This window comes from Diabrotica virgifera, chromosome 4, assembly GCF_917563875.1.
Source record: "Diabrotica virgifera virgifera chromosome 4, PGI_DIABVI_V3a".
NCBI classification, from domain to species: domain Eukaryota; kingdom Metazoa; phylum Arthropoda; class Insecta; order Coleoptera; family Chrysomelidae; genus Diabrotica; species Diabrotica virgifera.
The window spans coordinates 253594213-253738391 of NC_065446.1; the positions used below are offsets into that span (position 1 = coordinate 253594213).

At 32.8% G+C, this 144179-nt stretch overlaps 3 protein-coding genes across 4 annotated transcripts; 2 read left to right on the plus strand and 1 right to left on the minus strand.

Moving 5' to 3' along the window:
- Positions 1 to 14779: 14779 nt before the first annotated feature.
- Positions 14780 to 106991, minus strand: LOC126883380 (TBC1 domain family member 9). 2 transcript variants are annotated; one of them, XM_050648904.1, is made up of 19 exons: positions 106686 to 106991; positions 106462 to 106628; positions 106056 to 106223; positions 102469 to 102565; positions 85993 to 86256; positions 82635 to 82691; positions 82310 to 82514; positions 81561 to 81778; positions 80539 to 80813; positions 75844 to 76074; positions 72944 to 73126; positions 55062 to 55241; positions 54115 to 54212; positions 53699 to 53884; positions 52888 to 53076; positions 51665 to 51951; positions 34203 to 34422; positions 30355 to 30504; positions 14780 to 27622 (listed from the first exon to the last, which is right to left on the minus strand). In XM_050648904.1, exons 1-19 carry the CDS (start codon positions 106727 to 106729, stop codon positions 27410 to 27412), a joined length of 3432 nt encoding a protein of 1143 aa, XP_050504861.1. In that variant the 5' UTR covers positions 106730 to 106991; the 3' UTR covers positions 14780 to 27409. The 2 variants fall into 2 exon arrangements, with proteins under 2 accessions (XP_050504861.1, XP_050504862.1); XM_050648905.1 differs by having other exon boundaries at positions 34209 to 34422; positions 106686 to 106990.
- Positions 37134 to 41573, plus strand: LOC126883381 (uncharacterized). Its single transcript, XM_050648906.1, has 3 exons — positions 37134 to 37413; positions 40158 to 40366; positions 41148 to 41573. Exons 1-3 carry the CDS (start codon positions 37299 to 37301, stop codon positions 41484 to 41486), a joined length of 663 nt encoding a protein of 220 aa, XP_050504863.1. The 5' UTR covers positions 37134 to 37298; the 3' UTR covers positions 41487 to 41573.
- On the plus strand, positions 45519 to 50193 carry LOC126883382 (uncharacterized). Its single transcript, XM_050648907.1, has 2 exons — positions 45519 to 46013; positions 49880 to 50193. The coding sequence occupies exons 1-2, from the start codon at positions 45630 to 45632 to the stop codon at positions 49982 to 49984; spliced, it is 489 nt and encodes a 162-aa protein (XP_050504864.1). The 5' UTR covers positions 45519 to 45629; the 3' UTR covers positions 49985 to 50193.
- Positions 106992 to 144179: the final 37188 nt, after the last annotated feature.

The window sequence follows — 144179 nt, forward strand, 5'->3', positions numbered from 1 at the left end:
TTAGAATTCAAAGGAATTTCTTCCATGATTTTAAGATGGCCCACTAGATCGCCAGGTTTCATTATTTCTGTCTGTCGCAGCTTTAAGGCGGTGGTTACTGCCTCCCTCCTTATGCAGAACTGCAGGGGAGGAAGGTTCAGCATCGTCTCTAAGGCTGCCGTGGGGCATGTTAACATTGCCCGTGTGATTCCCAGACAAGCTAGCCGCTGCACTTTTTGCAGCTTGGCGTTAGCTGTTGTTTGTTGTGTTTTTGGCCACCATACGAGTGATGCGTATGTGACCATCGGCCTAATAATCGTTTTATATGTCCAGAGAGTCATTTTCGGTTTTAGGCCCCCCAAGTCTTTCCAAATGTCTTGCGGCAGGTCCAACTTGCCACCAAGGATCTGGATAAGATTTTTTCAATATGACTATTCCAGGTGAGTTTATGGTCTAGGGTTACCCCCAGATATTTTACTTCTCTGGAATAGTCTAATGTGATGCCATTCATAATTGGAGCCTGTAAATTGTATTTACGTCTCCTTGTGAACGGTATCAGAGTCGTTTTGCTAGGACATTTAAGCCCTCCTTCGAACACCAGTTTTTGATTTCGTTTAGAGCAGTTTGCATGAGACTAGATATAGTCTGGTCATGCTTGCCCCTAATTGTAACAACTAGGTCATCTGCGTAACCTTGAGTTGTAAAACCAGAATCATGCAACTTGGTAAGGAGGTCATCCACGACTAGAGACCACAGCAGGGGCGATAGTACTCCCCCTTGAGGGCACCCCTTTACTGCTGTCACATTGTATTAGTGAGGCTTCAATGCTCAATGCTTCAATGCTCCTCTTTATTATTAAAGACCTTAGATTAGAACTGAGAGTAAGAGCTTAAAGATGTTACATGTTTTTGATACTACAGTATGAACTAGAAAGCTGGTCACTTAAGCAAGAATACATAAATAAGCTACAGTCATTTGAAATGTGCTATTAGAGAAGGATGCTTAAAATAGAAGAATACGAACACGGGAGTATTGCGAGAAAGGGATCTCTTTGTAAAGATAATAAATTCGACTTTACTAAGTAACAAAACATTTACTGAACACATACACTACACTATAATCTGATTGCGAAATCAACTGTACCATGCTAATGGCCTTAGTTATCGAGACATTTAAGCTAAAAAAATAATGTCAATGATTAGTAAAGTAAGACATAAAATACATTAGTACTTGTTTTTAAATAAACACTGCATCTTCTCTAATATGTTTAGGTACGTCCTTCATCACTCTTCATTGGGATACTTTGTATATTTGCTTAATTGTGCCAATTGATTAATTAATTCTTGCAGTATTTTCTAGAAACTTGATGAAAAACGAACAAGCAGAGGACTCATTGCTTTTAGTTGTTTTGGTGATTGAAGGTAAAGATTGGCGATCATTGAAGAAAAATCGGTTTTTCTTTATAGTTAGAGAAACTAATTGAGCAGAAAAATAAAGAATCTATTCAGAGCTGGTAAAAACGCAAGACAACTGTTTTTTTTCCTTTATAAAGATAAAAAAATTAAAGAAAGAAGAAATGAGTAGAGAGACCGAAACGGACGTATGAGCTGTCTTTAATTAAAAAAAAAAAGAATGTGTGTGTACTTTGTACGCACGTAAGAAGTTATACTTCTATTATATGATTTCAACGAAATAATAAATATTAAACTTTCGAACAGTTTATTTATATTTTATTAAACTAATTTTAAGATAATAACCGGAAACTAAAGATAACTAGGATCGAAATATCACGGAAGGCTTTTATGACCTGGAAACCAGTTTTATGCAACAGAAACCTGTCGATGAATATTCGAAAGAAGGTGCTGAAATGTTATGTGTGGTCTATCCTATTGTATGGTTGTGAGACATTGACGTTAAAAACCACAATGCTAAACAAAATAGAAGCATTCGAATTGTGGTGCTATCGACGAATCCTAAAGATATCGTGGGTTTCGCACACTTCCAATGAAGATGTTCTTCAAATGCTGAATTCAGAACGTCTGCTCATTAGCATCATAAAGAGGAGAAAAACGGAATACTTCGGCAATATAATTAGAGGACCTAAATACCATCTGCTTCGCCTTATAATACAAGGAAAAGTGGAGGGAAAGAGATGGATTGGTCGAAAGAAACTTTCATGGCTGCGTAATATTAGACAATGGTGTGGCTGCACAGTAGAAGAATTATTTCGCGCAGCAGCCGATTAAAGAGAGATTTCAGGAAATTGTAAACGTGATGACGGCCAACGTCTGAATACAGACACGGCACCCAAAGAAGAATAAACTAATTTTTACTTAGAACTTTCCAAAAATTTTTATCAAAACAATACCAAAAATTAAAAAAAAAAATGGAAAACACCCGGATTCGAACCGGGGACCTCTTGATCTCCAGTCGAACGCTCTACCACTAAGCTATATATACTCCTTTTGTTTGTGCGGGTGCAGACTACAAGATTTCTCAGACGTAGTGTCAAATAGACCAAGTGAAGTATAAAAATACTTTAAATATTACTTATTATCTTATTCCCGAGGTAGACAAATCCATAGATACAAAAATTATAATAAATATATTTGCTATAAACACTAATATATTCTTTCCACACCTTTTTTGGACCAATACATACATAACTTAAAACATTTAGCAACCAATCGCGCCTAAAGAAGTATAACTTCAAAAAAATTAAACTTCAAGCATTGTGTCCTCTATCGTTTTTCATATCATAGATCATCTTTATTTACACTAACTTTTCAATTATATTTTATTAATTATCGAAACACTAACCTACCTATCGCTGCTTCGTTGGATATAAATCATTCCACTTTTTTATTGTATATATGTACATGGAATTTTAACATAGAATGTATATCAAGGGCCGTTCGGGCATTCTTGCAAAGATAATCCAAAAATTTATGTTTTGGCACTCTAAGTCTTTTTTTCATGGTATGAGAACGATGAAATAGATAAAGCAGTAATAAAGGGCAATTTCACATCAATTTTAAACCTTTTTTTTACCATTTCCGGCCATTTCATGTTTTCGTTAAGAAAATCCACTAATAAATTAAACCTGTAATCCCAAAACACTTTTTCCAACATATGAAGGTGGTTCGACATACTCTATTTAAGGAAATGCACGGTTTTTGATATTTTTCCCATTAATTTTTAAAAAACAATCTCATTTTTGGTCAATACGCCTTTTACGCTTGGTAAGATGCCTTTTTCAACTTTTTTACTCTTGTTGGAAGACAATTTTGTTCGAGCTTCTCTGAGTAGTGTTGGTAAGTTATTTTGTACTTTTTGGAACAGAAAATAGTCACATGAGGCTAAATCTGGCGAGTTTGGAGGACAGAATAGAATTAATTCGAATCTTAAGTTGTATAATTTTGTAAAGGATGTACACTATATTACAGATAACTAAAGATCTCCATCAAAAGTGCTAGTAAAAGAAAAAAGACTGGATGACCATCTAAATGCAACACCTTCCTTTATTACTGCCTTATCATCGTTGCGGAACGTTTTTTATTTTCGGTCGTTTTTTGATTGTTTTTGGATCATTCGCAGAATGCCCGAACGTTCCTTTGCAAGTTAAAAATGTTTCAGTACCTTCCCTTTTAGTAGCGCCGTTGTTAACTTATTTTTTTAGATTTAAGTAATTTATTTCTTTTTTATTATAGTAGCTTATTTGTACACACGAAAATTATAAAATTTTCATAATTTTGTGGAATTAAGTCTTTGAATAGATATTTTTACACGGTTATTAAGCATGATACAATAACCCAAGATATGATATGGAGCGTTCCTAATTTCGTTCGGGTCGCGCATGACGTCACGTTGTGACTAGATCCTTTAAATTTCGAATGCATTGCCATTATGATTTGGAGATTATAGCTTTTAATATCAGTTGTGAAACTTTCTAGAAGTTCTGTTTTCTTTAGTATGATTAAATATAATTATTGAGAACATATTCTAATAATAAAAATCAATCAGAAACATGATTTTTTTATTATTAGGTAACATACGTCTAATTATACAGCGTGGAAAGAATAAAATGATTTCTGTCCTTGTTTCGAAAAATTATAAAACACGCTGATACCTACTCGTCGATTTTCAAATAAATATCTGCACTTTTTAAACACAAATTTAAATTTACAGGGTGATTCATAAAAGTCAAACACAGTCCATAAGCTTTATTTTTAATAGAACACCGTGTATATTTTTATATTTTTAAAAGCTGCTTAACAACCTGATTTCAACTAACTATATCATGTAGGTCTCCACTCCATCAGCTTTCGTGCCCATGGCACTGTGCTGATGGAGTGGAGACCAAGAGAAGATAAACGAAGTAGAGGAAGGCCGCCTACACGATGGGCAGATGATATCAGGCGGATTAGTAAAAACTGGCAAAAATCAGCACAAAACCGTGAAGTGTGGAAACAATTGAGGGAGACCTATGTCCAGCAGTGGACGTGAATTGGTTGGATGATGATGATGATGATATCATGTAGGGTGAATTATGAACAATACAGGATGAAATTTTGAAATTATTAACTATGGAATCCACTCATGGAATAAAATTGTTTGTGTCCTTATTTTAAAAATTATAAAAAATGCCGGAACAGGTCAACTTTTAAATTTAAATGGGCGTTTTACAAACAGAGATTTAAATTTACAGAGTGATTTACGCAAGTACAGCATAGTCCATGATCTTTAGTTTTAATGGATCACCCTGTATATTGTTATGTGCTTAGAAGCTACTTTATAACTTCATCTCAAAAAAAATGTATTATTCGGGTGCATTATGAATAATACAAGGTGAAATTTTGAAAAGGTGAAGTTTTTAAATTATTCATAAATTTCGTCAAGACATTAAAGATACAAAATAAAAAAAAATAAATATTATTTATACTTAGTTTAGAAAATATATGTCTTTATTTAGCTAAAATTCCATTATTATATACATACTTTACTATTATTTAAAGTATGATAAATTATTAGATAATTTCAAAATTTTATGTAGGTACCTATTTAATATCTTTGACGAAAATTTAACCTATATAATTTTAAAATTTCATCTTGTATTATTGATAATAGGCCCTATACAATACACTTTTTTGTATAAATGTTATTTACAAATTCGAAAAACATAAAAATATACAGGGTGTTTCATTACAATTAAAGATCATGGACTATGATAGACTTGTGTATATTTCAATTAATGTTTAAAGAGAGCATATCTAAATTTAAAAGTTGACGTATCCTAGCGTTTTTTATAATTTTCTAAAATAAGGACACAAACAATTTTATTCCATAAGTGGTTTCCATACAGTGTAATTTCAATACACCATACATGATATGGGTCGTTGAAATCAGGCCGTTAAGTAGCTTTTAATATTATAAAAATATATAGGGTGTTCCATTAAAAATAAAACTTATGAACTATACCAGGCTTGCGTGAATCACCCTGTTTAAATTTAAATTTGGGTTTAAAAAGCCTACATTTATATATAAAAATAAACGGGTTTCAGCGTTTTTTAAAAAATTTTAAAACAAGGACAGAAATAATTGTATTCCATAAGTGCCTTCCACTCTATATTTATATAATACATGTATTATACGCCCTGTATAATACATGTACTGACGATGAAATAAAGGTAACAATAAAATTATAATGTATTAAATGATAAAAAAAGTTAAAGCTGCGATAGTCATGAAGCCCATCAGTTATATTTTTTATTACTTAAGTTCTCTTATTCATTAATTATATTTATGATCACACCTCCTAAGGACTATTCAAATCTAACTATGAATATAATATATTTGATAAAAGTGTAACAAATTATAAGTAAAATTCACCTTAAACACAAAAATAAACAGTGTTTATTATTCGCGGTGTGCAAGTACTTGGAAGGGAAACGAGAAACGACCGTGCGCGAGTCGCGGAGAAATATTGCAACTATCTTAAATAATTCATATTGTCAATTGAAATTGTCAAATTGACGTATATTTCATAACTTCTGTCATTGAAGCAGAAAAATTATATATTGCTCCACAATATTGATATGATATGCAATTATTATATAAAGGTAAATTTAATTAATTGTATTTTGCTTGCAGTACTGCATTTTAATAACTAATTTTATTTACTAAATACAATGGACAACCTAAGTCTGACGTCACAAATGTCACAAAATTGGGAGGAGCTTATATTGGCTCCAAACAATTTTGTTTGTAACCTTAAATGTTCATAAGGATTTTTTCATTTATGTGCTTTGTGTGGCAAAATAAGACTTCATTTAGGTATTTCGTTAAAGAAACGTGTTAATTAAGAGATTTTTATTCGTTTTTGCTCAGGTGGTTTTTATTCCTTAGTGATTGAAAATAAATATAACCTCAAAACTGTTTACATTCTAATCATTGCATTAAATTAACTCACCTGGGCAAAAACGAATAAAAATCTCTTAATTGGCACGTTTCTTTAACTAAATACCTAAATGAAAAGTCTTATTTTGTCACACAAACCACGTAAACAATAAATTAAAAATTCCTTATGAGTGTTTAACATTATAAACAGAATTGTTTGGAGCCAAATATAAGCTCCTCCCAATTTTGTGACGTCAAGACTTAGGCTGTCCATTGTTTACGTTTGCATAACATAACCTGCAACTTATTTTTTCTTCTTATTATTTTTTTTGGACTATGGCCTTGACAATTATCCAGCAACCAGGACTAATATAATTGGCCAATATAATTAAAAGTGCGAATAAAAGTACAGAGCGTAGAAATAGAGGTCGCTTTGCCGAACTTGCACGGTCCCAATATGACAACACTGAATATAATGCTGATCTACTCACAGAGTGACGTAGCTACGTTGGCCCCGCCTACCTGCTCCATGTCCTATCTTCTGTTATTGTATCATGGTTATTAAGGTTAAATATATAAAATCTCTTGTTTTATGTATTTACAATACTAATACAGTAATACAGGATATGACATGGCAATAGTGTGACCGTATATAGCTAAAATATAAAATGAGTCACGAGTGACTCATTCCATATTCTCTTTAAAATATTTTATTCTCATTGATTCTTATCATTTGTGAATTATATCTTCGGTATCCGCTGGGAGCGTTAACCATGATTATAGGTCACGTGGTACACTCTGACGTTGCGGGGGACGATCTTATGTGTATGCTATAGATATTATTTAAAATGCTGATAGAAATTATTTAAAATTTTACTATTAATTCTGTGCTAGTGTATCAATACATTAATAGAAAGGCTATAGCGGGCTAAGATGGTCAAAATTGCACCAGGCTCGATTAAGTTTTGGGTTTAGCCATTCGAAATTATATAATTGAAAACTCACTCAGCCAAATTTTCAAGTCCCTAGGTGCTTCTGGGGGTCCGCTATGGAAAAACGTGTTTTTTGAAAAAAAAAGTTTTCAGACGCTGTATTGCTTTATTGCAGACAATTTAACCCAATTCATCTAGTCCGAGAATGGTTCCTAAGGGAGCTAGAAAGAGCTCTTTGAAGATGGCGTCTTGTAATTAGTTTTTCTTAAATACCTCCAGAACGCTTCTAGTTAGAAAAACAAAAATTGGTACTCATATTTATCTTTCATAGATAAATCGATTCCATCCATTGTGAATTTCTAGTACCAGTCATAGGCGTCCGTTTTGGGTAGGTCAACGGTTATTTTATCGCATAACTTTTTGTCTTTAACTTTTAAGCATTTTTGATACTGGATTGTTAAATTGTGAGGTATTCTAGTACTAAAAGGTACTCTTGCTGTAAGTCGGTAGGACACACAATTTTCTAGAAAAATTGATTAAAAAATTTTTTGTTTTCTGAATTTGAAAAAAAAATTTTTTTTTCAAAACGGTGTATTTTACCAACTTAAAGCAAGAGTAACTTTTAGTACTGGAATACCTCATAATTTAATAATCTAGTGTTAAAAATTCTTAAAAATAAAGACAAAAAAGTTATGCGATAAAATATCCGTTGACCTACCCAAAACGGACGCATATGACCGGTACTAGATATTCGCAATTAATGAAATCGATTCATCTCTTGAATATAAATAAACGTACCAGTTTTTTTTTAACTGTTTTTTTTTATTTTCAAATCGATTTTTCTAGAAAACTGTGTATCCTATCGACTTAAAGTAAGAGTATCTTTTAGTACTATAATACCTTACGTTTTAATAATCCAGACTCAAAAATGCTTAAAAATTAAAAATAAAAAAGTTATGCGATAATATAACTGTTGTCCTACCCAAAACGGACGCCTATGCCCGGTACTAAAAATTTGCAATGGATGGAATCAATTTATCTCTGGAAAATAAATATGTGTACCAATTTTCGTTTTTCTAAATAGAAGCGTTCTGGAGATATTTAAGAAAAACTAATTACCAGACGCCATCTTCAAATAGCTATGCTCCTTTGGGAAGCATTTTCGGACTAGATGAATTGGGTTAAATTGTCTTAAAATTATCTGAGGAATCTCCTGTCTTCGTTTGTCGGTAGAGTTTCTGGACACCCTGTATAATAATATCGTCACATTAAGGGTACCTTGCCATAGGCTTATAAAAAAAATCAATAAATTAATTAAAAAAAAAATGAATAACCACTTTCAATTTCGTTGCAAAACGAAAATGCAGCCGAACCATATTCTAGTAAAATCAGAGAGTGCAGCAAGCACCTCTACCGGTTTCGAAACTTATTAGTCTCTCATCAGGAGGCACAAATGCTGCTCTCCCTGATCCAACCAAAACAAACCACAGCGTGCAGTCCCGGATTGCAACGAACGAAATGGCATAGACCTAGCGGCAACTGCTACAAAAAGAATAAGTTTTCACTCTAATGGCATATAAAACAACATAATGCTATTCTACATCCCACCAGAATGAAAACAATGGGAACCTTCTCTGGTTACACCTCCGAGGCTTCTACAATATGCAAGCCATACGGATGCTGAGACTAAGGAAGATGAGGGAATTCTACAATTTACAATTCACGTCCCATCTGCTCAGCGCGGTAAAGTTCCAACGAGAATGGTTCCCTTCGTACTCCAATCAGAGTAAATGTAAATAAAAAATGAATAACCACTTTCAATTTCGTTGCAAAACGAAAATGCAGCCGAACCATATTCTAGTCCAATCGGAGAGTGCAGCAAGCACCTCTACCGATTTCGAAACTTATTTAGTCTCTCATCAGGAGGCACAAATGCTGCTCTCCCTGATCCAACCAAAACAAATCACAGCGTGCAGTCCCGGATTTGTGTATCCTGATGAGAGACTAATAAGTTTCGAAACCGGTAGAGGTGTTTGCTGCACTCTGTGATTGGACTAGAATATGGTTCGGCTGCATTTTCGTTTTGCAACGAAATTGAAAGTGGTTATTCATTTTTTATTTACATTTACTCTGATTGGAGTACGAAGGGAACCATTCTCGTTGGAACTTTACCGCGCTGAGCAGATGGGACGTGAATTGTAAATTGTAGAATTCCCTCATCTTCCTTAGTCTCAGCATCCGTATGGCTTGCATATTGTAGAAGCCTCGGAGGTGTAACCAGAGAAGGTTCCCATTGTTTTCATTCTGGTGGGATGTAGAATAGCATTATGTTGTTTTATATGCCATTAGAGTGAAAACTTATTCTAATTTTTTTAACGTTAAAAAATAAAAATGTTGTAGTGTTCGATAGAAAATGCATGTAGGGACTTGGAAAATTTGGCTGTGTGAGTTTTCAATTATATATTTTCGAATGGCTAAACCCAAAACTGAATCGAGCCTGGTACAATTTTGACCATCTTATCCCGCTATAGCATTTGCTATAAATACTCTATATGGTAGAAAATGTCCGATATAATACATAAACATACATAGTGTAAAAAATATAGGAAAATATTTTAGATATTTTAAGGTCACACATTTTAAGTGTGACGTCACGACTGTCATATTGATATTATCACTTTGTAAACAAAGGTTGAAAATCCAGGATTTGTCCAATCTCTCAAGCCTTTTTAATTCCTATAAAGTTGAAATTTTGCTTCCTCTGCTGCTTTTTCTGCTTAAGTATAGTGTTTTTAAGATAATACCACCATAATTCGGTCTTAATTTCTATGAAATATAGTTTTTTAGTGATATTCACCAAGCAAAGGTCAGGAACCTTTGTGAACCATTGTATTTTGTATAATAAAAATGGTAATGTGCTTTGCCCCGGATTGTAAACACTATAGTGAAAGAGGGATATGATGTAGATACTTTGTGTTTCCAAAGGATCTGGTTGAAAAGAAGAGGTGGATTTCATTACTAAGGTAAGAAAATAGAGTGAAGAAAAGAAACTGAATTAATCGCCCGCTTGGGACGGCTTACAAATTACGCCATCATGAGAAGCACTGTCGGGCAGTGCCTATCTCGGCCCAAGAAACAGGTAGGTCTTTTAAAACTGTCCCAAGTCGGCGCAAAGATTAAAACTGCCCGATATAAAATATACCAGCTGGGCTCATGGGATATTAATTGTTACTATCAAATAATTTTACATCGCAATGAAAAAAAATACATTTATAGTAAATACATATTTACCATAATAGGTACATAGAAGCTAAATTATGTATAATTTCAATATAAAAACGTAATTGCTTTTCACTACATGAGCAGTGGCGTAGCAGTCAATAGCAGCAAACAGTGAATATGTCTCAAACATCTAACCAACTTTATCCTATGTATCAGTAGCGAAATCGATTCCACGGCCAACATTTCCAACCAAGAGAAACTGTTTCTTAAATTCGCAAAGAACCCAATATTTTCCCTAATCTATAATTCATTCTGAGAAGCTCTTAGAGCAGCGGAAGATGGAGACCAATGGAAAAAATAGAATGTGTGTGTACTTTGTACGCACGTAAGAAGTTATACTTCTATTTTATGACTTCAACGAAATAAATATACTGTAAACAGTTTATTTTAATTTTATTTAAATACTAAACTAATTTTAATGCTTACCACTTTCCAAAAATAAAAAAAAAATAATAGGGAGGGTCCGGATTTGAACTCAAGACCTGTCGATCTCTAGCCGAATGCTATACTAATCATGCTACGAGGTCTGTAAGCTCGAAAATAATGACAATTCACGGTAACAAACAGACGAAGTGAAGTATAATACATAAATATAAATGTTTTAATAATACTTATATTACTCCTGAGGAAGACAAATCCAAAGCTACAAAAACTATAATAAATATATTTATTAAAAACACTAATATATTCTTTTCACACCTTTTTTGCATTGATATATTTATACATAACTTGAAAGATTTAGCAACTAAACGCCATACTGTCTGTGTGCGCATGCGCGCAGAATAATGAAACTCCCAATCGCGCCTAAAGAAGTATAACTTCAAAAATTGTGTGTGTGAGAGAGAGAGAGATATAATTCTAAGATAAAATTATTATTATGCCTACTAGTGGGGTTACTACCTGTTAATCCTCGAGCCGACCTGGGGGGTTTTTAAAATGTACCTGGGATATCATAAAGGACTAAAGCAGCGGTTCTCAATCTTTTGAGCCATGTACCACCAAACACTTTTTATTATTTTTGGTATCACCTAACTGAAATACGTATCTAGCTAGGCGATCTAATTAACTATTATAGTGGTGCTGATTTTGGCTGTTTTTGCGTTTTGTGTACCACCTCAAATAATGATAATGTACCACCAGTGGTACATGTACCACAGATTGAGAACCGCTGGACTAAAGGATTATATTGAGCCGAGATGGGAATACCCCGCACTGTCGACATGTCATATCCCCTCCATGTCAACCCTCCCAGCGGATACACAACACAATCGATAATAAGTAAAATGTCGCTGTTGTCAAGTTGTATTTTTTTATTTTCTAAGAAAGGTCAAGATATAAATATTTCAGTACTGTTTCTAGTTAATTCGGTGTGTTCTGGGGTTTTAGACCATTGTAAAGAACAAAAATTGGCCTTATAAAACATCAAAAAAAAGTTACAGTCCTATACTGCCGTGCTAGGCCCAAAGGCGGTAACTAACATTTGGCAAAATGGTGACAAAATCGATTTCAAAATTGAATGCTAAAATTTTGACCCGTTAGGGATTTATGGACTAGCTAATAGTTTTTATGCATGTATATATGCCCCAGTTTATTAAGGGAACCATTAATTATATTTTAAAACGAAAGTTTTATATAAAAAAAGGTAGATACCGCTAAAACGTTTTATCAAAAATTACTATAAAACTAAGCGTATTAGCGGTATCTGGTTTACAGTTGTGATTGATATGAAATAAAAAGCTTTTCTGTGTATTAAAGTTTATTAAATTGAAAGAATTAAAGTACTATTAAATGTTATTATTTTGTTGAGCTTCAATATGACAACAACAAATTGACAATATTTAGTTGTCGTTATCTTTGTTTTCTTTCAAGAGTCAATAAATACATATTGGTTCATTAATAATGATGTTCTATTTGTGATTCAATATATACAATTAAATATACAACCAAACAACATAAGTACCTTGTGTCTGGTAGATACAAAAAACCTATTAGTATTACAATGGTATTACCTCATAATTAACATTTTTTATAAAATCTTTTATAGTGCGTCTAATATAATTTGGCCAGAAACTATACTTATATTACGAAAAAAACAAGCTGTTTAGATTGTTGCAGATGTTTAAACATCTGCGGCTGTTAAGCGCTTTAAAGAATTATTCAACTGTGAATTTAAACGGTAATACTTTTCACTTTCTCAGCTATTATATTTTTAGCGACAAAGGTTTCCTATTTTTTACGACTTGTTATTATAGAGCTTTAAGATTTTTATGATCGCCGACACCGACCCCAATATTATTATGCATTGTTATATTATTGGGCATTTCACAATATTATATTCGGTAAAATACCATTACTTACAGTAATTAGGGCAAATTTTAATATTTTATGAGTTGTATTGTACAAACTAGTTATATGTTATGATTAAAATATGATCACATTGTCTTTTATACCGAAAGAGTACCTAATTATGGGATATATAAGATTTTTAAATTATTCAAACAAATTTTTGTATCATTATCCAGGTACCTGACGCATTCTTAGAAATTTTATAAAGGAATAAAACCAGCATTTTTGTATAAAACTTAGGTAAAGGATTCTCAAAAGATTGTTATCTTTCTATAATATTGTCTTCAGTGGTTTCACCTCGTGTTTCACAACTCTTACTCGACTCTACTCGATTTTCTAAACAAACAAAATATTTTAAGTCACTTTTTCTAAAAATGTTTGTGGACAGCGTGTGGATATATTACTAAGTTTTTAAAGCCTAATTAAAAAAAAAGAAATATGAAAATCTCTTACCGCCTAATTCAAGATATAAATCATCCACTTGGCGCAGAGTCATATTGTTTAGGACAACATAATTGGTTAATTCTTGAAATACTATAAACAAAAATGAAAATAAATTTTAATAGATATACTAATCTCGAAAAGTTCTTACCATCCTCGCTAATTATTTCTTTTACTAACACAATTCTTTTAACTTACACAATAATGTAACCATGTAAAGTTAGGCCGAATTTACTTTGTAATACTAAGGCGATTTGGCGGTTTCTAAATGTAGGCGTAGCGTTCTTGAAAGTATATTAGCGGCAAGTGCAATATGCTAAGGTATATGGACGGCAACTGTAGCAGATACCGTCAAAACGCCATAGTATTTAACATTTGCCACCAAATGCTTAGTATTTTACTTGAAAAGTGTAGATACCGCTAACAAAATTACAATTTTATTTAAAATATAGTGCTTCTACAACTCAAAAGACTTTGTAAATATGTACTAAATACCCTGTTCTAATTAGAAGTACAAAAATCTCATTTTCGATAAAAAATCAGTTACCGCCTTTGGGCTTAGCACGGCAGTATATGTTTATTTTTCAATACAAATCGATCTATTTTATTATTTTTATTCAGTATAAATCCTATAGTATATTGTTAGTACTTCTTAAATAAAATTACTATTCCACAAGCCTCCTTTTCGTGTGTATGAATACAAATCTTAAGTAGTCACTACAAATGAGTCGTACTGAGCCAAAACATACAAATGTTAGCAAATGGAGTATTGGAAAATAAGTTATTTCGTATATATTTCAGTTTTTAGTTAGTTTTGTTCAGATAAACAACTTATTTGGTTCGGGCATATACAAAGAATTTATGAACAAGGAATACCATAGAAATAGCAACCAGAGGGCAAGGAAGAATGAGGCAGACCAAGTTGGAGAGAAGGAATAGAATGACACTTTGATGTCATTTATTTTGTAAACAGATGATTTGTTAGTAAATGTTTGTATGTTTTGGCTTTGAATTGTAAAATCATTTTTTCGAGGTCGGTACGTCTAAAAAATGATTGTTTTTTTTTATATTATATTATGAGTAATTTTAAATTGTCTTTATATTATATTGTAAATATGATTGTATTATATACAAGTTGATTGACAGTTGTTTTTTTCTGTTAATGATAGTACATATGGTATTTTTGAAATAAAATGTTTTAAAACGAAACGGTTTTTTTCTTTACGACCAAAAAAATAAGGGGACAATAATCTCCTTTTTATTTCCATCTCATATTTTAATCATATAAATATAGGCCTGTCAGACGCTATGGTTTGGCGCATGCATACTAATTTTATATGAGCCACAGTCCTCAATTTCATTTAATATTTGTGAACTACTTTCGAATATAAAAAACACAAATCAAATGTTAATAGTATATTACAATTAATAAAAAATATATATAGCATGATTAAAGTAATTTTCAACGATTATCATTAATTATATATAAAAATTAGATAAATATCAGCCCAAAAAATCGGTAATCAAAAAGACTATACAAAATAAACCTATACAAGCACCGATTCTAATTCTAGTCTATGTCACTTGATTAACTATTCTACATCATTAGAAGTACTAGATTAATTTCTATGTAGTACTATATTCCGTCCCACCTTGACTTTACAGTATAGGGAACATAGGCAATAGTCCTTATAAGAGTTTTTAGCGCGGTGATGCCGATTTTATCAAAAAGAATTTGTTATCGAACATTAGAGAGATTAAATTAAAACCGTTTTAGAAAGACAATCTACAATTTTAGGATACGTATGCGTTTAAGTTTATTTGATACACTATAGTTATGAAGTTATGACACATATGAATCCTAAGATTGTAGATCGCCTTTCTAAAACAGTTTTAATTTAATTTCTCTAATGTTCGATTACAAATTATTTTTGATAAAATGTGCTTTTACATGGCTTGGCAACGTTGCAACTGAAGACGTGTCCAGTGTATTTGTGAACTGGAAGTGTGTGGTAACATGATAAAAAATATTCTAACAGCGCAACCCGTGGGAATGAGAAGACGGGGTAGACCAAAGCTGAGGTGGATGGACAGGGTAACACAGGATGCCGAGAAGATCGGAGTCGGCAACTGGAAAATGCAAGCAAGGGACAGAACAGAATGGCGTAGAAAGCTTGAGAAGGTCGAGGCCCTCTAAGGGCTGTAGCACCAAGATGATGGTGAAGTGTGTGGTCTATTACGAGTTTCTTCCATGAGATGAAACAAATAGTCGTTTTGGTTAATTTCAAACACTAAGAAATTTGTGTGATGCTGTGTTAAGGAAAAGATTAAGATGTGGCAAAATGAAGACTAAGTGCTGAACCACTACAACGCATTAGTTGATTCTGAGTTACTCATTCGTGATTCCTCTCAGAATCAACATCAATCAGCTGTCCTACTCACCAGACCTAGCGCTTACCATTTTTTCTTGATTTTCAAATTTAACGAGTTTTTTGAAAAGGCAAAGGATTAACACTATTAAAAATATTAAATAAAAACGCTGGATAAGGTAATAGCGTTCCACAAAACAGTCTTTCAACAGTTTATACATTCTCTAGAAGTGGAAACTACCTTGGAATAAGTGAATATGCTGCGAAGGGAACTACTTTACAAGAAATTATGTTAATATAATTTGTACTATTCTGTAATACAGTTTTTAAAGATTTGACACGTTACACAGCCCCTACTACGATGTAAACCTCCGATGCATTCAGCATAGGATCCTGATCAAGGGAAATAAGGATCCGATAGTCAAACCATAAAAAAATACAAAACTGTACATGTTACTATACCAAACTAGCATCTACCTAGAGGATACTATTTCATAGTAGACAATCTCGATGAGACAGAATTAATCATTCAAATCGATTAAGTCAGAAAGATACACAGATATTGGAATGACGCGAAAGAAAGGTACGACGTAACATATACGAAGGAACAAAGGACTATGACGGAAAAAGAGCACACTGGATGTAATTTTTTATCATTTCTTGTACATAAAACTTTCTAATGAAATCCACTTCGATCTGGGGCTAAAGTAAATATTGCGGATCCCGTTTATAAAACTGTGTAGAAGCAGTTCCAAGAAAAATTTCACATAACCCAAGAAATATCAGTTTAAACAGAACCATTCAGCTCCTATCATTTAGTGATGATGTTGATTTTGTTTGTACGAAGACTTTGGAACAAAACCTGATATTACGAAAAGAAAGAGATGGATAATATAAAAAAAACAAAGAAAGACTGATAAAAACAATTAAGAAGACACAGAGAAATGTTAAAAGATTTGCAATACTACAAATTGGAATAGTTGGGCTATCTAATGCGGGGACAAAAATAAACTTTGTAGTAGAAGTAGTACCGTTATTGGACCTATTATAAAATCAAAAACATGGACTCTCAAGCTCTAAAATCATGAAAATCTGTTAACGATATGGTAAAGGGTAATATTCAGAAAAGTGCTTTTTAGTTGCTTATTAGTGGTTTTAATGAAAAGAGAGTGGATTTTCACAGTAAAGAATGTGTGAAAGACCTCTTGCACCATACACATCCATAATACAATTCGTGAAAGCGAATAGGCTTAGAATTTAGAATGTTTTAACAATGACAGAGTGCCCAAACTACTTATTCATTTCAATCAGCAAATAAGGTTACTGGGACGATCCAGAAATATAATATAGAAAATCTTCTTAGAAAAGGAGGTAATAACAAGCAGAGTAGTGTTGAAAACAAGTTGTAGATGAGACTATGCTATTAGCATGGGCTGTATCGTCGCCCCCGCTAGCGAAATTATTCCGATTCGATTTTTTTGCACAAACTTACTCAAAAAGAGGTCCTTATAACATATCCACAGGGTGCCGTGGTCGAAAAATTGTTAAAACAATTTTTTTTAAACAAATTCACAAAAATAATTTTTTTATTTCGAACAATATTTTTTTGGATAACGGGTCATTCCTGGCAAAAAAGGTCTCTTGTGATTATTCTCTAAAATTGATTGTTGTCGAGTTATATGCGATTAAAAATTTGAAAAATGCGAAAATGGCCATTTTCAAGTCTTAATAACTCGATTAAAAATTATTATTATGAAATTCAAAAAGTGACCAAATCAAGTTTCAAACCCCTTCTTCAAGGTACTGAAGAGATTTTTGTCATTATTTCAAAGCTGCTATTTTTAATTATTAACAATTAGCGCTATAGTCCAAAACTGTATCGTCGCCCCCGTTACCGAAACTATTTCGATTAGATTTTTTTGCACAAACTTACTCAAAAAGAGGTCCTTATAACACATCCACAGGGTGCCGTGCTCGAAAAATTGTTTAATCTATTTTTTTTAAACAAATTCACAAAAATAAGTTTTTCATTGCGAACGTTTTTTTTTAGATAATTTGGGTTATTCTGAGCAAAAAAGGTCTCTTGTGATTTTTCTCTAAAATTGATACCTTTTTTTGCTCAATGTCCCAAATTATCTAAAAAAAAATTGATCGAAGTGAAAGAATTATTTTTGTGAATTTGTTTAAACAATTTTTCGGCCACGGCACCGCCCGGCACCCTGTGGATATGTTATAAGGACCTCTTTTTGAGCAAATTTGTCAAAAAAATCGAATCGGAATAATTTCACTAACGGGGGCGACGATATATCCTGGACTATAGCGCTAATTGTTAATGATTAAAAATAACAGCTTTGTAATAAAATAATGACAAAAATCTCTTCAGGGCCTTGAAGGGGTTTAAAACTTGATTTGGTCACTTTATGAATTTCATAATAATTTTTAATCGAGTTTAGGCCTTAAAAATGGCTATTTTCGCATTTTTCAAATTTTTAATCGCATATAACTCGACAAAAATCAATTTTAGAGAAAAATAACAAGATACCTTTTTTGCTCAGAATGACCCAAATTATATAAAAAAAAAATATTTTTGTGAATTTGTTTAAAAAAAATTGTTTAAGCAATTTTTCGACCACGGCACCGCCCGGCACCCTGTGGATATGTTATAATGACCTCTTTTTGAGTAAGTTTGTGCAAAAAAAATCGAATCGGAATAATTTCGCTAGCGGGGGCGACGATGCAGCCCGGTCTATATGGCTTTTAAGGGTTGTAGCACCATTCAAATATGTTTCTCGGAATGTGTAAAATTAGGGACACTGCTTTCATCTTTACTACTCAAGTTGATTACCGATTTTAGGTTTTTTTATAATAAAAATTACAACTAAAAAGAATATTGCACTAGAGATAAAATCATTTTATAAAATGCATTTATTTATCGTTATAATATATACAAAATAGCTGCTGAAGATGTTTAATACCAAAATAAAGTACATACGCCCAACAAGTACTCCAGGGTAATAAGCTAGAAATAGACCATGTTCGGGACACTCAAAGATCTAGCTGAGGTAGCTGACTACTTTTTTAGTTATTATAGACCAATAGGAAGAAAACCTACCTGTTTCCTGCCTAGAGTTCGCGTCTGTGTTTTAATTATTAACAATTTAGTGCAAAAATCGCGATTTTTTCGATTTTTTCCACCCAATTCAAAGGCTAAATAGTTGACATAAAATTACAAAATTTAATTTTTTAGAACTTTAGCATTACGCTATAATTACTATTTCCGCTAATTTTATTATCTTATTTCTTTCATTATTCTTTCTCAAAAACGAAACAACGTTGTCATTCGAAATGCACATTCAAATACCAGGGCTTTACCCTGTCACAGCTGTTTCTCGTCTATGCGGCAACAAAGTGCACCCTCATTAATTAAGTACTTTATCAGACAATTATTGTGTCAACAACCCACCTAATGCATCGAGATTGTTAACTGCAATAGTAGACGCCAGACCATAAATGGTTTATCGTTCGGTCATCTGGTCAACGGGAAGAAAGATAACAAACCGTTTGTGGGTTTTCTATATCAGTCACTAGCCAAGATGTGAACGATAAACACGTATACCGGCTCGACCTTCCGAGAGACTAAAAACGAAACACATTTTCGTTTTAACAATAAAAATTACCATTCGTTTGTACACATTATTTCTTGGTCGTTTTATTACATTTATTTCAATTAAATTCCGCAACTCACCCATCGGAATAGAACATTAAAAAACCTTCAAAATGCCGATTTTTAAAAAGTTAAGAAGTTAATTTGTTACTACGCAAACTGCAAAATAAGTGAAAATCGTTATTTGTTAATAACTTTTACTAAAACTACCGTAGAACTTTAGTGTTTCACCCGAAGTTGGGTATTGGGGTACTTAACAAACCCTCAAAATTTGAGATCGACCCATTGATTAGTTTAAGAGTTATTCTAATTGTTTATTCCAGAGACCTTTATTTTGCAATAAGATAAGACAGGAAATAATGAAGATAGGGCAATTCTGCGTATGCCAAATGAAAGTAGAAAACTGATGCTATCAAAATGTACTAAAAAAAGATAAAAAATTATCTAATATAGTCAAAAATCCTAACGACAAATTTGTGAAATTTTGTATTTTATAAACATTTAGAATAACTTTAAAAATATTGTCTGTAGAAAAAATCATTTTACATATCAGAAAAGCTGGTATGTTTCACGAATTTTTAAAAATGTAGTTCAATTGGTGACTATTCGTGGTAAGTGAAGGGGGAGCTGGGAGCCGACAAATGCACGAGTTCAAAAACTAAAAAGGGCAACTTAAAACTACTATCATTTTCTATATCTCGGGATCTACTAAATATATTTTGATCGTTCTTTTTTAATTTTTATGTAATTTTTCTGTACATAGCAAATATGCAATTTGTCTAGATATTTATTAATTAATAAACAGTCTAATTTGTTTAAACAATTTTTGAAAAAATTATGTTTTTCCAAAAATCCATGATTTTAATCATACTATCGTTATTAATCATAGAAAAAGTTAAGGTATACTTTAATAAATAAATTATCTTCAATAAATAATTATCTAATAAAAATCATTTATTTGTTAAAGTGTACTTTAACTTTTTCTATAATCATTAATGATACTACACTCTGGACCAAAATTAACGGGCCACCTTAAAAATGGGTCATTTTTGATGTCTTATATCTCCTAAACCTGTTGTCCTATTTAAGTGATTTTTTTTTATATGTTATAGCCTTATTCCTTAACAATATAGTTATAATAATATTGTTGCTAAACAGGTAAATTTTCATTGTATACCGGGTGTACGAATCAAACTGTGTTTTTTTCTGAAAGTTTGCATCACCCTGTGGAATATTATAGCATTTGTAGAATACTGAAATTAAAACCTAACTATAGCTTCATGCTTTCTCAACATTTTGTTGTTTGATTGATTCGCTTATGTTGGATAATAAAAAAGTTAGGTGCTTTAACAACTAGACATGTTTTTTATCAATACAGGGTGTTTTTAAAAAATGTTGGCAAAGTTTAAGGAGTAATTCTGCATGAAAAAATAATGACAGTTTGCTTTATAAACTTAGGTCCGCAAATGCTTCGTTTGCGAGATAGGGGGTGTTGAAATTTTTCTGACAAACTGACGATTTATTTATTGCTTTAAAACCAGTTAAGATATGCAAATGCAATGTGGTGGGTTTTATGACGTAGTTATTGCATATTTTTTGGCATACAATTAAGAATTTAATATTCACCATTGGCGCGCATACGGGTAATATGAGCCATCATATTACCCGTATGCACGCCAATGGTGAATATTAAATGCTTAATTGTATGCCAAAAAATTTGCAATAACTACGTATTAAAACCCACCAAATTGCATTTGCATATCTCAACTGGTTTTAAAGCAATAAATAAATCGTCAGTTTCTCAGAAAAATTTCAACACCCCCTATCTCGGAAACAAAGCATTTGTGGGCCTAAGTTTATTAAGCAAACTGTCATTATTTTTTTATGCAGAATAACCCCTTAAACTTTGCTAAAATTTCTTAAACTCTGTATTGATAAACAGCATGTCTAGTTGTTAAAACACCTAACTTTTTTATTATCCAACATAAGCGAATCAATCAAACACCAAAATGTTGAGGAAGCATAAGGCTATAGTCAGGTTTTAATATCAGTATTCTACAAATGCTAGAATATTCCACAGGGTGATGCAAACTTTAAGAAAAAAACACAGTTTGATTCGTACACCCGGTATACAATGAAAATTTACCGGTTTGGCAACGATATTATTACAACGATATTGTCAAGGAATAAGGCTATAACATATTAAAAAAATCACCTAAATCGGACAACAGGTTTAGGAGATAAAAGACATCAAAAATGACCTATTTTTAAGGTGGCCGGTTAATTTTGGTCCAGAGTGTATGATTAAAAAATAGATTTTTGTAAAAAAAAATATTTTTTCAAGAATTCTTTAAACAAATTAGACTGTTTATTAATTAATAAATTTATAAACAAATTGCATATTTGTAATGTACGTAGAAATTACATACAAATTAAAAAAAGAAAGATAAAAATCCATTGAGTTGATCCGGAGATACAGAAAATTATAATGAGATTCCTTAATTATTATAAGCAAATTAGCTGTGAATTAAAAAAAAGACATGGCCAACTTTGTCCCAAATGAACCCAGGCTAAATTTTTTTATTTGAAAATTCGTATTAAAATACTATCTTTTCGAATATATAAAAATATTGTTTCTACGGACAACATTTTTAAAGTTATTCTAAATGTTTATAAACTACAAAATTTCAAAAATTTGGCATTAGGATTTTTGACTATATTATTTTTTTTATCTTTTTTTAATACATTTTGATACTATCACTCTTCTACTTTCATTTGGCATACTAAGAATTGCCCTATCTTCATTATTTTCTGTTTTATCTTATTGCAAAATAAAGGTATCTGAGATAAACAAATAGAATAACTCTTAAACTAATTAATGGATCGGTCTCAAATTTTGAAGGTTTGTTAAGTACGCCAATACCCAACTTTGGGTGAAACACTAAAGTTCCAAGGTAGTTTTAGTAAAAGTTATTAACAAAGAACGATTTTCACTTATTTTGCAGTTTGCGTAGCAACAAATTAACTTTTTAACTTTCAAAAATCGGCATTTTGAAGGGTTTTCAATATTCTAAAAAACTGAATTTTGTAATTTTATGTCAACTATTTAGCTTTTGAATGGGGTGCAAAAAATCGAAAAAAATCGCGATTTTTGCACTAAATTGTTAATAATTAAAAAACGGACGCGAATTCTAGGCAGGAAACAGGTAGGTTTTCTTCCTATAGGTCTACAATAACTAAAAAAGTAGTCAGCTACCTGGATCTTTGAGTGTCCCGAGAAAATCCTTATTACTCTGGACTAAAGTAATTTTTATGAGAAGACTGAGAAAATAATAAGCATAATAATAGATCAAGTACGACGAGGTGTGACGTTAGAGATTAGTCAATCTTTGAGTTTCACCACTTCTTTTGTGTAATTAGTCACAAGATGACTTCTTCTTTAAGTGCCGTCACCTAATCGGAGGTTGGATAGCATCATCGTCTTCATCACTCATCACAAGATGACTACTTGCAGTAAAACTAAGGGAAGTAAATAATTTCATAATATAAGCGTTTCATGCTACACCTTTAGTAGAAGCAATTGTGATTCTAAAATATAAAAAAATTGCAAAAAAAGTAATTATGTTTCTCTCTTGGTGTATAAAGAAAATACTTCTCATAAAAATTACTTTTGCTGCTGAAATACAACGGAAAAGCTCTGTAACAGTTAAAACAAGCTATCTATCAAAACAAACTATCTACCAGCCATAGAATATTGCTTGATTTTCTTTCAAATTCGATAAAATACTGACTTGGTTAAATAAAATAAACAGAAACCAACAAATAGAATTGCAGTTTGCTTTTAATAATTGAAACTATTAAAACTATAATTTATGCCTTATGTCTTTTTGTAAAAAATTGTACTATCAGATCACAATAAATGGAAAAATGATCAAAACATCATCCTCTAAACCTATAAAGCAATAAAATATGAAAAATAAGATGTATACTACGTAAAACATTAATTTACAGCTTTTTCTGAGCACATTGTTAATTAAATACTAAATAAAAATCATATATATGTAGGATTCGTTAAAGATAATCGTAATAAAAGTCCGTGTGATGTTTAACAGTCTGTGTTTGTGTAATTGCGACCAAAATGTACTTGTTCTTACAAAAAGAAATGTATTTGGAAATAATTGCGTCTAATCAATATTATAACCGGCTTGTCATAATACCCGTCTTAAAGCGTCTCTTTAAGTTGCGTCTTTTTCGATTATCCCAAATAACACGTCCGTCGAGGTTCTGATGTTAAAATCGACTAACTGTATTGACTCCCACACTAACCAAAACCGTCTCCTTTCTTCCCCTCTTCATGCTTAAATCCGAAACTATTAAAATTCTACTGCAATAAATTTCGCTCTCTATTAGTAATGAAAATTGGTTTACACAGTGGCGAATGATATTCTTACTTATGTCTTAAAGATTCGAAGTTAAAAGTAGTTCGCACCGACTGGGCTACCGTAGTAATCCCAATCCGTTCCACCCATCTGGACCAACGTAGGTCCATATGCGTAAGGCCGACTCTTATTTCGTGCTCGTAATAATAATTAAGAAAAATTATACAGGAGACTTCAAAATATAAGATAAAATATTTACAATTCTACATACACATACTCAATTTTCAAATAGAATCAATAAATAAAGACATTTTAAAAATTAACATTCAAATGAATATAGACGTGGACATAATATACAAGACTTGTATTACTATTAAAATTGGGAAATCAACGAGCTAGAGACAGATAGAAAAGAGAAAACGAAAGACAGATAAAATGCAATCACTGGATGTTGCTATCTTTGGGCCTTTCAAGACTTACTATAATGAAGCTCTGGACACTTGGATGATCCAAAACCTTGAGAAAACAGCATCAATTTATAATACAACATCCTTCGTGAACACAGCTCATCGGAAAAGCAGGGGGTCTTTTCTGATGAAAGTGGGATACACTCTGGATCATCAACCACCTAAGACACATGGTTGATAAAGGAGCTGGTCCAGGTCAAGCTTTCCTCTCTCCTTAAGATTTTCGTGGTTATCCAAATGCAGGAGAACGCAAAACTGATCCAAAGTCGATGAAGAAAGGCGAGAGTATGGTAGCTACGAGCACTCAAGAGATGAAAACCACTGCAGAAAAGAAGAACCAGGTTTCACTTTCCATGAAGAAGGCAGCAAAAAGGAGGTTGTTTGGACCCAAGAACAAAAAATCTGGACGTTGGTTCATCAGAGGATGACGATGAAGACGTTTAATATGGCACGGACGATGGTATGGACATTGATGAGAATTTGTTTGCTGTTGAGCCTGATCCCTTTGCACAATTGTTCCGTCTTCCTGTTTTAGATGATTGTTTTAGTTCAATTCAAAACTAGGAGCCAATCAAAATTCTTCGTTAGTCGAATCAGCAAGATGAAAGATGAGGAAGACTACGAAGTCAAATTCCTACGATGCCGAAAATGCAGCAACATCTGTAGATGACATTGCCACGGCTAACAGCACAGACAGCGGCAGAATTCCGGAAAATTGGTTACAATCAACCTTCGTGGTCATACCTAAAAAACCAAACACTAAATTGTGCGACCAACATAGACTGATAAGCCTAATTAATCATATCACCAAGTCTTCACCAAAATCATATACAACAGAATCTACAACAAGTGTGAAGCGGAAATCAACGAGTCACAATTTGGTTTTAGGAACGCATTGGGCACAAGGGAGGCAGTGTTTTGTCTGTAAGTATTCGTACAGAGGTGTAGAGATATGAACAAGGATGTCTACATGTGCTTTGTAGATTACTCGAAGGGCTTTGACAATGTGAGACATGACCAACTAATTGAAATTCTACAAAACATAGGAATTGATGATAAACACATCCGAATTGTGACAAGTCTCTAATGGAATCAGACAGCCAGGGTAAAAGTTGGCAATTCGTCTACAAAGAGCATTGATATCAGAAAAGATGTTCCACAGGGATGTGCTCTCTCCCCTCTCCTTTTTAATATGTACTCCGAACAAATTTTTAAAAAAGCACTGGATGAAACAAACGAAGGTATAAAAATCAATGAAGAATTGATCACTAATATCCGATATGCGGACGATACAGAGTTGTACTTGCCAGTAGTATCGATGAACTTCAGTATTTTATGGAGAGGGTACAAAGAGCGAATGAACAAAGAGGACTTAACCTCAACATAAATAAACAAAATGGATGCTGGTCAGCAAAACTCAAAAACCTGTCAGACAATTGAAAATAAAAAACCAATTAATTCAACACGTTGATTCGTATATATACCTTGGAACAGTCGTCAACTCGAAATGGGACCAGAAATAGAATTGAAAAGGCCAGAGCAATATTTAATAACATGAGAAATATATTCATCCATTGCTACATATGTCTCCCACTAAAAGTACGGCTGCTAAAATGCTATGTATTTCCCGTCGTGCTGTATGGCGCAGAGGCATGGACAATAACGGAAACATTAATCAGGAAGCTTGAGGCATTCGAAATGTGGGTGTACCGACGTATCCTCAAAATATCCTGGACGACTCACACCACCAACGTAGAGGTATCGCGCGGAATGGGAAAACAAAAAGAAATTTGAATACCTCGGTCATATTATGAGACATGATAAATATATACTCCAACTGATAATACACGGTAAAATAGAGAGCAAGCGTGGACCCGGAAGAAGAAGACACTCATAGCTTCAAAACTTACACCAAGGGTTTGGATTAATCGATCGAGTTATTCAGAAAAGCCGCAAACAAAATTAAAATTGCTACGACGATAGCCAACGTCCGCAACGAACAAGGCACATGAAGAAGAAGAATGACACAGACACAAAGATGCTGTTGGGAAATCCCTCTGTGGCTCAAGGTACTCAGACAAAAAGGTTTAATTTCATTCAGAATCGATTTCAACAATTTTAACTTACTCCAGCTACCTTTTCTTTCAAATGCCTATGGCTCTGTTTCATTGTACTCCGGCACGGGTCACAATGAAACAAAATTAAGTTTTTGGAAAATGGCAGCTCACGGTCACACAAAATGCGAAAAATAATGGTTGACTCATTTCTTACATAGATTAGATCCTAAAGTAACAGAGAAAAAAAATAAAAAGTTGAAAAACAAAGTTTCAGTTGGAATAGAAACGAAAGAGTAAAAAAGTACACTTACCTAGGAACACTTATAACAAAAAATAAAGACTACACTGCAGAAAGCAAAGTCAGAATCGAAAAAGCACGTTCTAATTTTATGAAAATGAAAAAGGTCCTATGTAGCAAAGATGTAACATTATCTCTTAAAGTACGCCTAACAAAATGTTACGTATACAGTGTACTATACTATGGAGTGAAATCATGGACGTTAAAGAATAATGAGTGTTTCCTGGGTAGACAGAGTTACGAGCAATAAAGTACTGAGAAGAATAGGTAAAAAGAAGGAAGTTGAACTTACAATTAAAGAAAGACAGCTACAGTATCTCGGTCATGTGATACGGGGCGAGAAGTATAGCATCCTGCGACTCATAATGCAAGGAAAGATAGATGTCAGAAGAAGCATTGGAAGAAGACGAATTTCATGGCTGAAGAACCTGAGAGAAGGGTTTGGATGCAGCTCAAAATAACTATTTAGAGCTACTGCCTCAAAAATTAAAATAGCTATAATGATTGCCAACATCCGTAGCGAAGATGGCACCTGAAGAAGAAGTTGGAATAGCTATGTGTAAAACCAACTTTTGTGTTTCATTGTAGCTCAGCATCCCCTACTTGACTTATTTGTCTTGCGAAATATCTGTAATTCGAGATTAAATATCGATTTAAAGGCAACATTTACCAAATTCACCAAACTTACATTCCATTTTTTGGTTTCGTTCGTTAAAATAGTTTCTACAAGACTTTTTTTATTCGCTGAGAGATATTGAGCGATGTAGCAGACATATAGTGAGAGTTAGTTCAAGGAATATCAGACTTTAATAGCGGATACGTTGTACAACGAATGCATCCTTACGTATTTTCTCGATTTCAGTTGCCGGATCTTCTGGCTGATCGGGTTTCTTCTTGAGAAAAAGTCCACTAAGGGTTGAGAATTCAAGATCGACGCTAAAAATTGTTCGACGGTGATGTGCCAGTGGATTTCAGCTTTGGGGGTCGAGGGGTTGCCATTCTTGTCTGGGGACTGTAAAAAAATGAATTTTAGTATGCAGCAATTAAAATATTACTCCTTGTGTACTTCTACGTGTCACAGTACGTATATAGTCCATCGAAATGTTACATTTTTTATGTCCTAGCGTGAATTTTCCAGAGGACGCAATTTTAGTTCAAGTTTGTGAAGTCGCCACCCTAGTCCCCAGGCCGCCATCTTGGGAAAAGAGGTACAAAGGGTATTCACGCCGTACCTCGTAAACTAGCAACCCTACAAAATATTTTATTGCACATTATTTGTAGTAAATTAAATTTTCTACAAGTTTGTTTTTATTACTTTATATCGTAAAATAAAAAATAAAAAAGGTACCTATAAACAAAAATACCTAAAAGTTTTTAAAAAAATTATCTTTTTGGCATAAAAACTTTTTTCTAGTCATTTTACACATGACATCAGAGCAATAAAATGACATCAGAGCAATATTATAGAGGGGTTTTCAGCTAATAATATTCCTTAAAAAATTGTTTCATTTTATTAATTTTTCTGGATTTTATAGCGCTCCGAATTTGACCGGGTTCTTAAATACTTATAAGAATACTAACTGACCCGGCAGACTTCGTACTGCCTCAATAGATAAAAACAAACTTTTGTATAAAATAACCAAAAGGAATTCGTAATTAATAAACAAAAAATGCTCGATGTGAATGAGGTTTTATTATTATTTTTAATTAATTACACATGATGTTTGAAGTAATAAAGTTTAGTTAGAAGTAAAAAAATAAAGTTTGTAGTGCAACAGTTACAATCTTAAATTTGTTAATATAACAGCTTTATTTTATCTACATTCAAAACAACCCTGTATTTATGATTGGGTTCAGGGTGGTTCCAACTCTATAGGTGTTGATTACATAAAATAAAATAAAATTAAAATTAAATAACATTAAATAAAATGAAATAAAATTAAATAGAATTAAATAAAAATAAATAAAACTGAATAAAATTAAATAAAATTAATGAAAGTAGATAAAAATAAATAAAATTAAATACAAATAAATACAATAATATTAATTTAAATACAATTAAATAAAGCTAAAAAAAATTAAATAAAAATAATAAATAAATTAAAAAAGGGAAATAAAATTAAAAAAATAAATGGAATTAAAAAATGAAATAACATAAAATAAACGAAAATAAATAAAATACTTAAATTAAATAAAATTAAATTAAATTAAACAAAATTATTTAAAATTAAATAAAATTTTATAATTTGCTGCTTGTTCTTTTCGTATGCTCAGAATTTTTCTCCTGCTTACGGTTCGTCAGAAAAGTTCCGTTTAGAGATATTTTTTGAAAATTTCGTAAAATTAAAAAAATCATATTTTGCCCAATTTGAGTCCCAAAGTTAAACTGTTCCACTTCTCTTCTATGAAATTTGTCGCTCGTTCTTCTTCTGTCCTCAGAATATTTCTACGGCTTGAGATATTGTATTTCGGAGACCGATTGAGCTAGAGAAAAATTTTAGGACGGTTCTGTTTGGAATTCAGCAAGGAGTCTACCTATTTAATTTCGTATTTTTCACGTCATTATTGTGAGAGTTATGGCGTCATGGGTAACCCCCTTATGACCTACGGGTATGAAATATAGATAACAACCTACTCCCAGACCGGTCGAATATACCTGCCAAATTTCATAAAAATCGGTCAAGTCGTTTCGGAGGAGTATGGCAACAAACACTGTAAAAAGAGCATTTTATACATAGAGATGTAAAATTTTTGGTGGCTACTAAAATGACTATATAAAACCGTATAAACCTTCCACAAATAATTCAACATCAAAATCAGCCAAATCGGTCCAGCCATTCTCGAGTTTTAGCGAGACTAACGAACAGCAATTGATTTTTATAAATATATAAGATGATAAAAACGAACGAATATTTTTTATTCAGAGCTTCTTCTTCTTGTAGTTCTTTCTCCTATCGGAGGTTGGCTATCATCACAGCTATCCGTACCTTATTGGCGGCTGCTCTGAAAAGATCTACTGAGCTGCCACTATACCACTCTCTTAGGTTGGCAGTCAGAATATTTTTCTTCTACCTATGGATCTTTTATCCTTAATCTTACTTTGCATTATGAGCCTTAATATCTCATATTTCGCACCTGTGGTAATGTGGCCTAAATATTCTAACTTTCTTGTTTTGATGTTCTTTATCACCTCGAAATCCTTTTGTAACCTTCTTAACACTTCTGCATTTGTAACTCATTGGATCCATGGTATTTTCAAAGTCCCTCTATAGCAGCACCTCTCAAACGCTTCCAACTTCTTTATATTGACTACTTTTAGTGTCCAGCTTTCCATTCCATACAACAAAGTCAAGAACACGTAGCATCTTAAGGCACTTATCCTCATCTCCAGAGGAAGGTCTCGATTAACAAACATTTTTTCATTTTTGTAAGTTACCAGATTACCAGATATTTGTAGTTATTCACTATTTCTACTTGTTTTCCCTCGATATCTATCCTTCCTAATGTATGTTGCTTAGAAGTAATCATGAAGTTAGTTTTCTTAACGTTGATTTGTAGTTCATATTTTATACTGACTTGATGTCATTGTTGTTATTATTAGTTCATTATATCGACCCCTTTCGCCACCACCAGATTTACCCCACCTCGTGTAGTCGCGTCATACGAAAAAGCACCCACCAACCAATGAAACACTAAATATAACTTTCAATGGACTAAGACATAACAAAAATGTTGTTTACTTACAATTTTTTCAATATCCGACGATGCTAACGTAGCAATGGCGGCAGAAGCTAGACTATCCTCAGATTCATCTCTGGTAACGAAAAAATTTTTACCAACGTCTCCTAATTCAAACAGCAACGTGACAGTGTTTGTAATTGCTTGATAAATTTCCTAAAAATAAAGAAAAATATCGCTAAATATCGTTTGTAGTAACAGAAAGCCTATTCAAAGTAGTTACGAAGTGGAAAAGAGTAATATATGGTAATATGTACAACTGGTTCCTAAAAAAACTGATACGACTCTTAAAGCATAGTTTGTAGAAAATTGAGCAGTGTATTTTGAAGGATAAATACTTTTTATTTACATACTGTCACTGTCACTGCGAAATCTTCAAATTTGTCATGTAACTTATTCTGTTCAACCTCAAAAAATGGCTCCACATGCTAGCAAAGAACTAAAAACAAGAATTGTAACGAAATTAGAAGATGATTGGTCACTATCTGCCGTAGCGAACTATTTTAACGTAAGCAGAATAACAGTTTTTAATATTAATAAAAGATGGAGAGAACAAGAAACTCAAGCGAAAGCAAGATTTACTATAGGTTTACAAGGTTTTTAAGATAGATTTACTAAGCTTTCCCTATCAGCGCTGGATACAACCACTCAGCCGATTTCTGCTGACAGTCAGCCGCTGTGATCGTCCGAACGCAACCAAAGACAACAACTTGGCGCAGAATTAAAGCATTGCGTCTTAGGTACCGAACGGCAGCAAAAAATAATCTCTTTACCACAACAGAAGCAATCAAGACTTATATTTGCTTTAAACCATCAGCCACAAAGTCAAGATTTTTGGGAGAGGGTAATATTTAAAGATGAGAAAATTAATATTTTTTTATTAATAGAAAAACTGTGGTTCTGCTTATACTAAAATGGTTTGCTGCCTCTGATAGTGACAAGTTATCTTTTAATTTGGTTACAATTCTTGCTTTAATAAACTGCTCTTCTAAAGTTAGGGATATAGAAAATTATACTGATTTTCATAGTTCATAGCGAACAAACGGATTCCGCTATTTTTATTTTAGTTTTTCTTTAGTATTTACACAATTGTGAAAAGGTTTACTAAAACTTATTTTTTGTACTTATACCGGGTGGAAGAAAAGAAATGTTTTTCTTATGTTAAGTTTGAGCCACCATGTAGGGAGAACGGGTACAAATGTGAGTATATAGTATTTTTACTATAAAAGCGATATTACGTAGGTCAAAATTTTTGACGTAAGGGAACTGTCAAAACATTAGATTGTGACTTTTCATTATTGCCATGTTTATTATAAACATGGCAATAATAAAAAGTCACATTCTAATGTTTTGACAGTTCTCTTCCGTCAAAAATTTTGACCTACGTAATATCGCTTTTGTAGTAAAAATACTATATATCAGAATCGTATTGTAGTCTTATGTTTTGTGAACATGTTTTTGTTTGAATGTCCCTGATATCTTTAGAAACAAAAAAAAAATAGACGGTTATGTAATTTAACATGTGTTTTAACCGAAACAAAAGTTTGAGACACCTTGTAGGTAGAAAAAGGCCCAAAGGTGAGTATACCTCGATATTATGTTGTAGTCTCGTATTTTGTGAATATTTTATTTTTTTAATTTCTCTGATATCTTTAATAACAAAGAAACTAGACGGCATTACTCTTTAATATGTGTTTCTATGTTTCACATGTGTGATGTGATGCATGTCGTCAGTTAAAACTTATATTAAAGAGTAATACCGTCTAGTTTCTTTGTTATTAAAGATATTAGAGAAATTAAAAAAATAAAATATTCACAAAATATAAGACTACAACATAATATTGAGGTATACTCAACTTTGTGCCTTTTTCTCCCTACAAGGTGTCTCAAACTTTTGTTTCTGTTAAAACACATGTTAAATTACAAAACCGTCTATTTTTTTGTTTCTAAAGATATCAGGGACATTAAAAAAACAAAATATTCACAAAACATAAGACTACAATACGATTTCGATGTATACTCACATTATTTGTACCTCGTCCTCCCTACAGGGCGTCTCAAATTTAACATAAGAAAAACATTTCCTTTCTTCCACCCCGTATAAGTACAAAAAAAAAGTTTGAGTAAACCTTTGCATAAATGTGTAAATACTAAAGCAAATGTTCACGAAAAAATCTACTATGAAAATTCAGCAGAATTTTCTATATCCCTAACTTTTGACGAGCAGTTTATATTGTTGTGTTAAGTCGTTTGTTTTATTCCTTAATAATAATAAAAATAATAACAACAACCCTATTTTTTTTTTGGAGATACACCTGCATACCAAGTCACCTAGGGCTCGATAACACGGAAAGAGTCCCACCAGAGCTCAATCCTTTTGATACCGTAGGTATCTGGGATGAGTAAATTTTTCCCTTAGAGGGAGTGTGAGCCGTATGGCTAAATCTGGACAACAACCATATTTTATACAAAAACTATCATTTACAGTTGAGTCCGGGAATCTTTACCCGTGCGTCATCATTTAAAGCATACGAAATAAGTCGATGATAAGTCGGAAATTGAAATTTACTAAACGCAACAGCAAGTCACTTACTGTCACTTGCTGTTGCGTTTAGTAAATTTAAATTTCCGACTTATCCTCGACTTATTTCGTATGCTTTAAATGATGACGCACGGGTAAAGATTCGCGGACTCAACTGTATATAAGTACTCTTTATAAAATGCAGGAATTCAAAATAATTATTACAATTTATGAATTAACATATTATGTAATCAGTTGTTGTTTGTGTGTTTATTTTATTATTTGTCTGTCATAATAAATATATTATAATGTCAGACCAATCAAATACACTCAACTTTGAACTATACGAAATATACCAGGATCCAGATATCATAACATTCATTAAAATAGGACGGCTGCGTTGGATGGGACATGTAGAAAGAATGGAAGAAGGCGAAATACCAAACAAAATATTCAAACAGATGCCAGTAGGAAAAAGAACAAGAGGAAGACCGAAGCTGCGATATTTAGAACAAATAGAAAATGATATAAAAACCTTAAAAATAAAAAACTGGAGAAAAAAAGCACGAAACAGATCAGAGTGGAGAAGAATCCTGGAACAGGCCAAGACCCAGAAGGGGCTGTCGAGCCAGTGATGATGATGATGAATCAAATACACTGCTCAAAATGATCCATTACTAAGAGTCGTATCAGCTTTTTTAGGAACCAGCTGTACCACTGTTTGATGATATTCAAAGCTTAATAAACAAAATCTATCAAAATACTCATTTTTTTAAAATCCATTTTCGGCACTTGTTGATGTAATTGGCGGAGCTGGCAATAGGATTTTTGGAAATTATATAGTGTGTTCGAGTTAACCTTTCCGGATTTCGTGTACAGTATTAAGTATTTTTGAGACGTGAATCTTCGATAGGTTGTATGTCGCGCTTTATTGTCACATTGTTATAATGGCATACAAAGAAGAAATTGAAAAAGTGGGAAAAATCGTCTAATGACGCAAAGAGATAACTCCAGAATGAAAGTTAACATCCTGAGATTTCTCAGTAGAGTAGAATGCGCTATAAAACTTGATATACAGAAAAATGAATACGTCAGACAAGAACATATATTCGATTAATGAGAAAATAAAGGAATACAGAACAAAATGGAAACAACACTTAAACAGAATAGATGAAAACTGACTAACTAAATAGGCAATAAGTCTTAAACTCTGGAACGAAAAAAATTCTTTCGAATACTATCAAATATAAATATATTTTAAGACAATTTCAGGTACTGAATCCTTAAATAATTTAAAAGAATGTAAACTAAACTCAATAATATCACTACTTACACTTACCAAGTCATCTGGCTCTGCTTGGAGAATATCGTATACTGATTTCCACATTGTGATGAACCTGGGTTGCGACATTTTGGGAACCGGTTTCATATTCAGTTTGCTATCTTTGGATTGAACAAGGTTCCTTAAATTAGTCATACTTTTCGATTCCCAATTAATATCGCCTGGAGTTAGCGAACTAGATTCGACTGAAGCCTGAGAATCGTACGATTTCCTGAAAAAATATTAAGGTACAGTAAAAACATTCCTTTGTATCATACGAATACTGTCCTAAAATTATATCAAGAAATTCGAAATAGAAACGAAGTTATAGTACCTATATATAACGGTTGAGCTAAAACTAGTTTGTATAAACACCGCGCGCGACGCATCACCTGTGCATCTACAACTTGACAGTTGCTTTCTAAAACTTACAAAGCGAGCACGTATTATTGAAATTGGAAAAATGCCTGGATCTGGTGGTCATTCAAAGGCAGTCGAAGTAAGCACAATATTAAAAGGACGCATCGAAATAACCATAATATTAAAATAAAATTCAAAGATAATCAGTTTACTGCAGAAAGCAATTCTGTATTACCCAGTTCCTCGGTAAAGAATTAAAATATTGTGATGCATTGCAACCTTCAACGGACAGAAAAATATCGACGAAACTTGTATTGCTCAAAGCAAGAGAAGGAGCAGCGAGTTATCAAAAGAGGGCAGAATCATGACAAGAAAAGCTTTGACCGACCATTTACAGCTTTTACTGGACAGTAAGGGCAGAGGGCACCCAATGCTGATTAGATTTTAAAAAAATGTGACCATTTTATTCGGTAAAATTACAGTATTTAAACGCGTTTTTCTCGAAATCACATTTTTCAAAATTGGGAGACGTTTTTCTCAAAATATACTACAACAATATCAATAAATCAACTGTTTTTTGATACTTTAATATACAGTGCACTGGAATAAGTGTTACCCCCTTACTAACTTATTTATTTTTAGCACGTAAGCAAAACGCTCGGTCAGGTCGATTTTTAAAATAATCATAATCATAGTATATTTTAGCATCAATGTTTCGAACTTTACGCGATCCCTCTTCAGGTGACAGGCATAACCTTTTAAAATACTGATTACAAAAATGTATAATACTCTAATCCTTTTTGAGAGCGTAGGCGCAAACTTTCGGTCGAATTCTTTTTAAATATAATTTTTTTCAACGTAGAATGAAGTAAACACTTCTGTTGTATGTAGGTATATAATTTATTAAAAAATTCTTAAAATTTATCCACAAGGGAGTGGAAGTACAACAAAACGTTTTCGGTCAAACTGACCATCCTCAGTGTAAACCTGGAAATAAGTGAACCACTTAGATTGAAATGCAAAAGGGTGAAATTTTGACAATTAAAAAAAGAAAATGTGGTTACTTACGTCCAGTGTACAAGTAATTGAAACAAGTGGCTAGTTTCAATTACTTGTACACTGGACGTAAGTAACCACATTTTCTTTTTTTAATTGTCAAAATTTCACCCTTTTGCATTTCAATCTAAGTGGTTCACTTATTTCCAGGTTTACACTGAGGATGGTCAGTTTGACCGAAAACGTTTTGTTGTACTTCCACTCCCTTCTGGATAAATTTTAAGAATTTTTTAATAAATTATATACCTACATACAACAGAAGTGTTTACTTCATTCTACGTTGTCTTAACAAAGGTATACAGCCAACTACAGGGTTTACCCTTTTAAAGTTTTAATAATTTTTTTCGAATCCTGAGAAAACTAATAATATTTTTGAAAAAATTTAAACGCAGAAAAAACTATTACAGTATTATCGAGGATCTAAAGTCCGTGAGAACTTCTATAATGATTATTTTCATAATTTCACAGGGGTGAAAAAAAAAGAGAAAATTCAGTATGATTTTTAATTTCAAATATATAATTCAAAAGAAATTTTTTGTTTATTGTAAGGGACTTTCAGCCCTCGGTAATAATGTAATCTTTCATTCTGCGTTTAAATGTTTTAAAAATACTTATTATTTCTCAGGATTCGAAAAAAATGAATGCGTTTAAAAAGAATTCGATCGAAATTTGGCGCCCACGCTCTAAAAAAAGATTAAAGTAGGTATTATACATTTTTGTAATCAGTACTTCAAACGCTTTTAAATGGGCTGTCACATGATGTACTTTCCCATTTAAAAAAATCAAAGTTGTGCCTGTCACCTGAAGGGGGATCGCGTAAAGTTCGAAACATTGATGTTATAATATACTTTAATTATTTTAAAAATCGACCTGTCCGAGGGTTTTGCTTATGTGATAAAAATAAATAAATTAATAAGGGGGAACACTTATTCCAGCGCACTGTATACTATTACTACTAAATAAACCACTAAAACGTTAAAAAACCACCCAATTTTTTTAGTAAAGGAGTAAATTCTCCCCCAAAACAGGCATTTTTGAAACTTTTTATAAAATCACGTATCACGACCATAAAAATATAAAAAAATTAACTTTTTAAAGGTTTATTTATTAGTTTTAAGTTTCACGAATTAGATCCCGTTGGAATTAAAAAAAATTGTTACAAGAATGCAGAAAAGTATCTAGAAAATTAAAATGTATCTTTTGGAAGACACTCTCTGCAGTGGTGAAAAACAACTAAAAGTGCGCCTTCAAAGGTCCCCTTAAAAGACTACTAAAAATATTTCTAGTCGATGAAATTGTATTTTTTGTTTCATAATTTGACTAAAAACATTTTGCTACTAAGCAATACCACATTTATCACGTTAAAAGAAGAATAATTTGTTAATTGTCACTGTCAAACCTAACCTTACCAAACAGAAGCATCAGAAAACAGTTCTGCCAACACAATATTTTTGATAGGCAATTTTTATATTATACAATGTCATTCTTTTAAACAACATAGATCAAATCACCCGTGAGCTTAAAAAATTTAACACTTTGACATTTACTCAAAAGTTTCAAACATCAAATTTAACAACATCCCGTAATGCCTTCATCCACATTTTGTAACGATGCCTTCAATTAAAAAAATAGTCCTCCATCGTAACAACATTCTACTAATCGCGAAAAAAGTTTTCACCGTTCCATGTAAGCATGCGCATAAATCCGCAAAAAGTTCTAACCCTGTCCTTGAGACTTGGAGTTTTTTATGGAAGAAGATCGGCCGAGAGCATTAAAGAATTATCTTCGCAATGTGTTAGACCTCCAAGTAAGTTAGATATACTTTTTCTTCTTCTTCTTCTTTAACTTCCATTACCTTTTCTTGCAATATGTATACGATATTGTATGTCGTTAATCCCTGTCCAATGCCTTATGTTGCGGAGCCAGGACATTTTCTCGCGTCCCATTCCTCTGTTGCCTTCAATTTTACCCTCGATTATAAGTTGGAGGAACTGGTATTTTTCATTTCCCATGATGTTACTCAGATGATACGCCAGTCAATGGGAGCAAGAATAGGATATTACCTCCGAATTATATCCTACTGCATGGATTTTAATGAAATTTTGGGCCTAGCCTCTACTTATCTCCTAATTCAAAGTCTACCCTTTGACGATGTGTGCTTTTATCTTGGGGGTGGTTCCCACATTCCCACCCCTTCTTAGGGGTGGACAATTTTTTGGTTAAAATTACCACGGAATTCGCTAGAGAACCTAATTCTAAGCTAAAACTGTTCTATAATTTTTTTTTGAAAACTAAATACTTTTTGAGATATTCGTGGTTGAAAATTGGCCATTTTCATTGAAACATTATACCTTTTCGAACGGTGTTTTGCGAATACCTTAAAAACTATGCATCTAACTGAAAAAACTATATTAAACATTTTTGTAGGTTATAAAAAATCAAAGAGACACTTGCCTTCATAAATCTTCTAGTTATAATAAAAAAAGAGATATGGTAGGTGAAAATAGTTTGTTTTTTTGGTACATTCTCAAATTGGTGTATTCAATTTGGAATAACAGAAACGGTCGATTTTAAGTGTATAATGCTACTAATACCTTTTGTAGTGCTTGGAAAGGCCTTTAAAATGAGCTATTATAAAGGTCCATTTCATTAAAACTAAGCGAGATATGCTGCAAACAAAATTGATAACTAAAATGATGTAACTGATGTAAATGCATGGTTTTCCCTCTATAATACCTTTTATTATAGTGTTATTTCTATGTTCAAAAAGTTGGACGGGTTTAAAATTAATGGTTTTTGAAAAAAAAAAAAGATCAAATTATAGAGCGCATTTTCAAAATTTTCTTAAAAATCTTCCTTTTTCTCCATGTAACTTGAAAATGATAAGAGATACAGTAATGAAGATTAAAAAGGAAATTTTTATTTGAAAAAGCCCTACATTTTTGTGTGGTATCTTTTTTTCGTATCTCTTATCTTTTTCGAGTTACATGGAGGCAAAGAAAGATTTTTAAGAAAATTTAAAAATGCGCTCTATAACTTGAACTTATTTTTTTCAAAAACCATTCATTTTAATAAAGTCCAACTTTTTGAACATGAAACTAACACTATATTAAAAAGTATTGTTGAAGGAAAAATATGTATTTAAATTCTGACGGATGAGGGGTTAAATATACTTCTCATTTCTTCTTAAAATACATTAGTCGTTAACTTTTTTGCAGAATATCTCGCTTAGTTTGCATGTAATCGACAATTAGTATTGCTCATTTTAAAGGTCTTTTCAAGCACTACAAAAGTTATTAGTATTATTATACACCTAAAATAGACAGTTTCTCTATTATTTCAAGTTGAATACACCGATTTAAGCATGCAGCAAAAAAACAAACTCTTCTTACCTGCCATATCCCTCTTTGTATTTTAACTAGAAGATTTATGAAGGAACGAATCTCTTTGTTTTTTTTTATAACCTACAGAAATATTTTATATAGTTTTTTTGTTAGATGCATAGTTTTTAAGGTATTCTCAAAAATCCGTCCGAAGGACAGTTTTTGCTTAAAATTAGGTTCTCTAGCCTTTTCGCTGGCTATTTTAACCAAAACATTTTTCACCCCCGAGAAGGGGTTGGAACCACCTCCAAGATAAAAGCGCACATCGGCGTAGGGTAGACTTTGTTTCCTGAGCTATTCCCTACTTACTGTGAAAATATCAAGTACATCGATGTAGTAGGATGGAATTTGGAGCCAAATACCCTCATTCACTGCCCTATAAGCCGTTTTCCTTTTCTTGATGGTTTCGAAAAGTTGGCGTTCTTGGTTGATTAGAAATACGGCAATAAAGCCACACTTCGAAAGCTTCTAATCTTTTTATATCCCTCGTTTTGAGTGTCCAGCCATCTACGCCATATTGGGACCGTGCAAGTTCGGCAAAGCGACCTCTATTTCTACGCTCTGTACTTTTATTCGCACTTTTAATTATATTGGCCAATTATATTAGTTCTGGTTGCTGGATAATTGTCAAGACCATAGTCCAAAAAAATAATAAGAAGAAAAAAATAAGATGCAGGTTATGTTTAGCAAACGTAAACAATTGTATGTAGTAAATAAAATCCGTTATTAAAATGCAGTACTGCAAGCAAAATACAATTAATTAAATTTACCTTTATATAAAAATTGCATATCATATCAATATTGTGGAGCAATATATAATTTTTCTGAGTCAATGACAGAAGGTATGAAATATACGTCAATTTGACAATTTCAATTGACAATATGAATTATTTAAGATAGTTGCAATATTTCTCCGCGACTCGCGCACGGTCGTTTCTCGTTTCCCTTTCCAAGTACTTGCACACCGCGAATAGCAGCACCGACTATACGTAGCACTTAGTAAACCTTAGTCTCAGTTGAAGGTCGAACTCGGAACAGGTCAGTACCTTCCTGAATTTTACGAAAGCTTGTTTAATGCGACATTTTACTTCCCTGTCCGATGCCCAGTCTTCAAAAAGCCACGTTTTCAGGTATTTAAATTTGCTCATGTATATTTATGTATTTTTAGCTAGACCAAACTCTGAAAAGTGCACTGAAAGAGGACCTTTACCATGGGAGACCGACGAGCGCCAAAAATACATAGATAGGCAAAATCAAGGTATAGAATGTGATGATTTAAGACCACAAAGTGTTATAGACAGTTTTAAATCCAACTGGGAACGTAGAAAGATGGAGAGAGGTAGAAAAGAGTTCGAAAGAATAGCCATCATAAGAAAGGTAAGAAAACTGGTATAAAAGATCATGGTTTTGTTTAATAAAAACAAACAAAAATATTGACAATTCACATATTGTTAATATGTAGACGTTCGAATACAACAAGCGTTTCTTTGTAAAGACAATGAAGTAGACTTTACTAAGTAACAAGACATTTACTCAACACACAAACTACACATTACACTCTGATTGCGACTGGCTGAATGATTGATATCTATACCATTAAAAAAAACTGCATTGCGCCCAAACGCAACCCGTTATACACAGTCTCCAGTACGTGTGGCCTAACTTTTACAACAAAAAAAGTTCATTTTTCAAATAAAGACACCTTTTTACCCTATTGGTTCGGTAAATGCTCACGTATGATCCTATAGTCCGTCCCACCTTGACTTTACAGTATAAGGAACATAGGCAATGCAGTCCTTATGGGAGTTTTTAGTGCGGTATTGCCGATTTTATAAAAAATAAATTGTAATCCAACATTAGAGAGATTAAATTAAAACTGTTTCAGAAAGGCAATCTACAATTTTAGGATTCATATGCGTTTAAGTTTATTTGATATACTATAGTTATTGCGCATATGAATCCTAAAATTGTAGATTGCCTTTCGAAAACAGTTTTAGTTTAATCGCTCTAATGATCGATTACAAATTATTTTTGATAAAATCGGCATCACCGTGCTAAAAACCATCATAAGGACTGCATTGCCTATGGCCTATGTTCCTAATACTGTAAAGTCAAGGTGGAACGGACTATAGTAAAATATCAATTGCGTTTATTTCAGACGTATCCTCATGTAGAAGCAGAGAAAAAGCCCTGCGTTCCTGGATGTCCCGTGGCTGGCTGGCAATTACTGAATTCTGCTTGTCATCAGACACACAGTCATCAAGAAGCAGAAAAAAAGCCCAATCAACCTGATCCTGGGCGTGACTGCCAATTGATGACCTCTGCTTGTCGTCAGACAAGCTGTCATCTAGAAGCAGAAAAAAGGACCAAACTTCCTGAAAATCGTGGGCGTGCCTGTAAATTACTGACCTCTACATCTACAAGTCGTCAGACAGACTGCTATTTAGAAGCAAAACAAAAGACCAATGTTCCTGGGTATCCTGGGCGTAACTGTTAATTAGTGCACTCTACAAGTCATCATGGAACAATCTCATTAATTGAAGTCATTGTTACAATAAAAAATTAAATTTTTGTTTTTTCAATACTCTATTTTTTTTTTCAAACACAGTTAAGAATCTAGAACCTTAACAGAAGAACACAAGTTAAAAGAGAAACGAAACACTCAACACGCATCTCAACAACAACTTGGAGGTTATACGAGTATACACACACCGGTAAAATTAGCCGAACACCTTAAAATGGGACATGCTTGATGTCTCGAATTTCCTAAACCTTTTGTACGATTTGAGTGATTCTTTTAGTATGTTATATCTTATTACTTAAGAATATCGGTGTAATAATATTGTTGCTAGAGAGGTAAATGTCATTTTATACTGGGTGTAACATACTGTGTTTTTTTTTCTTGAAGTTAGGAACACCCTGTGGAATATTCTAGCATATACAGTACAACCTCGTTAATCCGGACCTTGTTCATCCGGACATCCGGATTATCCGGATCAATCCGGAATGAAAAAATAAAAAAAAATAATTTTGATAATTGTATGTACCTATGTAAGTAATGCGCATAGGGCTTTTCATTCACAGTCATTTGTTTCGAGCTTCTGTCATGTGTCACATAATATTAATATATCTACGTCCTACGTTATTGGTATATACCTTGACACAAATCAAAGACGTATGACGTAGATATATTAATATTATGTGACATATGACAGAAGCTCGAAACAAGTGACAATCGATGAAAAGCCATATTGAAACGTCACACAAAATTAAAACAAAGGAAGATCAATGACTTTTTTGTAAATAAAAACTAATGCTCGCGTAAATCATATAGGGTGTAAATTATCCGGATTTTCGATTTACCGGATCGCCTCCGGTCCGAGTTAGTCCGGTTAAACGAGGTTGTACTGTATAAAATATTGAAATTAAAACTCAATTATAGCCTAAGGCTTTCTTATCATTTTCTTTTTCGATTCATTTGTTTCTGTTGGAAAATAAAAAGTTATGTGCTTTAACAACTAGCCATGTTTTTCATCAATAAATCCTCATAGTAGGGGAGGAAAGTATGCTTGCAGTTACTCGAGCGTTATGGGACCTATTGTATTGTGAAGAGTGGGTGCTAAAACCAAAAAAAGTTAAGTTAGGTTTTTCATAAAGTGTGGGACTCTCCATTTTTTAATTTAATTTTTCATTTCCACCAATCGTTTTTTCCGATTATAGCGCCATCTATCCATAATTGGAAAAAATGTTGCGAATAAAAGTTGCTTATTTTTACGTCAAGAATACAAATCTGCAATAAAAATTGGGGGCTCCATTTAAAGTAAACACCCATCCCAACCTCCGTGGGGGTCGTGTTTAGTGCCATTCGATAGATTTTTGAAAAATACTGAATACGTGCATTTTGCAGTTTTACGATCTAATGTTCATTTCGCGGAAATATCGCAGGGTTCGTATTTAGAATTTTTAATTTACCCCCCAGCCCTCTCCGTGAGCTGTCGTGTTTAGTATTATTCGATAGATTTTTGAAAAATATTGAACACGTATTTTTTAGTTTTTCGATCTGACGTTTATTTCGCGAAATATTAGCATTTTTTTTTCTAAAAATAATTTCGAAAAAAATCTATCCTTAGAAAAATTCGAAATCGTCAGATTAAGATAAGGTAAGTTAATTAGGTACATGAGAAATAGTGTATATTTCACAAATCTGACGATTTGAGCGGGGCCTAAGAAAATGGGTGAGTCACAAAGTTTCACAAAAAAGCGAATATTCCGCGAAATGAACGTCAGATCGAAAAACTGAAAAATACGTGATCAATATTTTTCAAAAGTCTATCGAATGATACCATTAACGAATCCCCACGGAAAGGGGAGAGGGGTAAATTAAAAATTTTAAATAGGAACCCTGCGATATTTCGCGAAATGAACATCAGATCGAAAAACTGCAAAATACACGTATTCAATATTTTTGAAAATTCTATCGAATGCCACCAAACACGAGCCCCCACAGAGGTGGGGTGGGGGATTTGATTTAAAATTTTAAATAAGAGCCCCCAATTTTTATTACAGATTTGGATTCTTTACGTAAAAATAAGCAACTTTTATTCGACACATTTTTTCGAATTCTGGATAGATAGCGTTATAATCGAAAAAAAAAAACGATTAATTCAAATGGAAAATTAATTAAAAAATGAAAAGGCCCCACTTTATGGAAAACTTAACGTAACCTTTTTCTGGTTTTAGCACATACTCTTCACAATCCAATAGGTCCCCATAACCCTCGAGAAACTGCAAATTTAGCATATTTTCCTCCCCTACTATGAGGATTTATTGATGAAAAACATGGATAGTTGTTAACGCACATAACTATTTTATTATCCCATATAAGTAAATGAATCAAAAAGGAAAATGTTAAGAAAGCCTAAGTCTACAATCGAGTTTTAATTTTAATATTTTGCGTATGCTAGATTATTCCACAAGGTGTTCTAAACTAAGAAAAAAACACAGTATGATTGCTACACCCGGTATAAGATGATATTTACCTGTCTAGCAACAATATTATTACAAAGATATTCTTAAATAATAAGGCTATCATACTAAAAGAATCACTCAAATCGGACCATTGGTTTAGGAAATTCGAGACATCAAACATGTCGCATTTTTAAGGTGTTCGGCTAATTTTGCCGGTGTGTGTATATATTTTCGACACATTTTCTTTTCTTCATGTAATTGTCATTACAATCAACTTACAATTCTCACAGAAAGGACCATACGAAGCAAGGACCATACGACCCTAGGAATACCAAAAGAAGAAGCTAGAAAATATGACCTTAGCATAAATCAAGAAAAAACCAAGTACAGTACAACCTTGCACATCCGGACCTGTCATATCCGGACCTCCCCATATCCGGACGGTTCTGCCGTCCTCATCTACCGAAATCTACCGAGAAAGGCAGCCCTGCTGTTGGACAACGCACCCTCTCATTCCGACCCAAAAGAACTAAAAGATGGCGAAATAAAGTGTCTTTTTTGCCCCCAAATGTGACATCCCTCTGTCAGCCTATGGATCAAGGTATTATAGAATCTATGAAAATAGAATGTATGAAGGAGAAAACGTTTCATCAGAGACTATAAAAGAAGTGATCTTGATATCTGGATTTTTTCATATTCGAATCGGTCTGTCGCCACATTGATCCGGATATGGCAGGTTTTACTGTATATGAAAATGAGAGGATAAAATGCAGAATAAAATAAAAGGCGATACTAAGGACGAATGAGAGAGGGAGAGAGTATTTTGAGAAGGTAACAGAATTTGACTATCTTAAAGTAACAGTTACAACTAGAGGAGGCGAAGAGAGAAATATAATTGTTGAAAGGTAACCAAGTAGTAGGATCATTAAACGCACTGTTTAATAAGCCAAAAAACTTATCCTGGACAGAAAAGATTCGATTTTATGAAACAATAGTGAGCCCAACGGTGTTGTATGCATATAAAGTGTGGACAATGAAGCAGAAAGAAGAAAAAAAGTTAGAGACTTAGGGGAGGAAAATCTTGAAAAAAAGTGTATCTTGCATGGTTTGTGAAGCAGTAAAGATTCCATTGATATTTCCATTGTAAATAATACATATTTATAAAGAATATGACAATAAAGTGCCTGATGTTACACTGACCTTAGCTAATTAGTCAACATATTCATTATCTTTGAGTCCAATATGTGCCTCAACCCAAATAAATTTTATATTGAAGCCAGAGTCGACTAAAATGCTTTAACTGATTCTTTATTAAAAATATATAAGAAATACTATATGTTTTGTGTACAAAAGTATTGATGTTCTGTAGAACTGAAAGGCAGTCTGAAAGAATTAACGTTTTTTTTAATATATCTAAGAGTTCTTAACATAATATTTCAACGCTTCGAGTATGACCAATGATTCCACCGAGAAAATTGAAAACTCATTGGAAAGTTTGTACCTGAATTCGGAACCTTCTGACGGACGAATTTAAAAAAACGATCCCTTCATTCACATGACATGTGTCATAAGAAAATTCAAGTATCATCACTCAAAAATTCCTGTCTCAAATTCACGTTCATCCAATCATTGCAAACTCATATAAGTAATTTTTTTCTCGAATTCGCTTGTAATGAACAGCTCAAAACTAAGAACAACCAAAAGATTACAACCCTACTTCCGTTGGTTGCATTCAACAACAACAAAATCACAAAAGGTCCCTAGACACGGCACATCCTGCGAAATAGACTGCTGTGGTAATCCCTTGCCCAAAGAAAAGGACGTGGTGGTCGAGAAAAACCTGGACCCGTGCATATTCGATACGTGGAGGCCAAAAATCCCCGTTTTGAAAGCAGACCCGAAACCCTGCATATGTCCCCCGGTAACCTGCAAGACTAGGTTTTGCTATGCCGGTATGAAACCCAAACCAGGTCCGGGTGAACTCAAAGAAAAGGGAATGAAGTGTTTGGGGAAGGTTTCTCCGAAAGGTATTCCAGTATCTCACCCACCAGCAATGGTAAATGATTTTTCTTATTCTTAATTTAATTATACAACTTCTCTTCATCTGTTCTATATCTGGCACTATTTATACAGGTTTTTCTAGTCACAGATTCTTTAGATCATGCTATTCAATTGGTCCTGCTATCCAATTCTTGGTCTTCCGATTTATCTATTGCTTAAGTATCTTTTATCATCTTATCGTCTGTTCTTCTTCAAATATGACCACCCATCTTCACCTTTATGCACTTATTATTTTGAGTTCTCGCTCTAAATAATACAACTCGTCGTTTGTTCTTTTACCTAACACCATCTGTGGTCTTTTCATCTTCTTTTTATGTTCCCATATATCCAGCTGTCTTTCTATTCGTTTTTTTTAGTTCAGGTTTCTCCAGCCATCAGAACATTAAATGTACCTTCAAGCACCGATTCCTTTTTTTGTATCTTACTTTGGTTTAAAATGGGTCCTATATATTTAAAACATTGTACTCTTTCTATTTCCATTTTCCCAATCCTTGTTCCCTTTCATAATCAAAATCTTCTTGGTACTTTTTTTCGAGGTATTTGTAGGTATCTTGTAAAAGTTTTTGAAAATATTCTTTCCATGTCTTCATTATTGTCTCGTGTTATCGTTCTTTATTGACGGTACTTCTTTGTTTTTATTTTCTCTTAGACCTTCTGTAACTACAGAATTTATTCACACCATTTACAGGGGCGCGGGCGGCTCGTGATAGTAAACTCCTGGACAAAATTAACGCACCACTCATAATTTTCTCAATAATCTTTATTGATTGATAATTTACTATACGACAAGTTGCCTATGGACCTTGTTTGACAGTGACAGTTGTTATGTAAGCTAATAATAGTCTTGTTTTAACAATAATTTGTATTAAACCAATTAAACTTCGTTTTAGACTAAAAGTGAGTTAAACTTTTCATAAAAAGTGCCGATTAAAGCAAAGTGCTTGTGAGAAACAAGCTTTTTATTGTGATATTTTTCATCACATGCATGTTTGGAAGTTCATTTACATAACAATCAAATAAAAAATGAACCTCCAAAGAGATTTGTCAATGGAGGAGGCAGTGTGAGCATCGACTCTCCTAGATGAAGGATATTCAACGCGATACGTTGCAGGTTTGTTAAGAAGACATCATTCCAGCATCAGTCGCAAGGTGAGGCGATATAATGAAACATGGTCGTACCATCGAAGACCAGAGCAAGGGCGAAAACGTTGCACTAATCAAATTGATGATCGTTTTTTGAGACAACGTGCTCTCAGAGATACGAGAGTCATCAGCAGTTTGCTAAAAAATGAACTAGCAGATGTTCGAAATGTCGCGATATCGTCTCGAACAGTTAGAGGACGTTTACATGAAGCAGAATTGAGCAACAGGAAACCGGCCAAAAAACCCTTGCTTACCAGAGAACACAGGGTTCAGAGATTGAATTTTGCAAGATTGCATCAAAATTGAACCATCGATGATTGGAAACGAGTTCTTTTCTCCGATGAGACTATAGTAAGCCTAAAAGCTCCAGATGATCGTGAGCGTGTCTGGCGAAGGCGAGGAGAAAGGTTTGCCAGCTGCAATATCTCTCCTAAAGTACCTTTTGGTGGTGGCTGTAAAATGTTTTGGGGGGGAATTTGTTTTGAAGCTCGTACGGAGTTGGTCCCCATACGTACGAGGTCTATGAATGCCCATTATTACTTAGACAACATTTTTGTCGAACATGTAATGCCTTTTGCTCCGTCTCTTGGACCTAATTTTTTATTCATGCAAGACAACGCTCGTCCTCATGTGGCTCGACAGGTTATTGGCTACCTAAATGATGTTGATATTCCATTATTAGAGTGGCCACCTAACAGTCCGGACATGAATCCTATAGAGCATCTATGGGACTATCTCAAAAAAAAAAAAGATTCGAAGTCGTAGACCCTCTATTGCCAATCGCAACCAACTCATTAAGGCCGTTATTGAAGAATGGGAGAATATTCCGCAAGCTTTTGTTGAACATTTGATATCAACCATGCCTCGACGCATAAATGCAGTCATAAGAAGTAGAGGAGGGCCTACACGGTATTAGTGTTGACCCAGATGCATTTTATTGTGTTACTTTACTGATTTTTTTCTTTCTGCAATTTGGAGTTATGCTAGCTTATTTACGCATTTCCGGCAAAAACAATTTTTAAAGAAACAATAAGGTAAATTAAGGTTATGATAAAGTCATGTTGGGCTTACTTGTAGGTGTTTATTATTATTTCAATGTAACTTAGTTTTATTTTGTGTTCATATTGTAAATATTTAGATTAACTAAAGTGGTGCGTTAATTTTGTCCAGGAGTTTATAAGGTGGTGAGGCACACTACACCTGAGGAATTTTATTATTATGGTTAGCTTCTCTTTAATGGCCAGAAGGTTGATTTTGTGACGTCATAATGCTAGGACGAATCTAGGACCAATAATCCCGGACAAAAATCCTCACAAATTATCCCTGGACAAGAAATCCCCAGACAAATAATTCCCGGACAAATAATCCCCGGACAAATAATCCCCGTACAAAAAATCCTGGACAAATATCTACAAAAATTTTTTATTCAAAATATCCCTTCAAAGAATTCCGGACAAAAAATCATCAAGAAATATTTGCTGTCGATTAGTTCTCTAAAACTTTTCCAGTGAATTATGCGATCGACTCAAATGCTTTCAGCCGCAGTGCATAGAGTTATTTTGAATTCCAATTCCATATTGAAAACTTCAAGTTTTACATAACAAAAGAGTGTGCGTTTTTTCAAAAATCGTGCAAGATATGGGGAATGAGCTAAGGCTGTTGGAATCATGTTGCAATATTATTCGCTTAAATCTTTTGCTCACTCTGATTTGAATGTATGTTCAAAAAAAATTTACAAAAAAAACACAACCACAGCATAGGTACAACATTTTTGAAACACTTAAAAACTACTTTTGTATGTAAACGTCTGATGTGGAAGTGGAAACGTTAATAAAATCATTTTTTAAGTTAAATTGTATAATCTTATTTCTCATTTAGAATAATAAATTACATAAATGCCACAAAGAAAAAATAGCTTCAGAACAATATATTAGATGATGATGAACAATGATTTAAAATGAACACTGTTTTAAATACATATCCATAAACTTCTAAAATATAATAAGCCATTCGTATATACCGCGCGTACATAGAAAGCTGTGATCTACAATCGACTTGTGCTTGTACTATTAGTCGGTTCAGTTCGGCTATTCCCATTCCGTTCCGCGGAGCCTGAGGCCGTTCGGCTATTCTTATTCCGTTGCGCGGAGCCAGAGGCAAGCCTCAAGGATGGATGAATTTTGTTCCTAGAATCGGTGGCACATTTTTCAAATTTTGCCGGTTTTACTGTTGGCGTTGTCGCATACTGTTGCAGATGGTGTGAGGCATGCTTCAACTGTAATGATTTGAGAAAGTTGGAATGGCACGTGGAAGACGGATATAAGATAAAGAGTCAGGGCCGTACTGATTTTAATTTTTTTCATAAAAATAAAGATATTTAGGAAATTTCAAAAAGCTAAATTATATTTAAAAAACTGATTATAAAACAACGAAATAACGTAAATAGTCGATTGATATACTGGTGAGGCACTGCCTCACCTGTCTCATAGGACAAGCCGCCACTGACCATTTACTCTTTACACTCTTCTACCATTGTTATTTCTTGTTGATTCTCCGTGATTTGCTATTACTGATGTATGCTAATGGTCTCTTTTCCGTACTCTGCCGTTGTAAGATCTCCTACAACATACTTATGTCCATTGTTAGCTTCAGTTACTTGTGATAATTCTTTAATTGTAAAATATATTATATATTTTTATAGAGATATATTTTTTGCAGAGTATTCAGAAATGCTTAGTATGTCCTGAGGTGAGAAGAAGACCATCACAACCGAAATTACCATTTCCGGACTGGGACCACGATTGTAACACATTTTATAATTAATAGCACAAGAATCAACTTGGTTTTGTAACTGAAGGAAACTCAATTTTATTACGCGAAATCATATAAGCCACTTTTCGAAGTAGAGAAGAACACTCTTAATATAACCACCTAACATGTGCCCCTATTGCATGTTCATACTTATACTTTTCATAATTTCTCTCTATGTACTATACACTAAAATAGCATAATAGAAGTTTATACAACTCAAATATGGTATTTTTGTTATATTTTTATAGTATTATAGGAGTAGGTTTGCAAAGAAGACCTCTGAGACGGCGATAGCCTCCTCATTCGACTCAATTTTCTGCCCAGCGAGCTATTTTTTCAACTTTGGAAACAAAAAGAATTCGCACGGAGCCAAATCTGGAGAATACGGTGGATGAGGCAGCAGTTCGTAGCCCAACTGAACCAATTTGGTCATGGCGACCACAGAGGTGTATGCCGGTGCGTTGTCATGGTGGAAAAGCACTTTTTTCTTCGCCAAATGAGGCATTTTTTCTGCTATTTGGCGATGAACGTTGGTACTCTCTTCATATTACATATGTGAAGTTTCATTTCAATCTGTCAATTCATTCGTTATTTACAAGCCATTTAGTATTAAAGTGTCACAGTATTTTTACAATGGACAAAATATCAAGTATCATGTAGTGATTGAATTTTTATTTTTGGAAGGTGTAAAAGTTGAGTAAATTTAAGAACGAATGGTGAAAGTATATAAGGACTCTTTGCTTTAAATTAGTATAGTAGAAATATGGGTCGCTGAATTTAAACGTGGTCGTACAAGCCTTGAACACGATCCACGTCAACGTCGTCCAGAACAAAATAGCAACACCAGAAATCGTAGAAAAAATACAGGATATCGTATTGGAAAATCGTCCATGGACTTAAGAGATTTAATAGAAGCCCTAAGCATCTCATTAGACATCTCTCATGTCAGCAATATTTTGATTTCAGAAAGGCGTATTTACAATGGGAGTCGCATTGCTAACAATGGAGCAAAAACACATTCGAATGCGACTTTCTCATTAACATTTAAAGCGTTTTCGAAATGTTAAATTGGATTTTTTACATCGACTCATCACTATGGATGAGACTTGGGTCTATTACCATGATCCTGAATCAAAACAAGATGCTAAAGAGTGGTGTGAACCTTGTTCTTCGACTTCGAAAGTTCGTGTCGAAAGATCAGCCAAGGTGTTAGCATCTGTATTTTGGGATACGAAAGGAATTTTATTTGTGGATTACTTGCAAATTCTGAAGGAAAAAATTGTGAAAAAAGACCCGATTTACAGAAGTAAAAAAAAACATTTTTCATCAGGACAATGCCCCGTGTCTTATGAGCATTTTGAGAACGACTAAAATCTTTAAATTAAAGTTCGAGTAGCTAGAGAATCCATCGTATTCACCAGATTCGGCCCCAACGAATTTTATCTATTTCAATACGTAAAAAAAAGCATGCGTGGAAAGCGTTTTTCATCAAATGATGAGGTCATAACAGCGTATTTTGTAGGCCTTCAGAGATGGAATTCATAAATTGGAATCTTTTTGGAACAAGTGTAATGATGTTCAGGGAGACTATACTGAATAATAAAGTGTATTTCAAACCATAACATTGTGTTCTTCTTATAGAACCGCAAAACTTATTGGACAGCTCATAAACAAAACAATTAAAGTACTCACTGCCACTGGTACGACGAAGCGCTGGGCGATGGGACCTCAGCCAGGTCCAGATTGTCCAAACTAACACACTGCTCCGTGGTGGTAAAGAAGTCAGTGGCTTCCGACGCTACTTCGGTACCTTGTTCGTTTTTAACGGGAGATTCTATGTCGGACATCACTAGAATGGGAGGTAGATGAATGGCGTAGAGTAGTTTGAGTCTTTGCGTTGCGTCTGCTGTGCAAGTAAGTCCCAGCGCCATGACTAGTTCTTTAAAGTTGAGGTAACTATCTTGGTTTTGGTCCATAAGCTGGAAAGATATTAAAAACATACTCGTCAAAGATATACTGATTTGAATGTCGCTGTATTGGTTTGTGTCTTTGATTACACAAGTCTTTTGACTCTATATCAGACTAAAAACTAACTGACATCCTTAAATCGACCAGGATCGACACAAAATTGAAATAACATCTTCTAAAGGTGTCTATCTTCTAGTGATATTGGCGACCACATTGACCCATCTTATTCTATTCACATCAGCTCGAAATATATCAGTTGACGTTAGGCCAGTCCATTTCCTAAGATTGTCCAGCCAGGATATAAGTCTACGTCCAGGGCCTCTCTTGCCCTCAATTTTGTCTTGTAGAATCAACTGTAGAAGTCAGTATATATTATTACGTATCCAATTTTCTGTTCTTTACGATGTTGATAATTTCGTTTTAGGCCTTATTTGTTACATGGTTCTACAACATTATCCATCATCCTTTGGAGTCCCTGCGCACTATCTGCCAGTAACACTGTATTGTCTGCATATTCAATAATGTTCATAAGTTGGCCATTTACTGGCTTACCTACAAGGCTTCTCTAAAGATGTTTTCAGAGTATATATTAAATAATGCTAGTGACAATATGCAACACTGTCGAACTTATTTTCCGACTGTGAAGATCTAGAATCGCACTGTTACTTTTTGTTGGAGATATAAATTTGAGATCAGTTTTGTATCCTTACCATCGAGTCCTGATGTTTTAGGATATCGATTAGACTTTGTCAAATGTGTATTATGTAATTATGTCATAATATTTGTGAAATGTATTAATATCAAAAGCACTCAAAAGTAAGAGTCACATACACAAGCATAAGCCCGCGACAAGCATACGTGCTGCTTTCCTGAAGTTTTGTGGTTCAGAAAATAGTTAAGGGACAGATTTTCGGCGCCCACTGTACATATATAAAGATTGTACTTACCATAAATATTCTGGCAGCTAATAACTCGGCCGTTTCTCCTTTTCCCCACGGAGACAACGCAGCGAATAAAATCTTGAAATAATCGAAATCTACTTTGTAAGCTTCGTAAGGCTGCAGCGAGGGATCATGCTTGTCCGGTATACATTTCTTTTGGCTGATTATCTCTTCTCTAACTAGGGACAGAAGGTCCTGAAATGTTTATGCTCTAATATAACGCCAATAATTTAAAACGTGAACAGAGTTTACAACCCGTTACAACATTACTTCGAGGAAAAGAAGCAGATTGAAAATACATTCAAACCAAATGCATGTCAATAGGTTGAAAAAAAAATGGAAGAAACCTGTTCAATTAAGGGGAGAAATTCAACTAACTGCACCAAAAGAAGTGCTTGTAGAAATAAAGGAAAATATCAACTCGAAGAAAGCTCAAATTACGAAGAGCTATCCTAAAACTAACAAATCTAATTAATTTTTCATTCATATTAAAATATGTGTCAATGATATGGAAAATTTTAAATTATAAAATATTAACATGTATGTAGTGATTATACTTAAACTCCATTACTACGCAACACTCCAAACATCTGGTCCTTGGAGCCGGATATACTTATTACCCCATATGAGATTTGGACACAAATTCGCAATACAATCTATTTTCCAATACAACAAAAAATATGAATAAAAGGTGATTTCAACGACTGTTCAGCAGGAAAACGGTCAGCTCTTCGCTATTGTTTTCTTATATTATAAACATAAACAAAGAAAATGTGGCAGGCTAGGATGACGGAATTAGGTATTTAAAACTTCTTACCTGCAGCTCCTCCTGCGTGAAATATCCATCTGCGGACACGCACCTCAAAACGTTTTTCTCGGAATTGTCTTCTAATTCTTGGACTACCCTTAGTCGGTGCTTCAATCGAAGTCGCTCTATCTGCCCAGTTGTAATAAAACCGTATTTTCTGTATGCTTCGTATATCAAAGCCTGGACTGATATACTCTGAAAAATAAAAAAAACATTAAACCATTTTCATGCGCAAAAAATGCGCAAATCTACTCGCAAAAATTGGTTTTTCATAAAGACAAAGCACTCGTTTACAAGTCTCCCACTTTACCGATAAAATAACACGAATTAATCGACCACCCATCGTATTGGCCAGATTTAGATCCTTATGACTATTTTCTGTTCACAAGATAAAACATTTAAAATTGAGAAAAAAAGCTACTCACCCTCTTTTGATCATCATAAACTTTATTTCTTATGGCTCCCCTTCCTTCGTCATTGAAAACTCCGATCAAATAATCTGACAGCAACTGCATCGCTTCTCCTGCAAATGTTCTCGAATTAATTTTACCGTTCTCTCACTAAAATCAGTACGGTCAAGGGAATGAAAGAGGCCTGAAGTTCTACCATGCAGATCTTACACCACGTCCTCTTAGTGGGTAAAACTCCCATACTATGATAATATCTTCATTATACCATCTAGCAGATGAAAATATTCTTTTTAAGTGATATACCTGTTTGAACCCCTTCGGTACGGTGATACACCCGTGTGCATCATGCTGTCCGTTCAGTACGGTGATGCACACGGGTGCATCAGGAGTTTTCGTCCGCCATAAGGTGGTGACACCATCTTCATCATATTTCAGGTATATTTGCTCCGTCCGAATTACCTTATTCAAATCTAAAAGTGGGGAAACCACGCCCAAAAGTGGGTGATGTCCAGAAGAAGATTAGATTTAGTTAATTTGATTGGTGATAAGCTTGTTTGGATGTTTGACTGATGGGATTGTGTGGGAGGTGAAGGTACTGTGCTGCTGTTTACAACTTACCTTACTATCCCTTGCAAGATAATTCGGATGGAATTTCCCAGATTATGAGACTGGGACGATATCAAGCACAAAATAATCTGGGGAATTCCATCCGAATTATCTTGTTTATCTTTTTTACTAATTTTTGTTTAAAATGGTATTTTATGGATAAAATTTAATTTAACTCACATACTATGTAGAATAATAAATTTAATAAAAATAGTTTTATTTCTAAAATTAGTGTTATTATTACATTAAATTTAATTAGTTGTATCCGTTGAATCCGTATATAGGAGCCGACTTGCCGAATGACGGTCCGGCACGAATGGGTTAAGGAAAAGCTTATGAGGTTCTAAGTTACTTACCTTCATCTCGGCACTCCAGAAGCTTCTCTTGGTTCCACTCCAGCAACATAAGAGCTACTTGAAAAATGACTTTGGCACTGTCATAGAAGAAACAATCCATAACGTTAACGGCACTTTCGTAAGGCATCACACATAAAAATATTGTCAGGAACCATGATAATGAGATCATGTTGATCATACCTAAAAAATTTTAATAATGTGAGATATAAAGAAAATGGAGCTAAATTTGAATAGAGCGTAGGCGCAAAATTTCTGGCCAATACTTTTTAAATGCATTCATTTTGTCCAATCCTGAGAAAACTAATCAATATTTTTGAAAATCAATATTTCACAGAATGAAAGCTTACATTATTACTGAGGGCCGAAAGTCCCTGAAAACTTCTATAATGTTTATTTGAATAAGTTACAGGGGTGAAACAGAAGAGAAAATTGAGTGTGATTTTTAATTTCAAATATCTCATTTATTTTTAATATCAAATACTCTTTTTGTTTATTCTATATAATAAATATATATAAAAATCACGAAAATATGAAAAGAAGAGGATACTGTGATGCCAGATCCAGTACGGTTTTTTCTTACTCCAAGAGGAACTGCCATATCAAGTTTCAACATTATAGATCTTTTCCTCCACGAAAACTCAAAAGAAGGTTGAGAATATGAAGAGAAGAGGAGGATCTGTTAATCTTAAGAGCATAGACGCAAAATTTCGGGCCAATTATTTTTAAATGCATTCATTTTTTTCAATCCTGAGAAAACTAATCAATATTCTTGGAAAACTTAAACGCAGAATGAAAGATTACATTATTACCGAGGGCCGAAAGTCCCTGAAAACTTCTATAATGTTTATTTTAATCAGTTACAGGGGCAAAACAGAAGAGAAAATTGAGTGTGATTTTTAGTTTCAAATATTTCATTCAAAAGAAACTTTTTGTTTATTCTAAGGGACTTTCAGCCCTCGGTAATAATGCAATCTTTCATTCTGCGTTTAAATTTTTCAAAAATATTTATTACCTAGTTTTCTGAGGATTCGAAAAAAAATGAATGCATTTAAAAAGCATTAGCACGAAATTTTGCGACTACGCTCTTAAATATAACAGAATTCGTTCTTAAAAAAAGAATATATGTATGTACCAAATTTTTAAGAGTCGTAAGTATCTTCCTGTTCGGGTTTTCCTTTAAAAAATATAAAAACCATGAAAATATGAAAGGAAGAAAATTTTATGATGCCAGATCCAATACGGATCTTTCTTATTTCAAGAGGAACCGCTATAACAAGTTTTAACAATATAGATATTTTACTCTGCGAAAACTCAAAAGAAGGTTGAGAATATGAAAAGAAGAGGAAGACCTGTTGATCTTAAATGTAACAGGGTATGTTCTTACCTAAAAAAGAACTTACAAGTTTTTTAGACTCATACGTATCTCTCTTTGGGATTTTCCCTTATAGTCTAAGAGCTAGAGCCGAAAAATCATCGTCATAAGTAATATGGAGTTTGGCATGTGAAATGTGTCTATTGTATATTGATAATTATGACCCCCTTCAGGCTGACACCTCAGTAGATACAGGAAGTAGCAATAAGGGATGAAAGGGGAAAGTTAGTGTAGTCTTTAAAGGTTTTCACCTCCTATTTTGTTAAACCTCCATCGATTTGCATGAAAATTAGTGATTAGTTAGAGCATACCCCAAAAAATAAAAATGAATTGGTGGCAACTTGCACTTTTACCCTGGGGGTGGATACCACCCCTTCTCGGGGGTGAAAACGATTTTATTAAAAATCACCCCACAAATCGATAGAGGGACAAATTATAAGTAAAATTTGTTATATCATGTTATTAAAATAAATCAATACTTTTTGAGTTATTAAAGATCAAAGATTTGTGTGTTTAAGGCTATGGGTACATAATTCGCAAATATTTTACGTGTATCCCTACTTTTTCTGTCTTTACACGGCAAATTACGTGTAGTAAAATTCACACTGGTATGGATATGTAAACATTACTAGAATGTCATTCTACTTGAAAATGTCATCATTAATTTAAAGAGATGGGTTTTGAATGTTCTTGGATAACTGTTATTCTTATAATTGCAAATTATTAATTCAGTTAATAAATGTGATAATTTTTTCACTAACTATGTATTCAGTGATTGTAATAATTTATTTGTACAACAAAGACTAATACTCAATAGAGAAAAGAGGAAAAGTGTTAAAGTGATTTTTTAATAATATATTGTTATGGAACGCTTACAATTTTGAACATCTTTAACAACAAAATACTTGGATCACAGAATATATTATCCTGATGTATTCTCTGCTTGGATCTTCCACAAATAATACACAATAAATAACTTTTTATTAAGTTCACGTCTTAAATCAATTATTTATCAAATACACTTATCAATAATATTTTATCAATAACTCAACATATTTTCGATGCAATGTCAAATATTTAAAATTGTCACTGATTGTCAGTGTTTGACTGACAATATATTATGCTGACAATTATATATTCGGCTGAGTGCGTTCTAAGACAAAGATAGATTTGGAAAATATTACCACGGCATTGTGTTCATTTTTTTCGAATCCTGAAAAAACCAATAAATATTTTTGAAAAATTTAAACGCAGAATGAAAGACTAAATTATTACCGAGGGCCGAAAGTCCCTTAGAATAAATAAAAAGTTGATTTTGAATGATATATTTGAAATTAAAAATCACACTAAATTTTCTCTTAGTTTTTCACCCCTGTAACTTATTAAAATAAACATTATAGAAGTTCTCAGGGACTTTCGGCCCTCGCTAATAACGTAATCTTTCATTCTGCGTTTAAATTTTTCAAAAATACTTATTAGTTTTCTCAGGATTCGAAAAAAATGAATCCCCATTTGAATAGCATTGCAGCCGAAAATACGTACCGATCCTCTTAAGAGCACATGCGTGAAGTGACGGATGATAAAAGAACATATTAATTAATTGTATGTTACTAAAATATTATTTTTATATTATTTCGATATTATAAATTTAGCAAAAGTGTATTCGAATATGTCAAATGTACTCATTATTGGACACCCCCCGTTTCTGGACATATTCAGTTTATAATGAAAAAAAAATTCAATTAAATATCCAAATTATATAAAAATAATATTTTACTAAAATACACTTAATTAACATGTTATTATTATCATCCGTAACTTCACGCATATGCTCTTAAATAGACAAATCTTTGATCTGTAATAACTCAAAAGGTATTCATTTATTTTAATAAGATGATATAACAAATTTTACTTAAAATTTGTCCCTCTATCGATTTGTGGGGTTATTTTAATAAAATAGTTTTCACCCGCTGGAAGGGGTGGTATTCACCACCAGGGTAAAAGTGCAAGTGGCACCGAATCAGTTTTGTTTCTTGAGGTATGCTCTAACTAGTCACCAATTTTCATGCAAATCGATGGAGGTTTAACAAAATAGGAGGTGAAAACCTTTAATGACTGCACTAACTTTCCCCTTTCATCCCTTATTGCTACTTCCTGTATCCACTGAGGTGTCAGCCTGAAAGGGGGTCATAATTGTCAATATAAAATGGACACATTTCACAGGAAAAACTCCATATTACTTATGACGATGATTTTTCGGCTCTAGCTCTCCGTCTATTAGCCTTAATGAAATATATAAAAATCATGAAAAGAAGAATATTTTGAGATACCAGATCCAATACGGTTCTTTCTTACTCCAAGAGGAACCGTTATAACAAGTTTTAACACTATAGATCTTTACCTCCACGAAAACTCAAAAGAAGGTTGAGAATATGAAGGGAAGAGGAAGATATGTTGATCTCAAATGTAAGAGGGTTCCTTCTTACATAAACAAAGAAGTTATTTACCAAGTTTTTGAGACTCGTACCTATTTTTCTTAGGATTTCACCTTAAAGAAAAGCATGAAAATATGAAAAGAAGAAGATTTTCCAAGTTGTGAATTTTTATTTTTTAGACACTTTGATATGCAATTTGTAAAATGCATTTTCCGCCTACAACAATGCCATTTTCATTTGTCCCTCATGTCAATAGGTCAACTTTTTCCTGAAGCTCGCCCGAATCAAATGCAAATAAAGGTTTCATAACGATCGGTCTTACTTTAAAAAAGTTAGAGCTGTAATGATTTATTTCCTCGCCTATAATTAAAATATTTTGAGTTTTTTTGTAAAAATAATAATAAACAGCATGAAAAGAAGAAGATCATATTCAACAGTGTCTTTCCTTACACCCGCATAAACCTACATAAAAAATTTGAAATCTCTACGATTTTTCCTTCAAAAGTTATAGCATAAATTAATCTAGGTATCCCTTCAATCCATGACGTGCATTATTTAAATAAAATATATAATTTTTAATTCAAATCGTGTCATTGTCTGTGTATGAGAAATTCCAGGAAAAAGGTTTTAGTGCAAAAAACCAGTTTTCGGTCATTGTCGTAGTCGCTTCGGCTGCATTTTGGCACTCTTGATAAAGACGATAGGTCATTTCACATTAATCACGCATAGATAGATAGATCAGTATAGAAAAATATTAAGTGCGGGGAGGTAAGCTAGTGTTTGATTCTTATTAAAATATCCGATAAAAATGTTTTGATGGTGAATTAAATACAAAATAGCACTGAATTTGATTTATATTAACCTATTCTTCGTGTTAGAACTAATAGTTTTGTTGTATTTCATCGGTATATAAGAAAAATATCTGTTTTTTAGTCCTAGAAAACGTCTAGAAGAATTGTATGCTTTCATTGTTGCTATTTGATATTTATTAAATATATTTTAGACTATTTTAATTTCTATAACATGTCTCCATTGTCTTTCTTTTCGTTAATTCATTCGTCTTCTTCTCTTCTCATGTTTTTTTTCTGATTTTATATATTTAACAGGATTTTTCTTGTTTCAGTGCGGGTTCATTGCCGCGAGAACGAAGTAGATACGCATGCGCAGAGTTTGACATATTGTGCCGTCGTTGATTAGAAAAGTTTCGAAAATGTCGGAAAATTCGGATGTCTATGGTTATGGAAACTGGTACCATGGTAAGTTTAATAATTGCTTTAATATTATGTATTGCATTATTAATGTTTTTTCTTCTTCTTGTTTTTGTATAGACATAATTCTGTCTGTTTTTTCAATGTGCCTCCAGTAAGTTGTCGTTCTATCGTTTACTCCAGGGTAGTAAGCTAGAAATAGACCATGTTCGGGACACTCAAAGATCTAGGTAGCTGACTACTTTTTTAGTTATTGTAGACCTATAGGAAGAAAACCTACCTGTTTCCTGCCTAGAGTTCGCGTCCGTTTTTTAATTATTAACAATTTAGTGCAAAAATCGCGATTTTTTCGATTTTTTGCACCCCATTCAAAAGCTAAACAGTTGACATAAAACTAGAAAATTTAATTTTTTAGAACATTGAAAAACCTTCAAAATGCCGATTTTTGAAAGTTAAAAAGTTAATTTGTTGCTACGCAAACTGCAAAATAAGTGTAAATCGTTATTTGTTAATAACTTTTACTAAAACTACTTTAGAACTTTAGTGTTTCACCCAAAGTTGTGTGTTGGGGTACTTAACAAACCCTCAAAATTTGAGACCGATCCATTTATTAGTTTAAAAGTTATTCTATTTGTTTATCCCAGAGACCTTTATTTTGCAATAACATAAGACAAAAAATAATGAAGATAAGGCAATTCTACGTATGTCAAATGAAAGTAGAAAAGTGATACTATCAAAATATACTAATAGGTCTGGATCCCGCGTATGAAAAAAAAGTTGATTAATAGCAAGCTGAAAATTTGTTAATAGCTTAAGGGTGTCTAGTCGGACAAACTTTGATATATGGGAACACTGGAACAGGGGAAGTTTTAATTGTGGAACAGGTTAAAAATTTGGAACAGTCAGACCACGAAAACGGCACATGTATTTTGTCCGACAGAACAGACTTAAACTCTCATGCAAAAATCAGACTGCTATTTATCACCAAATGGGCGTTTTAATGAATGGAACATGTAGAATATGTCAAATGGCAGGAATTATGACAGGTGATAAATAGCAGTCTGATTTTTGCATGAGAGTTTAATCTCTGTTCGGAAAGTTTAGGTCTGTTCTGTCGGACAAAATAAATGTGCCATTTTCGTGGTCTGACCGTTCCAAATTTTTAACCTGTTCCAAGGTTCCCATATATCAAAGTTTATCCGCTAGACACCCTTAAGCTATTAACAAATTTTCAGCTTGCTATTAACCAACTTTTTTTTCATACGCGGGATGCAGACCTATAAAAAAAGATAAAAAAATTATCTAATACATATAGTCAAAAATACTAATGCCAAATTTTTGAAATTTCGTAGTTTATAAACATTTAGAACAACTTTAAAAATATTGTCCGTAGAAAAATCATTGTACATATTCGAAAAGTTGGTATTTTACACGAATTTTTAAAAATGTTCAGTTGGTGACTAGTCGTGGTAAGTGAAGGGGGAGGTGGGAGCCGACAAATGCACGAGTTCAAAAACTAAAAAAGGCAACTTAAAACTACTATCATTTTTATATCTCGGGATCTACTGAATATATTTTGATGTTTCTTTTTTTAATTTGTATGTTAGTTTTCTGTATATTACAAATATGTAATTTGTCTATTTGCAATTTGACATTTATTAATTAATAAAAAGTCTAATTTGTTTAAACAATTTTTGAAAAAATAATGTTTTCCCAAAAATCCATGTTTTTAATCAGACTATCATTATTAATCATACAAACAGTTAAGGTATACTTACTTTAATAAATAAATTATTATCTTCAATAAATAATTTTCTAATAAAAATATTTTATTTATTAAAGTGAACTTTAACTTTTTGTATGATAATTAATGATACTATGATTAAAAAAATAGATTTTTGTAAAAAAATATTTTTTCAAGAATTGTTTAAACAAATTAGACTAATTATTAATTAATAAATTTATAAACAAATTGCATATTTGTAATGTACGTAGAAATTACATATAAATTAAAAAAAGAAAGATCAAAATCCGTTTAGTTGATCCGGAGATACAGAAAATTGTATTAGTTTGAAATTTATTTTTCGGTATTTTAACTCGGTAGATTCGTAGGTTCCCCCTAGTAACAGTCTGAACTACAATTTTGAAAAATCGTAGAGAGTGCTGTGAAGATACAACGTTTATGCAAATTTTTTAACAAAAACTACAAATCCCAATATTTAAAATGGCATCAATGAAATTCCTTAATTATTATAAAAAATTATATATATATATATATATATATATATATATATATATATATATAATAGCACTAAAGGCCTTAGAGGCCCATGGCTTGAAAAGTTTGTTCGTTCTTCATTTTTACTTTTCTTTAGGTACCTAGATCTTCTCTGGTTTGGTATGTGATTTTTCTCCATTCCTTCGTGTTATTCATTTTTCTTCTCTGACCTTCTAACCCCATTTTTTCCATATCTTTTTCGACCTCTTGCTTCCATCTATTTTTCGGTCTTCCTTTTCTCTTTTTTGAGGCTATGTTGTAGTTTAGTACCCTTTTTGGAGTCCTCGCGTTCGGCATCCTTTCTATGTGACCTCGCCATCTAAGTCTCTGTGCCTTTATCACTCCTATTATATTAGGTTGATTGTATAATTCCTTTAACTCATTATTTGATCTTCTTAACCATAAACCGTCCCTTATTATTCCTCCATATATCTTCCTCAGGATTTTCCGTTCCCAGATCTCCAGTAAACTTTGTTCATTTTTTGTCATTGTCCATGTCTCACTGCAGTATGTTACTATTGGTTGGATAGTTGTTTTGTATAACTGTATTTTTGCCTTTCTTGATAAAAACTTGCTTTTCAGCATTCCATTAAGCGCATGTACACTTTTGTTGCCTGCCATTATTCGAGCTTGTATTTCTTCTTTAATATTCGGTTTACGTGATATTATTGCTCCTAGGTATGTAAATCTTTCTACCATTTCGAATTCGTATGATGTTCCTTCTTCTACTTCTACTTTAAGCTTTTGTCCATTCCTGAACTGACCATCTGTCCATTCCATACATTTTGTTTTAGTTTCATTTATGTGGAGTCCCATTTTCTTCGCTGCTTTTACTATTCTCTGTACTATTTCCTGTAGCTCTTTTGTTCCTCTTGCAAGCAACACCACATCATCCGCAAATGCCAAAACTTGGTGTCGTTTTTGATATAGGAGTGCTTCTCTATTGATTTTTGCTTCTCGCATTATTTTTTCTAGGCATAAGTTAAAGAGTAATGATGACAAAGGATCGCCCTGCCTTACTCCTTCATTTACTATAAATGTGTCTGATGATTGGTTGTTTATTTTGACTCTATTTTCTGTATTTTCTAACGTAATATGTATCATGTTGCGTAACTTTCTGCTAACTCCCAATTCCTCAAGCGCCTGCTTTAAATTCTTCCTCTTTATTCTATCGTACGCTTGCTGGAAATCGATGAATAGCGCTATCGTTGGTAGGTTGTGTTCATAGCTTTCTGCTTGTAATTCTCTGATTACGAATATTTGGTCCGTTGTGCTTCTTCCTCGTCTAAATCCGCACTGATATTCACCTATTATATTTTCCGCTTCTTTTTCAAGTTTATCTTTTATGGATTTTGATAAGATTTTATATATGGTATTTAGTAATGCTACTCCTCTGTAATTACTACATTCTGTTTTGTCTCCTTTTTTGTGTAATGGGCAAATAATTGCTTCCTTCCAATCTTTTGGTATCCGTTCTATTCTCCATATCTCTTTTATGATCTTGTATATCCACTCATGTAGCAATTTTCCACCATATTTCATCATCTCTGCTGTTATATTATCGCTTCCAGGACATTTGTTATTCTTCAAATCTTTTATGATTTCCTCGATTTGTTCTTTGCTGGGTGAATTATCTTCTATGTCTTCTAAGTTTTCATTTCCTTCTTCTGCTTCCATGTATTCTCTTTGGTTTGACTTATTCTTGCCATTTAGTAACTCGTCAAAATACTCTTTCCATCTCTCTACTATTTCTGCTTCACCGCTTATATTATTCCCCGCTTTGTTTTTAACGAATATTGGTTTTTGTTGGTATCCTCTTTTCTCATTTCTGGCACCTTGATACAGGTTTCTTATTTCTTTATTTCTGTAGTTCTCTTCTATTTCTTTTAGCTTATTTTCTACGTGTTTTCTCTTCTTTTCTCTCAGCAATCTCTTTACTTTATTTCTTTGCTCTATATATTTATTCTTCGTCTCTGTCGTTTCTTTCATTATCATTTCCATCCTTAATGATTTTCTTAGTTCTATTTCGTTTTGGCATTCTATGTCGAACCACTCCTTTCTCTTTTTATTCTCCTGTTTATTACACTCTTTTGCTGCTTTGTTCATTACTTGCTTTATGATGTCCCAGTTGTTTTCTGTTCGTTCTTCTGTTTGTATCTTTTTTAGTTCTCTTTCCATTGTTTCCCCATACGTTTCTTGCTCTTTCTTTGTTGCTAATCGAATTGGTTTATTTATATATTTCTTTACCTTTATTTTGTTTTTGTTTTCTGGTATCAGTTGTTTCATTTTGATGCCCACCATGTAATGATCAGAGTCGGCATCTGGTCCTCTGTATGTTCTTATCTTCTTTATACATTGCTGTTCTTCTTTTTCAATCAGCACGTGATCTATTTGGTTTTTAGTCTTTCTATCTGGCGATATCCATGTTTCCTTATGTATTTCTTTTCTTTCAAAATATGTGCTCATTATGATCATATTTTTTTCTCTTGCGAAATCTATGAGAAATTGTCCGTTCTCATTAGTTTCATTGTGTTTGCTATGCTTTCCTATTGTCGGTCCAAACACTTCTTCCTTCCCTATTTTGGCATTAGCGTCGCCTAAAATAATTTTCATATCATATCTGGGTATACTTTCGATTGTTCTGTTTAGTTCACTGTAGAAACATTCTTTAACATCATTATCTTTTTCTTCGGATGGAGCGTGAATATTTATGAGGGTGATTTTTTGGTATTTTCCTTTGATCCTGATAGTACATATGCGGTCTGATATCGGTTTAAACTCTACTATTGCTTCTTTTAGTTCTTTTCTTATCATAAAACCTGTGCCTAATATTCGATTCTTTCCACCGCTGTTAAAAAACAATGTATCTTCTATTTCTAATATATCATTTCCCAGCTGTTTCGTCTCCTGCAAGGCTACTATGTCAAATTGGAACTTTTCGATTTCTCTCGCAAGATGTTTAAGTTTACCTTCGCCATATGTGCCTCTTACATTCCATGTTCCTAAAAGTAAGTATTCTTTTCGACATGTTTTCTTGTTTTTTGGTCCGGTTTTTGTTTTTTTCCTCTTGTTTCCTTTTTTTGTATTATCACTATCCTTTTTCTGTGCTTGTTTCGTCAACGTTATTCCTATGGTACAGTTATTTGTTAGTTTTTTGATGCTGTTTTGATTATTGTGCCCTCTTTGTCGTTCCACTTCCATTCGATGTTATTTACCCATATTTTTTTTACTCCAATTTTGACTTCATTTCCTTTATTTCTTTCTTCCTGGGCAATGTTTCTAATTGTTTTCTGTATATCTCGTTCTTTTATGGTTGTATCTTCGTTGATATATACCTTGTGCTCTTTAATTTCTTTTAGCTTGTACTTTTTTTCCATTATTTTTCTTTTTTCCTCTTGGTTTTCTAATTCAATTAGACATGTTTTTTCCCCTAGCTTGTGAGCATTTCTTATTTTCACCTCTATTCCTAAGTGGTGTTTGATGAAATTGTTGATTTTTCCTTTTAACCGTGCTTGCTCATATGTGTCTATTGTTAGGCCGCTTATAACTACGTTGTTTATTCGTCGGTGTTTTTCCATAACTTCCATGTTTTTTGTTATTTCTCTGAGTCCCTCCTTGATCTCTTTATTTTCTTCTTTCAGTTCTGCATTTTCTTTTCTCAGCTCTCTGTTTTCCATAATGAGCTTTTCTATTGTTTCCTTACTTTCTTTTTGATTTCTTTTTATTTCCTTAATGTCATCGGTGAGGAGGCTCATCATTATTATTAATTGATCAATTTTTGACCCTCCTTCTGGATGTGTGTCATCACTCTCTAATTTTTCCATTTTCCGGCGCCAAACACTGTCTTCCACCTCAACAGTGCAGAGAAGACAGCGTCTACCGTATTTATTTTGTTTGTTTATTATCCGTTGTTATTTTCTGTGGTTATCCTGAAAGTCTACTCACAACGGCAACGTCGCAATTTCAACGGTCAAGGTTTCGTTTCTACGCTTTGATGTTAGACAAGCTTATCAATTGTAGCGATCTTACTTTTTATAGGTTCTTGGTATTATTCCGATGCTATTTCACCGATTTTAAAGTTTTTTCTTATCACTGTCCTTAACTTAATGTCTTATATTATTCACTAGATACTTCCAATAATTTATTTCCCGTTACAACTCTCAGAAATTGAGTTTATTGCAGACGACAAATAAAATATGTGTTTACGTTTTGACTACCACGTATAAAAAATTAGCTGTGAATTAAAAAAACACATTGCTAACTTTGTCCCTAACGAACCCAGGCTAATTTTTTTATTTGAAAATTCGTGTTAAAATACTAGCTTTTTGAATATATAAAAAGATTGTTCCTACGGACAATATTTGTAAAGTTATTCTAAATATTTATAAAATACAAAATTTCAAAAATTTGGCATTAAGATTTTTGATTATATGTATTGATTAATATTTTTATCTTTTTTTAATACATTTTGATACTACCACTCTTCTACTTTCATTTGGCATACTCAGAATTGCCCTATCTTCATTATTTTCTATCTTATGTCATTGCAAAATAAAGGTCTCTGGGATAAACAAATAGAATAACGCTTAAACTAATTAATGGATGGGTCTCAAATTTTAAAGGTTTGTTAAGTACCCCAATAGCCAACTTTAGGTGAAACACTAAAGTTCTAAGGTAGTTTTAGTAATAGTTATTAACAAATAACGATTTTCACTTATTCTGCAGTTTGCGTAGCAACAAATTAACTTTTTAACTTTCAAAAATCGGCATTTCAATGTTCTAAAAAATTTAATTTTGTAATTTTATGTCAACTATTTAGCTTTTAAATGGGGTGCAAAAAATCGAAAAAATCGCGATTTTTGCACTAAATTTTTAATAATTAAAAACGGGCGCAAATTCTAGGCAGGAAACAGGTATGTTTTCTTCCTATAGGTCTACAATAACTAAAAAAGTAGTCAGCTACCTGGATCTTTGAGTGTCCCGAGAAAATCCTTATTACCCTGGACTAGTTGTCGTGGTCTTCCCACTGATCGTCTTCCTATTAGGGAACCGTTTTTCGCTGTCCTTACTACTCTATTTGTTGTCATTCGCCTTACGTGGTCATTCCATTCTACTCTTCTGTTTCTTACCCAGATATTAATGTTCTTTACCTTGCATCTCCGCCATATATCTGTACTTCTAGCTCTGTTCCATAGTGTCTTTCCATCGATTTTTCTAAGTGGTTTCATCTCCGTTGTTTCGAGCAATCTTCTGTGTCAAGTCGTGTTTCTGCCTCTTATGTCATTATTGGTCTGATGACTGTTATGTAAATTCTGCCTTTCATTTCTTATCTATATTATCTTTCTATTTTTATTTCTCCATATTGTGTCATTCCGGCAACCTGCGGCTCTGTCTGCTCTATTCACTTGATCTTCAACTTCTCTTTCGAGCTTTCCTTAGCTAGATAGTGTGATGCTTAAACATTTAAACTCCATCACTTGCTCTATTATCTGACCCTCCAGCTCCAATTTACATCTTATTGAATTTGCTGTTATAAGCATGCATTTTGTCTTTTGTGAGAAAATTAACATGTTAAATTTTCTGGAAATTATGTTGAATTGGTGCAGCATACGTTGTAAATCATCTTCACTTTGAGAAATTAGTATTGCATACCCCGTCAAATGCTTTCTTGAGGTCCACGAAATGATATTAATGTTCGATATATGAAATATATTTATTTTTTAAGCCAATTAGATACATTTTAACATTTTTACAGAAAGTCTCTTGTGTAGAAATATCATATTTTACAGAGTGTTTAATGTAGATCGTATATTTTCTTATATTTTCGTATATATTTTCGATTAGACTTATCTATGTATGATTATAATAATTAGATTTTGCATCTGAAAATTTGCATTTCTTCATAATTATAGCTGATAGACAAATCTCATATATTACTTGCCTTGAAACTACTAGAAATTTTTCTGTCAGTTTTCTTATTTTTAAGGGGGTAAGCGCAAAATATTTGTCCAATGCTATTTAAATGTATTCATTTTTTTAGAATTCTGAGAAAACTAATAAGTATTTCTGAAAAATTTAAACGTAGAATGAAAGATTACCTTATTACCGAGGGCCTAAAGTCTCTGAAAACTTCTATGTTTATTTTTATAAGTTGCAGGGGCGAAAAAAAAAGAGAAAATTTAGTGTGTTTTTAATTTCAAATATTTCATTCAAAAGAAACTTTTTGTTTATTCTAAGGAACTTTCGGCCCTCAGTAATAATGTAATCTTTCATTCTGCGTTTAAATTTTTCAAAAATATTTATTAGTTTTCTCAGTATTCGAAAAAAATTAATGCATTTAAATAGTATTGGACCAATATTTTGCGCCTACCCCCTTAATAGAATACCGTCTTTATTATAATATTTTTAGAGTTTTTACATTACAAAATTTTTGACAGTTAGGAAGGATTTTGTTTAAAACAATAATAACTCAGTGGTTTACAAACATAATCCCTTGAATACAGTACATCTGAGTGAAGCGTCTGCTTCTCTCATTAAATTCCACCAAATATTTTTATCTTGGATCATGGCGTCTTCTGCGCGGTTTACCGATACTTCTTCTTCTACCGATTGGTGATTTATCTCTTGCTATTTGGACCACACGTGTCGACGTGTCTCGTCCATTCTGCTTATGTGGTTATTCCATTCTTTTTTTCTATTTAGTGTCATTTCGTTTATACACCCTGCGTTACATTTTCTTCTAATGTCTCCACTTCTTTTTCAATCTTTCAGCCTATTTCCTGTAATTCTTTTCAGTACTCTCATCACTGCCGTTTCCAGTAGTCTTTGTGTTGTGGCTGTATCGGGTCTTGTTTTTGATGCATATGTTATTCCAAGGTATTTGGTATTTTATTCCCATTAGTTCTTCAATACTGATGTCATCAATTTCTATTTTAGATCTGATTGGTTTTTTACTGATTACCATTGTTTTAGTGTTCTGAGATGAAATTATCATATTGAATTCTTTGCTCTTATGGTAAATATGTGAATTAATATTTGCAGACTATCTTCAGCTTGGACTATCAATATCAATATCGATTTTAAAATTAGAAATTAGTCTAAAAAAACTAAGATACTCTTTCTCACGAAAAAAATATATAACGTGTATTTTTGCACAATATTTCACCTAGAATTTTTTCAGACATTTAAAATTGGTGAAACATGCTTTTAAAATTAAAAAACCGCATATTTTCACTTTTTTTTTTGCTTTTTAAGATACAATTTTCTACAGGGTGTTTCAAAAAAGGTAACACCGCCTCTAAAATAGGTAAAAAACTAAAAAATAATTGGGTCACGTGACCACCTAGGGGGCTAAAAATTTCAGAAAGTGGGTTTCTCTACATGTGCTAAAAAGTAGCCTATGTATGTGGTATTTGAATTGAGTTGGGGTTATTTTTCATCATCTTACCCGGTTAGGCCCTTTGTTTCTATTTTCGTTTATTGCAAAAAATTTAATTCTAAATTCTTGTACAGCAAATGTTGATCTCCAGTTTTTTTAAGTAAGTACTAACAAATATTTTCTTTCTTACAGCATCCTGTGCCTATCGTTAATGTCGGTTCGTTATTATCGGTAAAGGTAGGAGTATACTTATTTGTGGTGGAGATAAAAGTTTAACTAATATAAAATGAAATACAAAATTACTAATATAATATTTTAAGATCAAATATTGAAATATTTATTAAAGGTAAGGACTCCACAGTGTAAGAGTGAGAGCGAGATTTTGATAACTGTGAGATGTAAGATGGGATCATTAACAGTTTCAAAGTGGTCAATAAGGGTGACTAGTCTGTGAGTCTTTCGAAACTCTTGGATAAGTTGTTCTAATCCGTGAATCTTTCGAGACTCTTAGATAAGTTGTTCGAGGATGATCCAGCTGCTGCCAAAAATTTGTCTAAAAGAGGAATCTTGATATGAAGAAGGAAGTGGAAATGAAGTGGAATAAAACAAGATCAACTAAGAGGAGAAGATGGAATAGCTAAAACGCAAGAAAATTGTAGTTTACAATGCAAGTAGTGTAAATTGATAGGGAATCATCAATATTCTTTTTTTAGACAACTTGATGGCCAACTAATAGGAACTGTTTGGTGATGGCGTGTATATATGTCAGAATGAGTTGGTCGCCACCGGGATCAGAAGATGTCCGGAGTGTTTTACGCGAACGAGGTTTGAAAAGATGCATAGAAGAGCCAGTTTACGTGAAATCGGTGCTGTTGCAGACCAGTAGAATAGGAGATAGAGTTCTACGTAGAATTTGCTTTAAAGGTAAGTTTGAAGAGTCATTTTATTGCTCTGATTTTTTTTTAATTAACGTCCCAATTTATTACAATCTGCCGTTTTATACAGAGTCATAAGGATTAAGTAATATTTATGGCGGATAAACTATTAATTGACATGTGGTGAACATATCCATTAATATGCCGCTCTTAATGTTGATCTATTAAACTATTATTCGTTCTGGGAAAACATGAATTAGTACTACACTTTTTGTTTGCTCACCCTAGATCATTAGGCACTTTACGTTTTAACCTGTGCACTGTACACATCTGAATCAAGTTCCTTGCTAGGTGGTTTGGGTGTTCCCGCAATCGGTCCTTATATTTTTTTATTCGATATGTGATTTCTTTCTTTACTTAAGTTATTTCTGCATCTTGATGTACGGCGTTATTGGTGATATAATACGGTATATTTAAAATCATCCTTAGTATTTTGGATTGGAACCTTTGTATAATTTCTATATTAGAATTTGCCACTGTTCCCCACAGTTGTATCCCATAGGTCCATACTGTCTTCAACAACGCTTTGTATAGGGGTAATTTATTTTGAGTTGTTAACTGGGATTGTTTTCCTATTAGCCAGTATATGTCTCTCACTTTATGGCCCAGTTGTTTTCTTTTGGAAAATATGTGTTTTTTACATTAACCATGAAGTTTAAAGCAAAGATGAAGACAGCATTGTAATAATTTTTTGTTGTAATTAAAAGGCCATGTGACCAAATTCTGGGGCTAGTTTCAACTACTTGGATCTGGAGTTTAACCTGATGATGGTTTAATAAGACCGAAAACGTTTGTGATGTACTTCGATTCCAACTTGGATCTTTTTTAGAATTTTTTTTTAATAAAATTATATACCATCTACAGAGGAAGATTTTTACTTCTTAAGTAATGTTTTTTCCAGGTCAGTTTTCTATCCAGGTGAATCGCAAGGTACTTTACATCATCTTTCTGTGGTATATGTTTGCGGTTAAAACATACAGGTGGACAGGTTCCTCTACGGGTTGTAAATGTTATCGAATGTAAATGTATCGACTTTTGCTCATTCGGTTTAATTCTCCATTTTTTTAACCATTTTTCGACTTCATTTATGTTATTTTGTAGGAGTTCTGATGCGATGTGTGGATTCTTGTTTGAACAAGATCGCAGTATCATCTGCAAGTGTGTGTTGGCAGATCAGCAGTGTAGAGTAGATACAGGACAGGACCGAGTACACTTCCCTGTGGGATTCCCGCTGTTATGGGTTGGAGTTCTGTTACTTCATTGTAGTAATTGACTTTAAAACGTCTATTTGTAAGGTATAACTTTAGTAGTGTGAAATAGTTTAGAGGTAAACAACTCCTCAGCTTATAGAGGAAGCCAAGGTGCCATACCTTGTCAAACGCTTGTGCTATATCTATGAACAGGGCGAAGCAATATCTGGATGTCTCGAGGTCTTTATGGATTCTGTTTACTATTCGATGAACTTGTTGAATGGTAGAATGTTTCTGCCTGAATCCAAATTGGTAAGCTGGAAGTTTCCCTTGTCTTCTAGGAGAGGCGTTAGTCTTGTAAGTAAAAGTTTTTCGAACACTTTGGAGAGCGCTGGTAGTAGGCTGATGGGCCGGTATGATTCCACCCTTTTAGGTGATTTACCTTGTTTTAAAATGGGTGTTATTTCGGCTACTTTTCATTGTGGCGGAAAATAGCTATTTTTAATGATTGAATTGGATAATTGTGTTAGATATGTATATCCTTTTCGATTGACTATGACTGACTGGCTCTGAAATTAGAAAGAGAATCGCAAAATAAGGTTCCCTATGCCGCAAAGAAAGAGTGCGACGTGCTGCAAGAAATCTGACAACACTGCCTTACATATCAACTCTCCCTCTCTCTCGCCCCACAATTTTTACCTCGCTGCATTGCTCAGTGTCGGCCTAGTAGCCTTCGACGATGGAGGTCACGGTCACTGTTTCTGTGGCTAGTTTCAACTACGATGACTTAGAGAAAGTAACCACATGTTTTAAAATATTTCAACAGTCAAAATTTTACCCTTTTTGATTTTACCTAGGTACCGTGGTATACTTATTTCTAGGGTTAACCTGATGAGGGTCTGATTAGACCTAAAACTTTCGTTCTGTAATGTTTGTAATAGTCCAATTTGGATGATATTTAAAAAAATTTTAATACAATTCTTATACCAGTTACAAAAGGAACTCTTTTAACTTCTTCAGTAATCTTAGATTAGTTTTTCTTTTAACAAAAAGAGTTTTGTCAATTAAATCTACAATTTTACTTACCTAATTGATTGAGTTTGTCATGCAAACTTGGCAAATGCTCGAGGATCAATTCATCTAAAATTCCTTGATCTACTACTGCTCCTACTACTCTAGTGTTATAATAGTCTGGCAAGAGATTCTCGCACAATGTGGCCAATAGCCAGAAAGCTTCTTCTTCATTGCAGTATATCAAAAGGACGGAAGCTAAACATTACAAATGAGTCAAAAATGAAAAAATAAAACTGTTTATATTAGGACTGCATTTTAAATGCTGGTTGTCTATAGTGGTATTTACAAAATGTAAAATTTGTTTGTAAACGGTATATTTACAAATATTCCTAAAAAGGGCTACATAAAGACAACAAACGTTTTCGGAATAAATATTCCATTATCAGGTTTTAAACTCAACATAGCATGCCTGAGCCACCAAAATAATAGGGCCAATACCCAGTTAACGTTTACAAAGATTGTACATAATGTTGTTTTAAAGTTAGGATGTTTTAAATTTTCCTAGAGTTAACTTCAGGCAACATATAATTAAATCTTCGCCATGTGGGTTGCAATATCCAGAGGATGAACCTCTATTGACGGACTGCAGATGGCAACTTAGGTTGCCATCTGAAGTCAGTCAATAGAGGCTCATCCTCTGGACACTTCATCCCACATAGGGCAGAATGATATTTTAACTGAAAGTAAATCTGGGAAAATTTAAAAGATCCTAACTTTAAAACAACATTATGTACAATATTTGTAAACATTAACTACTTTAAAGAGTATTGACCCTATTATTTTAGTGGCTCAGGCATGCTACGTTGAATTTAAAACCTAATGATGGAATTATTATTCCGAAAACGTTTGTTGCCTTGATGTAGCCCTTTTTAGGGATATTTTTAAATATACCTTTAACAAACTTTTACATTTTTTGTGATTCATGGTATACAGCCCGCTAAAAGAATTCAATTTTCTTGCGGATTTTATAGTGGTTTTGTTATGTACAAAAATATCTGACAGAATGATCGTTAGATCAATTAAGGTAGGAGTTAAACAGATGTTACTATATCATTTGTAAAGAGAAGAGCAGCGAACTACCATATCGCATTAACAAAATGTTTCAGCGAAGTTAAGAGATGCAAGATATCTATCAAAACAGTCTTCTTCTTATTTTGACCATAACCCTGGATGGGTATTTGCCTTGTCTGGTTATTCCTTTCATTTAGACCTCTATTATGCCCTTCTCCCCCAATGCCTTACATTCATAGTTTTCAGGTCGTCTTCCACATCATCCAACCATCTGGTTCTGGACCTTACTTTTTTTGTCTTCCTATCGGCTTTCATTGTAATATTCTCTTTACTAATTTTTTATTGCCTTTCTGTCTCTTCTCTTTCGTTCTTTTATTTCTTGTCTCTGGACACACGGACATTAGTTATGTCTGTTGCCCATCTTTTTGAGATGAGGATGTGGTCGATTTGATTGGCTTCGTTTTAGAGTTAGTACTGACAACTGTATAATTGTTTGATGTTGCGAATTTTGTAACTCTAGGTCCATTTTGACTGGTTTTAGCATACAAACTATGTTTCCCAAATATATTTACAAAAGTTTCTTCTCTTCCCAGCTTAGCATTCAAATTATCTAATCTTTTAACAGAATGTTGTCTTTGAATTTTATCAAACTACCTATAGTTCTCCATAGAATCTTTCAACCTCTTCTGCATCAGTCTTATTCATTGGTACATATACATTACCCATTGTAGGGTTATGTAGTTTACCTTTGAGTATTATGGTACACATTCTGTCTGATATTACTGTAAATGCGATAATCCATCAAAACCACTATAGGCAAAAATATTTAGAAAAGAATTTTGGATTATTATACACTTCACCAAGAAATTAACATACCACTTTAAAAATGGGTCATTTTTGATGTCTCGAATTTCCCAAACCTGTTGTCCGATTTAAATTATTTTTTCACTACGTTATAGCCTCATTCTTTAACAATATCCCTGTAATAATATTGTTACTAGACAGGTAAATTAAATTGTATACCGGGTGTACCAATCAAACTGTGTTTTTTTGTCAAAGTTATTTCTTAAAGTTAATTCTGAATGAAAATAATGAAAGTTTGCTTGATAAACGTATGTCCGCAAATGATTTATTTCCGACATACGGGGTGTTGAAAAATAGAAATGTTATTTCAAACATTTTGTAAGTGTTTATATGTTTTATTTTTTTACAAGAAAACGGCGCATCGCATGAAAAAAGGGAAGATAGATTTTTTGTCACATATTGAAAGAATAATTCAAAATTATTTTTAATTTTAAATATTTGTTACGTACTATTTTTTCTTTAAATAAATTCAGGCTATTACCCATATGCGCGCCAATGGTGAATATAAAACTCTTAATGATATGTCAAAAAATGTGCACTAACTAAGTCTTAAAATCCACCAAATTTCCACCAACGTTTATATGAAAAATTTTAACACACCGCATCTCGGAAACGAAGCATCTGCAGAGATATGTTTATAAAGCAAATTCTCATTATTTTTTCATGAAGAATTGTCCTTTAACGTTTGTCATAAACACCCTGTATTGATGAAAACCATGGCTAGTTATTAAAGTACCTAACTTTTTTATTATTCAACATAAGCGAATGGATCAAAAAACAGAATGTTAGGAAAACCTGAGACTATAGCTGGGATTTTATTTCAGTATTTACACCTGGTATATAATGAGAATTTACCTGTTTAGCAATCATATTATTACAACGATACCTATTCCTAAATAATAAGGCTATAACATATTACATAATCACATAAATCGAACAGGTTTAGAAAACTCTAGACATTAAAAATGACTCATCTTTAAGATGGTACGTTAATTTCTTGGAGAAGTGTATTTATGTAATAAAAAAAATGCTCTTACCAACAATGTTCATAGCCTGACAATAACCAATACTGGGATTGTGAAGGGCATAGGCGCAAAGAACCCTCCTCAGGGCATCAATTCCTATCGTATTTTGAAAGGCAGGATGTTCGGGCAAAGACCGATGCAGATCTCTTTCTATTTCATCATTAGCTGTAGACTGTTGGACTAAGGCTTTATCGACTAGTTTTCGGTAATAACCGGGATGGGAAGCTTTTTCGTGAGCAGCACCTAAAATATTACGATTATAGAGAACTTCTGTTACTACATTTTCTTTACCTCCATGAAGGTTATACAATCGATTTTAACAATTAAAAAAGTTTATATTCTTCTTCTTAAACTACATTTTATTCGAAAAGCAACTGAGATCAAAAAACGTCCCGAGTGTTTCAATAGAAAATATAACTGCGACAGACAATCTTCGACTTAGATTATTTTACTCCTTGCCCAAGTAAACTTACTAAATATAGATAACTACAAAGTTCCGGACCCTACTTCTACTAAAGTAGTCATTATAATATATTCTCCCATCGTTTATACAGTTCGCACCAATCTCCAGTCAATCCATACTCTTACTTGGCTTGCGATTTTAACTGGTCACTCAGAAGACTGAGGATCATAGAGTACATGTGAATTCTTGGGAAAACAGATATGCAAGATTTGATTAAATTATCTGGACTTTTAGATTTAATCACTGAACCCTTCTTGAGCTACTAAAATATGTTTATTTAATCTACACATAAGATTGTTCCATTAGAGATATATCAAACTGATGTTTGACTTCGTTTTAAACTACGCTTTACTTTGGAGTCAGTTGAGATTGGAAAACGTACCGAGTGTTTCAGCAAAAGATATGATGGCGCCCAACTACCCTCAACAGAGTATATTACTCCTCCTACACATTAACTCGCCAAATTGAAATCACCATAAAGCTCCGCACAATTCGTCTTCTAAAAGTGCCTGGAGATGTTGGCGACCACATTGACCCATCTTATTCTATTTACGGCAGCTCGAAATAGATCAGTTGACGTTAGACCAGTCCACTTTCTAAGATTGGCCAGCCAGGATATACGTCTACGTCCAGGGCCTCTCCTGCCCTCAATCTTGCCTTGTAGAATCAACTGTAGCAGTCGGTATTTTTCCTTACCCATATTGTGGCCGAAGTAAGCCAATTTTCTGTTCTTTACGGTGTTAATTATTTCTTTGTCTTTTCTTAGCCTCTGCAGAATAGTTATATTAGTTTTGTGGTGTATATGAGACCCTCAACATACGTCGGTAGCACCACATTTCAACCGCCTCTAACCGTTTTATGGCATCTTCTGTCAGGCTCCAGCTTTCAACTCCGTAGAGGAGGACACTAAAGACGTAACATCTAAGAATTCTTATGCGTATATTGATTTTTAAAGACAAGTTGCACAGAATTTTCCTAAGACTGTTAAAAGAGCTTCTGGCTTTTTCAATACGAGTTTTTGTTTCGTAGCTATGATCCCAAGTATCCTTAATGTTGCAGCCTAGATAGCATATTTTCTTTACTCTCTCTAGGGGTGTATTGTTTACGATAATTTGGGCGTTTATGTTGGTGTTTTTACTAATGATCGTTATTTTTGTCTTCTTACAATTTAGTTTTAGGCCGTATTTGTTACATGCTTCCACAACATTATCCATAATCCTTTAGAGCCCCTGCGCACTATCTGCCAGCAATACTGTATCGTCCGCATATATAATATTATTTATAAGTTGTCCAGTTACTGCAATACCATCTTCTGATTCGTCCAAGGCCTCTCTAAAGATGTTTTCAGTATATATTAAATTATGCTGGTGACAGTATGCAACCCTGTCTAACTCCCTTTTCGACTGTGAAGATTTCGGACAGTTCATTTTCGAACTGAACTGTTGCTTTTTGTTGGAGATATAAGTTATGTTGGAGTCCGCCAAATATTTCTTCTAAATATCTCGCACCAGCTAACCAAAACGATTCATACCACTCGTTCTTGTGATGTAAACTGACGAGTCAGGATACTGAGAATCACAGTTTGAAGGTGAATTTTTAGATAAAAAAATATATACGGTTTTACTTGTATACGTGTATTGAGATTTTAACCCTTAACTGGAAAGACCCCATTTTAACACACGAACGGAGACATGCCGTCTAACAGACTACCTTTTTTATAAGGAGATAATATATACGCGCGTAAATCAATGTTTTTTATTTAAATTTAATTATTATTTTACTTCCGTACACACATAATGTTGATTATAAGGTATAGTAAATAAATTTAAAATATATTTAAAAGTGGAAAGATTATGACAGTAACTCATATAAGCGCTTAAAATGCGTAGCCTTTCATTCATCATTACAGAAAAAAAAAAGAAATACTTCAAATATGTATCTTTTTAGGTGATAACGCTAGAAAATAGTACAACTTAAACAGAAATGAAGAAAGCAACTCAAACTGATATTATAAAAAATGTACTGTAGTCCAGGGCGCATCTGATTTGAGATGGACGTTGAGAGGTGACTCAAATTTTTTTGCAGAAATTGCTTGAAAATAACTCAAATAATAATGTTTAAATTATCCTCCCACTCAAAATGGTCCTGAACATTGTTTAAATAATCAAAATGTCAAAATATGAAGAAAAACTTGATTTTTTATTGGTTTTTTGATTATAACTTTAAAACTATTCATTTCTGAGAAAAGTTGTACTGACATAAAAGTTGCGTAATTAAATTTCCTACAATACAAAATTGGTTATAAATTTAAAAAATAGTCACCCTTGTTGCAAAATAGCAATACTTGCGAAAAAACCATACAAAAACAAGTATTCGCATTTTACGTCTTCCAACCAGTTAGGCTACACTTAGGACCTTCATATTTTACCCAGAAAAACTTTATGATATAGTAAAACAACACTGCAAATTTCATTAAGATCGGTTTAATAGATTTTGCAATCCAGCTTTCGCAAAAAATTCATTTTTTTTTAAATGTTGCAGGACGGAAAATAAAGCAGATAGCAAGTTGATTTTTTTTGCTTATAGAAGTGTACTGTACCTTTCATTTGCAATTTGCAAAATTGAAATCGATTAATTACCACGGCGTCAAGAAATTTTTTAAATAAACATTAATTTTTGGTGCTACGCGCAGGACATCGGTGTTCGATTCACACAAGTTGATTTCCACCAAAATTTCTTCCAATCTTTATTTAATATTATTTTTTTGCTCTATATTTTGTTGTATTTTAATATTTTAATTCCACAAAAATCAAACTAATTTTATTATTGTTTGTGAAATATTGTTTAAACAATTGCATATGTTTAAAAATAATAAACTGTTATTCTCTAAGTTAAAATATATGAACAAAGAAAGTTTTTGCTAAAAAAAGTGTTATTTCAAAAGATAGAGTAAGTGTCTTTATTTTGCAATAAACAAATTTATTTATTTATATCGAAATGTAATAAAAATTAAAATGTATCAATCATTATCAAAGGTCATTGGAATGCCCAATCAGAGCAAACTATCCGCTGTCCTGCGCGTAGCAGCAATAATTAATGTTTATTTAAAAAAATTCCTGACGCCGTGATAGTTAATCGATTTTAATTTTGCAAATTGCAAATGAAAGGTACAGTACACTTCTATACGCAAAAAAATTTCAACTTGCTATCTGGTTTCTTTTCAGTCCTGTAACATTTTGCAAAAATGAATTTTTTTTTTGCGAAAGCTGGATTTCAAAATTTATTTTGCAAAATCTATTGAACCGATCTTAATGAAATTTACAGTACTGTTTTACTGTATCATAAAGTTTTTCTGGGTGAAAGATGAAGGTCCTAAGTGTAGCATAAATGGTTGAAAACGTAAAATGCGAATACTTATTTTTGTATGGTTTTTTCGCAATTATTGCTATTTTGCAACAAGGGTATAGTCGGTTCGCTAAACTCAGACACAACTAGCTAGTGAGTTTAGTAAATAATTTTGCCAATTTGGTAAAATTTGCAAAAAAAATAATTACTATATAATTAATAGTTACTAAATAGTTAGTAATTTTGCCAATTTTTGCAAAATTAGCAAAAAACAAAAAAATTACCTACTAAAAACCCTAGCCAGTTGTGTCTGAGTTTAGCGAACCGACTATAACTATTTTTTAATTTTTAACCAATTCTATATTGTAGGACATTTAATTATGCAACTTTTATGTCAGTACAACTTTTCTCGAAAATAAATACTTTTAAAGTTATAATCAAAAAACGAAGAAAAAAAATCGAATTTTTCCTTCATTTTTTGACATTTTGATTATTTAAACAATGTTCCGGACCTTTTTGAGAGGGAGGATAACTCAAATATTATTATTTGAGTTATTTTCAAGCAATTTCTGCAAAAAATTTGAGTCACCTCTCAACGTCCAAATGTACGAATATTTTTACAGATGCACTGTCTAACTGTACACACACTTAACGTAATCAACTTAGTCACACGAACAGAGACGAGCCGCCTGACAGAGTAGTAAAAACTGAATTTTTATGATAACTTTGCAATGAGTGAACATCTCTCTTTCCAAATCAGGCGACTGCTAAACAACCAATAGTATTAGGAATATATGAAGCGTGATGCCGATGGGTGGAGTTGTTCGCAATAATCTTTATAATATGTTTATGCTAGAGTCTGTTAGACGGTACGTCTCCGGTTAAGTGTTAAGACTTACCAGAAAAAGACATCCATATTTCCATCCTCAAATGGTCAGGTACACCTTCTAAGACTAGACTAAAAACGTCTGTGGTTCGATACATAGAAACACCTCGGCCGTATATGTTAAAATGTTCCTCCCAATCCCTGACTTTCCGTTCCTGTTTCTTATATACATCTGGAATGGGACTCAACGGGAATGTCCTCATCAGAGCTTGCTGGCACTTCCAGTCGCTGGTTGGTTTGGAATCTGGTGATACTTTTATCAGTTTGAGCCTCTCAGTTAACTTGTTTCTGGAATTTGTATGATATATAGACAAATATTTAACACAAAAAAATGTTTAGCTGATTTAGTCATACACTTCATTATAGGAAAGCAGGTTCTATATAACAAAAATTAAAAAAATGGTTAGACACAACGTCGGGAGTTCCTCAGGGACCGGTGTTGGGACCGATACTGTGGAACATCAGGTACAACAGAGTATTGGAGTTAAAGTTTGGAGAAGGGGTGAAAACAGAAAACCGTGAGTAAACGTACTATACACCGTAATTTTTGCAATAATTTATTAATAACAAAGTCGGAACGTGGTTTAAGCTATCACGACTAGTGGAAATCGATTTAGCATATAAAAATACTATAAAAAAGACTACAAACTTGCTGTAGATAGCGCATTATTTCGAGCTTTTCGGCGAATAAACAATTATTTTGTTATTAACAAAATAAGAACATTTTTGAGTAATCACGACTAGTCGCATTCGATTCAGCGACCAAAAATACACCAGGGAAGACCTTAACACAATCAATTTATTTACAGGGCTTCTAAAAATTTCTGAAAAATACCTAATTTTACCATAATTTGTTAATAACAATTAAACGCACCATATTTTACTTCCATTGGATTCAGCGACCCAAAAAACCTATAATACCACCATCAAATCACGGCGAGCTAGAATTTCCCACGGGGCCCCCTATTATTGCGACTAGACCACTAGACTAATACTTAATATACAGTTAAGTAATAAACAATTTCCTTCACTTACCGTGTGGGTTCTTTCGTTTTGGCTAGCAGTTCGGCGATTTTTTCTACAAGGAAGTCTCTATCTAAGATTTGTGCAAAAATGAAGTTTGTTCTGTTCAATACGTCTCCGGTGGTCACGATGATGGCTTTGTCTAAGGGTTGATTTGATACATTAGTTTCTATTTTCTCCGTAACTACTATCTCTCTTAACGGAATCACTACGCTAACTTGGGCTTTTACCTGAACAGATTTAAAAGTTTATATAAAAATTGAAAAATGCTGCATCTCTATACTAAAATCGCAATAAAGATGCACTAGATATAAACAAACCAAGACACGTTTAATGTTATAAGGACCACTGATGACCACTCCCAAATCATGATTTAGAATGTATATACATTTTACCCAATATGATTTACAATGTATAAACATTGATTCGGGAACGCTCCTCGTAACATTCAACGTGTCTTAGTTTGTTTATTTCTAAGGCATCTTTATTGTAATTTTAGTATAAGTGATTTATTAACAATATATATTCTCCAGCAACCAAACTGCAGTGAGCTGGACTGTGGAATCTTGTGGTATTGCTTCTTACCCTTGAGTGGGGGGTTATTTTAAAATTGTGTGTTATTTTCGAGGGGTTATACGAATACTGAATGTGGCTATGCGATTAGAATACGGGTCCTTAGATAACTACGTTAGAAAGATAATTTTTATTATCACTTTGTAACTGGTTCTAGAAAAAGATAAAAAAAAAAGACTACAACTTACCCTACTATCGAAGCAAATATAATTCTGAGACAGAAAAAGACGTCCATTGATGTGCTTCTTATTATAAGGTGTGAACATCGTACAATCTATCGAACCATCTAGTTTTTCAGCCGCCGGTAGCCTAAACATCAGCCTATATGCTTCCGATTGTGCTCTGGCGTCCAAGTCTCTTTTCAAGAACGAAGCTTTCTTCGGAACGTTCTTACTACAAGTAGACATTAATAAAAAGATAATTGGAAAATCTGGAAAACCTCGAAATATTTTATAAATTGGCAACATTGCAAAAATTTTATCGAGATTTAGACGAAGATACTGTACTACTCACCTCAATTTGTTCAGCAGTTCTTTGTCTTCACTATAACTTCGTTTATCATCGATTAATCTGTAAAACAGAGGTATTTAGTTAGAACACACCTTCAAAGGTAACTGTCAAATAAGTCTCGATTTGCATGCAATAATTCTAGATATGTTTAAAACACAACAATACGTCAAGACTGAACGAAGACTTTGAAAAAATCATATATACCCAGTCTGTATTCGATTTTGAATTACAACAGTCTATGAGTTGCAACTACTCCTCCTCCTCTTTCTTTTCTCCTTCGTAAGGATGTAGTGGCGTCATGTAATTTGTTTGACTATTTCTGTTCAATTATATCGCTCCTGTGCGTGTTATTTTGCTTTGGAGAATGAGTAACCAGTCATGTACTTTATATTGTCCAACCATCGTACTGGAGATCTTCTTCAACTTTTAATTTTAAGTTTTTCGAAACCATAGTAATAACTTTTACATTAGCAGTATTATTTACATGCAGTTCTTGTAATAAATAGATTAGATGTTCTGACGTGCTCATTTCTCCAAGTATATGCTACATGTTTATGCCCTCTTATTCCTTTATTTTTGCATTTTTATGACGTGGCAACGTGGTTGTTGGCTTTTAAAAGATTTATTGCGCGTAGAGGCAAGCCTCAAAAGATGGTTTCCGATAATGGGACCAATTTCATAGCTGCTAGTTCGGAATTGAGAGCTTTGAAAGAGTTTTTAGAGCAGCACACTCCAGCAATGAGAGAATCCTTGCTAAAGGATAATATTTCGTGGTCTTTCATACCTCCGTATTCTCCTCATTTTGGCGGCTTGTGGGAAAGCGGGGTAAGAACAGTTAAGCATCATTTACATAGAGTCTTAGGAAATGCCCACCTAACGTTCGAGGAATTTTATTCGTTGCTTGTGCAAATTGAGGCCATAATAAATTCCCGACCTATTCATCCTTTATCCTGTGATCCTAATGATCTCTCCCCCTTGACTCCTGCATAATTTCTCATCGGAAGACCACTTACTACCAATCCAGATCCAGATCTTCATCATATTCCAGTTAATCGTCTCTCGAAGTTTCAACATATCCAGCAGCTTTCCCAGCACATAAGGGAACGCTGGAACAAGGAATACATCTCCGAACTACAGAAGCGTACCAAGTGGACTACTACTCATGGTGAAGTGACGGTTAGTGCTTATTAAGGAGGACAATTTGCCTCCATTAAGGTGGAAATTAGGTCGCGTGATTGAACTGATTCGCGGCAGCGATGGTGTAGCAAGAGTTTTCAAGATAAAGACAGACTATTATTAGTATTAGTATCCAGATTTAGCCATACGGCTCACACTCCCTCTAAGGGGAAAATTGACTCATCCCAGATACCTACGGTATCAAAAGGATTGAGCTCTGGTGGGACTCTTTCCGTGTTATCGAGCCCTAGGTGACTTGGTATGCTGGAGTTTCTCCCAGAAATTTTCGTACGCATCTGGCCGTCGAAAGTAGTACAGCTTTCTGCATGGTCTTATAAAGGTGTTCATTTAGACCCAGCTTTTTTATGCTTTCGAGGAGGGTCTTCGGAATGACTCCAGTAGTAGAGATAATAATTGGTATCGTCTGGGTACTTTGCATTCTCCATTGTCTTCGTATTTGAATTTCCAGATCTCTGTACTTGGCGATCTTTTCAGTAAATTTACTACGTAGATTATTGTTGTTAGGTATCGCCACATCAATTAGTGTTGTCTGTCTTGTTAATTTATTAACTAGTACGAGATCTGGTCTATTATGTGCCACTGTTTGGTCTGTGAGAACAGTGCGGTCCCAGTATAGCTTGTAGTTGCCATCCTCAAGCATACTCTCAGGGACGTATTGATAATACGGGAGATGATCCGTTTGGAGAAGTCCCAGCTTGATAGCTATCTCTTGATGAAGGATTTTTCCCACTGCGTCATGCCGTTCCTTGTATTCAGTTGCAGCAAATGCCTGGCAGCCCCCTGTAAGATGTTGGATGGTTTCTTGGGTTTGACATCCATATCGGCATCTGTCGTTTTGAACCTGAGGGTCTTTGATGATATATTTCAGGTAATTTCTGGTTGGTATAACCTGATCCTGAATAGCCAGTAATGAACCCTCCGTTTCAGGGAACATCTTTCCTGATGTCAACCAATAGTTCGACGCTGTATTGTCGACATAGTCTTGGCTGACCTCATTGGGATGTCGCCCGTGCAGAGGTTTACCCATCCAGGTGCGCAGTTTTTCGTCTTTAGTGAGGTGGTTTATGCGCATTTCTGGTTCCCTCAGTTTGATCGGTGTTGTGTCATCTACTGCGCAAATAGCTTGATGTAGAGTAGATGTCTCAGCTTGCATCTGAAAATAAGCTCTTAAATTAGCAATTTGTTTATCTAATTGCTCACCTATATCCATAAGTCCTCTTCCTCCCAGATTCCGTGGTAATGTTGTTCTTTCTACTGCACTTTTAGGGTGGTGTTTTTGTGCCTTTGTGAGGTGTGTTCGTACTTTTCGCTGAAGATTTTCTATATCTGTTTTTGTCCACTTAACAATACCAAATGAATAGCTAAGTGCGGAACAAGCGTAGGTGTTTAGTGCCTTAAACAAATTTTTACTGTTAAGCTGTGAACGAAGCAGCTGTTTTATCCTTCGTATAAACTCAGTAGTTATTTCAGTTTTCATTTGCTTATGGTCAATTTTCCGCGCCTGCTTTACTCCAAGATATTTGTATATATCGTTTTCACCCATGGCCTCGATGTTCTGGCCATTTTGCATATCGAATCGTATTAGTATTATTAGTATTAGTATTATTAGTATTAGTATTATTACTCGTTCCTTCGCCAAAGTGTGTCCGTTGCCTATTTCGGACTAAGTTAGTTAAGACATTTTGAACAGTTATTTAGCGGTATTTGTTGGCAGTGTTTGCCAAGGCGGGGGCCATGTTTATGCCCTCTTATTCCTTTATTTTTGCCTTTTTATGACGTGGCAACGTGGTTTTTATACCCATATATACACATATCATCATATGAAAAGAGCAGTCGCATACAGTCAGTTCATATCTCTTCAAAGTGTCATGTCGTGTTTTCATCAAGACTTTGGACAGTTCAAGTGTAACGGACTTATCTTATATTTTTAGTGTTCTAATTTTAGTGTCTCAGACCTAATAAAGTCAATAACTCTTCACACGTTGTAATCAATTATCCAGCATCTTATCCGTTATTTATCGCGTTCACTTCAGTCAAGTTCACTACATTTTATCCCATTTTACATTATCGAAGGCCTTGGCGTAGTCAACAAAGCATATCATTAGTATGTTGAAGGAATTATATAAAAAATACAAAGAAAAAATTAAAATAACAAAGTTCTTACCTTTTCATCGCCAAATCTACGAGCTGTTCCATCAAAGTGAACGTCTCGTTCCTGCTCATAAACATGCTGAAATTGTACTCCTTCTCTCTGGTACATATCTGTATGGAATCCGGCAGAAACAGTCCGTTTTTCTTCGTAAGAATGGTTACCTCCGACCACCGTATGCACACCTTGGTGTCCGTTCCAAGGATGAAGGCGTGAAAACAACAGTAGTTGATGGAGAGGTACATCCATCCTTGACGGGGTAGTTTGCCTTTCCAGTAACTGAAAGTTTTTATAGATAAGATTCAGTTTTTATAGATAAAAGAAGAATCTTCAAGCATTAACAATCCTAGCCAATGAAACAGAGACAAGAGCTCTAGACATTAACGAAGGAAAAACAAAATATCTAATCTGCTCTAGAAGAGAAGATAACAAAATGAGAGAAATCGAGATAAAAAAAGTCACTTTTGAAACAGTTCAACCATTTAAATAATTGGGAGTAATTATGAATGGCATTTTCCAGCATAGTGTGAAAAGCAACAAAATGCTGGAAGGCTTTCGTATTCTAGATATACCTAAAAAATATATCAGCGTCATAAACATGACATTGTAGGGTACAAAAGAAGCAGTTAGAATAGATGGAGAACTGACTCCCCTATTTGGCATTAATGTGGGAGTGAGACAGGAAGGCTTACTGTCAACCATTCTGTTCAACCTAGTTCTTGAGGCAGTCATCAGAAAAACCAATGTAACCGGTCTTATAAATACCAAAACATTACAAATTACCACTTGATCCTGTAGCACGAAAAAGAGGGCCTAAAATAAACGAAACAACATCAAAGTAAGTACTTGACCGTCAAAAGAACACCTGACAATGAAAATAATATCGCAATAGACAACTACACCCTTGAACGTGTGGATGCTTCACATATCTGGGCACAGAAATCAATCAGAAGAATTCCACAAGTAGCCAAATTAAAGCACGTATTTTCCAGTGAGAATAGTACAAAAAATACTATGCTAATAAAAGATTGATGACAATGGAATTATTAGTAGTGGAGTCACTGAAGGTTTTCACCTCCGATTTCGTTGAACCTTCATCGATTTTCATGGAAATTGGTGAGTAGTTAGAAGATACTTCAAGGAACAAAGGTGACATGATGCCAACTTGCGCTTTTACCCTGGGGGTGGATGCCACCCCTTCTCGGGGGTGAATTTTTTTTTAATAAAAAAATACCAGAAATCGGTTGAGGGGCAACTTCTAAGCAAAATTTGTTATATAAAGTTATTAACATAAATCAATACTTTTTCAGTTATTTAATATCAAAAATTTTATTTTTTTTCTTAAAAAATGCATGTTTTAAAGCTGTTTTTCACGTATTACTCAAAAACTACAAGCTTTTGTAAAAAAACTATTATTACCGAAATTAAAGATAATCAAAAATTTAATGCACTCCCTACTTAAAGAACTAAACTAATGTTATTTCAAAGTGAGTTATGGGTAATTGAATGTATATTTTTTTTCTACGTGTACTCAAATCTAAGTATTTAAGCTTACATAACGGGAAAACGATGCATTTTATAGAATATACTTGTTAAACACTTGTCAAAGTACTTCGAAGTACCTATCAAATGAGCTCCCGTAGAAGTAATAGCATCGAAATTAAGCAAGTTATGATGAAAATAAGAGAACCCTTTCGATTTTTTTTAGGAAAAAGTGAAAAATAAAACATACGTCATTTCCACAAAAATTAAAATTTGTAGTAATCCTCACAAGAATTTCTTTAGGTTAACATAGTTAATGATTTCAACAATTTTCACCAGTTTAGAATGCATATTTTTGAAAAAAAGATACAATTTAAAAAAATCAGAATTTCTAAAATTATCGTATTTTTCATTTTCGTTTGATAATAACTCCAAAAATACTCAATATACGTAAAAAATGATATTTAACTAAATTCTAGTTTTTTTTATTACAAATACTTTACAGATTTTATATTTCCGTAGAGTAAAAATAACGGAGATAGAAACGTTTAAAATTTCAATTTTTCTGCGAGAACCATGTAACCTGGGCCATTTAACCTTTTATTGTTAAAAAAGTGAGATGTTTAAAAGACTAATTTTGACATTTTTTGATAGCTCTTGGAATCAACTTTTAATTAGTTTTTAGGTAAATCTGATATCTTAAAAATTAACGGAGTTATTTAAAAAAAAAACAATAACATTTTTTGGAAACATTTTTAAAAGATACATTTTGAAACATTTTTGGTGCATAAATTTTAATGCTATCAACTTGTTCTAGGGCTTATTTGATAGATATTTCTATGAACTTTGACAAATGTTTAATAAGTTTATGTTATAAAATGCATCATTTTGCCGGTATTTAAGCTTAAATACTTCTTAGATTTGGGTACTCGACGAAAGAAATATACATTCAATTACCTATAACTTACTTTTAGTTAACATAGAAAGGTTTTTCTAGTAAGAAGTTTATTTGATTTTTTATTAGCCTCAATTTTCATAATAACTTATTTGTAAAAACTTATAGTTTTTGAGTTATTTATGAAAAATCAGTTGAAAACATGCATTTTTCTCACGAAAAATTAAAATTTTTGATCTTTAATAACTCAAAAAGTTTTGATTTATTTTAATAACTGTATATAACAAATTTTGCTTATAATTTGTCCCTCTATCGAATTGTGGGGTTATTTTTAATAAAATAATTTTCAGCCCCGAGGAGGGGTGGCATCCACCCCCAGGGTAAAAGCGCAATGTGGTATTATAATATCACCCTGTACAAAAGATGTTTAAAACTCATTCAAAGTCATTAATCCATGTAGTATCTGTTCTTGGATTCAATAACCGCAAGTAACATTGAATTGTCATGTTTTGTTATTATTTAAATGTGTATATAAACATTAACTCGGTCGAGAAAGATTATTATAAGTATTGATGTAGTTGGAAGGTATTCACGTATAGGATAGGTCAAGTTAATATTGTAAACAACTTATGTAGTGAATCATCGACTTCGAATTAAATATAATGTTATCGGAAAACCTGAGTTTTAATTAATTGGGACCAGAAGGCATAACATCACACTATTTAATACATGGCTGATCCTGCAGACTAGAGGAGGTCTTCTGAAAGGAGCAGAGATGGCGGCACCAGCTTGGAAATGGAGACGGCGAAAATGGACCAGGAACCGAGGATCCAATACTGCCCGTATTGTGGGACGGTCAACCCAGTGAGCGACAGTGCAAAGACAAAGTGGAAATAAAATGTAAGTAAGAATGTCTATCTTCATTAAAAATGCTTCCCTCGTTTTATATTATTATTGAAAATTGAATATTTATCTTTGCTGATTTTTGAATAATTTATGAAGTATCGATTTTTTTTAAGAATATCTATGAATTTTGAAATATGAAGTGATTTTTGAATTTAATATTTTTATCGAAGTTTATTATATATGCTATTATTGAATTTTTATTGAATTTTGAATCTTTATTGAATTTATTTGAAAAATCTCTAGCCGATTTCGATTTTTAGTACGGTTATTTTTGAATATTTTATGGAATATCGAATTTTTTCCAAAAATTTCTATCGAAGTTTGAGATATAAACTTATTTTGAATATTTTTATCTAACTTTTGCATATGCTATTTTTTTATTGACGAATATGTATACTATTATTGAATTTTTATTAGCCAGTTGTTTTTATTATTGATATTTATTGATTCTATAGATACATTTTAATCGATTTTGTGTTAAATTTTGTATGATATGAACCTGAATTAATATTTTTTGAGTGATAAATGATATTTTTTTAATAAATAATGATTAGTGATGACATACGATAAACATTGCTATAAGCAAGATATATATTTTTTTAACGAACCGACCTGATGCGTCGTGATAAGGAATTTGGAGAAGAACTATATAGATAAGAAGAAGAACTAACAATATTATAAGCTAAATATTATGAGGCAACTTGAGACAATAAGAAACCCACGGCTCTTGTCAAATTAGGAAGGTACTAAGTGATTTATAGAAGCTTGAAAGCTTATTAGAGACCCACTCTGTGTTTTGAAGGGTACCTATTTTATTCATGATTATTCGTGAATAAACAACGGCCTCAAAGCAAGGGATTGAGGTTGTGATATTTTTAGAAAAATTTGAACCACATAAAATACCTATTTCGTGTTTTGAGTTAACTATACCACCTTAATGGTGCGTACAGATCAGGGCGAAAATTCGGGTTAATATTGGCGGAGAACTAAGACATCCGAGTGAAACCTCTTTTATTAAGGTAAAACGAAGGTATCGGAGCTAGTATATGAAGTGATGATTATGATGTTATATGAAATGATATATGAGATAAATGATATATGATTGTTATATGAAATATGTATATGAAGATGAATTATGTACACTGTAGAAGTGTTATTATGTGGAGAAAATGAAGAAATATAGTTGTAGTACCAGACAAGAACAAGAAGAGAAAAAAAGATAATTTTTTTTATTAAAATATGTGGGAAAAATGAAAGAAGACACATAAAAATTGCAAGAAAAGAAGCAAAATTAAGAAGATACTAAGCAAATAAGTAGCTAATCATTGAATTATGTCTAAGAATTAAAGTTGTAATTTTTTTTTCTCTAAAGTAATGTTAATTATAAACAACTTATTTTTAAATGTAGATAATGAATTTAGGTTAAATTTTCGCGGAAAATGGAAGTGTTTGAATTAAGGATAGACAATATCTTACAATAAGTGTTAGTAGATAGTAAGCAAAGGGACACAAAAAGTGAAGTTTTTAGAGAGATTAAATCTTTATTTTAGCTACAAGAGAGTTATTAGAAGTTTAGAGAAATATTAGAAATTTTTAGAGAGATTACATTTTTATTATAGATACATTATTTTAAAGTTAGTAAGACATATATAAATAAATCAAAAGAAGACTGAAATAGGAATTATTAATAGAGTAAAGGATACATTTTTTTTACTTATTCGAGTAATATTAGCTTAGCTTAGGACTTTTAGTTAGATACGAGATTTTTAGTTAGGTAGATTAGATTATTCCCCTGCTTATAGGAGATGCATATAGGCACTAAAAGACTATTTAAAAGTAAGGATCAATTTCATTCACTGTGGACACTGTTTTGATGAAGTGAATTAGTGAACGAAAAAAAAAGGACGAAAAGACACGACGTGAAAGTACGTGAACTAGTAATAGGTTATAAAATACCAGTTTTAGTATAGGGAAAATATGAACTTTTGTGTAAAATAGGAAAAAGAATATACATGTTTAGGGAAAAATTGATTGATCTGAAATGTACCATGTTACAGTTAGTTAGCATAGTTAGGAAATTTAATTTTTCAAAATAGTATTAGGTAACCATAAACATTTTTGTAAAAGGGAAAGAGGAGCATCACATTTTAAAAATATGTAATTTTAACAAAACGGGGAGGTGTGGTATTATAATATCACCCTGTACAAAAGATGTTTAAAACTCATTCAAAGTCATTAATCCATGTAGTATCTGTTCTTGGATTCAATAACCGCAAGTAACATTGAATTGTCATGTTTTGTTATTATTTAAATGTGTATATAAACATTAACTCGGTCGAGAAAGATTATTATAAGTATTGATGTAGTTGGAAGGTATTCACGTATAGGATAGGTCAAGTTAATATTGTAAACAACTTATGTAGTGAATCATCGACTTCGAATTAAATATAATGTTATCGGAAAACCTGAGTTTTAATTAATTGGGACCAGAAGGCATAACATCACACTATTTAATACATGGCTGATCCTGCAGACTAGAGGAGGTCTTCTGAAAGGAGCAGAGATGGCGGCACCAGCTTGGAAATGGAGACGGCGAAAATGGACCAGGAACCGAGGATCCAATACTGCCCGTATTGTGGGACGGTCAACCCAGTGAGCGACAGTGCAAAGACAAAGTGGAAATAAAATGTAAGTAAGAATGTCTATCTTCATTAAAAATGCTTCCCTCGTTTTATATTATTATTGAAAATTGAATATTTATCTTTGCTGATTTTTGAATAATTTATGAAGTATCGATTTTTTTTAAGAATATCTATGAATTTTGAAATATGAAGTGATTTTTGAATTTAATATTTTTATCGAAGTTTATTATATATGCTATTATTGAATTTTTATTGAATTTTGAATCTTTATTGAATTTATTTGAAAAATCTCTAGCCGATTTCGATTTTTAGTACGGTTATTTTTGAATATTTTATGGAATATCGAATTTTTTCCAAAAATTTCTATCGAAGTTTGAGATATAAACTTATTTTGAATATTTTTATCTAACTTTTGCATATGCTATTTTTTTATTGACGAATATGTATACTATTATTGAATTTTTATTAGCCAGTTGTTTTTATTATTGATATTTATTGATTCTATAGATACATTTTAATCGATTTTGTGTTAAATTTTGTATGATATGAACCTGAATTAATATTTTTTGAGTGATAAATGATATTTTTTTAATAAATAATGATTAGTGATGACATACGATAAACATTGCTATAAGCAAGATATATATTTTTTTAACGAACCGACCTGATGCGTCGTGATAAGGAATTTGGAGAAGAACTATATAGATAAGAAGAAGAACTAACAATATTATAAGCTAAATATTATGAGGCAACTTGAGACAATAAGAAACCCACGGCTCTTGTCAAATTAGGAAGGTACTAAGTGATTTATAGAAGCTTGAAAGCTTATTAGAGACCCACTCTGTGTTTTGAAGGGTACCTATTTTATTCATGATTATTCGTGAATAAACAACGGCCTCAAAGCAAGGGATTGAGGTTGTGATATTTTTAGAAAAATTTGAACCGCATAAAATACCTATTTCGTGTTTTGAGTTAACTATACCACCTTAATGGTGCGTACAGATCAGGGCGAAAATTCGGGTTAATATTGGCGGAGAACTAAGACATCCGAGTGAAACCTCTTTTATTAAGGTAAAACGAAGGTATCGGAGCTAGTATATGAAGTGATGATTATGATGTTATATGAAATGATATATGAGATAAATGATATATGATTGTTATATGAAATATGTATATGAAGATGAATTATGTACACTGTAGAAGTGTTATTATGTGGAGAAAATGAAGAAATATAGTTGTAGTACCAGACAAGAAGAAGAAGAGAAAAAAAGATAATTTTTTTTATTAAAATATGTGGGAAAAATGAAAGAAGACACATAAAAATTGCAAGAAAAGAAGCAAAATTAAGAAGATACTAAGCAAATAAGTAGCTAATCATTGAATTATGTCTAAGAATTAAAGTTGTAATTTTTTTTTCTCTAAAGTAATGTTAATTATAAATAACTTATTTTTAAATGTAGATAATGAATTCAGGTTAAATTTTCGCGGAAAATGGAAGTGTTTGAATTAAGGATAGACAATATCTTACAATAAGTGTTAGTAGATAGTAAGCAAAGGGACACAAAAAGTGAAGTTTTTAGAGAGATTAAATCTTTATTTTAGCTACAAGAGAGTTATTAGAAGTTTAGAGAAATATTAGAAATTTTTAGAGAGATTACATTTTTATTATAGATACATTATTTTAAAGTTAGTAAGACATATATAAATAAATCAAAAGAAGACTGAAATAGGAATTATTAATAGAGTAAAGGATACATTTTTTTACTTATTCGAGTAATATTAGCTTAGCTTAGGACTTTTAGTTAGATACGAGATTTTTAGTTAGGTAGATTAGATTATTCCCCTGCTTATAGGAGATGCATATAGGCACTAAAAGACTATTTAAAAGTAAGGATCAATTTCATTCACTGTGGACACTGTTTTGATGAAGTGAATTAGTGAACGAAAAAAAAAAGGACGAAAAGACACGACGTGAAAGTACGTGAACTAGTAATAGGTTATAAAATACCAGTTTTAGTATAGGGAAAATATGAACTTTTGTGTAAAATAGGAAAAAGAATATACATGTTTAGGGAAAAATTGATTGATCTGAAATGTACCATGTTACAGTTAGTTAGCATAGTTAGGAAATTTAATTTTTCAAAATAGTATTAGGTAACCATAAACATTTTTGTAAAAGGGAAAGAGGAGCATCACATTTTAAAAATATGTAATTTTAACAAAACGGGGAGGTGTGGTATTATAATATCACCCTGTACAAAAGATGTTTAAAACTCATTCAAAGTCATTAATCCATGTAGTATCTGTTCTTGGATTCAATAACCGCAAGTAACATTGAATTGTCATGTTTTGTTATTATTTAAATGTGTATATAAACATTAACTCGGTCGAGAAAGATTATTATAAGTATTGATGTAGTTGGAAGGTATTCACGTATAGGATAGGTCAAGTTAATATTGTAAACAACTTATGTAGTGAATCATCGACTTCGAATTAAATATAATGTTATCGGAAAACCTGAGTTTTAATTAATTGGGACCAGAAGGCATAACATCACACTATTTAATACAGCAAGTTGGCACCATGTCATCTTTGTTCCTTGAGATATCCCCTAACCACTCACCAATTTTCATGCAAATCGATGGAGGTTCGACGAAATCTGAGGTAATAGCTCATATCCACCTTCAGTGACTGCACTATAGACAAAAGAACGAAAAGCATTATCTACAGAACATTGATTAGACCAGTAGTAACCTATGGTTGTAAAACCTGGGTAATGACGAAAAACGCTGGACGGAACGGCCGCCCGAGAACTTTATCGTACCGATCTATTATCGTTATGGTACTAGATACTGGCATTCTATAAAAATAACAAAGTTACTCGTTATTTTGATATTTTAGAAACACCTACTGTACTTAAAAGTATTTTATGGTTCTACGCATCATTAATTCCTGCATTTGAGAAAATGTTCGATGCCATATTTCGGGGACACACTATAGATGTGGAGATTATTGCATAAATCAATAGAATATTATAGTCATACTTTCATTTCAAATAAGTTCATTTTTCTGAGAAATTAATAGTTTACAATATTTGAATTTCATTTTATTTCGATTAGGCCAGTCAATGCGCGAGATTAAGAACAAGATATTATCTCCAAATTCTATCCTACTGCATGAATTTTAATGAAATTTTGGGAGTAGCCCAATCTCCTAATTCAAAGTTTATCCTATATACTATGGCGCTTTTATCATGGGGGAAGTTCCCACCACTTCTCAGGGGTGAAATATTTTTATTTTCGAAATACATGGAGAAAAAGGAAGATTTTTAAGAAAATTTAAAAATTCATTCTATAATTTGATCACATTTTTTACAAAAACCATTCATTTTAAACCCGTTCAACTTTTTGAAAGTAGAAATAACACTATATTAAAAGGTATTGTAGAAGGAAAACAATGCATTTAAATTATGGTGGATGGGGAGTTAAATGTATATATACTTTTCATTTTTCCTTAAAGTACATTAGACATATATTTTTTGCACCATATCTCGCTTAGTTTGTAAGTAACCGACATTTAACGGTGCTCGTTTTAAAGGCCTTTTCAAACACTACAAAAGGTGTTGGTAGCATTATACACCTAAAACCTACCGTTCCTCTGTTATTTCAAGTTGAATACACCAATTTGAGCATGCACCAAAAAACAAACTATTTTCACCTACCATATCTCTTTTTGTATTATAAAGAAAACATTTACGAAGGAACGAATCTCTTTATTATTTATAATCTAAAAAATGTTTTATATAGTGTTTTTAGTTCGATGCATAGTTTTTAAGGTATTCACAAAAAATCCGTCCGACAAGCTGTCATTTTTCAATGAAAATGGCCAATTTTCAACTACGCATAACTCAAAAAGTATTGAGTTCTCAAAAAAAAGTATAGACCAGTTTTTGCTTAGAAATAGGTTCTTTAGCCACTTCCGTGCTTATTTTGACCAACAAATTTTCCACCCCCTTGAAGAATTGGGAACCGCCCCAAGATAAAAGCGCCATAGTATATATGGTAGATTTTGTTTCTTGAGCTATTCCCTACTTACTGTGAAAATATCAAGTACATCAATGTAGTAGGATGGAATTCGGAGCCAAATACCCTCATTGACTGCCCTACAATAATGCTCTGCTATGAACACGTGAGATAGGATACACAAAAGATTATAGCAAAATTTCTATTTACCGTAACTTTTCGAGTTTTTGAGCTACAGCAATGAATTTTATGTCATTGGAAAGGTAATTTTGCATTCTTTCAAAATATGTTAAAATATACAGGGCGTATCTAAAAAAATTAAGATTTTTTATTCATTTCCGGTTCAACCGGAAGCCATATTTTTGGTAAAATTTATTGCGATAATAGATAATAAAGTACCATATAAGTTTGCAAAATTTCAAATTTTAGTTTCTATTAAGAATAAAGTTACGGGCACTCGAATATTTTTTTATAAAAAAATCACAACCCCCCTCCTATGGGTAGTTAAGATATATGACTAATGTCATTCAATTTACTGATAGGATATCAAAAATATATAAAAAAATAAACAAATTCCTTGGAGCCATTTTTGAGAAAATCTAGTTCAAATTTATGTCAAAATTTGACCCCTTAAATATAGGCAACCCGTAACTTTTTCTGAAAAACGATAACATCCTTCTTATAGCCCCATCTTTAGGCTATATAACGACTTTTTCAAATTAAACTTATCTTAAACAAGTTTTTAGATAGATAGGGAAATATGTCGGGTGGGCGGTCGGCCATCTTGGCCGCCATTTTGAATTTGGAAATGTCAAATTCCGTATTTTTATTTACCTATCGATGAGCTTACTTTGAGTTGAATTTCATTCATTTCGGTCAAAATTTGCAAAAATGGGCCCTAAATAACCCCCCTATTTCGGCCCCCCTTTAAGAGGTTTTTTTTAAAAGCTTAGTTTCTCGACAAAATTCTCTTAAACTTACTCATACCGAATTTCATGAAAATCGGTCCAGTAGTTTTTGCTGGGCGTTGGCGACATACGTACGTACGTACATACTTCCGACATGTTTTTTTTATTTGATTTTTAGACTCAGGGGGACTCAAAACGTCGAAAAAAAGTGAAATCTGAAAAAAATTTTTTTGCACGATCCTACAACTTTATCTATTATACTATACTACGTATATAGTACGATAAAGTAAAAAGATGAAGCCCAATTCAGGACATTCGAGAGAAAGATACTAAGAAATCAAAGACTGTCATGGCAAGGACATGCCCAGAGACAAAAATATGCAAAAACAGCAAAGAAAATATTACAATGAAAGCCGATAGGAAGACGAAAAAAGGAAGGACCAGAACGACATGGTTGGATGACGTGGAAGACGATTTCAAAATCATGAATATAAGACAATAGAGGAGAAGCGCACAAGAGAGATCTGGTCGGAAGGATGTAGCCAAACAGGCAAAGACCCATCCAGGGTTATGATTCCAAAAGAAGAAGAAGAATTATGAATAGCAAAACAGAAGTGAAGAAGTAACGGAAGAAATACCAGCAGGCCACAAAACATACTGGAGATACCATACCATAGGCTAATGAAGGACAGAACTTACAGACCAGAACTTACATACGTAGCTGAGACAATGTGTCTCACAGATAAAGATGAAGACAGATTAAGAATATTCGAAAGGAAAATCCTCACATGAATTATGGGCCCGATAAGAATGGAAAACGGAGAAAGGAGAAGATGAATGAACCACGAAATAAGAGACATTATGAAAGGAGAAGACATAGTTATATTTATTAAAGCGCAGATAGCTGGGACACATAAAGAGAAGGAAACACGACCTGCTTAATTAAGAAGGTCACCAGATAAAAGCCAGAAACTAAAAGACCATAAGGAAGACCTACAGAGATGGGAGGACTAGATGGTGAGAGACCAAAATCCTGAAAGTCAGAGACTGGAGAGACATACGTATAGATGAAAGTGAGTGGAAGAAAATTGTATCGAAAGCCAAGGCATTCAACAAGCTTTTACAATATACAAGAGGAATACGGAGTGGTTCATCGTCATACGGATCAATGAGCTCTAAGCAAGAGAGACAGACATTCCTTGAGGAATGAGAGGCCTTGATGGTGAGGAACTGAAATAATTGAGAAATGAAAACTTTTATGCCCATTGGAAATTTTAATAATTTCTAAGACTCTTAACTTAGTTTCTTCTAAATGATAATATTTTATAGCTGAAAGAATTAAGTAGGTACCGGCATTATTGGTTTACTAAAATTACTGCATCATTTGAGATAAAAAATATCCAATAATCCTGAAATCATTTGTCACTGATTTATGAAATTATGACAACTGATAAATACCTACATTATCAGTTGTGTTATAATCACCGCGGAAGTACAGGAAAACAGTTAATAGGAATAGTGCAACGAAAAACTAATCCTGGCAGTCAAAAACATACATTTCAATATGATGCACTAACGATAGCAAATAAAATACACTTAATTTCAATAGACCATTCCAGATTATGCTATCAGGTATATAAACAAAAGATAAAACAACAAAAATATCACTTGAACTTCCAACAAAACAGTCATGACATTCGGAAACACGCCAAACAGTTTCAAAACGTTGTTTTGATTCAAGCATTTTGTTGAAATTGCTTAAAAGATTATCAAATTCAACATCGTAATATTTTTATATTTAGTTTCGTTTTAGGAAATAAAATTTACTAAACTAAATATAAAATCAAGGTTAACTAAACATAAAATAATAAAGTAATTCGAAAAGATTGTTGAAATTGCCAGTATTGGTACAGCGATACTAAAATAATTATGTACTTTTGATAATTATTATAACATTTCTTTATACCTCCAAATTCAACAATGGATTGAAATTATAAATGTTTGTTTATGTAATCAGGGAACATGCGTTCAAACCAAACAAAACCCATAAAAACAAATCAAAGGCTAAAGCACGTTTAAGCCCTTTTGGTAATTTTTTAACAAATGTAGAAGAGTTATTTTGTCATAAATGTAATAAAATGCATAAAAAAGGTCATCCAAGGTCAAATATCATTTGACTGTATTTGAGGAAAACGAAATGTGGGAAGACGAAGTATATTCTGGCTTGAGAACTTGAGGGAATGGATAAAACAGAACTTCGATAAAAAATGGAACATGAAGCAGAAGAAGTTGTATATTTTAACTATTATAAGTTCTGTAGCTGTAAATAGAACAAAACAGAATACCACAAGAATGGAGATCCAGCATCCTAATACCTCTCTTCAAAAAAGGAGACAAATCGGACCCGGAGAATTACAGAGGAATTAACTTATTAAACACAACATTAAAATTAACAACCAAAGTAATAACAAACAAATTGAATGAAATTATAACATTAGCAGAAGAACAACAAGGTTTTAGGTCGGGAAGGTCATGCACTGACGCTATATTTATAATGAGGCAAGTTCAAGAGAAATCGTTGGAATACAACAAACCGGCATATTTATGTTTCGTGCACCTTAAGAAAGCATTTGACAGGGTCACATTAAAGGACGTTATCCACTTGTTATACTCGAGAGAGGTACCTCTGGGAATAATTAAAACGATAGAAAACATCTACCAGAACAACACAATAAAAGTAAAAGTGGAAGATGAGCTAACTGACCCAATTGAAGCCGACAATGGGATAAAACAGGGGGATTCCTTGAGTCCTCTATTATTGTTCAACCTGATCATGGACGAAATAATAAAAAAGTAGGAACTAAAAAAGTATACCAAATGGGAGAAAAACAACTTAAAATAATCTGCTATGCGACGATGCAATACTAATCTCTCAAAGTGAAGACGATTTACAACGTATGCCGCACCAATTCAACATAATCGCCAGAAAATTTAACATGTTAATTTCCTCACAAAAGACAAAATGCAAAATGTTATAACAGCAGATCGAATAAGATTTAAAAAGGGAGCTGGAAGGTCAGATAATAGAACAAGTGATGGAGTTTAAATACCTAGGCATCACACTATCTAGCTACGGAAGGCTCGAAACAGAAGTGGAAGATCAAGTGAATAGAGCAAACAGAACCGCAGGTTGCCTGAATGACACAATATGGAGAAATAAAAATATCGGAAAAGAAATGAAAGGCAGAATTTACAAAACAGTCATCAGACCAATAATGACATACGCGGCAGAAACACGACCCGACACAGAGAGGACAAAAAGATTGCTCGAAACAGCGGAGATGAAAACCCTTCGAAAAATCGATGGTAAGACTCTAAGGGACAGAGCCAGAAGTACATATATACGACGGAGATGCAAGGTGTATAACATTAATAACTGGGTAAGAAACAGACGAATAGAATGGAATGACCACATAAGCCGAATTGCAACAAATAGGGTAGTTAGGACAGCGAGAAACGGTTCCCCAATAGGAAGACGATCAGTGGGAAGACCACGAAAACGATAGAACGACAACTACTAGAGGCACATTGAAAAAACAGACAGAGTCATGTCTATACAAAAAGAAGAAGAAGAGAAGAAGTTCTGTAGCAAGGGAGGCATGGAAAACGATGAGGAACTTCAGAAGGTTTATCCATGAAAAGGATAAAGCTACAACTTTGCTATGTACAACCAATACAAAAGAAAAAATGGGTATAATATGCATCATAGTCAAGGCTTTTCAGTTCTAATGGAACGTTTTCCATTCTTACTTAGGAGCTCTCTGATTCGCTTATTGCGGTGAATCACTCCGCATTCTTTTTGTGTATTGTCAATTGTATCATAGTTTTATGACGGCTTTTGTTATAATTTTAGACTCATACTCATTTCGTGTGCATACGTCCCTCCAGTTTCTCAGTTTCAGAATATTGATATATCTCTCATTACCTGGTCCTAGCGATGTTGAAAAAGTAACTATTCGTTACAAAGTACTCGTTACTTACGAATACCGAAAGTAACGATTACTATACAGAGAGGTAAATCGTTACTTTGATTACTCTGATTACTTCGTTACTTCGTACCAATCGTATCAGAGCGAGTACCTATTTTGATTTTGAGTATTGTATCTACTCGGTTGATATCGGAGTCGGACCGGTATTCCACGAGTGTTCGGTATCAAGTACAGTTAACTAAAAATTTTTCTATGAAGGGCGAAGGCTATGAAGAGTTTTACAGGATTACAGGGCGCTGAGAAGTAGGTGAAACAGAGGGAGGTATACCATTTAACAAAGCATGCACTCAGAAACAGATGTCTATACGATTTGTCGAGGTAGATAATTCACAGAATTTCACAGATGTTAGTTCTTTTGAAAATAAAAATGCAACACATTAGATTTTAATAATAAATACACACTATTCTTATCAGGCCTAGAAAAAAATAGCTTTGATTGACCGGAAAATATGTAGAAATGATAATATTTCTAGACTATGATCATCAACTTTATTTTTACATGTAGGTATGGAAAACACAGGAATAAATCTATTTTTAAATATAGTAGGTACATAGAGACTTGCAACTTCTTACATTGTATTTAGGATTAGGATGACGTCTGGAAAAAAGTCTACAATAAAAAAAATAGGTGGAAATGCATTATTAAATTTTAAAGTGTATAAAACGCATCGAAAAATGCATAAACATGTTAAAATCAGTATATTAAGGACCAGATTTTCTTATTTTGGGGTATTTGGGGTCACTGAACAGGAATTTGCAATCAGAACCGATCTCCGAAGCACCTGGGTGCCAAGGGTTACTGCTAAGGTAGGTCATCTAGAGTTTCGAGGGTTTGTTTTTGGCACTTAATTGATGCAAACAGATTATTTGAGGTTACTGATATTGTGGAGCAGCAATGACAGAACAATTACATATCATTTAATTTCTATCCATTAAATAGATCGGTGAAGGTCGATATATCAGATCTTATACTTAAACGAAATACTGAGAAATGCGATTCTCGATATGATTACCGGTACTCAAATACAAAAGTAATCATAGTAACGAATACTTTAAATGATTACTTTATACAAAAGTAACGATTTGTAACGAATACTCGAAAGTAACTATAATCAAGATCACTACCTGGTCCTCTCATCTCTCTGTAGATATTCCCCTTGTTCTTAAAGTTTTTGGTTTCTATCTGGTCACCTTCTTAATCAGTAGGTCATTTTTCTTTGATATTCTTCAGAATGTCTATTATTTCATGGTTCATTCTTGTTCCCACTTCTCCGTTTTCCATTCTTATCGGGCCCATAATTCTTCTGCAGATTTTCCTTTCTAATTTTCTTAATCTTGATCTATGAGGTACATGGTACATTGTCTCAGCTGCGTATGTAACTACTGGTCTGATTGAAATTCTGTATTTTCAGTATTGTATTTCTGGATAAATTCTTGTCCTTCATTAGCCTATGGTATCTCAAGTAAGTTTTGTTGTCAGCTAGTATTCGCTCCGTTACTTCTTCGCTTCTCTCAAACCTCTCGTTCTTATTGGATGTTGCTCTAATTCTAATCCTCAATACAATGAAATATAAAAGATTAACTTACCTGCAGGAATAATAATTGACCAACTTTTCATCCAATGGTAATTGAAACAGACTGTGGTACTTGTCAGTGGTACTCTTGAATGATTTTGTGTCTTCATCTGTAAGAAAAAAAATGTAGATGATGTTAATAGTTTTAAAAATTGACTTAGAATATCTCGGGCAAAAATATTAGTAATTTATTGGAATCAAATACCTATCCCAGATCGATAAAATAACAAAATAGTGTGTGATTTATATCCACTAATATATCCAGGACTTCCACAGGGAGACAGTCTATCGTATTTCTATTCAACATGAGAGAATCTGGAATAATAAATACCAAGAGGAATAATTATTAGTAGGAGTGTACAAATACTAGCGTGCGCAGATGGCATCGATATGATATCAAGAAGAAAGGCGGGCCTGGTCCAATCGTTCACGGCATTTGAAAGCAAGTGCCTTTCAAGTCTAGTTCTGGCAAGTAACAAAATAAATGAAAGAGACGAAGCAGCACAACTGAAAAAGAAACTAGAATCATTCAAATTTGTTTTGTTACTACTTAGTTGTGCAAAATCAAATCCTTGAAATCCTCAACATAGTCTCGAAAACACTGCAATCATAATCTTTGGACCTTTTAACAGCTTACAGTTTACTTGAAGAGAGCCTCTTAAAATTAACTGAAATGAGAGAAAAATTTAAAACCTTCTTTGAAGAGGCTTCAAATTTGTGTCAACGTTGGGGAATACCAGTAGGGTTCGCTCCAAAAAGAATGCAGAAGACGAAAAAACATTTCGATGAACTGTGCGAAGATGAAAGACTTCAAGATCCCAATTAAGCCGTTAGAGTAACCGTGTTTTCGACACATTATGCCATCAGCTAGACACTCACTTTCAAGGAATGAAAGCAGTGTTAGATCCATACCGAATTGTTCAACCTGATTTTATTTTGAATGCAAACGAACAAGACCTTCAAAACGAAGCCATCAACTTCGTAGAACATTTTCCAGATGAGAGATGGGGGTTTACGCCCCCCCCCCCACTTAGGTGGCCCCAGATCCCACGTTTGCCCCGGGGCCCCCAACATCGTACTTACGGCCCTGCCAACTGTGGGTTGTAGAGCCAATGATGCTGATGAATATAATCCAGGAAGGAAGAAGGCAAACAAGTTAAATTAAAAAAAAAAAGTTTAAAAAATAATGTGATAAACTGTATAATATTTTTGCCAATCTATTCAGTCATCTTATTGAATTACAGCATAATTCATTACAATAGCTTTAGTTCAGTAATGAAAAATATAGTTAAATATTGTGAGCACACATTTTTTGCATAATTTTTCAGTCTTTCTAATATTCTCTAAGCAAATATTCAATAAAGCATTTAAAATATATTCTACATCCTTGTCAAAACAGGTTGATTTTCATATATTTGCATGTAAATGTGCTAATTATCTATGCCAATAAGTTATACATGTTTTACTATTCAAAATATTTATTTTGCCCCTTGAATTCAGTATAGGCTTACTATGATTTTATAAGACCAACATCATGTTGGTTCATTGTTAATTATCTTTAGATAAGGTAGTGGTAGTGGAGTTTGGGAACAATTGAATCTTTTGTAATAAATGCTTTATAATACATATAAAAATTGTAAAGAACAAAATATGTAACAATAAAACACTGAAAACGTTTGTTTTCTATACTTCCACAAAATTTATTATAACTATGTGACTACAACTGTTTCGGGAGAGTGCCTTTCTCAAGTGATTTAGTTTACTATGGGTTTGCCTTTTTAAACTCTTTAACTGAAGAGGTTGAGGAGTGGGGAGCTGTTTGTCTCGAGTTGGTCATTCAGAATTATATCTATGTATATTTTTTAATTTATTAATTTCCATAGATTCTAATAAAGATAGCTTAAGGCCTTTATTTTGAATATGCAAAATTTGAAACTGTTCATTAAAAGAATGATTATGATCTAGAAGGTGAAGTGCGTATGTAGAAGTGTCTGTTTTTCTATTGTTGAAAGCCCTTTTGTGTTCTGCTATCCGGTTGTCAAAGGTTCTGCCAGTTTGACTGATGTAAGTTTTCGGACAGTCACCACAAGTTAGTTTGTAGACACCACTCTGTAGTTGTTTTCTCTTTCAGCTCTTTTTGTTCTTAATATATTTGCTTAAGTTGTTGTTAAAGAGAAAACAACTACAGAGTGGTGTCTACAAACTAACTTGTGGTGACTGTCCGAAAACTTACATCGGTCAAACTGGCAGAACCTTTGACAAACGGATAGCAGAACACAAAAGGGCTTTCAACAATAGAAAAATAGACACTTCTACATACACACTTCACCTTCTAGATTATAATCATTCTTTTAATGAAGAGTTTCAAATTCTGCATATTCAAAATAAAGGCCTTAAGCTATCTTTATTAGAATCTATGGAAATTAATAAATTAAAATATACAGATATAATTCTGAATGACCAACTTGAGACAAACAGCTCCCCACTCCTCAACCTGTTCAGTTAAAGACTTTAAAAAGGCAAACCCATAGTAAACTAAATCACTTGAGAAAGGTACTCTGCCGAAACGGCTGTAGTCACATAGTTATAATAAATTTTGTGGAAGTATAGAAAACAAACGTTTTCAGTGTTTTATTGTTAGATAAAATGAACTTCCATCAAGTAACGGTCGAATCTATCAATTAACAAAATATGTATGTAAAGACTTTTTGTTAGCTGAATTTACAATCAGCAAAACTATAAAACATAGATCTTCTTAGCCTTCTATCGTCCACGTTTGGACATAGGCCTCACCCAACTCCTTCTATCGGTCTCTATCCTGAGCAATACATTTTCAATTTGTTCCGGCTACTCTTTTAATATCATCAACCCACCTCATCTGTGGCCTTCCTTTCAGTCGTTTACTTTCGTAAGGTTGCCAGTGTTGTATTGTTGCATTCCAACGTTGGTCTTTTTGCCTAGCAGTGTGGCCTGCGAACCTCGATTTAAGTTTCGCAGCTTTTGTTGTTATGTCCTCAACTTTTGTTTTTGATCTTACTGAGTCGTTCCTCTTTTTATCTGACAGTCGTATTCCCAACATTACTCTTTCCATTGCTCTTTCTGTTGTGGCTAGTTTATTCATATTTGCCTTGGTTAGGGTCCAGGTTTGACATCCATGTCATGATAGGAAAGATGTACTGGTTGAACACCTTGCTTCTCAAGTATTGGGGTATTTTGCGGTTCTTAAGTATCCAACTAAGTTTTCCAAATCCTGCCCATGCTAGTCTTGCTCTCCTATAGTGGAAGTCACATTCAGGTGGCAGTGTACAGATATAGGATAACAGTGTTGTCAATTCTACTGTCATTATGTGGGTTAAATGTGGTTAGATGTGGAATTAAATAGGGTTCTTTTCATATTGGCTCCATACCAAAGGGGCTGAAATTTTAATGTAAGTGGCAGCAAATGTGTTAACAATCCTCTCATCATCATATTCCTAGTTTAAATATGTACTATATTGCTTTACCTTTGAAGATATGATTTTAAAATCTGCAGGATATTTTTTAGGATAACATTTTTCAAGATTTTGTTTAATAACGATACCATAAATATATTTTGCTTACCTTCAATTTCTACATTTTGTCTTGTTGCGATCACAGACTCAATTTTGCAGCTTACAAAGTCTGTAATATCATCTTCGTTATCAAAAGAGTGTAGAGTTTCCGAAACATTGGCAAACAACCATTCCCAGTCCTCTAAAATCTCCTTCTTAGTCAACGCACATGCTATCACTACAATAATAAAGGCAATTATTAACAAGATTTCCATAAAATGAAATAATGACTTAACACCTTGGCTGCATTACAAGACAAATAGACCTCATATTAGATTAACTGTTGGCCGCATCGACTTTGTTGTAACGCACAATGGCAAATGGGGTATATGGGACAAATATGCCTCGTAACACACTCAACATAAATTTATAAATATCTCTAAACGCAGCCAAGGTGTTAATAGACTGATACCTACATTGGTATACCTCTGAAGACGGAGTCTGATGTAGTATTCTATAAGGGGCAGGCTTGGTATCAAAGATACTATCCATGGTTCCCACAAGGAGCGAGGAAAACCCTCTAGAGTTCCCATGGCCCTTTCTATGTTGTAAAACAAAATACAGTGAAGTTCTCTCTGTTTCCCTGAAATTAAAGCAGCAAGATAACCACACAGCTTACTACACATGGTTAATACCTTACCAGAACGCATTCGCTATAAGCACCTCTTGTGGTTTCACGAACATGGTTTAATAAACTTCATAAGTACAAAGAAAACTATGAATCAGTCACTACTTAAAAATATGTTGATTGAAAACTGGGCACTCACTGTTGAGGTACATTTCTTTTTTGGACTAACAATTAGTATTTAGAAGTAATTAGACATTAGTCATTGTTATAATTAAATGTACGAATGGGTATTGTAAAAAATAAACATTAAACAGACACCAGTAATCTTTGATAAGATATAAAAACTATAAAATTTGACATGTTGACGATCATCAGCTGATAAGAGTGACAGTGGCTAAGCTGACAGCTAACGGAAATTCGGAAAATTAGAAACAACAACACTGTAATTTACAGGTATGTGTACAACATATACTTAATTTACAAGCAAATTTAGTTTTTGTAAATAAATCTGTTTAGTTTTTAAGTAAAAAAATATCTTTTTGTGTTCTGTTAACTTAACTTGGTAGTTTTTCGGTTAATTTACGGAGTGCAAACATTTAGCAATTTCAAAATGCACTTTCTATTTGACTACTGACACCAACCACTAAAAGATAAATAACTGATGTTGCCAACTTCCTTTATAGATTTCAAAAAACAATTTTATTCAAATGATGATTATAAAATTGAGAAATATTATTGAAGTATACTTGAATATTGATAATTTATAGCTGCTCATAATGAATTTGTTAAAATTTATTTCAATTAACTATTCTAAATGGGAAAGAAGCCACAATTTAACAAAAAATGATTTTATTAGATAATGTTTCGACGTTCACATCGGACATCGTTGTCAAAATATCAAAACAAAACAGAGTGGGACGTCTGTGTACCTCCATTTCCCAGTAGTAGTTTGATTTCGCCGCTTTGCTCTTTGCTCCTCGCACTCAGTGGCGGATCTAGAAATTGTTTTTGGGGGGGTCATGGGTCTTGAGGGCGATTTAATTAGTATTCTCAGATGGAAGGTCACTTAGGGTCGATTTCTCATACCTGCGTTAATCTATGGTTCAGTTGAACCAGGTTCACCCGTGATCTGTGGTTTTGTTTGAAATGCATTTCTCATTGCCCGTTCATGTCAGCGCTCGTTCTACAGTTTTCGAGAAATGCCAATAGATGGCAAAAGGTAAAAACTGTCGCCATTTTGAACTACCATTTTTATGCTGTTTTTGAATAAACTTAAATTTAAGTATTTATAGTCAAATAGTCATTTTAATAATTATAAATAAATATTATAAAAACAAAAATAATGTTATCGTTTATCGTTGGGCTTAATATAATAAAATAGGATATATTTATATTATGACAGCGGTTCGTGTTAATACAACGCATGCGTAGTCCATGGAATCATCTGAACTGAGTTCTGAAATCTTTGAACGGCCGAATTCCACCGTTCAAGGATCGTTCAAGTTTAAACTGCCATCGGTTGATCGTGAATTGAGAAAGACGATTTTGACTTTAAACTGACGTTTACTAGAAGTTCAGGTTAAACTGGAGTTGAACTCGATATGAGAAATTGGCCCTTAGTCTTACCAACCCTAGGATAAGTGGGTTTACAATTATGGGGGGGGGTCATGACCCCCGTGACACCCCCCTGGATCCGCCAGTGCTCGCACTCACTTTCTACGCTCCACTCTGAACGTACACTAAGTGGGCGCTCACAACGAGGCGCCGACCCTCGCTCCATAGTATCGCCACAGTATAAAGAGGGACAGTAAAACCTCTTCCATGTCGGCACTTTGAACTCAACAAGTAATACCGGCAGTACGCAAGTGGTATCGCTCGTACCTACCATAGTATCGATCGCCAGGTAAGGTAAAATAAATGCATAAAGGCAGGTTGACATTACTAGTGAATAACGAACGTGGCCCACGCTTACGTATTTTGCCCGTGCTATTGTTAGATATTTTATTATCTATTTTCAAACTCGAGCAGTACATTTGTATCTATACATTGCATAAATAAAAAGGTAGGTACTGATCGAGTTACTGATCGAGGTACTGATCGCTAAAAGTCGAGGACATAACAACAAAAGTTGCCAAACTTAAATGGAGCTTTGCAGGCCACACTGTTAGACAAAAAGACCAACGTTGGAATGCCACGATACAACATTGGAGACCTTACCAAAGTAAACGACCGAGAGGAAGACCACAGATGAGATGGGTTGATGATATTAAAAGAGTAGCCGGAACGAATTGGAAATATGTTGCTCAGGATAGAGACCGATGGAAGGAGTTGGGAGAGGCCTATGTCCAAACGTGGACGATAGAAGGCTAAGAAGAAGAAGAAGAAGACTGATCGAGTTTGAAAATAGATAATAAAATATCTAACAATAGCACGGGCAAAATACGTAAGCGTGAGCCACGTTCGTTATTCACTAGTAATGTCAACCTGCCTTTACTAGTGAATAACGAACGTGGCTCACGCTAAGGTTTTTTGCCCGTGCTATTGTTAGATATTTTATTATCTATTTTCAAACTCGAGCAGTACATTTGTATCTATGCATTGCATAAATAAAAAGGTAGGTACTGATCGAGTTTGAAAATAGATAATAAAATATCTAACAATAGCACGGGCAAAATACGTAAGCGTGAGCCACGTTCGTTATTCACTAGTAATGTCAACCCGCCTTTATTTTAAATGCGAGCGTTCACGAAGAGTACGAAGTGCGATACGTATCGTCGTCCATGTTAGCGAAATTATTCCGATTCGATTATTTTGCACAAAATTACTCAAAAAGAGGTCCTTATAATAAATCCACAGGGTGCCAGGCGGTGCCGTGGTCGAAAAATTGTTTAAACAATTTTTTAAACAAATTCACAAAAATATTTTTTTTTAAATAATTTTCCACCAATTTTTTTTAAATAATTTGGATCATTCTGAACAAAAAAGGTCTCTTTAGACCAGTAAGGATCTGTTTTTAGGTGGATGTGAGAGGTGGCATTCAGATTTTTGCGGATAAAGTTAGGTCATAACTTCGTTAAGGTGAAACAGTAGCGATCAACAGGTAGCGAAAACGCGTTCCAAGATTGTGGCTGTAATTTTGAATATTTTTTCGAGATATTTGGCACACATATTCGTAATATAATAAAGAATGGCGGTACAGAGCTAAATTTAAAAAATATATTATTATGTGGAAATTACTCTGTAATTAAATACAATATTAAAAAAACGAGCCTGTACCGAAAATAAGAAGAACAAAAAAATACACTTTCTTCAAATAAACTTTTTTATCCGATGCCTAGATTCCTTAGAAGAACTAAATTTCATTAAAATTGACTTACTAGATTTTGCATAATAATTTTGCAATCTAAACTTTTTTTAAAAAATTAAAATTTTTTTAAATCTTGCACAACAAAAACTAGAACATACACAGGTTTGTCAATTTTTTTACATATAAAGTACTCCACCTATTTAATTCACTTTACAGAATTGAAATCGGATTATTTAAGCAGCCTCAGCAATGTTTTAAAGTTATAAACAATTTTTTGGCTTATAAGCAAATTAGTGCTGTGGCCAGGAGGGGGTGCTACGGGCTCCTTTATTTAGATGGACTTACCCAAGTTTTTTATGTATTTTGACCCGTAGAACACGAATTCTTTGGGTAACAGTTGATCCGGATGTCGATAAGATTGTTATAAACAAAGAACTTGTGGAATTACATAAAATCGATTTTTTGCAAAATAAAACACTTTTTGGATTTCTTGGGTAATTCTGAGCAAAAAATGTTCTTACAAGTTTTTTCGTAGGATGCATAGTTTTCGAGATAAACGCGGTGGAACTTTCAAAAAATCGAGAAATTGCAATTTTTGAACGCGAATAAAGTTTGATTAAAAAATAAAATAGCAATTCTGCTGACATCATTTGAAAGTATAAGTCAAATTATACCGGTTTTAATTATTTGCATTGCTAAAAATTAATTTTTTTATTATTAAACAAAGCTATGTATTTGTTTATTAGCCAAAGCCAACAAATTGTTTATAAATTTAAAACATTGCTGGGGCCCCTTATATAATCCGATTTTAATTCTGTAAAGTGTATTAGATAGGTAGAGCACCTCTTTATATGTAAAAAAATTAGCCAACTTCTAAATGGTCTTCTTTTTGTTCAGAAAGATTTTAAAAAATTTGAACTTTTTTGAAAACGTTTAGATTGCAAATTTATTATGCAAAATTTATTTGGTCGATTTTAATGAAATCTGGTACACGATTTAAGTATGTTACAAAGAATTTCCTAAGCGAATTACTAAGGTTCTAAGTGCCACCAAAGTGGTTAAAAAATATTGAATAACAACATACTTATTTTGCCCCCTTATTTTGTATTTATTGCTATATTGCAGAAAAGGTAATACCTTAAGACATTTTTTACCAGTCGTATATCATACAAAAATCTTTATTTTATTTCTTTCTCTACGACTTTGTTCCAAAACGAATCGTTTTAAAGTTATAAGCAAAGAAAACAGAAAAAAATCGATGTTTTTCGAATTTTTTAAATATTTTAATTTTTTTATTAATGTCCCGGGCATATTTGAGAAGGAGCACAAGTCAATTATTATTACTGAAGGTGTCACCTAACTTTATCTGCAAAAATCCGAATGCCACCTCTCACATCCAAAAATAGACGTTTTTTCGCAGATCCTTACTGGTCTACTTGTAATTTTTCTCTAAAATTGATTGTTGTCGAGTTATACGCGATTTAAAATTTGAAAAATGCGAAAATAGCCATTTTCAAGGCTTAAACTCGATTAAAAATTGTTATTATGAAAGTCAAAAGTGACCAAATCAAAGTTTAAAACCCCTGCTTCAAGATCCTGAAAAAAATTTTGTCATTATTTTATTACAAAGCTGTTATTTAATTATTAACAATTAGCGCTATAGTCCAGGCTGTATCGTCGCCCCCGTTAGCGAAATTATGTCGATTAGATTTTTTTGCACTCAAAGCACTTAGAGTTAGGTACTCAAAAAGAGGTCCTTATAACAAATTCACAGGGTGCCAGGAGGTACCTTGGTCGAAAAATTGTTTAAACAATTTTTTAAAACAAATTCACAAAAATAATTTTTCCACTTCGAACAATTTTTGTTAACTTAGAGTTACTTACAAAGAACAAAGCACTTAGAGTTACACAAAAAGACGTCCTTATAACAAATTCACAGGGTGCCAGGAGGTACCTTGGTCGAAAAATTTTTTAAACAATTTTTTTAAACAAATTTACAATAATAATTTTTCCACTTCGAACAATTTTTCTTAGATAATTTTAGTCATCCTGAGCAAAAAAGGTTTCTTGTGATTTTTTCTCTAAAATTGATTGTTGTCAAGTTATACGCGATTTAAAATTTGAAAAATGCGAAAATCGCTATTTTCAAGGCTTAAGCGTATCACGTATAACTAGACATCAATCAATTTTAGAGAAAAATCACAATAGACCTTTTTTGCTCAGAATGACCCAAATTATTTAAAAACTATTTGTTTGAATTTAAAAAAATTATTTTTGTGAATTTGTTTAAAAAAAATTGTTTAACAATTTTTTGACCACAACACCGCCTGGCACCCTGTGGATTTCTTATAAGGACCTCTTTTTGAGTTGCTTTGTGTAAAAAAATCTAATCGAAATAATTTCGCTAACGGGGGCAACGATACAGACTGGACTATAGCGCTAATAGGGAACTTGCACATGTTTTTTTGTTACATAATAATGTTCAGTTTTGTTTAAAAATGAGATTTCCAAAATTTCACGCTTCAAAAACTCGTAATAACTTGGAAATACATATTTAAAGTCTTCTGCGGTATAAAATAGTTCATACGACCCGTGACGTCACATAGTTTTACATTAGTTATTATTATGGTTATATTTCGCTGTGTCTAGGTACACTCTAACGTGTACGCAAATAAAAAAGTTAGGTACACGCGAATTAAACTTGATTAAGCCAGTGACTTCATTATTTAACGTACGCAGTGACTGTATATTTTGGTACATGCTATTTTGATATGTTTAGTGTTTGTTTGATAGAAAAATACTTGTTTAGGGAAGGGAAGCAGAACTATTTAGATGTTTCAAACTTAATTGTAATAAATCAATGTATATATAAAAGTATATATTTAGGTTAGCAAAATAAATATATGTATTTAGTTGATATGACACGTACAAAATATTGCTAAAATAATTTTTATACGTAAGTTAATTATTATAATCAACTATTCTAAATGGGAAATAAGCCACAATTTAACTAAAAAAATGATTTTATTAACGTTTCGACGTCCAAATCGGATGTCATTGTCAAAATACAAAAATTAGTCAGATTAAATAAATTATTAGAAAAATTTTTTACTAAGCAACACCATTTTTGTTTAATTTAATAATATTTTGTATTTTGACAACGACGTCCGATTTAGACGTCTAAACGTTAATAAAATCATTTTTTGGTTAAATTGTGGCTTAGTTCCCATTTAGAATAGTTGATTACAAAAATGCCACAAGGATAATAGCTTCAGAACAAGTTAATTATTATTGTGAAAGCCTTAGGTCTTCTTTTTATTTTAATCTTTTACGGTAATACATACTATTTCACTTATAACTAAAAAAAATATATATTAATTTATAGTCTCTTATCTTTTTCGTACTGTTTTAAAATGTTCTTAAACACATTAAAAGAACTAAATAATTGTCCACACTCCGTAGTTAATTTAAAAACAAACACTAAACAAATAAAAAATAAGAAATCACTGACACTCTAACTTTTTTATTTGCGTACACGGTAACGTATACCTCGACACAACCTTATATTTAGGTATATTCTTCTTCTCCTTCTTTAGTTTATTGGCCTCCACCTACTTGGGTATTTGGCAAGCTCATCGTCGTGGAATAAGTCAAAAATATTTATATTCTAATGACATTTATCGTATGTCATTGTAATAATATATACCAGTTTGCTAAAATTGTAGTTTTATACTGTTTTTGAAGGAAAGGAACGAAGGTTTACTATTGAAAATAAAACCATTTTGTAAAAGTACGAATTTTTCTATGAATAGTTCAAGCGATCAAAAACACTTGTAACGTCACATAAATGTATTTTCTACTGACGTTTATAACGTCTAATTTAAAATTATGTTTACTTTATTGGAAAAATGTAAATGTAAAACCAAGTGACGTCACGAAGCGTTTTGGACCACCTGTTTTAATTTGAATTTTTAATCGTCTTTAGGGGCCAAACGAAAGACAAACAAAACATTTTTATCTTTGATACATGTTTTAAATTATGTTGTGTTGTGATTTATAACATTTTTTTTCGAATTTAAAAATTTATGCAAGTTCCCTATTGTTAATAATTAAAAATACCAGCTTTGTATTAAAATAATGACAAAAATTTCTTCAGGATCTTGAAGGAGGGGTTTTAAACTTTGCTTTGGTCACTTTCTGACTTTCAAAATATAATTTTTAATCGAGTTATTAAATTATTAAGTCTTGAAAATAGCCACTTTCGCATTTTTCAAATTTTAAATCGCGTATAACTCGACAACAATCAATGTTAGAGAAAAATCGCAAGAGACCTTTTTTGCTCATAATGACCCAAATTATCTAAAAAAAATTGTTAGAAATAAAAAAATTATTTTTGTGAATTTGTTTAAAAAATTGTTTAAACAATTTTTCGACCACGACACCGCCTGGCACCCTGTGGATTTGTTATAAGGACCTCTTTTTGAGTAAGTTTATGCAAAAAAAAAAACGAATCGGAATAATTTAGCTAATTGGGGCGACGATACAGCCACGTCTACTAGGCAAGGATACGATGCCATGGTCTCCGTTGGCTAGAACAATAAAACAGTCTTAACGAACAGTGATATTTAAAAATAACTTTACTACAGGACCATCAGATCGCTGTTTGAACTATGAAGAAAAAATATACAGTTATATTTCAATTGTTGTTCAAGAACAGAGTTGTTTTATTAATTATTTATTGCACAATTTACTAATAAACAGTTATAACCGATGCCAAATCGTCAGCCTCATATGAAAAGTGACTAAGTCCCAAAATAAGCAAAAATGAGATTTTTGCGCCATCTGACTAATATTCGCATAAGTACGCATGCATAGCAAGACAAAAAAGTTAAAAAAAGTCAATAGATGTCGCTAGAACCACAAAAAAGAATTCTATCCAACTCCAACGAGGTTGGTGAATCACATGAAAGTTGCCAAAGTCTGTCATTGAGGTTAGATGTACTTTTGCTGCTGCTGTGTTATATCTACAAGAAAAGTATCATAAAGGAAATAGTGTAAATAAACTTATTGAAGGTAAGTTCAATTCGATCATATTATTATAGATTTGTGTTAAATAGGTACATTTAAGTAGCATTATTATCCTTAAAACCCACATTCCTTTTTCTTGTGGGTTGTAGGACTTAAGCATTTTTCACAGTTTAGTTTTGGAGACTTTTAGGGAGTTACGTATATTTCTTTAAATGGGTTTTTTTCATCTTCTGTAAAATTTGTTAATTGGACTTTTCATATGAGGCCGACGAAATTTCTGTACAAAATTATTCCGTTTCTCCATTTATTCTATTCTATCTCCTTAGGACACAATTCCCATTCTACGCCAACTTCAAGATCGAGCCTCAAACTCTGAAACGACGTGGACTAAAAAGAACGTCATGGCCGACCTTTTTGATGGCCCGTATATCAAAGTTGTGACATGCTAGAACGTAGCAAGCAAGATATATTGGGTCAGGAAGGCCATTAAAAATTTCCCATTGAAAGTATAATATATATATGAGTGAGATAACAATGCACAGCTAAAAGCCAACGACTCATTTTTAGTTTTAGGCTAAAGTTTTACTTGAATTAAACAAAACTGTATCACTCTTATTAATAATTCTATATATTTCATAATAGACGGAGAGGCAGCGCCGAAAAATCTCTCTGAATTTACTAAAGCTATTTCACAGTTGATTACCATGATTGTGTAAAGAAACATACTGCGGTCGGTCAAGCGAAACGTAGAACAGGTGGTACTGACAGCTTGTCAAAGTTTCTTACCTGCGGAGGTAATTAAATCCATTTACTAAGGTTGAAAGTCAGTACACACATTCTAAATTGAATATAAATAAAAATTATTATAGTCGGTCAGCTGTATGACGGGACAGAGCCGGTCGGTCGACCCCAATGAATGTACAGGGTTATGCACTATATTTTGACCCCCTTGTAAACTGATTTATTTACAGAATTAGAAAAAACTGTAAAATACAAAAGTTATTCAATTTTTTAATTATGATTTTTTGACATATACAGGGTCAGTCACCACTAACGGGACGGAAGATTACAGCGAAATGGTAAAAGATTTGAAAAAATTTTTAAATTAATAGTTTGTAAGTTGATAAAAGCTACATTTTAAAATTATTTTGAAATATACAGGGTGTCCCAATAAATGGCGGCGTATCAAAGTTTTATTTTTTCTTATGGAACACCCTGTATTTTATTGCATTTTTTAATTGTCCGCAAAAAATAAGGTATAGTTCCATAAGGCTTCCCTATACCTATGTACAGAGTGTTCTGAATTATGCTGACTTTTCTTAAAATGTAAAGTTTTAAAAGAAGGCTTATTCTCAAGTTAGAGGAACTGGTCCGAATATGGGCTATGTATTTTATATGGGCCACCCCACTATCTATGAAACAAGTAGTGCTATCTGTTAGAAAATGCCCAAATATACTAGAAGGCCCCTCTCTTGTCATATATTTACAGATTCCTCGACCAGTACATATATTGTTGTTACACAGTGTAGACCCTCTGATTTTGACTTTTGAAAAAATTTTATTGAGTAACTTTATATTACATAATATTTGTGTTTATTGACATTATTTCGGAATTGATATATTATGCTTTTGTGGCAGAAAAAGGAAGGAAAATGGTTTTAATGTAGGTTAGAAACAAAAAATAATTACAAAATCATAGGCTAATATTTTTCTTGAACGTACATATTTTGAAATATGGGCCCCTTGTGTGACGTAAATATAGGCTAGGGGCCCATATTCAGACCGCTCGCATAAATCTAGCAGAACTATTGGAAAAGGCATTATTTATGAAATGCCAGGCGGCAGATATAGCTAATAATGGTTTTAAAGTAACTGAAATAGGGCCAATAAATATAACCATTTTTTCTGATGCTGATTTCAGTACTGAGAAACTGAAATCTGAGAAAACTTTTAATTTGACTGAAATTTATTTGGAAGAATTGACAAGCGACCTTGCAAAAACGATTTCTTCAGAAAATATAACAGTTCGTTTAGAAGATCAAGGACCAAGTTATTCTAAAGACCCAGATCAACCATTAAGGAGCACAACGAACGCAACAACTGTGCCAGAACACCGTTCAAAACATTCATGAGTCCATTCGTTCTTTCAACTGTCCCATCAGTTACGAAGCGAGCGTCTTCAAGAGGAAGAAAAAATTCTTGTTCTCAAGTTATAATTTCATCTCCGTATAAATCAGACCTTGAATTATCAATTGAGAATATAAGAAAATAAAAAAAAGAACGGGGAAGAGAACTGTGTTTCCAATTGAATAAAAAGAAAATGTAAAGGCCAAGGAAGGAAAGGGGAAGAGAATAGTTTCTGCGCTAAAGCCAAAAGAAAATGTAAAGAAACCCAACAGAAAAATCAAAACCAAATTCAGTTCGGATGAAGAAGAGGAAGAGAAATTTTTGCCTGCTGACGAAGACCTTGACGTAGAACAGATAGGCCAGTCTTCTCCTGAAAGCAATGATGCCACATGTCTATTTTGTGAACAACAGTTTTCTGATGACACTAGAGGAGAAACGTGGGTTCAATGTTTAATGTGCAATCTCTGGGCACATGAACAGTGTTCCGGAGCTGAAAAAGACTCCTTACGTTTGCGATTTTTGCAGATAATTTTATTCTACTTTTTCACAGATATGTTTATTATTCTTTAATCATAAATTGTTAGCTAGGTTATTTCGTATTTTTGTCGTCAAAAGAAAATTTTGTTAGTTTTTGAGTGGGGCCCATATTTCAGACAGCCTGGCCTGGTTAGAAAAATATGCCTCACGTCATATTATTATCCGTAAAATAAATAAACTTTATTATAAAAAATACATAGTTAGTAGTTGTTTTTCTAAGGTCTTATAGCATGTATAAATGTTATGTAGCATTGTTATAAACATATAATAAGCAAGTTTCAATAGAAAAACAAATGGGGGGTCCATATTCGGACCAGTTCCTCTATTTAAGAAATTATAAAAATACTACTTTTACATCTAAATAGTTTGATATTGGTTAAATGTATTCCATGATTAATTATTAGATACACATTTGTCTACAGGGTGTTCAAAATTTACAGTTCCATTATTGGACTATTCAATGTGTCATATTATGCTTATGTTAAATAGAACACCATGTATATTAATAAACAATTATACTAAACAAATTTACCTCTTTCGAATGGTGTATGGATGTCCTATACCGAAGTGTCATAGTTTTTGCGTAATTTACAATTATTTAAATTCTTTATCTGTAAATCGATTTTAAAACAAAAGATGAAGTTAATTAATGTCATTGTATGACATTGTCATTTTATGACAATACGGTCTGGTAATAATCTTATAATTAATGCATCCCATGATTGATTATTACACATTTATTTACAGGGTGTTCAAAATTTACAATTACAGAACACCATGGATATTAATCACTTATGTAATAGGTACACATTCAAAATGTTTATACAACAAGCGATTTTAAATGATTTGTTTACATTATTTACATAGCTGGTGCTATAGAAGCAAAAACGTTCGAAATTCTTAATTTCATAAAAATATCATCTGAGGTAGTAGGGTAGGAAGTGTAGCATTTACAATATTTTTAATATAACCCCATTTAAAAAAAATCATCTTGGTCAATCCTGGTGACCTAGGTGGCCAAATATATTATCTATCCATTTATTTCTAAATTTCATGTTGAGGTTGTTCTAAGTGGAAGGTTTCAAGAAGGATCCAAAAAACTTGTTTTAAGAAATTTAAAAAAGTTGCTCCATTCAGATTTTCGTCAACAAAATATGGGTCGATAACGTACTCGCTCAGAATACTGCCCCAAACATTAACACTTCATCGGTTAACACTCGGTGTTGGCGATCAACAGTAAAATGTTTGTTTCCTGTATCATAATAAAGTGAAAGCTATGTCTATTAACTAGACGATTATTATGAAAAGTAGGTAGATTCGTCTGTACACAATACATTCTTAAAAAAATCAGGATCTTCTCCAAATTCTAAAGTCTATAAACGAAAAGTTAAACGTTCCTGTTCTGTCTAATGCTGTTGTAGTTGAGAGTTTTATACGGATAATAGTGGTTTTTCTTATATATTCTACATACATTCGTTTGACTGATTTCCAATCGACTCGAAATTTTTCTCGTACTAGTATTTGGGTTTTCCGTAACAGAAAGCAGTACATCAAGTTCGTTAACGTCATCAACGAACAAAAGATAACTGTCAATTAGTACAGACGTTTGAAAGTAGCTCAGTGTTATATTTCAATTTTAGTTTTGTATAAACTGCCTTTTGAACTTAAAGTGTGATATTAGTGTAAATTATAGTATAAAGTGAAAATAAGAATCAAAAATCACAAGCGGAAGAGGCTGTAAGTAAAAAATTTTGAAAATTAAATTATTTTAAAAACTGGCAACATATAATATTTAACAACTGTCAAATAAAAATATTTGGCAAGAGATAGGAGTAAACATTTTGGAACTGTAGAGGTGGGCGTTACTCCTTACGGTATAATAATAAAATAATAGCTGATAAAACTAAAATGGAAGTCAATATTCCGCCAGAACCACCTGACAGGGGAAAAAATTCTAAGATGTCAACAAATGAAAATGATAAGGTCATAAAAAATCTGTACACAAATAATGATAACGGACCTTTTTACGTATATATCGAAAATAAAAACGGTAATTTTGGAAAATTGCACCGAATCGGGACAGCCAGAATAATATTAAAGACAGTGCCGGAGGTACAAAATAATATTACATTAATAACAGTAATTGGTAGGAATAAAGTAAAAGTCGAACTTAATTCTTTTGAAAGTGCAAATAAATTAATAATTTCCGAAAAGTTAGCAGCAAAGGAGTATAATGTTTACTTACCAACATTCCTTATACAAAAAAGGGGAGTAATTAAGTTAGTTGATAAAGACCTGGATGAGAAAGAATTAATTAATATAATTCAACCTAGATATGGATATAAATTTGAGGTAGTTAATGTAAAAAGAATTAACAGAAGAGTTAAGAATTCAGATGGAAATATAGAGTATATCCCTACATCTACCATAATAGTATCTTTTAAGGATCAAACGATACCTCAGCAGGTAATTATAGAAAAAAGGATATATGAAGTCGAAGCATATATCCCCAGATTAGTTCAGTGTTTGAAATGTTTGAGATTTGGACACGTAAGTTCCCAGTGTAGAGGAAAAGATAGATGCAAATATTGTAGTGAAGAACATGAAAGTAATAATTGTACCGACAAAAAAGATATAAAATGTGCACTTTGTAGCGGTAATCATATGGCAACAGATATGACGGCACGTTGTCCAGAAAGGGAAAAGCAAAAAGATATTAAAAATATAATGAACTCAGAAAAACTATCTTATTATGAAGCCAACGTCAAATACAAAAAAAACTTTTCTACAGTGGTTAAAAGCAATCCAGCAACTACCTCGAGTTATTATACAATAGCAAAACGGAAGAGGACTGGAAGTATTAGTTCAAATACGAAAGATACGGCAACAATGGAGCAACATAAACAAATATTACGTAATCCCAATGTACAGTCACAACCGGTTTTTTCAAACTACCATAATATACCTGATTATCACAATAATAGTGATAATTTACAAATGGACAGTAAAAATTTTTGTGAAAATATATTAGATTTTATAAAAACTAAATTATATCAATTAAGTTATACTATGGACATAGAAACATTAGCAGCTTTAAAAAATAATATAGAGAAAGTAATAAATAACACTAATGGCTAATATTAATATGTTGCAATGGAACGGTAGGTCTGTTTTAGCAAACAAAGGTACTTTAGAAAGGTATCTTTTTGATAAAAATATTTCTATTTGTTTTTTATCGGAAACTTGGTTTAAAAGAAATATGAATATTCATTTTTCAGGATATAATATATATAGAGAAGACAGACATGATGGATATGGAGGAGTGGCCTTGCTGCTTAAAAGCGGTTTGACTGTTTCTCCAACTCCATTATATCATAAAATAAATAATGTAATGACTATTAGCATAGCTGTCCGATTACCTTCACGAAAAACAAAAAACTTATACTCAATATATGTTAAACCTGGATTAAGTATTTCACAGAATGATTGGAAAAATTTTTTTGGTAGTTTGAAAAAACCATTTTTGGTAGGTGGTGATTTTAATTGTCATAACGTTGCTTGGGGTTGTAGTACTACGGATCGTTTGGGGAAAAATTTATTAGAGGCCATTGATGAATGCAATTTAATATATTTAAATAATGGTAAAGAAACTATTTTGTCTAGACCGGGAAGTATTAATAAGTCGGCAATAGATATTACTATTTCTACAGCCGATGTTGCTCATTTATTTGACTGGGACGTGGATGATACGACATTAGGTTCAAATCATTATGTAATTTTAATGAAGATAAATTTGAATTATAACGTTAATAATATTAATTATACTAGAAAAAAATGGAATATAGAGAATGCAGATTGGACGCTTTTTTCTTCTCTTATGGAACAATATGCTGAAATTAATAAAAATAATAATGACTACCATACCTTTATTGAAGAATTTAAAAAATGTATTAAAATTACTGTTCCAGAGAAGAAAAAATCGTTTCACGCAAAATTTAATAAGAATTGGTGGAATCCAGAGTGTAGTAGAGCAATAAAGCAACAACAATTAGCACTTAAACAGTATAAAAAACAAGGAACAATTGAAAATTACATTAACTACAACAAATGCACAGCTATTACTAAAAAAATAATAAAACAAAGTAAAAGAAAAGCGTGGAGAGAATTTTGTGTCTCTTTAAATAGAAACACAAATATTAAAACCATTTGGAGTCAAATACGAATGTTAAATAATGCCTATAAACCACCCACAAGTTCAGTTATGGAAGGAGATTGGATAATAAATTTTTTTAATAAAATTTGTCAACCGGGTCCTGCTCAAAATATCATATACTCGACTAATGTAGAAGAACATTATTTAGTAAAATCATTTACTATGAATGAATTAGAAGCGAGTATAAAAATAAACAAAAACACAGCTCCAGGACTTGATGATGTTCAATATATCATGATAAGTAAATTGGGAGAAGGGGCTAAGAATATGCTACTGGCAATTTACAATAAAATATGGAATACCGAATGTTATCCATCAAGTTGGAGAGAGTTTGTAGTTTTACCCTTTCTAAAACCATACAAAAATCCAGAATTACAAGAATCATATCGAGGAATCTCGTTAGGATCTTGTATTAGTAAAACATTTGAAAGAATGGTAAAGTGGAGATTGGAGAAATGGTTAGAATCTAATGAAAAGATACCGGCTTCACAATTCGGATTTAGAAGAGGATATTCTACCACAGAAAACATAGGTCATCTAGTAACAGATATTAATCTTAGTTTTACTGAAAATAAGTCTGTTACAGCTTTATTTATGGACATAGAAGGAGCATACGATAATGTCAATCTTAGTATTCTATATAACAAAATGTCACTAATTGGTCTTCCGGAAAGTTTTAATAAAAAAATAATTAAGATGTATTCCAACAGAAAAATATTCCTAAACATCAACAATAACCTGTTAGGACCTCAAATTGCTAGAGATGGATTACCACAAGGAGGCATATTAAGTCCAGTATTGTACCTTATATATACACATGATTTAGAAAAAACAGCAAAATTTTCAAAAATTATACAATTTGCAGACAATGTGGTAATTTATCAAGATCAAACTGAAATTAATCAAGGAATCAAAAATATCAATGATAACTACATAACAATTAGTAACTGGGCATTTAAAAATGGACTTACATTATCTAAAGATAAAACTCAAGCCTGTCTATTTACTAGACAAAGGAAAAATGTCCCAGTAGAAATAAAATTAAATAATATAAATTTTCCGGTACAAAAATCTGTAAAACACCTCGGTGTCATTTTGGATCAAAAACTTCTATGGAAAGAACAAATAGAAAATATAATTAGGAAAACAGAAAAAGGAGTAAATATCTTACGAGCAGTTTCACATTCCACATGGGGAGCAGATCCCAATCTCTCTCTTTTGGTCTATAGAGCTTATATAAGAGCAATAATAGATTATGGATCAGTATTTTATGCGGACGCAGCCAACTGTTATCTACAAAAAATTGAAGTCGTTGTGAATAAATGTTTAAGACTGTGTTTAGGCGCTCTAAAGTCTACTCCAATAAATAATTTATTTATAGAGTGTTCTGAAATGCCTATGACAATAAGAAGATGCAAACTAGGTAGTCAATTTTTAATTAAATTACTTCATAAAGAATCCAATATAATTGAAAAAATTCATCGATTGTCAATACAAGATTTAATGAATAAATACTGGCAAAAAAAGAAATCACCTTGTATTGCAGAATGCTATAGACAATTGGCTAAGTACAAGGAAAATATTCACACTACATCAATAAACCTAAGCTATACCTATAAATTCGAAGAAACGATGAAAATAGATATAAATTTCCTTCGAGATTATTCGAAATATCCAAATCAAATAAGAAATCTAATGTTTGAAACAGATGTAAAAGAATTAGTACCAAATTCATATCAAATTTATACAGACGCATCAAAAAACAAGGAGGGAACAGCCTGTGCAATATATGATCCACAAGTTAAGTATAAAAAAATGGTAAAATTAAATATAAACACAAACATATATTCGGCGGAGTTAATAGGTATACTAGAAGCCTTGAAGTATTGTCAACATATTGTCACAAATTCAGAAATTGTTATAATAAGTGACAGTAAAAGCGCTTTGTCAAAAATAAAGCACCTGAAGATAACTTCCAAAGTAAATTATATTATTTTGGAAATAATCAAAAATATTAACAAATTAAATACAGATTTAAAAAAAATACGGTTAATGTGGGTCAAAGGACACAGCGGAATTATGGGTAATGAACTGGTGGATTCCTTAGCTAAGCAGGCTCTAAAAGAAGGGATATATATATTGACTACAAATGTACACCTGAAGAAATTAAAAATATTAGCACTAATATATATAAAACAATCTGGAGCAAAGAATTTGAGGAAATTAAAAAAGGTATGTACTATAAAGAAATCCAATGTACAATACCATCAAGACCATGGTTTGCAATGACAATTCTTCCAAAATACGCAGTGAGACAAATATGCCGGTTAAGATTTAACCATGCATTGATTCCAACATATCTACATAAAATTCATTTAAGAGACAATCCATATTGTCAATGTGGAGAAATAGGTGATGCTGAACATATGATTTTAAATTGCCCTCTAATACAAATAAAAATAAATATGCTTATAAATAAATTATACAGTTGTAAAAATATAACACACCCAATAAATTTAACATATATATTATCACAAATTAATAATACAGAATTAATGCAATTATTTATAGAACATATTAAAAATATAAAAATCAAATTATAAACTAACTAACGTAAAGACCGAAATTAAAATCTATTACAATATATAAGTAAAACTGTGTTTTTGCCTGATGTGGTATTCCCACTGATCAGTGGTCATTCCTTATAAAGTATGTAGAATAAGTAGGATAGAAAATGTTGAGTAGATAAGTATAGGAAAATATTATTGTAAAATAAATGAGCAAAATTGGTGAATCGGCGAATGAGCTTTGAAGGGCCCGTAGTCATACAACTCCAAAGAAAAAAAAACGTCATCAAAAATAAATGGTTTATTTTTATTTAACTTTTCGTATCTATGCAACATTACCATTAGCACAGAATCTATCGAGAAATCTCTTAAAAACGTCCTTTTTGTGTGTCTTCTATCAGGATACTTTTAAGCGTAAACTTTAGAAGCTAAGAGACAATTTTAAAAATATTCTCCAATGCAAAGTATTTAGCATATCTACTCTTTCATAGATAGCGTGATTATTCATTTTTAGGAACAATTAAATTTGAATGTAATTGGCCCTGCCAAAGCCATTTTTAAGTAAAAAAAAATTTGAATTTCATACACGGATGTTTATAGCTTTGATAATTACCAGACCGTACTGTCATAAACTGACAATGTCATACAATCACATTAATTAACTACATCTTCTGTTTTAAAATCGATTTACAGATTAAGAATTTAAATAATTGTAAATTACGCAAAAACTATGACACCTAGGTATTGGACATCCATATACCATTCGAAAGAGGTAACTTTGTTTAGTATAATTATTTATTAATATACATGGTGTTCCATTTAAAATAAGAATCATATGACACATTGAATACTCCAATAATGAAACTGTAAATTTTGAACACCGTGTAGACAAATGTATAATAATTAATCATGGAATACATTCAACCATTATCCAACTATTTAGATGTAAAAGTAATGTTTTGATAATTTCTTAAATAACTTGAGAATAAGCCTTTTTTGAAAGTTTACATTTTAAGAAAAGTCAACATAACTCAGAACACTCTGTACATAGGTATAGGGAAACCTTATGAAACTATACCTTATTTTTTGCGTATAATTAAAAAATGCAATAAAATACAGGGTGTTCCATAAGAAAAATATAACTTTGATACGCCGCCATTTATTGGCGCACCCTGTATATTCCAAAATAATTTTAAAATGTAGATTTTATCAACTTACAAACTATTCAATTTAAATTTTTCTCAAATCTTTTACCATTTCGCTGTAATCTTCCGTCCCGTTAGTGGTGACTCACCCTGTATATCGTACTAGTGACGTCATCCATCTGGGCGTGATGACGTAATCTACTATTTTTTTAAATGAGAATAGGGGTCGTGTGCTAGCTCATTTGAAAGGTTATTCAATTCTCTATGCAGTAATATAAACATTAAGATGATTATTTATACAGGGTGTCCAAAATTTTGTTTGAATTATTAATTAAACAATTAATTAAATTAAATTTTTTTTGACACCCTGTATAAACAATCATGTTAATGTTATAATACTTAACAGGAAATTGAATAACCTTTCAAATGAGCTAGCAGATATGAAGAAACGTGTTTATCGAGAGGAACCATCTTACGAACAATTCAGGTGTAAGAAGGTGAAGTGTCAAATTGCTGTCAATGATGACATAGAGTGCCATAGAATGTTTTCATGTGTAATTTGTTTATATATTGTAGGTCAGTCCTTTGGTTTCTCCTGTATTTTGCTGATAATGGCTCGTGTTGAGCCGAAACGCGTCCAGTATTTTTAATATTTAGCTTTTTAATAACAATTTTGTGGTACGTGTACCTTCATGGAGTTGAGTACTTTGTTACCTTTTGACCACATTTGTGAATTATGGATACTTATTTTCATGGGTTTTGAAGATATATTTGAAAAGAATTTTATTTATTAGCTAATAGGACATTTCTAAATAACGTGACATATTAGTCTCATTAAAAATCCCGGTACTTCTCGAATAACTCTCGGCAAATACCATCACAGCCTTAATCGGCTTTAGGTTATTTAAGATGACATTGGTGAATGTCGCGCTTGTAATTGGGCTGAGGTGGGCACCAGATAATGTACCTCGCCGTTTGCATTCCCACGTTGACGTCTGATTCACGATGCTATTTGATGGATGTGATTGGTACTGCTGGTACTTATTTTCAATGGAGATTTGCATCGCGCCGTTGACCATGAACGGAGAGGTACTTATTAAATGAACGCTAAATGTGATTTAAAATCATGGCATGGAGTTCGATTCATAGACGAATAAAGAAAGTGTATTAATGTTATAGAGGGTGAAACATGTTCATACCAATGAGATTCTGAAACTGTTTAAAAGTTAACATTAAACTGGAACAAATGTGTCGCGAGATAGAAGAATGGCATAGAAACCTATCAGTATTTGTCGTGGGTGACCCAGTCAAAGGCCTTCTCAAAGTCGATAAAACACATATATGGCAGTTGTTCTATATTCCTACATCTTTGAACCATGACCTGCAGACCGAATAATGCTTGTCTGGTTTCAAGATTCCAAAAGAAATACTAGTAGATACGTATAGGTCTCTAATGCCTGGTTGTACCGATGTACAGGATTATCAGCATCCGAAATAATTGCAAAACATATTCATTTAATTTTTAAATATCTTACAAAATAAACATCACGTTTGTTTTTAAATAATTAGGTGACACCGATTACTCAACATAAGTGCACCTAGTTTTCAATAAAGCTTTTCAACTATTCAATATTATTCTTAATTCACGGCCAGCATGTGTCAACATTAAAAACATTAACACTTTTCTAGTTTATTTATAGTTACAGCAAAGCATCAGGGATCATTCTTTTATTATTTTCTTATGGTATTATCATTCGTGATTCAGATTATGATTAGACAGTTAGACCTCAAGCCCACCAACTCGTTACAGATATTTAAAAGTGATCAATAAATATAGTATGAATAAATAGTGTTTTACCAAATCAACCCTCTCCTCAGGGTAACTACCCCGTAACTTATGGAGTTCTATTATACCAACAAATCTTAAGCTCCAGTTTAGCCTAGCTCAGCTTATAGAATAGGTCTCACTTACGTTTCACCATAAATTTAGATTCTTATGAAGGAGAATAATTTGTTAAGTGAATAAGAATTTCAAGATGCTTTGAATGAATTACAATTTCAAAGCCAGTGTCAGCATAAAGAAAGAAATAATGTAACTGACGAAATAAGTCTAAAGATGTTCACAGGTAAACAAAATAAAATAATGATAAGACTTTCCTAAAAAAGAATCAACAGAAAGTTAATGGCAAATAAAGAGTCATACGAGAATGGCTTAAAAATAGAGTAATACCTATTTGGCAGGAAATAGCAGGTTCAATAATTTTGGTAGGTAGGTACCTACCTACTGTCAAAATCACACATTAAAAGTGTGTTGTAAGAATTTTATAGCAGCCTTTCTGGAGGACATTTTGGAGTCAAAAAATACTTGTCAGAGTTCGAGAAAGATTTTATTGGATCAATTGTCGCTGAGGTTGTAAACTATGGGTGTAAGAAATATTATGTAACGACATAAAAGGCCCTAGAACAAGAAGTCGTGGTGAATTGGCACAATATCTTTGCGGAGAGCATTTTGAACGACTTTCAGTGGATATTCTCGGCTCACTTCCATTGACAGAGATAGGAAATAGTACTTAATGGTTGAAATGCATTAGTTTTTTAAATGCCCTGCCATTGCACCCTTTCCTAATCAAACAGTAACTAAAGTAGCAGAGATATTGATAACACACGTCGCGCAAAGACATTGAGTTCTTTTAGAGTTACAAAGTTCTGAGCAAGGACGAAATTTTGAATCAAAATTGTGGCAAGAATTAATGAAAATACTGGGTAGTAAGAAAACTCGCACTGGCCTCTCCATCCCCAATCAGATAGAATGGTCAAACGACATAATAGAACTGTCCTAGATTTTCCTCAAGATCTTATTTGTGGAAGATTGTTCCCCTGCGAAGAACAGCACTCATCCCTGACGTAAATGAGTAATGAGTAAAGGGGCAACAAGAGAAAGGCCTTTTTCTCCATGTAAAATCCCTTAAGCAAAGCTGCTCATCAGGGGCGGCCCGTCGGGGTAGGCAAGGAAGGCGCCGCCTACCCTCTTCAAATGTAGTACAATAATATAAATTATTAATATAAATTACTTATTTCAAAATTGTAATTTATAAATTTTGACACAATATCTACAATAAAATAGCAAAAATTATCCAAATTATTTTTAAAAATATCCAAAAAATTTTCTCCGTAATTATAATTATTGTACGCTCCTTGTAGTATCAGTAGTACTGTATAGATTCTATATTCTCCTTGGTCAGGCACTCGGGAACGTAGCCTGAAATAGAACGACGCCAACACCGAATTGACGTGCGATCTCTCTCTGTTTACGCTCGTAGCGACCGTATTCTACGATTTTTAACGGGCGGATAGGCACAGAGTCTTATAGCCGGACCTACAAAATTTTATCAGTTGCTTCTCTTGTATCTTTTGAAACTGTTTTAAAATAATTGTTTTTTGATTTTGGCTGTTATTAGTAGGTTAAGTATTGAATAAAACTAGGTAGGACAATTTAAATTTGTTTATGAAAACTGAATAATGTGTTATTAGATTATATAGATAATTAAAAATTTAATGCGAGGTTAATTGTTAACTTATCAATTTATTCGAATAGTAAATTATTATTTGATACATAAATAAAATAAGTAATATTTGACGTTGTTGAAACGTAGGTGTGTTAGTTTTATTGGTGGAAAAACTTTAGTCATCGAATATGAATATTTTAAACGATGTAATATGCAGTTTGATCGAGACGCCTTTTTCAAGGCGCCAAAATCAAGAAAGATTAGTAATTATTTCAATGGGCCGGCCTTTACAAAATTTAACAATTTTATCCACAGATAAGACAAAAGACAATCAACCATTTTCGAGATCGTTTAAAACAATATGGTATGAAAATCATAAATGGCTAAGCGGAAGTTATTTTAAAAATTCACTTTTCTGTTGGCCTTGTCTGTTGCTCTCAAATTTGAAGCAAAATGTTTGGGTGAGTCAGGGATATTCAGATTTGAAAAATTTATCAGCTAGTGTAAAAAAACATGAATCTTCGAAAGAACATTTAAACAATTGCTTAGATTTAAAACGGTTAGAAAAAAATTAAAAAACTACTGACAGTGCTTTCGCTGGACATATTTCTCTATCTAATAAGATATATAATGAAGAAGTTGAAAAAGATTGAAGAAGTTGAAGAAATTGATGTTACAATTCTTTTAGCAAAACAAGAACTTACATTTCGCGGTCGTGATGAGAGCCATAATTCTTCGAACATGGGTAATTTTAAAGAAATTTTTAATTTAGTAGTTAAACGCGATCAGGAAATCCAGGATCATGTTAAAAAATAGAAGGGGTGTTCACGGGTTTGTCAAAAACAATACAAAATTATTTAATAGATTGTCTTGCCGATTACGTAAAAAATGAAATTTCAACAGAAATTAATGAAAGTAAATTTTTTTCTATACTAGCTGACGATACTACTGATATAACCGAAAAATCACAGTGTACTTTAACAATCCGTTTTGTTAACAAAGTTGGTCAGGTAACAGAAAGATTTTTAGGGTTTTTTGATGTTATCGATAATAGATCTGCAGACGCTCTATATAGTTTAATTTCAAACGTGGTGCAAGTGTAATGGCTGGCTCTTTAAACGGATTACAATCAAAAATTAAAGTAGATGCTCCAAAAGCAATTTTTACACATTGTTGCGCTCATAGATTACATTTAGTATTGCAAGACGGCTCAAAATGTATTACAAACTGCAGGATATTTTTTGTCGCCTACCCGAAGTATATGTGTAGCCTACCCGCATACTGAGGTCACGAGCCGCCACTGCTGCTCATTCTGCTCAATTTTGACGCGTTTTCTGGTGGAGGCGCAACGGCTCGCCTGATAGTGAACATTTTTGTTCAAAGAAGATCAGGACTTATTCAAGCTGATCAGGCGCTGTTCTAAACCTGTTCAATGCTCCAGCTTCGAACAGGTTTTGATCAGCTTTGAACAAAATTTTGCTCTATGAGGCGAGCTGTTACGCATTCGCCGGAAAATGCGTCAAAAGCAGAATGAACCTTAGCGTTCTCTTATAGGATTTTACCTGGAGAAAAAGGCCCTTGTTTCCCCTTCACTTAAATTGAATTAATAATTGGAAAAATTCTATGAATTTGCTCGTAAAAGTTTGAAGCTTCAAAGTGATAAAGCCAAGGCACCCTGTTGGGCCTGTTGGCTTCAGTCGGTCCCTGATTCAAGTCAAATAACAACTATATAAGAAGAAACAGTGTTAAGACAGTTCCGTATGATACAAAAAGTCCGCTACCGAGAAAGAATGAGAATTAAATCCAGATTGTTCTATAGGTCATCGAAATATCCAGAATGTCTCGCAAAGCTTGAAAGTATATAAACACAGGAAGTTGACAGTTCAAGTAGTAGTATGCTCTCTTTTTAAACCAGGAGGAGAAATGTCTTTTTAGTTTACTTCTCCTGGTTTAAAAACAAAGCATAGTACTTGAGTGTTTGAATAGTTCTGTCATCCAGTTAAAGTTGTTGAATTCTCGGTAGGTACCCACATATTACTTACTAGTAAAATTTGGTTAATAAATTAATTTAATAATTTAATTTGACTCTATTCCACTCCACCACTGAATATACACCTGTTCACATTTACACCTATTAATGCAGGTAATCAAGCAAAAACAAAAAAAATCAATCAACCCTATCTAAATCGAAAAGGGGGTGGTTTGTGATCGGCAGCAATGTTGTAGGATCCAGATTGTATTTATGAGTAGTGATTACAGGTTGCCTACATGATTTAGGAAGACGAAGGACCGCCATCTTGGCCGTTTCTCTATATATCCGCCGCGGTGGCGAGCGGTGATATACGACCTTGTGGCACGCCAACTGACAAATCCTAATCACTAATCAAACCCTGATGTTCTCCTCTTCCTCTTCTCTACTAGTTAATGGCTCATCGCGAGATTTATTGGATATTAGACGATGATAATTAATGTGGACGAACCGAACAGCTGAATGCTGTACGAGTACGAGTAGACTAGAAATCGAATATTATGCGCCTGAGAAATAGACAATCGGAGCGGAGGGCTATACTTTGTATTAGTCAGACAAGATAGCTTAACGGAAGAGCGAAGGATTATTAAATTATTTTAGTTATTTGATAATATATCAAACGCTGCAAATAATGTTCTATACTAATACCCTGAGAGTAAAGTAAAACAGTAATAAAATAAAAATGTTTGAATTTAAGAATTCTCAGTTTAGTTTTATTTCCTATAGATAACGCTTTCTTAGATCACATTTAACTAGACTCACCAATAGACCCTTAGGTCCTAGACGGTCTAACAACCAATAGAAAAAAGAATCTAACAATAAAACACTGAAAACGTTTGTTTTCTATACTTCCACAAAATTTATTATAACTATGTGACTACAGCTGTTTCAGCAGAGTGCCTTTCTCAAGTGATTTAGTTTACTATGGGTTTGCCTTTTTAAAGTCTTTAACTGATGAGGTTGAGGAGTGGGGAGATGTTTGTCTCGAGTTGGTCATTCAGAATTATATCTGTATTTTTTAATTTATTAATTTCCATAGATTCTAATAAAGATGCTTAGGATGAATATGCAGAATTTGAAACTCTTCATTAAAAGAAAGATTATGATCTAGAAGGTGAAGTGCGTATGTAGAAGTGTATGTTTTTCTATTGTTGAAAGCCCTTTCGTGCTCTGCTATCCGTTTGTCAAATATATACAGGGTGTCCCGAAAAGATTGGTCATAAATTATACCACAGATTCTGGGGTCAAAAATAGATTGATTGAACCTCACTTACCTATATACAATAGTGCACACAAAAAAAGTTACAGCCCTTTGAAGTTACAAAATGAAAATCGATTTTTTTTCATATATCGAAAACTCTCAGAGATTTTTTATTGAAAATGAACATGGGACATTTTTATGGCAGCAACATCTTAAAAAAAATTAAAGTGAAATTTGTGCACCCCATAAAAATTTTATGGGGTTTTGTTCCCTTAAACCCCCCCCCCCCCAACTTTTGTGTACGTTCCAATTGAATTATTATTGTGGCACCATTAGTTAAACACAATGCTTCTAAAACATTTTTGCCTCCTAGTACTTTTTCGATTAGTCAGTGTTTATCGAGATATTTTGAATATTTGTCGAATCCACCACATATTTGTATATGGTTAAGAGGAAACAGTAGCGATCAACAGGTAGCTAAAACGCGTTCTAAGATTGCGGCTGTAATTTTGAATATTTTTTCGAGATATTTGGCACACGTATTCGTAATATAATAAAGAATGGCGGTACAGAGCCCAATTTGAAAAATATATTATTATGTGGAAATTACTCTGTAATTAAATACAATATTAAAAAAACGAGCCTGTACCGCCATTAAGAAGAACAAAAAAATACACTTTCTTCAAATAAACTTTTTTATCCGATGCCTAGATTTTGTGTCATTTTGGAACTACTAATGAAATAAAAAATTTTAGTAGTTCCAAAATGACACAAAATCTAGGCATCGGATAAAAAAGTTTATTTGAAGAATGTCTATTTTTTTGTTCTTCTTAATGGCGGTAGAGGCTCGTTTTTTTAATATTGTATTTAATTACAGAGTAATTTCCACATAATATATTTCTCAAATTGGGCTCTGTACCGCCATTCTTTATTATATTACGAATACGTGTGCCAAATATCTCGAAAAAATATTCAAAATTACAGCCGCAATCTTGGAACGCGTTTTTGCTACCTGTTGATCGCTACTGTATCACCTTAAGTACGGTTATAGAGACCTGTTAATAATCTGAAAATTTATTTATAATTTACATTTTTAGATATATTTTGAAAAAGAAGCTACATCTCGATAAAAGGTGACATAAAAAAAAAGACTAAGAGGCAAAAGTCTTAAAAACACTGTGTTTAACTAATGGTACCACAATAATAGTTTAATTGGAACGTACACAAACATTTGGGGGGTTTAAAGGAACAAAACCCGCATAAAATTTTTACGTAAATATATTGAAAAAGAAGCCACATCTCGATAAAAACTGGCTTATCGAAAAAATACTAGAAGGCAAAAAAGTTTTAAAAACGTTGTGTTTAACTAATGGTACCACAATAATGAATAAATTGGAATGTACACAAAAGTTTGGGGGGGTTTAAGGGAACAAAATCCCCATAAATTTTTTATGGGGTGGACAAATTTCACTATAATTTTGTTTTAAGATTTTCCTGCCATAAGAATGATACATGTCCATTTTCAATAAAAAATCTCTAATAGTTTTCGATATATTGAAAACAATCGATTGTCATTGTGTAACTTCAAAGTTCTGTAACTTTTTTTATGAGCACATTTGTACTAGTTCAATCGAACTATTTTTGACCTTAGAATGTGTGGTATATTTTATGACCAATCTTTTCGGGACACCCTGTATATGCTTAATATATTTGCTTAAGTTGTTGTTAGTTCTGAAAGCTGGTGTTATTCCTTTCTTTTTTATGCATCTGGCTATTTTTGTTGTTATCTTGCCTGTATATGTGATAGAGCAGAAGGTACTGGGTTCTTTCTAGGGTGGTGGATAGACTAATTTTAGGGCTTTCTTACGGAGTTTTTGGTTTACAATTTTATTAATTGTTTGTTCGTTATAGCCATTGTTTACTGCTATGTTTGTTTAATGATGATCATTTCTATTTCGAAGTTATTTGTTGACATGGGAATTTCTGTCAGTCTATGTATCATGCTATGGTAGGCTGCTAATTTGTGTTGTGTAGGATGGGATGATGAATTGTGTATATTTGTGTCAGTATGGGTAGGTTTATGATATACGGAGAACTCATTTGTGTAGTCTGGTAATTGTTACATCTAGAAAGTTTATGGACTTATTCTGTTCTGTTTCTATTGTAAACTCCATTGTTATCAGATATATTTATGAACCAGCTTGAAACAACAATTTCTAAACATCCCGTATTTAAACAGTTCTTATATTGGTGGATATACGTGGATGATATACTAGTATGCTTTACAGAATCTAACAGGTAACTTGACCAATTTCTATCATACATTAATTTACTTCATAGTAATATTGAGTTTACAATAGAAACAGAACAGAATAAGTCCATAAACCTTCTAGATGTAACAATTACCAGACTACACAACAAACATGAGTTCTCCGTATATCATAAACCTACCCATACTGACACAACTATACACAATTCATCATCCCATCCTACACAACACAAATTAGCAGACTACCATAGCATGATACATAGACTGACAGAAATTCCCATGTCAAAAAATAACTTGGAAATAGAACTGAACATCATTAAACAAATAGCAGTAAACAATGGCTATAACGAACAAAAAATTAATAAAATTTTAGACCAAAAACTCCATAAGAAAGCCCTGAAATTAGTCTATCCATTATCACAGAAAGAACCCAGTACCTTCTGCTCCATCACATATACTGGCAAGATAACAACAAAAATTGCCAGATACATAAAAAAGAAAGGAATAACACCAGCTTTCAGAACTAACAACAACTTAAGCAAATATATTAAGAACAATAAGAGCCGAAAGAGAAAACAACTACAGAGTGCTGTCTACAAACTAACTTGTGGCGACTGTCCGAAAACTTACATCGGTCAAACTGGCAGAACCTTTGACAAACGGATAGCAGAACACAAAATGGCTTTCAAAAATAGAAAAACAGACACTTCTACATACGCACTTCACCTTCTAGATCATAATAATTCTTTTAATGAAGAGTTTCAAATTCTGCATATTCAAAATACAGGCCTTAAGCTATCTTTATTAGAATCTATGGAAATTAACAAATTAAAAAATAAAGATATAATTCTGAATGACCAACTCGAGACAAACAGCTCCCCACTCCTCAATCTCTTCAGTTAAAAACTTTAAAAAGGCAAACCCATAGTAATTTAAATCACTTGAGAAAGGCACTCTGCCGAAACAGCTGTAGTCACATAGTTATAATAAATGTTGTGGAAGTATAGAAAACAAACGTTTTCAGTGTTTTATTGTTAGATATAATACACTTCCATCAAGTAACGGTCGAATCCATCAATTATAGAAAAGAAAATCACCAAAAATAGATCCGTCCAGCTGGCTTTTGTATATCTTAAGAAGGCATATGACTTGATACCTAGAGCCAAGCTGTGAGAAGCATACGAAGACATTTAAGTTCCATGAATATTAATAAAAACAGTAAAAGGACTCTACACGAATAACAAAGTAGCTAATAAAACGGGCAATAGAATATACAGTCAATTTAAGACGACAAGGGGACTGCTATAGGGCTGCTCCACATCCCTCACCCTCTTTCAAATATTCCTGGAAAAACCCCGAAACCTTAAATTTAAATAAGATTTAAAAAAATGGACTAGGACAAACAAGAGTGGATGCATACGAAAATTGAAACTAACAAATTGTACAAAGTATTAGAAAATCCAGGTACCTAAAACACCTAAATCAAAATGTGTTGTAATAGCTATTTGTATAACAAGGGAGGAAAGTGCTACTTTTCCTCCCGAGAATGAAGTTTACTGCCCGACGCATAGCGGAGGAATCATTTAAGGGAGGAAAAGGCACTTTACTCCCATGTTATAAGTACATATGGTTTTTCCACCTTCCTCAAATAACAAGTCATTTTTTCATTCTTACAATTTATTTATGTAACCTCAACCCACGGTTATTAGACTTGATTACGGTTGTCTTGTCCGACGGTAGTGGGGAGACTTATATTTTTGACTTTACGTCACAAGAGTTTACATCCCCATATTTTTAAATTATTTTCGATCATTGAATGTGTGTTATTGTGTATATATGTGTATTATTTGTGTTATTATGAAATAATTAGACAAATAGTATACATTTTATCTTATACCGGGTGGTGAATCGTAAAAAGGGCCATAGGAAACTCAATGTAAAATTCTGAATTGTTGAATTCCTGCTTCCCTAATTATTTTACATCAAAAGTCATGAGAGAATACTTGTAGAGAATTAAAATCTGTATTAAAATCAAAAGTTAAAATTGTTCTACGATTTAAATGCATCCCAAAATTTTGAAAAATATGATACATTTGCCACAATAGGTAAGCGTGTAAAAGTAAGGCCACACGTTACTATTTAACTGACAGTGCTCACACCATTGACTGAATAAAAAAATATTTATTATTAATCCTTTCTCCGCAACTGAGGGTATCTTTTCAACTGTATTGTTTTTAAACAATAGATGATAAAATAAAAATATTGACAGTTCAAAAATGTGAACATTATTGCATTGTGTGTGGCCTAAGTTTGGGCTGAAAACTAAAATGTATTACATTTTTACAAAATTTTGGAATATGTTTAATTACGTAGACCAATTTTAACAGTTATTTCCAATACAGATTTCAATCATCTACAAATAGTTTTTAATGTCTTTTGATGTACAATAATTATTAGGGAAGCTGGAATTCAACAGTTCAGAATTTTACATTGAGTTAATACAAAATTTTGACGCATGTCAAAATTCTCAATGTGTTTTAATTGTATTCATTTTTTTCGAATCCTGAGAAAACTAATAAATATTTTTGAAAAATTTAAACTCAGAATGAAAGACTACATTATTACCGAGGGCTGAAAGTCCCTGAAAACTTCTATAATGTTTATTTTAATAAGTTACAGGGCTGAAAATAAAAGAGAAGTGTGATATTTAATTTCAAATATTTCATTCAATATTGTTGTTGTTTATTTGGGTTTATATGACTGCGGACACTAAATCCATTCGCCAAATTCATTCAATAGAATCTGCTTGTTTATTCTAAGGGGCTTTCCGCCCTCGGTAATAATGTAATTTTGCATCCTGCGTTTAAATTTTTCTAAAATACTTGGTTTTCTCAGGATTCGAAAAAAATCATATTACGATTCAAATGACAGTAAACTCTCGTGACGTAATCTCACCCTTAATGTTCATTGGTTAGTCGATTTAGGCAACCGTAGTAATGTCTAATGGCTCCAGTACACGTTGGGCCAACTAGTTGGCCAATGAGTTGGGCCAATAAGTTGGGCCAAGTAAGAACAGTGAATACATGGTCATTACACGTTGGTGGAGTTATCAGTCTGCATTAACCTTTCTTAGTGGATAAACAAAAAACAAACTCTGATTATGGATATGGATGTGGAGACTGTAGCAGCCGCCGCAATTAATTTGTACAACGCGTTCAATGCTTATAGAAAAGTGTACCAAACAAGAGTGATTAAAAAACAATGGCGCAAACGACGGTGCTTTTACACCGAAAAAAGTATTAATATTAAAACACAACCTTAAAATTAATACTTATAAACAGTATCAGTATTGTAAGAAGAGAAAATATTTTAAACTCAAGGACAACAACGTGTTCATAACCAAACAGCTGTTTGGCAGATCGCGCAAATCCCAAAAATCCACCGACAAAATTCGGTTTGTAGACCAACGCTGACCGCCAATCGCAAACTCATGCCAAGTGGTCCTGTACACGTTGGCCCAACTCCTTGGCCCAACGTGTACTAGCCCCTTAAGAACCGTGACCTCAACTCACGGTTCTTAGACATTACTACGGTTGCCTAAATCGACTAACCAATGAACATTAAGGGTGAGATTACGTCACGAGAGTTTACTGTCATTTGAATCGTAATATGATTTTTTTCGAATCCTGAGAAAACTAAGTATTTTAGAAAAATTTAAACGCAGGATGCAAGATTACATTATTACCGAGGGCGGAAAGCCCCTTAGAATAAACAAGCAGATTCTATTGAATGAAATATTTGAAATTAAATATCACACTTCTCTTTTATTTTCAGCCCTGTAACTTTTTAAAATAAACATTATAGACGTTTTCAGGGACTTTCAGCCCTCGGTAATAATGTAGTCTTTCATTCTGAGTTTAAATTTTTCAAAAATATGTATTAGTTTTCTCAGGATTCGAAAAAAATGAATACAATTAAAACACATTGAGAATTTTGACATGCGTCAAAATTTTGCATTAACTCAATGTAAAATTCTGAACTGTTGAATTCCAGCTTCCCTAATAATTATTGTACATCAAAAGACATTAGAAACTATTTGTAGAGGATTGAAATCTGTATTGGAAATAACTGTTAAAATTGGTCTGTGTAATTAAACATATTCCAAAATTTTGTAAAAATGTAATACATTTTAGTTTTCAGCCCAAACTTAGGCCACACACAATGCAATACTGTTTACATCTTTGAACTGTCAATATTTTTATTTTATCATCTATTGTTTAAAAACAATACAGTTGATAAGATACCCTCAGTTGCGGAGAAAGGATTAATAATAAAGATTTTTTTTATTCAGTCAATGGTGTGAGCACTGTCAGTTAAATAGTAACGTGTGGCCTTACTTTTACACGCATACCTATTGTGGCAAATGTATCATATTTTTCAAAATTTTGGAATGCATTTAAATCGTAGAACAATTTTAACTTTTGATTTTAATACAGATTTTAATTCTCTACAAGTATTCTCATGACTTTTGATGTAAAATAATTAGGGAAGCAGGAATTCAACAATTCAGAATTTTACATTGAGTTTCCTATGACCCTTTTTACGATTCACCACCCGGCATAAGATAAAATGTGTACTATTTGTCTAATTATTTCATAATAACACAAATACTACACAAATATACACAATAACACACATTCAATGATCGAAAATCATTTAAAAATATGGGAATGTAAACTCTTGTGACGTAAAGTCAAAAATATAAGTCTCCCCACCACCGTCGGACAAGACAACCGTAATAAAGTCTAATAACCGTGACCTCAACTAACAAAATTTATTAGAAGTAAAACTAACAAGCAGGTGCAATATAACTGTCAACTGTCAAATATAAGTCAAATTATGAATGTAAATTGTTAAACACAAACCATACATACTCATAGACGTTTCACGTAAATTGTCAAGGTCAAGACAGCAAATTAGTTACCATTCCAATCCAGAGATGTCGCTGTCAGTCAATTCTCTTGTCATATTTAACAACTGACAGTTGACAATTAAATTAATTTGTTATTTACTTTTTATTTTACAGTTTGTGGCTTAATTATTTTATTATAGTGGTGTTACGTTTTTAATTAGATTTAATCACAATTTTAATAAGTGTATTAACCTCCTCTCCATTTTTATGAGTAGAATTTTTAGTTTACATTGATCATCCAGTGTTGTGTTTCTCCACATTAAAAAAACAATATAATAGATCCTGAAACAGTTTATTCCAATAGACAAGTGTGTCATCAACATTACGGACCTACATATTTTTGGAAGTTTGTAAAAGATTATAAGGTAATATTTATCTAAACAATCATCCTATGTACAAGATTCTTTCAAAAATTTTCATTCAACTCGATACACATCAGTGCTTTCACGTGACACATAGCAGTAGTGTTTAGCATTTTGAAAACAAATTGGAATATTTGAAGTTTTCAGTAAAATATGGAATAAAACATTGAACTGTCTTTCTGTTGTTTTAATTTCCTGCGAAATTTCATCAAAAATCCCGCAAAATTTATAATTTGAAATTCTCACGTAACTAAAATTTGTCAATTTAGTTCCCATTCCAATCAAGAGATGGCGTTAATTCGATCCGAAAGATTAACATGGTCGTGAAACGTCTATAAGTATGTATGGTTTGTGTTGTTAAATCAAAAGCAAAATAACAATTTACTGTTTTTACCATTGTGCAAAATACAGGGTGTTTTATAAATAAACGTTAAAATATATAGATACTTACGTAATAGAAAATAGATATTGTACAGGGCGTCAATAAATTATATTTCATGAATGAAATACCATGACGTCACTTTTACTTTTCCTCCCTAAAATTAATTTTCCTCCCTACGGAGTAAAAGTAAAAGTAAAAGTGACGTCATGGTATGTCATTGATGAAATAACTTATTGACGCCCTATACAATATTCTATTATCTATTACTTAAGTATCTACAGTACCTGGCCAAATTATTAGGCCAAGCAAAGAAAAATTTACTATATGAAGTTATTTCTCTCATGATTATGAATATTTGAAAAAATACCGTTTTGTTCCTTTTTTGTGAATATGTATTAACTTTAAGGTGCGTATCCATTAGGTTTGCTGCTCCGCGCTCCCTGCAACTGCTCTGATCGATACTGCATGCACTTCTCTACATATAAACCGCCACCAATTGGTGCATCGAGGCGGATCGCGTATTCCTGCATGGTCCAGGAGCGCCAACGTATTTACTATGTGGAGCAGTTGCAGGAGCGCGGAGCGGCGAACCCCATGGATACGCACCTTTATATGTAAAGGAGCGCCTGCCGTATCGATTGGAACAGTTGCAGCGAGCGCGAAGCAGCGAATCTAATGGATACGCACATTAAGAGTTAATATTTACAAAAAAGAAACAACAATATTTTTTCAAATATATTCATAATCATGAGAGAAATTACTTCATATAGTAAATTTTTCCTTGCTTGGCCTAATAATTCTAGAGTGTTATGTATTAAGAGTATAAGTCAAAAATGAAAATTTTTTATTAGGACTTTTCAAAGTCTTTTTTACCACTGATGAAATAAATATTACAACTAAATATCAAAATGGTGACGAAATATGATTAATAAATTAGTAATTACAGTTGAGTCCACGAGTCTTTACCCGTGCGTCATTAATACCTGTCGAGATAAAACACATACTTCTTATCTAGCATCATTCTCTTCCACGCATGAAACTCATGACAAACCAGCTGACGTTTGTTATTAAGTAAAAACACATCATGTTATTTTTATGAACCATCTAGACTCAGTGCATTGAAAAGAGATAGGTACAAAAAAGACGATTCGGTATGTTTTCATATTTTAAGCACAATTTGTTTGACGTTTCTGCTTTGTTTAATTTTGTGGATGTCAGTCAGTTGAATTTTTTGCGGTTTTTGTCGAATTTTTGCGTTTTGAAGTTTCTTTATATTACACAAACAGTTGTTTTCACAACTAATTTTATATTGGGCTTTGAAATTTTAAGGTAAATAATTATATTTTGGCAATTAATATTTAAAACATACAAAGCTAACGTCATTCACACAGTAAAGAAATGACTGTGCTTAGATTTCCGTCAAAGTGAATAAAATAACAAAAATAAAATATATGTTATTGAATTTTTTTATAAATTGTTTATTTATTTATTAATCAATAATAATAAAATAATTTACTAAGCTACTTCAAATGTAGCTGTAATTCTGCACAAAAATTTTGAAGCAAACTTACATTTGACATTCTATATACAGTAGGAAAAATGAAAGAATACACATGAATGAAGATATAAAACACGCTGTATTTTCCTGTTACCGTGTCACACAAAAAATTGGCCAGCGCAAGTACATGTAATAATTATTGTTACATGTACTTGCACTGGACAATTTTCTTTGTGACACGGTAACAGGAAAATACAGCGTGTTTTATATGTTCTTTCATGGGTATTCTTTCATTTTTCCGACTGTATTTGATAACGTCAAATTTTATAATAAAACCCGTAATCGGAACAGTAGCCACTTTCTGTCAGTTGTTGTTGCGTGAAATAGATTTTCGACTTATTTCGTATGCTTTAAATGATGACGCACGGGTAAAGACTCGCGGACTCAACTGTAACTATTTTACTTTCTAACTTTGGTAATAACGTGTGATCCAAAATTATTGTCACCATAGGTGGCTCTGAACGACAGTGATAGCTATACAGTGCATGTCTATTCTTAATTCAGATATACTTTCCAGCTTACGTTAACTTTGCAGTGTACGTCAACTTAATAAGAAAAGTTAGGTTATGTAGAGATGGTGGTGGACATATTATAATACAGCATCTTATTTGATTTTATTTATTACTGTTACTTATAATTTTGTTAATTCCTTTTATTTTTGATTAAAGTTTTGTGTTAAAGGTTTTGACTGATTTTTTATGTTTTATAATGTTAATCAAAATTAATTGATAAACCAATGATATAAATTCAGATTAAAACAAGATACACGTAATTTTTTGCACGGCTAGCTTTGATCCCAATAATTGTGGATCGCTCGTTACCTTATTAATTATATAATTCAAAATATGGAGGAATCCCGAAAAATCTTTTTTATGACTTATACTCTTAGTACATAGCACGTTAGAATTTACATTTTAACGTTTATTTGTAGAACACCCTATATTTTGCAGAATGGTAAAAAACAGTAAATTATTATTTTGGTTTAACAATGTTTACTTTAATAATTTGACGTATATTTGACAGTTGACAGTTCTGCTGTACCTACTTGTTAGTTTTAGTTCTCTAATTAATTTTGTTAGTTAGTTACATAAATAAATTATTTAAAAATGAAAAAATGACTCGTTATTTGGGGAAGGTGGAAAAATCATATGTATAACATGGGAGGAAAGCGCCATTTCCTCCCGTGAATGATTACTGCCCTCCGCTACGCGTCGGGCAGTAAACCTCATTCTCAGGAGGAAAAGTAGCACTTTTCTTCCTTGTTATACAAATAGCTATTTCCTTCATCATCTTCTCATTTAAAAACTTTGATCTGTCAATATGGATTTACCATTGTAATATTTTCTGGGATATATTATAGAATATATCTCCATCTCTTCGTGGATCTTCCTTGTCCAAACTGGATTTAAAGCAGTCGAGGCTCCTGGGAAGAATTGTTGTGGGGGCCCTACGTCCTACCATTAAAAAAATGTTGATCTATTTTTTATAAATATCTATATTTTTAAATACAGTAAAATTTAAAATTAAAATTTGTTACAGTAAAATATTAAAAATAAACATAGTAGGCTGTAGGGTTGAAGTCCGGATACTTTTCGAGATTTTTTACTTGAACATTCCTTGACTATGTCGGACATGTCTTATTGCTTTAAGACATCGTGTTCAATGCTCATTATAGAGAGATGATTCAAACGCTCTTGGCCCATCATAGACCAAAGTCAATTTTTAATTAACTTAAGTGTTAAGAATTACCTCTCCCAACTACAGTTAGTTGGTATCAGAAATATAAACGAAGTATCACCTCAACATTTGGAAACGCATCATAAGCAGATATCCTCTTTGAAAAATGCTACATTAGTTCGACACCTAGGATTTCATCTAAATCATTGCTACAGATGTCAGTACCTAAGCTTTGATAGCTCTGAATCTAAACGATGTCTTCTTCTTCATATGCCGTGCTTAATTATCGGGCATTGACTATCAAATTGGCTATAGTAATTTTGTTCACGGCAGTTGGGAAAAGGGATGTAGAGGATCTGTTAAACCATTCTCTCAGGTTTTTAAGACATGACGTTCTTCTTCGACCTGCCCCTCTTCTTCCGTCTACCTTGCCTTGTATTATTAAATGAATTATATTATGTCTCTCTGGGTGTCGCATAACATGGCCAAAATATTTTTCATATATGCATGGCCAAAATATATCTAAATGATGTAAAAATCCAAAATTGGAATGAATGCATTTATATGCAGAAAGCCTTAAAGAGGTAATGAGGTGATCTATAACAGCGATAAAATTTTGAGTCCTAAATTTCTCTGATGTTGTCATTTCAGTCTCTTGACTTCTTGACTTCCGCTTACCATCGCGC

Coding starts and splice junctions, on each gene's coding strand:
- LOC126883381 (XM_050648906.1), top strand. CDS start 37,299: ATGCGCATAAATCCGCAAAAAGTTCTAACCCTGTCCTTGAGACTTGGA. Junction 37,414..40,157: donor GCAATGTGTTAGACCTCCAA/GTAAGTTAGATA, acceptor ATGTATTTTTAG/CTAGACCAAACTCTGAAAAG. Junction 40,367..41,147: donor GAATAGCCATCATAAGAAAG/GTAAGAAAACTG, acceptor CGTTTATTTCAG/ACGTATCCTCATGTAGAAGC.
- LOC126883382 (XM_050648907.1), top strand. CDS start 45,630: ATGAACAGCTCAAAACTAAGAACAACCAAAAGATTACAACCCTACTTC. Junction 46,014..49,879: donor TATCTCACCCACCAGCAATG/GTAAATGATTTT, acceptor TATTTTTTGCAG/AGTATTCAGAAATGCTTAGT.
- LOC126883380 (XM_050648904.1), bottom strand. CDS start 106,729: ATGTTCGTGAAACCACAAGAGGTGCTTATAGCGAATGCGTTCTG. Junction 80,814..81,560: donor AAAACGAAAGAACCCACACG/GTAAGTGAAGGA, acceptor TACAAATTCCAG/AAACAAGTTAACTGAGAGGC. Junction 34,423..51,664: donor GCTTCGTCGTACCAGTGGCA/GTGAGTACTTTA, acceptor ATATTTTTTCAG/GAAATCGTACGATTCTCAGG.